The 134,883-nt window shown below is 52.0% G+C and overlaps 11 protein-coding genes across 36 annotated transcripts in view; 8 read left to right on the plus strand and 3 right to left on the minus strand.

The window, feature by feature from the left end:
- Positions 1-21,811: 21,811 nt before the first annotated feature.
- LOC148120729 (carbonyl reductase [NADPH] 2) lies at positions 21,812-25,416 on the plus strand. The gene is made up of 9 exons (XM_087910854.1): positions 21,812-22,359; positions 23,106-23,509; positions 23,849-23,946; positions 24,052-24,206; positions 24,290-24,332; positions 24,429-24,528; positions 24,632-24,696; positions 24,938-25,055; positions 25,146-25,416. The coding sequence occupies exons 2-9, from the start codon at positions 23,149-23,151 to the stop codon at positions 25,247-25,249; spliced, it is 1,044 nt and encodes a 347-aa protein (XP_087766980.1). The 5' UTR covers positions 21,812-22,359; positions 23,106-23,148; the 3' UTR covers positions 25,250-25,416.
- Positions 25,417-27,286: 1,870 nt separating this feature from the next.
- LOC125397156 (L-xylulose reductase) lies at positions 27,287-29,281 on the plus strand. The gene is made up of 8 exons (XM_048429381.3): positions 27,287-27,445; positions 27,528-27,625; positions 28,113-28,267; positions 28,349-28,391; positions 28,469-28,568; positions 28,649-28,713; positions 28,800-28,917; positions 29,050-29,281. Exons 1-8 carry the CDS (start codon positions 27,394-27,396, stop codon positions 29,151-29,153), a joined length of 735 nt encoding a protein of 244 aa, XP_048285338.1. The 5' UTR covers positions 27,287-27,393; the 3' UTR covers positions 29,154-29,281.
- A 1,197-nt stretch (positions 29,282-30,478) lies between these two features.
- On the minus strand, positions 30,479-33,139 carry Rac3 (Rac family small GTPase 3). The gene is made up of 6 exons (XM_048429382.2): positions 32,748-33,139; positions 32,093-32,164; positions 31,743-31,860; positions 31,579-31,641; positions 31,066-31,225; positions 30,479-30,954 (listed from the first exon to the last, which is right to left on the minus strand). The coding sequence occupies exons 1-6, from the start codon at positions 32,780-32,782 to the stop codon at positions 30,824-30,826; spliced, it is 579 nt and encodes a 192-aa protein (XP_048285339.1). The 5' UTR covers positions 32,783-33,139; the 3' UTR covers positions 30,479-30,823.
- Positions 33,140-33,278: 139 nt separating this feature from the next.
- Positions 33,279-40,525, minus strand: Lrrc45 (leucine rich repeat containing 45). Of its 4 annotated transcripts, none has more exons than XM_085694224.1 (18): positions 40,382-40,525; positions 39,905-40,266; positions 39,399-39,460; positions 38,946-39,016; positions 38,555-38,733; positions 38,274-38,402; positions 37,124-37,236; positions 36,763-36,821; positions 36,404-36,481; positions 36,107-36,242; positions 35,937-36,014; positions 35,704-35,815; positions 35,532-35,602; positions 35,161-35,253; positions 34,796-34,888; positions 34,242-34,418; positions 34,019-34,166; positions 33,279-33,773 (listed from the first exon to the last, which is right to left on the minus strand). In XM_085694224.1, the coding sequence occupies exons 2-18, from the start codon at positions 40,122-40,124 to the stop codon at positions 33,577-33,579; spliced, it is 2,016 nt and encodes a 671-aa protein (XP_085550350.1). In that variant the 5' UTR covers positions 40,125-40,266; positions 40,382-40,525; the 3' UTR covers positions 33,279-33,576. The 4 variants fall into 4 exon arrangements, with proteins under 4 accessions (XP_085550350.1, XP_048285383.2, XP_085550351.1 ...); XM_048429426.3 differs by having other exon boundaries at positions 34,245-34,418; positions 40,382-40,524; XM_085694225.2 differs by having other exon boundaries at positions 39,905-40,160; positions 40,382-40,516.
- Positions 40,526-40,661: 136 nt separating this feature from the next.
- On the plus strand, positions 40,662-43,673 carry Cenpx (centromere protein X). 2 transcript variants are annotated; one of them, XM_085694236.2, is made up of 4 exons: positions 40,662-40,779; positions 42,887-42,938; positions 43,027-43,080; positions 43,212-43,673. In XM_085694236.2, the coding sequence occupies exons 1-4, from the start codon at positions 40,753-40,755 to the stop codon at positions 43,310-43,312; spliced, it is 234 nt and encodes a 77-aa protein (XP_085550362.1). In that variant the 5' UTR covers positions 40,662-40,752; the 3' UTR covers positions 43,313-43,673. The 2 variants fall into 2 exon arrangements, with proteins under 2 accessions (XP_085550362.1, XP_048285391.1); XM_048429434.3 differs by having other exon boundaries at positions 40,676-40,779; positions 43,209-43,673.
- A 1,144-nt stretch (positions 43,674-44,817) lies between these two features.
- On the minus strand, positions 44,818-83,716 carry Aspscr1 (ASPSCR1 tether for SLC2A4, UBX domain containing). 8 transcript variants are annotated; one of them, XM_085694228.1, is made up of 16 exons: positions 83,559-83,716; positions 82,554-82,609; positions 79,313-79,463; positions 78,093-78,193; positions 69,383-69,440; positions 66,394-66,467; positions 65,653-66,079; positions 51,898-52,037; positions 51,448-51,529; positions 50,647-50,713; positions 50,011-50,073; positions 49,648-49,700; positions 45,558-45,609; positions 45,256-45,325; positions 45,009-45,184; positions 44,818-44,919 (listed from the first exon to the last, which is right to left on the minus strand). In XM_085694228.1, the coding sequence occupies exons 1-16, from the start codon at positions 83,658-83,660 to the stop codon at positions 44,906-44,908; spliced, it is 1,686 nt and encodes a 561-aa protein (XP_085550354.1). In that variant the 5' UTR covers positions 83,661-83,716; the 3' UTR covers positions 44,818-44,905. The 8 variants fall into 8 exon arrangements, with proteins under 8 accessions (XP_085550354.1, XP_085550355.1, XP_085550357.1 ...); XM_085694229.2 differs by having other exon boundaries at positions 79,349-79,463; positions 83,559-83,715; XM_085694231.1 differs by lacking the exon at positions 50,011-50,073 and having other exon boundaries at positions 79,349-79,463.
- A 12,198-nt stretch (positions 83,717-95,914) lies between these two features.
- Notum (notum, palmitoleoyl-protein carboxylesterase) lies at positions 95,915-103,337 on the plus strand. Of its 3 annotated transcripts, XM_085694237.2 has the most exons (12): positions 95,915-96,025; positions 96,782-97,152; positions 98,243-98,295; positions 98,377-98,472; positions 98,775-98,835; positions 99,276-99,334; positions 99,616-99,718; positions 100,461-100,652; positions 100,777-100,877; positions 101,479-101,626; positions 102,360-102,407; positions 102,566-103,337. In XM_085694237.2, the coding sequence occupies exons 2-12, from the start codon at positions 96,809-96,811 to the stop codon at positions 102,870-102,872; spliced, it is 1,512 nt and encodes a 503-aa protein (XP_085550363.1). In that variant the 5' UTR covers positions 95,915-96,025; positions 96,782-96,808; the 3' UTR covers positions 102,873-103,337. The 3 variants fall into 3 exon arrangements, with proteins under 3 accessions (XP_085550363.1, XP_048285356.2, XP_087765769.1); XM_048429399.3 differs by lacking the exon at positions 95,915-96,025 and having other exon boundaries at positions 96,514-97,152; XM_087909643.1 differs by lacking the exons at positions 95,915-96,025; positions 98,775-98,835; positions 99,276-99,334 and having other exon boundaries at positions 96,680-97,152.
- A 5,858-nt stretch (positions 103,338-109,195) lies between these two features.
- On the plus strand, positions 109,196-111,627 carry Myadml2 (myeloid associated differentiation marker like 2). Its single transcript, XM_048429439.3, has one exon. The coding sequence runs from the start codon at positions 109,636-109,638 to the stop codon at positions 110,557-110,559; it is 924 nt and encodes a 307-aa protein (XP_048285396.1). The 5' UTR covers positions 109,196-109,635; the 3' UTR covers positions 110,560-111,627.
- Positions 111,628-114,065: 2,438 nt separating this feature from the next.
- Positions 114,066-118,533, plus strand: Pycr1 (pyrroline-5-carboxylate reductase 1). 6 transcript variants are annotated; one of them, XM_048429402.3, is made up of 8 exons: positions 114,066-114,111; positions 114,531-114,659; positions 114,862-114,932; positions 115,572-115,751; positions 115,988-116,206; positions 116,344-116,436; positions 116,605-116,768; positions 117,591-118,533. In XM_048429402.3, the coding sequence occupies exons 2-8, from the start codon at positions 114,593-114,595 to the stop codon at positions 117,751-117,753; spliced, it is 957 nt and encodes a 318-aa protein (XP_048285359.1). In that variant the 5' UTR covers positions 114,066-114,111; positions 114,531-114,592; the 3' UTR covers positions 117,754-118,533. The 6 variants fall into 6 exon arrangements, with proteins under 6 accessions (XP_048285359.1, XP_048285362.1, XP_048285358.1 ...); XM_048429405.3 differs by having other exon boundaries at positions 114,068-114,137; positions 115,985-116,206; XM_048429401.3 differs by having other exon boundaries at positions 114,069-114,111; positions 115,985-116,206.
- Positions 118,534-125,205: 6,672 nt separating this feature from the next.
- Positions 125,206-133,658, plus strand: Mafg (MAF bZIP transcription factor G). Of its 6 annotated transcripts, none has more exons than XM_085694246.2 (3): positions 125,206-125,480; positions 128,935-128,997; positions 129,083-133,658. In XM_085694246.2, the coding sequence occupies exons 2-3, from the start codon at positions 128,962-128,964 to the stop codon at positions 129,533-129,535; spliced, it is 489 nt and encodes a 162-aa protein (XP_085550372.1). In that variant the 5' UTR covers positions 125,206-125,480; positions 128,935-128,961; the 3' UTR covers positions 129,536-133,658. The 6 variants fall into 6 exon arrangements, with proteins under 6 accessions (XP_085550372.1, XP_085550374.1, XP_085550375.1 ...); XM_085694248.2 differs by lacking the exon at positions 125,206-125,480 and adding an exon at positions 125,515-125,758; XM_085694249.2 differs by lacking the exon at positions 125,206-125,480 and adding an exon at positions 125,801-128,833.
- Positions 133,659-133,750: 92 nt separating this feature from the next.
- Sirt7 (sirtuin 7) overlaps positions 133,751-134,883 on the plus strand; it is a 6,403-nt gene continuing 5,270 nt past the window's right edge. For 2 of the 3 annotated variants that reach the window (XM_085694239.1, XM_085694241.1), the window contains exons 1-3: positions 133,751-133,899; positions 133,966-134,103; positions 134,207-134,311. In XM_085694239.1, the coding sequence (XP_085550365.1) occupies positions 133,804-133,899; positions 133,966-134,103; positions 134,207-134,311 (339 nt within the window). In that variant the 5' untranslated portion in view covers positions 133,751-133,803. The remainder of the gene's footprint in view (positions 133,900-133,965; positions 134,104-134,206; positions 134,312-134,883) is intronic. The other variant, XM_085694240.2, reaches the window with a different exon arrangement.

Consider the following 134,883-nt stretch of genomic DNA (forward strand, 5'->3'; position numbering starts at 1 on the left):
CTCTCCCCTTTGATGCTGCCAGTTTCACATAGCAGGGATAGGGTGTAACCCAGAGGTCATACAGCTATTTCCTAAAGGTTAATTCAGCTCATGTCCGTGTTAATCAAGGATGGCTGGGGGTGTTAGACTATCAGTTGCAGAGAGATGCTTCGGCCTTGTAAATAGAGCTATGGGTTATAAAGCGGAGTAACCCACTGTTAGGAGTTAACCCTTAAACTGCTGAGACAGCTGCTGACAGTCTGCTCTCATTCTCTTAGGCTTACAGCTTTAGATTTCTTTAGTTCTGCATTCTTATTTTTGGAATCTACACTTTTATTCAGTAATCTAACAGTTTTTAGCAGGGCAGAGGTGTAATGGTTGTTCTGTCTCTTTAAGAGACAAGCCATGCCCACTCCCTCCCCCATCCGCTGAGGCAGGCTGATCTTCAGCTTCCAGCCTGAGCTCACTCTCTTTCCTGTCTTCCTCCCGGAGAGGCAGCTTCGCTTCTGCCTCTCTCCCACTTCTCTGCTTCCCCCTTCTCTGTCTCTTTCTCCTCTTCTCTGTCTCTCTCTCTCTCCTCTCTCTCTCCTCTCTCTCTCTCTCTCTCTCTCTCTCTCTCTCTCTCTCTCTCTCTCTCTCTCTCTGCCCCCCATTCTCCCTTCCCCCTCCATAACCCCCTGAATAAATATTCAACCTCACTTTGCATGTTGTGTCTATCCATGTCTCTGTCTCCTGCCCACCCACCATGTGTCTCCTTGCCTGGGACCAGCCACTGCTCTGGGACCGGCAGCCGTCTCTGCCTGGGACTGGCTGCTCCCAGAGCCCCCTGCCTGCCGCCACATGGCTTGGGCCATCACCATTTGGGACCTACAGCATTTCTGCTGCCTCCTGCTGCCGGGGATCTTGCAGCATTTTTTAAAAATCACAAAAAGAGGGAAGGGTGAGAAGGGCAAGGGCTTCCAGAATCACACGCTTGAGTGGGCTAGTTGTCCCTTCGATACCCACACAGGCACAGACCTAAAAGTCCAATGGACCAGAGTGTGGTGGTTCCCGCCTATTACTGCAGCTCCTAGGAGAAGGAATTGTGGGAGAACCTTTTTGTACATGATGAAGATGTGTCATTGTGATTGGTTTAATAAAAATCTGAATGGCCCCTGGGCAGTGGTGTATATGACTTTAATCCCAGCACTCAGAAGGCAGTGGCAGAGGCAGGCAGAGCTCTGTGAGTTCAAGGTGTGTTTTGCAAACTCTGCCATGGATTCCTAACACTTTGAGGTTTCTTTTGTGGGCACAGGTAATTGTTTTTGGAGACAAGGTTTCTCTGTGTAGCTTTGGAGCTTGTCCTAGAACTCACTCTGTAGACCATGCTGGTCTCAAACTCACAGAGATCTGCCTGCCTTTGTCTCCCGAGTCCTGGAGTTAAAGGTATGTGCCACCACTGCCCAGGGTGGGCATAGGTAAGACAGCAGCCTAGGGCCTCAGGTGGTATAGGACTGGGATGTGTAGGGGGTGTTCCTACATTTAGCCTTGCTCTCCCGTCCAGATATTGGGTGTAACAACATCCAGACTCCATTTCAAGTAGCTAGTCCATGAGCAGGGCATGAGAAGATCTTAACAGCCTGGTCTGTGAGGTGGGAACTGTGTCCTGTGATAAGGGACAGTCTCTGAGTAAGACCTGCTCCCTCTGCTGCCATTCCGAAATTGAACACTTGTGGCTACCGGTGGTGGTGGGGAGCCTGGTGCAAGCTCTATTAACATGGCCAGGTGTCAGCAGAGCATCCTGGCTCCTTGGACCTATTTATTTATTTAATTATATTATTATTGTTTATTCGTTTGTTTTCCAAGACAGGATTTCTCAGCTTTGGAGTCTGTCCTAGAACTCACTCTGTAGACCAGGCTGGCCTCAAACTCACTGAGATTCACCTGCCTCTGCCTCCCGAGTGCTGGGATTAAAGGCATGCACCATCCTGAGATTTATTTTATGTGTGGAGTGTTTTGCCCGCATGTATGTCTGTGCACGGGAGGGTTGTTAGCTGCCATGTGGGTTCCAGAAATCAAACCCAGGTCTTCTGGAAGAGCAGCCAGTGTGCCCTTAACTACTGAGATGAGGGGCTCCCTGCAGGTTTCCAGGCAGGGAAGCAAACCCTTCGAAGAAGGAAAACTCGGTGCAAATGGACTTGGTCAACCTGGGTCAAACTTCAGGCAGTATAATTTGGTGGGGTGTTCATTGTCAGCGTATTTAAAGCACAGGGCAATTTGGGGAGAGGTTTCCAGGCAACAATCGGTCCAATCAGTCCAGTTGCAGGTGCACAATGAAGCTTAAGGTTTGCCTACGTAGAGACTCTGACAAAGAACACATGTGACCTTGAGGGTGGGCTCTGCAGCTAAAGGCCAAAATCTAGTGTGGTCTCTGACCCGATAGCATAGAGACCAGCGGGTCATAAAGTACGCATGATGTCCCCTCTAAGGACGGTGACAGTCTGGGAGGGAAGAGTCTGGAGTAATCATTCTGGGGAATTAGGGTGAGGTCTGCCTCTACAGATAGCAAAAAAAGTCACCAGGTCGATAATAAATACACCCCCAGCCTCCTGGGAGGGAAATCATGTATTTTATCTCCTCCATTGAGAGATAGAGATACCTGTGTGTTTGAGATTCCTGGTTTCCATAGTGATCTGTGGGTGCAAGGACCTCTGTGCCCCCAGGACTGAGATCTTTGCATCCTCCTCACCTTACCTTTGTTTGTTTTTTCTTTTCTTTCTTTCTTTTTTGTTGTTGTTTTTTTTTTGGAAACAGGGTTTCTCTGTAGCTTTGGAGCCAATCCTGGAACTTGCTCTATAGACCAGGCTGGCCTCACACTCAAAGAGATCCACCTGCCTCTGCCTCCCAAGTGCTGGAATTAAAGGCGTGCGCCACCACTGCTGCTCTTATAAGATTTATTTTTATTTATGTGTGTGTGCAGGTTCCCCCAAAAGCCAGAAGAGGGCGTTAAGGCCCTTGGAGCTAGAGATAGAGGCTTTTGGGAACTGCCCCGCATGGGATCCGAACTCTGGTCCTCTGACAGAGCAGTGAGTCTTCACAGTGAGTCCTCTCTCCAGCCCCTCTGTGCTGATTTGAAGGAGAGTGGCTCCCATTGGCTCATCTGTTTGAATGCGTGGTCCCCAATTAATGGAACAGTTTGGACAGGGTTAGGAGGTGTGGCCTTGTCGGAGGAGGTGTGTCACTTGAGGTGGGCTTTGAGGTTTCAAAAGCCCTTGATAGGCCTAGCGTCTCTCTCTGCCTGCTGCTTGTGGGTGAAGGATGTAACGTTCTCAGTGACGGCTCCGGTACCATGCCTACCTGCGTCCAGACATGGCAGTCATGGGTTCTGCTAGCCCTCTGGAACCATAAGCCACAAATTAAATGTCTTCCTCTATATGAGTTACCTTGGTCATGGTGTCTCTTCACAGCAATAAAATACTAAGGCACCCTCCCTGTTGTTTTTTTGAGATAGGTTCTCCCAGTGAACTGGAACCTGCTATTTCAGCCAGACCAGCGGCTCAGTGAACTCTCCGGTTCCTCCTGTCTCTGTCCCCGGAGTTCAGGAGTTCAGGTCATAGACGTGTGCTGTCTCCTGACACAGATGCCGGAAATCCATGCTGAAGTCACGTTTGCACAGCAGGCGTCCCTACCCACCGACGCCTCCCCATTTTAGGGGATCCTCCCTAAATCCTCCACCGAGCCCCATTTTAGGATTCTTTAGGACGCACAGTGAGATAACCTTGTTCCTTGCTGCATTCATTCCTCGGCCAGGCCGTGTCAGTGCTGGCTGAGTCCCCTGGCTTACTGAGCTTCCAGTCCCTCTTGCAAACTCAGCTGGAAAAGAAGGAAAACTGCTACTGGGAGATCCTAGAGCTCCACCTCCACAGCTGGCCCTTCTCTGACTCTGTGTGTGTGTGTGTGTGTGTGTGTGTGTGTGTGTGTGTGTGTGTGTGTGTGTGAATGTGTGTGTATGAGTGTGTGTATGTGAGTTGAGAGTGTGTATATGTGAGTGTGTGTATGTGTGTGTATGTGTGTATTGTGAGTGTGTGAATGTGAGTGTGCATGTGATGTGTGTGTATGTGAGTGTGTGTATGTGAGTGTGTGTGAGTGTGTGTATGTATTTGTGTATGAGTGTGACTCTGTGTGTGTATGAATATGTGTGTATGAGTGTGTGTATGTGAGTTGAGAGTGTGTATATGTGAGTGTGTGTATGTGTGTGAGTGTGTATGTGTGTATTGTGAGTGTGTGAATGTGAGTGTGCATGTGTGAGTGTGTGTATGTGAGTGTGTGTATGTGAGTGTGTGTGTGAGTGTGTGTATGTATTTGTGTATGAGTGTGAATGTGTGCATGTGTGTATGTGAGTTGAGTGTGTGTGTATGTGAGTGAATGTGTGTGTGTTTGTGTGTGTGTGTGTGTGTGTGTGTGTGTGTGTGTATGAGACACAGAGACTACAACGCCTTCCAGGGCTCCTTGAATATTTTGTTTCTGATTCAGAGAGGAAGCTGTAAAACCTTGGTGTTTCTTCGTGAACTCTTGTCTGGTTTTTGGTTAGGATTACAGGCTTTTCTAACCAGTCATTTTCTGCTTTAAACCAGTCACCCATGCAGCTCAGACATTCTGGGAAGAGACTGTAATCATCTCAGACCCGAGTCCCCGAAGTCTGGCTCGCTGCAGTGGAGCACAGTAGAAGGAAGACGAAAGGGTGGTCTGTTCACTTCAGGAGCAGCGGTAGCACCCAGAGACGGGCAACTGGGACTCCAGCTGGCACAGCGAGAGTAGCCAGGGAATCTTGTAAGTAGGTGCTAGTAGGACCCCAAGGCGGCAAGGGAGCCACAAGCATCGGTCCTGAGTAGGGGATGTCCTGGAGCTTCCACGGATACATCTGTGCTCTTTGGCGACTTCTTCTCACTTCCGAACTAGCCTTTTGAGTATTCCAGAAATCCTACGCCTGCCTCTTCAAGTCCTGAATACACTACAGGGATAGGAGGGGCAGCCCCAAGAGGAAGGATTTCTCAACAGGTTAAGGACAGAAGTGAAATTGAAATTTATACCCTGGCAATGGTGAAGCATGCATGGACAGCCCGTATATGGCAATTCTGCTGAACTTGTCCATATTGGGTTTCATGGTCTAAAGTTTGATGAGGATGACTGACCAGTTCTCTTCCCCAAGAGGGCACTAGATCCTATTACACATGGTTGTGAGCCACCATGTTGCTGGGAATTGACCTCAGGACCTTTGGAAGAGCAGGCAATGCTCTTAACCGCTGAGCCATCTCTCCGGCCCCAGCCTAATGACAGAGCCACTATGACTGAATGGGAGCTGAGACCCTCCACACGGGTTCGGCATGACCTCTATCACGATGGCAGTGCAGGGCTGTGCACACTGCCAAGATGGCTGGTTAGCTGGCATTGCTAAAATCCCTTCCCTGGGGAGTCATCTATAACACCTGCTAACTCCTAAGGTCCTAGCTGACAAACAGAGATGAGGTTCCACCAACTTCGACTAAGGGAGCCAACGGGATTATTAGATTTACAGTGCAATGCTTGAGGGGCTCCCAGAAGCACGGGGGGCTTGGCCTTAAAGTAACCACACTGGTCTGTGCCCAGCAGGGATAATGGCTTCCCCAGGAAGCTAAGATGGAGCCCCCCTCCCTGGTCATCTAGCTCCTCTTCCAAGGTTACCCCAGGTCCCTTGTCATGGGGCAGAATTGCGTACAACTGGTTGGGGGAGTGTTGGACGCTCTGAGGGTCCCATGGCCGTTCTGTGAGAGAAGGTAAACAGACCACAGACCCACGGAGGCATGGTGGCAGTTGGGCTTGTAGGACAGCCCAAGCGTTAGGGAGGAGACTGGGGAGAAGTCACACCACTGTCCTTCTACAATTGCCTCTGAGAAGCAAGAAGTCGGTAAAATAGTTTTTCTCTTCATCTTATTTTACAAATTACCGATAAGACATGCGACGGGCATATGGTTGATACGTAATCACACATTTTGAGATATTATACATGCAAGTTGAATTTTGAATGTTCTGGGGGTTTAGCAGACACACACAAGTCACCAAAAAACAAACAAACAAACAAAAGGTAATTGCGTATACTTGGATTAACATCTTCCACCTATTTGATTTTGATTTTGTTTTGTTTTATTGAGACAGGGTTTCTCTGTGTAGCTTTGGATCCTGTCCTGGAACTCACTCTATAGACCAGGCTGGCCTCAAACTCACAGAGATCCGCCTGCCTCTGCCTCCCAGGTGCTGGGATTAAAGGGCTGCGCCACCACCCCCTGGCTCACATCATGTTTTTGAAGAATATTTCCTAGACTTCTGCACCTGCCTGGTCACCCGGCAGGCTCTCAGATCAGAAGAATGGGGCAGACATGTTGGACTGGAGGGTGGGAGGTCAGTAGTGCTGAGCTAGGAGGTCCTAATTGGCCCTTTCCCGCTATTCGCGGACGATTTGAAAATTCACTTCCCTCAATGGTAGTGCCGATGTGCAGAGTGGAGAAAAAGGTGATGCACGGGAACCTCACAGGCTCAGGCTCAGCTCCCGGAACGCCAGGCACGCAGACAGCAGGGGGCGCTGCAGTACAGACAGAGCCTCTGACTGGGGCCAGAAGAGTGTGGTGGCTGCTCCAAGTCCTTCCAGCACCTGGGGCTGAGTCCACCTCTGGAAAGTCAGTGAAGCAGTGATCTTCTCCTTTGTAAAGAAGAATAGTGTGTCCTTGGGTGAGAGCCTGCTGAGGTGTGCATATGTGAGTCTCCTAGCAACGATGTTGAATGGTAAAGCAATATTCCTTTTGGTGGTCACGGCAGAGTAGGGTTCATGGGGGTGCCCCACGCTCTCCCGAGACCGAGTGGCTTGAGATCACAAGGAAAGAAGAATTAGCCCCAGGTGTGTGGCACAGGATTTATAGGACATAGAGCGTGAGCTCATCCATCAGATGACCAGGGGAGAAGGAAGAGTTACCTGGTTGATCCGGGGAGGTGTTTGGGGATGGTACCTCTGAAAGAGATTAAGGAATTCTGGCTCAGGGTCACACCAGGATCTCAGTGTCGTGACCTGGGGACAGTCAGAGGCTTAGGTTGACTTCAAATCTGTTGGGAAAAGCCATAGCCGGCTAGTACCAGTGGCCACATAAGGCCATGACATACCGGTTGCTGTAAAGGACACAGACAGAAGGTAGTCGTGGTGGGGGAAGTAGAAGGATCCTCAGTGTAACTGGGGGAGTGAGGTGGCTCACTTGCCACCAAGCCCGAAGGCCTGAGCGCTATCCCTAGACCTCACACGGTGTCCTCTGACACTTTGACATGTGTGCAGAGGCACATGGGCACTTGTGTGCACACATGCACATGTATGTACACACAGTTAATTGATGATTAATGTAAAAGCAGGAAAGATGAAATACAAAATGGCAATGATTCTTTTTATTTTTAAGGTTTATTTATTATATATACAATGTTCTGGGTGCATGTATGCCTGCAGGCCAGAAGAGGGCACCAGATCTCATTACAGATGGTTGTGATCTACCATGTGGGTGCTGGAGATTGAACTCAAGACCTTTGGAAGAACAGGCAGTGTTCTTAACCTCTGAGCCGTCTCTCTAGCCCATGGCAGCGATTTTTATACTTATCATATGGTTTGTATTTGTGTGCTCGTATGTATCTGTGTGTGCCTGCTCTTGTATTCATAGGTACACATGCATATGTGGAGACATGTAGAGGTCAGAGGTCAACCTTGGGTATCATTCCTCGGGAGCCATTCCCCTTGTGTTTCGAGACAGGGTCTCTCCTAGTGAACACCAGATCAGCCAGGCTCAGAGCCTTCATTGCTGTAGAAAGACACCACGCCCACAGCAACTCTTAACAGTAGAGGCTCACTTCAGCTGAGGTTCGGACCACTATCATCACTGTGGGAAGCATGGCAACACTCAGGCAGATATGGTGCTGGGTTAGCAGGGGAGATCCTACATCTCATAGGCAACGGGAAGTCGACCGAGACACTGGGCAGATCCTGAGCATAGGAAACCTCAAATCCCGCCCCCACAGTGACACACTTCCTCCAACAAGGCCATACCTCCTAATAGTGTCACTCCCTATGAGCTTATGGGGGCCAATTGCATTCAAACTACTACATTCCACTCCCTGACTCCCATAAGCTTGTAACAATAGCACAATACAAAAATGCATTTAGTCCAGCTGGGTGGTAGTGCTGCATGCCTTTAATCCCAGCACTCAGGAGGCAGAGGCAGGTGGATCTTTGTGAGTCAAGGCCAGCCAGGTCTACAAGAGCTAGTTCCAGGTCAGGTTCTAAAAAACTACGGTGAAGGTCTGGAGAGATGGCTCAGTGGTTAAGAGCATTGCCTGCTCTTCCAAAGGTCCTGAGTTCAATTCCCAGCAACCACATGGTGGCTCACAACCATCTGTAATGAGGTCTGGTGTTCTTTTCTGGCCTGCAGACATATACACAGACAGAATATTGTATACTAAATAAATAAATAAATATTTTTTAAAAAACTACAGTGAAATCCTGTCTCAAAGAAAAAGTTAATTTAAGTTGTAAGAGCTGGCTGGAGCCAGGCAGTGGTGGTACACACCTCTAATGCCAGCACTTGGGAGGCAGAGGCAGGCAGATCTCTGATCTCTGTGAGTTTGAGGTCAGCCTGGTCTACAGAGTGAGTTCTAGGACAGCCAGGGCAACACAGAGAAACCCTGTCTCAAAAGAAGGAGGAGGAGGAGAGCTGTTTGGAGACAAGTCTAAGCCATTGCCCAAGCATTTATAGCTAATGATAAGTCTCTGTGATTATTTGAGGAGTGTCTGGTGGGGACAGAACTGATCAGCAGTCTAGACAGAAAACTCCACCTACACACTTCTTCCTCTTGGGCTGGTTCCACTCCTGTCAGATGCTCTTTGCAGTAGGGTGTCCCAAGATTCTGGCATCTCTACCATTGTGGGTTCTCCAAGGAAACCCAGGCTTTAACTTCACAGCTTCCGGAAACGGCCTTGCTACTCGGCCCCCATTGAGAGACATCCTGACACGTGCCTGGCCTCAGCCATGGAGACAAATTCCCTAGCCTGTTTCTTCTACCCTTAACTCTAAAGCCAGAACCATGTGGCCGAAGTTGCCAAGTTCGGCTGCTTACTGAGATTGGAACATGGCCCCACTGTTCAACTGAACATCTCCAGACTTCTGTCCTTCACTGACTAATCTTGGCTGTCCTGAAATTTGCTCTGTAGACCAAACTGGCCTCAAACTCAGATCTGCCAACCTCTGCCTTCCCAGTGCTGGGATTAAAGGTGTGTCCCACCACACCCAGCTCTAAACTTTTCTTTAGTGCCTTTTCAAAGGTTGAATCTAGCCTGAGGTCACCACTTCCTTTATTCCATTTCTTAATTTCTTAATTTATCTCCTTAAACACAAAATTTAGCTCCATTCCAGCTTCTTGTGCTCTTTTTCTCTTCAAATATTTTCCTTGCTCAGCTTGCTCCTTTGTAGTGAGGAGCTGCAGGCAGGCCTGCTTTTCATCCTGCCCGGCTCCCACATGGCTAGCTTAGCCCCAGAAATAACAACACACAAATTGTATTCATTTAAACACTGCCTGGCCCATTATCTCTAGTGAGTTAGTTACTGGCTAACTCTCACATCTTAATTAACCCATTTCTAATAACCTGTGTAGCACCACGAGGTGGTGGCTTACCAGGAAAGATTCAGCATGTCTGACCTGGTGGCTGGCTCCATGGCATCTGCCTCACTTCCCTTCTTCCCAGCATTCTGTTCTGTTTACTCCGCCTACCTAATTTTCTGTTCTATCAAAGGGTCAAGGCAGTCTCTTTATTAACCAATGAAAATAACACATAGACAGAAGGCCCACCTACATCATTTCCCCCTTTTCTATTTAAACAAAAAAAGAAAGGCTTTCACTTTAACGTAGTAAAATTACATATAACAAAACAGTTATCGAGTAGAAATTACAGTTACAATATTTATATCTATTTTATCTTTATCATAATAATGGAAAACTATAACTAACCATTCTTCAACTCCATCAAAGACTCCAGAAGGATATAGTATTACCTAAGTAAGCAAGAAATAAGCAACTTTCAAAACTCTAGAAATGATAGAGACATCTCGCTGCCTGGACAGTCACCCAAAGTTCCTCTGTATCATTGGGGCATCCATCTTCAGCCTTCAGGCCCATAATATCCAGAGACATTTCCATGAAGCAGGAAATTTCAAAGGCAGTCCAGTCACTATCTGTTGTGTCCTGCAGAATATCTCACAGACTCTTTCATGAATCAGGAACCCTGAAAGATCATCTCATCTTTAGACAAGTTCAGCAATCCTCTCTCTGTGGGTTCTCTGTGTCCAGTTTATATAACAGTCCAGGTAAGATCAGTTTCTTGCCCAAATGGCTATCAAACTCCATAAGGAGCCTCTTCGATGCCCATCTTCCTCTTGAAGTAGCTTGGTGCTGCCAGGAGCAGACGTGTCTCAATGTCATGAAAAGCCCTAAGTTATTAAAACATTAAATGCCATATTCTGTAGTCTTTGAAAGATATGAAAAATGCCTATTTAACTGAAATATATCTCTATATATCTAGAAAATCTAACTAACATGACTACAAGCTTGAATATTATCCATGATTATCCATTAACAACCTATATTTCCTAATTATACATTAAATTTTAAAATGAACTACACAATCACAATGCCTTAATCAAGATCAGAAATACATATAACAAAATTGACCTTAAAATCCATATCAATGCAAATTATTCATATCTATATCATATCCCCCTTTAAATGTAAAAGAACATTTATAAGCAATATTTGGGAATATGGACATAGTTATTTCTCTCCAAACTTCTTCCTGCTGTATAGGGGTGCTGTTAATCAGGTCTTTCATGGTATAAACTTTGTGCTAGATTCATCTCAGTCGGCAGTTGAGCAAAGTAATTTTTGAGGGTGTTCACAGCAACCTTTCAGGAAGGCGTGGTCTATCATACCATATTGGGATAGAAGCAATCCACAGGGTCTCATCCTCTGTGAAAACAAAAGAAGAACTTTTCCAAAGCATCATAACCTTAGATCCAAATTTTGAAGTCAAGGTATTTTCAAAATATCTATCTTGGATTAGTTCAGCAGCATTTATAAACAAAAGTCTTTTAGCAGCTGTTGCTCCCTTCTCAGCATTCAAACAATTCAAAGAGAGCATAATAGCATACAGAATCAAGATTCTCTGTGTACTTTCCATCTTTATGTGACTTTATTTCAACCTCTATTTCTTTTATTTTTACTTTTAACTTTTGGCCTTTTGAGACAGGTTCTCTGTATATATCTTTGTCCTGAAATAGCCCTGTAGACCAGGCTGTCCTTGAACTCACAGAGATCCACTTGCCTCTGCCTCCCAGGCATTGGGATTAAAAGTGTGTGCTGCCACACCTTAAACTCACAGAGGTCAATATACCTCTGCCTCCCAAGTGTTGGGGTTAAAGGTGTGTACCACCACACCCAACTACTCTCTTTCTTCTTTACTTTAAGAACTTTAACTTTTAGCCTGCATATATTTTTAACACATAGTAAACCATTTAGAGGTTTTCTTCCTCTTTGAATCTCTCTTTACTGTATATCTCTCTTTTTCTGACCACATGAGCCTTTAATTTACTAAGCAATATGGAGAGCTGTGGCTTTGACAGCTAGATCCAGCCCATTCCTTAGCTTTTTGTGATTTCAGCCTCAGGGCAGAGGTACTGGCTGTAGCCACGTTCCTCGCCACAACTCTATGGCGGTGTTTCAAGGTCCCTGCCAGCAAGCAAGCTGCAGCATTCTGCTCACAAACCACACTCAGTCGGACTGCCTGCCTGAAAGAGTCAGAGACTGCCCTGGCAGGACAGCCCAGAAAGCTGGCATTTTAAAACAGCGCAGCTTTTTTTTCCTGCTACGGCTGAAAACCAAAATTTTCTGTCCTATCAAAGGGCCAAGGCAGTCTCTTTATTAACCAATGAAAATAACACATAGACAGAAGGCCCACCTACATCAGCTCCTTTTCATTCATATTTACATATCTTCATTAGAGTTACCACTAGAAACCACACAGCAAAGTCTAGACTAGGCTGTTTTGAGATTTCCTCTGCCAACGGAATTAATCCAAAACTTTCCACTTTAGTCTCAGGCAAACTCTTTGTGCAAGGGCAAAAGGCAGCCACTTTCTTCACCAAAATATCACAAGAGTGATCTTTAGGCAACATACGAAAATTCTTCTTCTCTGAAACCTCTTAATCCAACCCTCTATAGTTCAAATAACTCTTAGCACCTGCCTTCAACGATCCTGCTGCTATGGCCCAGTAGGCAGTGCTTAAAGCACTCCACTGCTTTGCTAACTCAAAGTCCCAAAGTCCACTTTCCTCCAAACACAAACATGGTCAGGCCTTTCACAGCAGTACCCCAGTCCTTGGTACCAACTTCTGTCTTAGTTAGGGTGTCTATTGTTGTGAAGAGACACCATGACTATGGCAACTTTTTTTTTTTTAAGGTTTATTTATTTAGTATACATATAGTGTTCTGCCAGCATACGTCCCGTCCCTGCAGAACAGCAGAGATGGCACCAGATCTCAATCCAGGTGGTTGTGAGCCACCAAGTGGTTGCTTGGAATTGAATTCGGGACCTCTGGAAGAAGCAGGCAGAGTTCTTAACTCTCCAGACCCAGGCCACAGTAACTCTTACAAGAAAAGCTTTAATTGTAGAGAACTTACAGTTGGGGGGGTCAGTTCGTTATCATCACAGCGGGGAGCATGACTATGTGCCAGAAGCTGTGGTGCTGGGGTAGAAGCTGAGTCCTCTCTTGCAGGCATCAGGAAGGTGGCTGGGTACTGGGCAGTATCCTGAACATAGACACTTCAAACCCCATCCCCACAGTGACAGGCTTCCTCCAACAAGGCCATACCCACTCCAAAAGATCCACACTTTCTATGGTGCTATCCCTATGAGATTACGGGAACCAATTACATCTAAACCACCACACCAGAGACTTGGTCTGCGTCCCCATAACTGGGGCTACAAGATGGTGTCACTACATTGTTTTTACACATGAAACTCAGAAAGGCCAGCACTTTACATAGAAATACATGTACAGTGACGTTTTATTTATGTTTTAATAAATAAGGCTTGCCTGAAGATCAGAGGGTAAAACTAAGCCGCTAGAGGCCAGGCAGTGGTGGCACACACCTTTAACCCCAGGATTTGGGAGACAGACGCAGATGGATCTCTGTGGGTTCAAGATCACCCTGGGGTACACAAGATCAATGCAGAAACAGATCCAGGTGATGGTGGCTCACACCTTTAATCCCAGCACTAAAGGGGAATATAAAACAGGAGGAGGCAGAGGCTCAGGGCTCAGTCTGCAATGGCCCAGACTTGGTGGAGGTAAGACTGTATAGATTATTAAAAATGCTGCAGATCTCCAAGTAGCTTGCTGCGGGATCCCCGGCGATGGCAGGCAGTGGGCAGGGGTTCCCGAGAGCAGCCAATCCTAGGCAGGGATGGCGCACGAGACCAGGTGGCATGTCTCCAAAGGTGGCTGGGACCAGTGGCATCCCCGGCGGTGAGCCATGTGGCGGAGGGCAAATGACCGACGGATAGGCACACCATGTAGAGTGAGGTTGGATATTTAATTTAGACGAGAAGGGGGAGGTTGTGGAATAATCTTCTTGTACACTGTGAAGATGTGTTATTCTGATTGGTTTAATAAAAAACTGAATGGCCAATAGCTAGGCAGGATTTTCAGACACATAGGATGCTGGGCAAAAGAAAGGGGAAGTCACCAGCCAGATGCAGAGAAAGCAGCAATGGGCATTACAAAGTAAAGGCAACTGAGTCATGTAAAAGAATGTAGATGAGCCAGGCAGTGGTGGTGCACACCTTTAATTCTAGCACTCGGGAGGCAGAGGCAGGTGGATCTCTGTGAGTTCGAGGCCAGCCTGGTGTACAAGAGCTAGTTCCAGGACAGGCTCCAAAGCTACAGAGAAACCCTGTCTCAAAAAAAACCAAAAAAAAAAAGTAGATGACAAGATATAGGCTAATTTAAGTTATAAGAGCTAGTTAGAAACAGACCTAAGCTATCAAGGTAAGTCCTCCTCAGCCCCACCTTCTCTCTTCCTGTCCCTCTCTCTCTGACTTCCTCAGTCCTCCCACAACTCTTTGGCTAACCCAGTCAGGTAATCACTAACTACATCCTTGATTCAAGGTGGCTTTATTGGCACCATGGAGTGGCCCGCAACAGGACAGATAAACATCTATAACGGGGGACAGAAATACCCCTAAATGTTGATAAACTGACAGACTATCCCAAGTGAGGGCAGTTATCCGAGGGTGATCTTACACCCTAGAGTCTGAAGTTTTATTCAATGAGAGTTAATGCTTACAGTTGCCTCATAGGACCAGAATTGATGTATGATCAATCAGACCACAGCTTGATCAGGTCCCAGAAAGTGCAGGTCCCTGCATACATGTGATACAGCAGCCTGTTTTGAGGAGCTCTGGGTGGTGCCTTTTAACTTGTACAGATAAGTCAACACTTACCATTCTGAGCCTTGTGGCTGATGCTTGGCAGGTGAGAGTACCTACAAAGTCCTCTTTGCATCTACATTTGAACTCAAAATGGAGCCACCCAGAGCAAGGCGCAGTCTGACGTCACGGCTTCACACAGTACGTAGGAACTGAGACCACAGTTCAGCCATTCTTAGGAGGCAGCCCAGGGAAGGAGCCAGATGTCTTGAAGGGTCTGGAGGGGTCTGAGAGGGGAGAATCCATTCCTGGTAGAGCGGTTTCTAGAAATCCCCGAGACAGCCTGGTTGGCGGGAAGGGCTGCTCTTCTGAGTTGTAGGAACTCTGTTAGGAAGCAAGCAGGGAGCTGACAACACAGTGACCGAGTCTGCAGAGAAGAGAACTGTAGAAGGCCGCAGGACAGAGAACCCCCTCACGAACACGGGACCCAGCAGCCGGGCCTCAGCTCTGGTTCACAGGGGCCCACAAACTGGGAATCCCCTCTCCATCCCACCCTGAAGACACTGAAGCTTTACTTTCCCTGAGGATGGAGTCAGGAGTGGGGACTTCTCTGGGGCAGGACATTTGATATCCTTCCTTCTTCTCTGTCCTGACATTTACCTGTGTCCTTGCTTTTAGATTTTATTTCTTCTTCTCTCATACAATATAGTCTGTCCGCAGCTTTGCCTGACTACTTCTTAATCTGGAGAATGTCTGGGCAGGGTTTTCCCAGCTGTATCACCTTACATATAAGCCTCTCCGCCAGATCCTGCCCTGCCCAACTCAAAAGAGCTCAGAGTTTTGGAAAGGTTCAAGTTTAGAAAGTTTTTTGTTGTTCGTGAGTCCTTTCATAATCTAACCATGTAATAATCTAACCATGTAATAAGAGGAGAGGGTACAGGAGCCAGCAGGACCAGTTAGCCGTCCTAAGAAGACTATTAATGTCCAAGCAAAATAAGATTCAACCTTGGGTGACCGTTGGTTGAGGGGAATCCTGCAGATGTCATATGGGAGGAGAACCCTATGAAGAGATAAGAATAAAAACCCAGTGAAGATTGATTTTGTCAACCCAGGTCCAACTTCCAGAGGACTAGTAACAGGTGGTTTAGTCCTAATGTAATTAAGCCCCACATAATTTGTAAAAGTTTACTGGTGTAATACGATCCCATTGCACAAGGAAGTGTAATTACATTGGAACTCTACTCAGGGTCCATGACATTTCTTCCAAGAAGGTGGGTCCTGGAGATAGGTTACCTGTGTTAGCTCAAGGCTCTGGGGAAGGATCTGGGTTGGTCTTGTCATACACAGAGCATAGAGATCATTTGGGCTATTAGCCACCTCTGGTCCTGGTTGTGGGAGCTTGGGGGAGCCTCTGGCTATCAGGGTCATTTGAATTACCAGCCACCTCTGGTCCTGGTTGTGGGAGCTTGGGGGAGCCTCTGGCTATCAGGGTCATTTGAATTACCAGCCACCTCTGGTCCTGGTTGTGGGACCTTGATGTGGCCTGGCCCAACAGATGACACAGACCACCAGGCAGCTCATCACTGCTGACTCTCAGCTCTCTGGATGGAAGAACAGGTTTTTCACCTTTTGTTCTGGAAAGAAAATCCTGTGTGGTTACCATTCCTGGTTTCTCTGGAGATCTGTGGGCACAAGGACCTCTGTGCTAGGCTCCCAATGCTTGGTTCCATCCTAGGGCAAGGGCCATTGCCCTGCCTCTGCCTACTGTCACTTCCAAAGGCTCTAGGGTTGGCTCAGCTCCTGGACTGGGTGCACATCTGTCTGGGCTAAGAACAGGGGACCACCCACAGACCAGGGAACCTTGGGAGACGAGGGGACCACAGGTGATCAGGAAGTAGAAGCTGACTGAAGGCCCATCTTTGGATTTGTATTTTCTTTTTTGTTGTTTGTTGTTGTTTTTAAGGGATGGTCTCTCTATGCAGCCCTAGATGGCCTGGAACTCACTTTGAAGTTTGGGCTTCAAACTCAGAGATCTGCCTACCTCTAACTTCTGAGTACCATACTCAGCTCTGATTTTGTAGTTCCAACATGCATTCACACACTGCACGCAGACACACACACACACACACACACACACACACACACACACACACTCACGATTCAGCTTGGTGAGTAATGGGAACCCAGGATCCTGCTCCCTGTGTGGGTTGGCCCTCCTGCAGTATATCATACCTAGGACAAGCCTGGATACTGACTGGGACCGCTATCCTACCCCACATTGTCCTTTTCAAGACCCTGAGCTTAGCAGTGGGAACTTTAGCTTGTCCACACAGGTGCCTGGAGGCTCCCTCCCTTTCCCTCTCAAAACCGCTCCAGTTCAGCTTGGTGTAAACCTGGCTGATGTATTTCCTTGTGAACCAGGATTCTAGTTTCAAGGTGTTTTGTCAAGGGCTCTCTCTTATGTCCTGAGAGCAGGAAAAACTTCCCCTTACAGAGCCCCAAAGAATGATTTTTTTTCCTTTGGTCCAAAGAAGGAATTTGAGGGGGAGGCTCAGAAGGTTCTAGAAGGATTTTGCTCTTTGTCCAGCTAGAGCTCATTCATGTATTCAGGAGGGATCATACCTCTACATACACATCATACCCAGAAGTTCCACTGACCCTGGGGGTCTGCTTGTTTGCCTGCTGGCTGGACTACCTGCAGGACACCATTACCCCACTTCTCGGCCCCTTCTGAGAGCTCTTCCCACTGTTTACATGCGCACACACTGGGGTGCATGGTGAAGTCCTCTCTCTAGGGTGGCCCCAGGCTTGTCAGGCTACATCCTACCCTCTACGGAAGCCTCACCCTTGGAAGCCAGGATAGGACACTATGCCTGGTTGCTGGGTGCTGAATGGACTTAGAGGAGCTCCAGAACCTACCATCAGCCTGAGCCAGCTCTGCAGGGGCCAGCAAGGGACCTCCCAGGCCGTCCCCCTGCAGGGGGCACATCCAGTTCCCCAGTGGCTAGCGCTCTGGGTGGAAGGACAATGGGGGAGGACAACGGGATGCAAGACCACAAAGTCAGTGAGGAGCACACACAGTAAACTGTGTGGTGCCCCATGAAGATCCATAACCTGGCTCTGGTAAACAGGATCTTGTTCAGGGGAACGGGTTTCGCAGGTGAAGCTGAGAAAAGAGCAGATCCCTAAACCCAGGTCAGGGTCCTGTGACGCAGCCAGGCTCCAGCAGGGCATCCCTCTCCCGGCTTCCCTCAAAGATGCCTACAGCTTCTCCACCAGGGTGACAACAGCTCCTGGAAGCCCCCAGCTGCACTGTGGTCCTAGGCGAACAGGTGGGTCAGTGGAATTCCAACACACACGTTCACAGCAGGCTCACAGCGATGGTCAGTGCTGTAAACAACCCCCTCCCCGACAACACACACGCACGCACACAGGAGAAGCCCAAGTCTGTTTCCTGACCCCTCAAACGCAGGCCTTGGGACGGCAAAGTTCAACTGGAAGAGGCTGGGCGTGCCTCTGTTTTTCCTCTGCTGAAGCAGCAGCAGCTTAGGTTAGTGCCACCGACCAGGACGATGTGCGTTCATCAGCTGGGGCTATACAGCTAGATGCTGTCTTAACCCCCAACCCAAAGCAAGAGGGCTGTGCTGTGCTGTGCTGTGCTGTGCTGTGCACAGCCCATAAAGACCTTCACAGGCTTCTGACCACCAACATGCCCAGATTAGTGCCTCCAGCTCAGCCACACGACTTTCCCCTTTAGATATGCAGAAGACAAGGAGATGGATTTTTGCAAATGATGGAATTGTCACAAAATAATGACAGAAGTCACGACGGTACAACACCGACTGTTCAGTTGTGCCCCTGCTGGGAAGCTCTTCCTTCTGAGCCTGGTAGGAAGAAGGATTATCAGCAGAAATTGTTCTTAATGACATCAGCGGCCTGCGCTTACTTCCTTGGCAGCCGTGTTGAGTACCCAGTCCTGTGCCACAGTTTAGGAACCCGAAAACCCATCGTTCTACAGGACACCATGCTGGGTTGATGCCATGCTGAGGGCATGCTCCCTGGACTTGCAGGTGGGACGTAACAGCTCTCTGCCCTTCCCTATTAAAACACCCCCACCCCGAAAGTCAGGCGGTGGTGGCACATGCCTTTAATACCAGCAGAGGCAGGTGATCTCTGTGAGTTCGAGGGCAGCCTGGTCTACAAGAGCTAGTTCCAGGACAGCTAGGCCTGTTACACAGAAAAACTCTGTTTTGGAAAAGCAAAACAAAACAAAAACAACAATAGAAAAGATGCATTTTCCAAGGTCAGTGAGATGGTGTTGTGACAGTCATCTGGAGGAGTTCAGCTGTGCCCCCTTGTGAAAGGATCATCCAGGTTGGGCTTGTAGACTGTTTTCAGCTCCTCATGGAGGGGTGAGGAGAGTCAGAGACCCTCAACCTGAGGTTGCAGAAGGGCTAACATTCGCTTGTAAACCCACTCATCCAAGTGTGGAAGAGAGAAAAAGCAGAATTAGGCCAAGAAGCAGGGAGACTGCAGAGGTGGGAAACCAAGAAGCTCCAAGGGGGCCCTAACTGTGACCTGTGCCACTGAGTTCCTTACTGGACAGAACTGAGGGCTCTGTAGTGGGGAGACCCACATGACTTCAAGATTCTGAGGCTGTAGTTGTTCAGTACAAGGTGTTGAGCCCCAGCAGTGATTCAAATCCTGAGTGTTACCATGCATGTCTGTAAATCCCAGTGTTTGAAAGGGAAAGGCAGGAAGCTGGGCAGTGCATGCCTTTAATCTCAGCACTCAGGAAGCAGAGGCAGGTGGATCTCTGTGAGTTCGAGGCCAGCCTGGTCTACAAGAGCTAGTTCTAGGACAGGCTCCAAAGCTACAGAGAAACCCTGTCTCGAAAAAACAAAAAAGAAAAGGAAAGACAGGAAGATCGGTGAGGCTGACCAGCTGGTCCAGCGGGATTGGCAAGCTCCAAGTTCGGTGAGAGCCTTGTCTCAAAATAAGAGCGACAATGTCCTAGTTAGGGTTTTGATTGCTGTGAAGAGACACTATGACCCTGACAACTCTTATTAAAGGAAAAACATTTAACTGTGGTGAATTACAGTGTAAAAGGATTAGTCCATTATCATCATGGTGAGACATGGTGGCATGCAGGCAGATAATGATGCTGGAGAAGGAGTTGAGAGTTTTTACATCTTAACTCACAGGGAACAGGAAGTGGTCTGAGACACTGGGCATGGCTTGAGCATATATGAGGCCTCAAAGCCCGCCTCCAGAGTGACACACTTCCTTCAACAAGGCCACACCCACTCCAACAAAACCACACCTCCTGATAGTGTCACTCCCTTCGGGGGCCATTTTCTTTCAAACCAGGACAGAGGCTATACATATTCATGTGGGAAGGCACATATGAAGATGAACACACTTCTGAACATGCTGAGTTTAAGGTCATCCATTCCGTGTCTGAAAAGGAAAGGTGGGTGTGTTTCATTCAGTATTATAATGAGCCAAGTTTGCCTAGGATGCCAAAAGACTAAAATGAGTGTCCCATGGGTGCATGGCACACACCTGAAACAAGGGGAAGTATGGTAAGTCTGACCTGACATCACGCTAGAGTGATCTAGGACTCGGTTCTGTAGATGGAAGTTTTTGTCCCACCCAGACCCGCAGCTGTTCAGTCCCAAAGAAACACACAGAGACTCGTGTTAATTATAACTGTTTGGCCTGTTAGCTCAGGCATACATTAACTAACTCTTACATAATGTGGGGTCCCCCTCTGTATGCGGTGAATGTGTTTTTTTTACCATTGGTTAATAAAGAACCACTTTGGCCTATAGCAGGGCAGAATAAACTGATTGCAGGGAGAAAGAAGGCTAAGTCAGGCAGACACCACGCAGCTGCTGAAGGAAAGAGATGCTGGAAACTCATCAGCAGGCCACAGCCTCATAGTATTACATAGATTAATAGAAATGGGTTAATTTAAGATGTAATAGCTAGCTAAGAATACACCTAAGTCATTGGCCAAACTGGGTTGCAATTACTATAGTTTCTGTTTGATTATTTGGGTCATGGAGGCCAGAAAAGGAACAAGCAGTTTCATTTACACTTACAACTTAACCCATAATTCTTGTCTATGTTTAGCCATGTGGTTTGGTACCTTTTCTCAGTAAGGCATTCTCATCTTCCTCTGCCTGGTGACTGGCAATTGACTGACTGACTCTCTGCCTTTCCTCCTCCCAGAATTCTCCTAGTCTGGATGTCCTGCCTATACTTCCTGCCTGACTATTGGCCAATCAGTGCTTTGTTAAGCCAAACTAGTGACAAATCTTTGCAGGGTACAAGCATTCTCCCACAGCAGGGGTCACAGTGTGCTGACTAAGGCTCCCAGGGGTGCCCTGGATGGATCCCATGCTAAGTACTTACAATGGAAAAAAGATGTCACTGAGTTTATACAGAATTCTTGATTGACCTAGCTCTCCCAGAATAGATGTCATGAAGGAAATTGTAAGAGTCGAGTTGCTCTGGAGAGAGAATGGGAAGGTCCTTATACAAAGTGTCTGTACCCGTATACCTCCCCTCAGGCATAACGGGATAAAGGATATCTAAAACATTGCAAAGTGATCCGGGTTTGCCCATGTCGTTCACTTTGACCACCGTGGAGACAGGCTGTACAATAGTCTCTCAGAAACTTACTGGTGGATTTATGCTATCAGATCCTCAGACTATTTCTCCTAGAAGATGAAGCTGTTTGTCATTTGTGGAAATACTGTATTCTGGTTGGCTCTTCTCAACTTGTCACAAACCTACATATATCTGGGAAGACAGATTTTTTTTTTAAAAAAAAGGCCTTTTAATGTATATTTGCCTGCATGTATGTCTGTGCACTACACATGTGCCTGGTGCCCATGAAAGGCAGAAGAGGGCATCGGATGCCCTGGAACAGTTGTGATCCATGTGGGTGCTGGGAACCAAACCCATGTCTACTACAAGAACAGCCAGTGCTCTTAACTGCTGAGCCATCCCTTTGGTGCCTAAAGAAATCTTAATTGAGAAAATTTTACAATAAAATGTTTGGAAAGAAAGAAAGAAAAAGACAAGAGGAGGAGGTGGGCGGTGGCAGCCAGGCGTGGTGGTGTACACTTTTAACCTGGCGCTGGGCTAATCTTTGAGTTCAAGGCCAGTTTGGTCTATCACAGGGAGTTCCTGCGCAGCCAGGGCTACACTATCTCAGAAAACAAAACAAAGCAAAACAAAAGAATAAGTCAAAAGGATTGGTGGCCTTGCTGGTTTCCCCAGAGTTTTAGCTGAAACAAAAAGAAAAAGCAGGGCAGAGGAAGTAACTCAGTGAGTAACGCTCTGCGCTCTGCGAAGGAGAGAGACCTGATGAGGATCCCAAGAACCCACTCACATCTGTAACCCAGCCCAGCTGGCTGTGCAAACAAGAGAGTCCCAAGAACCCACTCACATCTGTAACCCAGCCCAGCTGTCTGTGCAAACGAGAGAGCCCTGATGCAGGTCCCAAGAACCCACTTACATCTGTAACCCCAGTTTTCCCACGGGAAAATGGAAAGCAGAGACAGGCAGGCAAATTCTTGGTAGCCCAAGGGTCATCGGGCCTGCCCTAGTCAGCGGTGAACATCACCTACAATACGTCTGCCCTCTTTCTGAGGGTCACTCAGTCTTAGCATGGGACCTGGCTACAGGAAGAGACAGGCTGCAGGTGGGGAGTCTGAGTGCCCCTGCTCCTTGGTGCTGTCTCTTCGATGGTCTGTATACCCAACCTGCTTGGCACAGCTGACTCGCACCCTGCCATGGCTCCTCTGGAATGAAGTGTTCCTTCTGTGAATCCTATTATACAAGATCAGGTAAGACTTGGCATGGCCTTAGGCAGCTTCTCACGTGGAGAATTTATGATGGGTGTTTTCATTTGTTTGTTTTTGTTTTTTGAGATAAGATTTCTCTGTGTAGCCCTGGCTGACCTGGAACTCTGTCTGTCTGTCTGTCTCTCTCTCTCTCTGGCCTCAAACTAAGAGATATCAACCCGCCTCTGCCTCCTGAGTGCTGGGATTAAAGGTGCGTGCCACCATCACCCTTGGTTAGAATGGACATTCAGTCCTCTGATGGTTTCTCAAGAATTCACTCAAGGGTTCGCCCATCTGCTCTGAAAAAAGAAGGGGGGTCCCACCTCAGAGGGCAGAGGGGGCTCCCGTGTAATCACCATAGGCAGAGTCTCTGGGGGCGTGTGGAGGTCCCCTGGGAGAGAAACAAGTAAGGGCGGCAGACTTCAGGAGTCCTGGGGTGGGGTTAGGTGGGAAGAATCTTGCCACCTGCCCTAGCCCAGGAATCAGATTATTGCCCTTGTTCTTCAGACGCCTGCCCCTATCCCAGCAACCCAGAGTCAATCCAGCATGCTGCATTATGTCCTGAGCACTGTCAGTGCTGAGCGGTTAGGCCCTGTCATGTCCATGGGGACAGCTGTCCCGGCCCTCCAGTCAGGCCGAAGCACCCACAACCGACTGGAAGTCCGGCTTCTCTTCCCTTAAAACTGTGGCCGGCCAATGCCTCTGTCCAAAGAAAACAAATTAGGAAACTGAAATCTCTCTCCTCCTAGATCAGGAATGCAGCCTAGCGTTAAAAAGTCTGCCTAGAGTGCCATGCGGGTCAAGACGAAGTCGGACCAAAGGAAACGCAAATTTCATGCCCAGGCCTCCGACGTTTCTGTTACACGGCTCTGTGAGCGCCTCTCACAGGCATGCGTGTGCCTGCAGTTTCGCATTTCCTCTTCAAACCCTACCAAGCAGCCGGCTGGCATATCTGGAGTGAGAGATCCTACCTATGGAGGAATGAGTCATACCACTCTGGCCAGGCCGGGGACTCCTAGCTCCACCTCTGCCCCACCTGCTAGCCCAGCCATAAATAAGGGAGCCCATCTCTTGCTGCAGGAGGACACCGGTGTCAGCAGCATGAAGCTGAATTTCAGTGGTTTGAGGGCCCTGGTGACAGGGGCAGGGAAAGGTGAGTGGGAGCGGGTTGGGGAAGGGAAGGGTGCAGCCTCAACATAGAATAGGGGCCCAAGGTGATTTTGACGCAGTTCAGCCTCCAGAATCTGAGGAATCTGTTTATGACATCTGGCTGGAGACCCACCAAGACAGACGGACAATACCCGTGATGGGTGCCCTTAGCTTGGCTGCAGGATCCTAGATCCAGACTGGGCATATATGCACCAGACACAGCCTCCGACAGAACTTATCAGGAACCAGCTGACCTCTGGAGTCTTTACTTCCACCTGTGAGCCTGACTCTGGCAATGACCAGGCCTAACAGGCCCTCATCCCACCATAATCCATCTTTACAGGGATTGGACGGGACACCGTGAAGGCCCTGCATGCCTCGGGAGCCAAAGTGGTGGCCGTGACACGCACCAACGCAGACCTGGTCAGCCTCGCCAAAGAGGTGAGCATACAGCCCTGCCTGGCCTGAAGCTCCTTCCCACCCTCAGGGATACATCAGAAGCTGACAGGGACAATGCCTCAGGTCACCAAAATATGTCTCCCACAGTGTCCGGGCATAGAGCCCGTGTGTGTGGACCTGGGTGACTGGGAGGCCACGGAGAAGGCTCTGGGAGGTATTGGCCCCGTGGACCTGCTGGTGAACAATGCAGCCGTGGCACTGATGCAGCCTTTCCTGGAAGTTACCAAGGAGGTCTTTGACAGGTGGGCACTTGGGGAGCGTGGGCAGGCTGGGGAGGGTTGCGGAAATCGGGCGGTGCAGGAAGACATTGTCTCTCTCCTGCCAGGTCCTTCAACGTGAATCTTCGCTCTGTGTTGCAGGTGTCCCAGGTGAGATGGTAGGAGTTCCATGGCCTGGAGATGAGCACCTGGGGAGGGTGGGGCAGGGCAAGGCAGGGTGAGCTACCCCTAACTCTTGGCTTCCAGATTGTAGCCAGGGGCATGATTAACCGTGGAGTGCCAGGGTCCATTGTCAACGTCTCCAGCATGGTGGCCTATGTCACCTTCCCTGACCTGACCACCTACAGTGAGTGCACCCTCCAAAAATTACAGGAGTCTCTAGGTTTTTGGTGGGCATCACAGAAAGAGTAATTAAAGGGTCCTTAGCTCTCCCTACCCACCCCCAACAGGTTCCACCAAAGGGGCAATGACCATGATGACCAAAGCCATGGCCATGGAACTGGGGCCATACAAGGTAGGCACAGGAGCCTGGGCCCACACCTGAGGGACAGATGATGGGCACCTGGGGCAGGGCTGGGGGTTGAGAGTGAGGATGGGGTGAGGCTCGCAGACTACACACGGCTCTGAGCAGCGGGAGTCAGTGCTCAGCTGGGCAGAGTGAAACAGTCTCATGGGGCTTGTGCTGGGGTAAGTCCTGAGCATGTGGGTAGGGCTAGCTCACTGGCTGTGCCACCACCCGTGGCTTCTGGCCCCAGATCCGGGTAAACTCCGTAAACCCCACTGTGGTGCTGACTGATATGGGCAAGAAAGTCTCTGAAAACCCTGAGTTTGCCAAGAAGCTCAAGGAGCGCCACCCGCTGAGGAAGTTCGCAGGTCAGCTGGGGGCGTGGATGAGGGAAGCAGGCCTGGCTCCCAGCAGGCAGGAGAGCAAGCAGAAGCCCTGACTGCTCTGTTCTCCTGCAGAGGTGGAGGACGTTGTCAACAGCATCCTCTTCCTGCTCAGCGACCACAGCGCCTCGACCAGTGGCTCTGGCATCCTGGTGGACGCTGGGTACCTGGCCTCCTAGACTGCCCAGATGTGGTGCGCCTCAGAGTAGCCTCCCTGCCCACCCTCTAACCAAAGCTTCGACTTATCTCATGACCTGGTCCTTGACGCAGCTCCCAGCTCCCCGTCTTATTGTCTATAACCACTCCATGCTCTGGACTTTGGGATCCTTGTTAATCTTGTCTACTTTGCTGGTCTCGTTTTCCTAAATAAATGGGCCACAGTGTTCCCAAACCATTGCACAGGACTCCTTGGGGGTGGCCCGCTGCAAGGCTGGATGCCCGATCAGGTCCTGATACAGCCGTTTCGCCTCAAAGCCTACTATCTTCCAAAATCCATTGTGTTTTATGACTAATGTGACCAAGGGATGGCTATTCTGAAAAGAAGGTATCTGTGTTGTCGTGCCCCTTCCCCTGGGACCCTCACCTTTCCATTACTGGGTCTGGTAACTCTTGGTGTTCTGACCCCAACCCAGCAATCAGGGGAAGGGAGGGGAAAGCAGGGAAGGGAAGATGTCCTAGACCAAGTCGCCCCTAAACCTGTGGACTCTGTGCAGAAGGAGAGGAGCCGTTGGGAGGGATTGGAATCTTTTCTGTCTCCACTTCCCTGGCCTGGTCCATACATAAGAACATGGTAACAAGGCTGCCCAAACGGAAGCTCTCACACAGTTAGCTAGCTGGTTTATCACCCTGGCCAGAACCAGCAGGCACGAGAGTCCTGCAACCCAGGGCTCATCAGAGTAGTGTAGGGGCCCTGGCATGTTCTTTTGTGCTTGCTTGCTTTGGCATCTGGTAGGTCGTTGGGCTTGAAGTGGCCAACCATTTGAACTGACAGAGTCCAACTCAGAGCAAGGGGCAGAGCAAAGGAGGATGGGATCGAGGAAGACCTAAAAAGCACAGGACATGGGTTCTGAGAGTACCTGTCTCCAGAGTAAGGCCTGAGAAGCTCTCAGAACCACAGAACAGTTAATGAGATTTGTACATGTCCTGGAATACTGAAGCCACTAATGAACTCTGGGCAGCTGTGTCTCGCTGTTGGGCAGGCTGGGTGTTGTCTTTCTTTTGCCTTCCAACAGGCAAACCGCAGAGTTCAAGGTTAGGAGCAGATGGTAGAGTTCACAGAGCGACCTTACAGTGGCGGTGAGCAGGTAAAGATGGGGGAGGGGCTACTTGGCTCTCTGGCCTCGGTTGTTTTTCTTTTCTTAAAAAAAGAATGCTATTATTTTATGTGTATGGGTTTGGCCCGCATGAACGTCTGTGCGCCATGTGCATGCTCACAGAGGCCAGATGACGGCACGGGTTCCTCTGAAACAGAAGATTGTGAGCAGCCACGCGGGTGCCGGGCATCACAGTGGAACCCTTTGGAAGAGCATCCAGGGATCTTAACCACTGAGCCCCTGAAGCTCAGGCCACGCACGCACCTCTTTGGGCTCACGGCCCTCACCAGATCCCTACTCCTGGCCAGAGTAGGTCCTCAGAGCTCTAGTCTTCCTCACCATGACCCTAGCAACAAGATATTTTCATAGGCAGACACAGTGCACCCCTGGACATTCATTAATCTGTTACTGATTTGGAAAGCGATGCTTGTCTGGCCAGTTTTCACGTGCAAGCCAATCCTATCTCTTCCTTTCGTGCCTTTTTTTTTTTTTTTTTTTTTTAAGACAGGGTTTCTTTGCAGCTTTGGAGCCTGTCCTAGAACTAGCTCCTTGTAGACCAGGCTGGCCTCGAACTCAAAGAGATCCACCTGCCTCTGCCTCCCAAGTGCGACTCACTCCCAGGCCTGGGGAAAGAGCACATAAAATGTTTTTGGGCATGCCTCTCAGGTTCACGAATATCCGTGAAACGCCTGGAAAGAAACGCCTGTTTCTCATGGAACTTTTCTTGGCAGTGAAAACCATGCTGACCAGAGTTCGCTAAGGCTAAGCTGATTTCACCCTTTGTAGTTGGATCTATCCGGTGCAGTTTGGGAAGTTGTGTCCCAAGGTTAACACAGCCCCGCCTCGGTCACGCCCACTGCAGTCAGCCAATCAGCACGACAGAGGGAGCTATTATTTTTAATATCCTCGCCCTTTTCAAGACGCAGCCCACGCAATTGGTTCTCCTCGCCCCGCCCTCGATTCCGGAACTCCAAGTCCATCTTTCCCCAGTACAATCTGGCTGGGCCACCATGGACCTAGGACTTGCAGGTCGGCGGGCGCTGGTCACCGGCGCGGGCAAAGGTGAGGCGGCAGGAGAGGGGTGCTGGTGGGGTCCGGCTGGTTTTGAAAAGGGGGTGCCCGCACTAATCCTCGCTCGCCTCAGGCATCGGGCGCAGCACAGTGCTAGCGTTGCGGGCGGCTGGTGCACACGTTGTGGCCGTGAGCCGGACACGGGCGGACCTTGACAGCCTGGTTAGCGAGGTAGGTAGGCGCTGTGTCCAGCGGTGAGGAGCCGGTCTCCTAGTGAGACGCTGCGCCCCTTGACGCCCTTCACCCTTAGCGTGTTTCACTGCAGGCCCGCCCTGCGCCCGGCGCTGGGTGTTGGGGTGGGAGCCCTCTGCACTCCTAGATCCGAGACCTGCGCAAACTGTCGGGGGTCCATCTAGATATCCTGGCTCCCTGAGTTTGGAAGAAAATGCAATGTCCGCGAGAGAGCAGTCCTAGGTTCAAGAATGCTGGGCGGAGAGGAAATGAAATGCCCGGAGGCGTGGCTGTGTCTCTCAGCTCTAGGTTCCGCCTCCGAATTTGCTGCTGAGGCAGGGACCCCTGACCCTTCCAATTGAAAGCTCCCTTCCAGGCCCAACTCTCCCAGACTAGCTAGCTACCTTTCCTCAGGAAGAAAAGGCCAGCAGCACTACCTTCTTGGGACACAGTTGCTAACGGCTTTGCTTTGCCCCAATACACACAGTGTCCTGGTGTGGAGCCTGTGTGTGTGGACCTGGCAGACTGGGAGGCCACAGAACGGGCCCTAAGCAATGTGGGACCGGTGGACCTGCTTGTGAACAACGCCGGTGTGGCTCTGTTGCAACCCTTCCTGGAGATCACCAAGGAGGCCTGTGACACGTAAGCCAACAGGGGTTGGAGGAACCATCCCACGCAGCAGCAGGAGTCCTGCCCCTGACCCGGCTGTTCATTCACTACTAGGTCCTTCAACGTGAATCTTCGGGCTGTCATCCAGGTGTCTCAGGTGAGCTGCCCTACCTGGCTGGGGTAGGAACCCTGAAGTAGAAGGTTAGTTCTGTTTCACAACCCTCAAAATTTCAGTTTGTGGCCAAGGGCATGATAGCTCGGGGGGTCCCAGGAGCCATCGTGAACGTCTCCAGCCAGGCCTCCCAGCGGGCGCTGACCAACCATAGTGTCTACTGTGAGTAACCCCAGCTGTGTCGGATTCCCAACGCCACTCCCGGGCCAGCTCTTGGCCTCTACAGCTACTCTTCCTCACAGGTTCCACCAAGGGCGCCCTGGACATGCTGACCAAGATGATGGCCCTGGAGCTCGGACCCCACAAGGTGCGCTGGCCCGGGGTCACTCCTCCAGTTGGTCCCTGTGCCCAGGGTACCCTCGTACATTGCTTAACTCGCTGGCCTCTTTGCAGATCCGTGTGAATGCGGTCAATCCCACAGTAGTGATGACACCCATGGGCCGGACCAACTGGAGCGACCCCCACAAGGCCAAGGTTATGCTGGATCGCATCCCACTTGGCAAGTTCGCTGGTAAGCGAGGCAGGAGTCCAGACTGGGACCAGCAGGCCTAGGGCTTGCCTGGGCCTGGGGATCCGCTGGGGCTGGAAGGATGAGGTAAGCTGCTTTGCTTCACCTTTGCTCTTGACCTCATCCTGCCTACAGAAGTGGAGGACGTGGTGGACACCATCCTCTTCCTCCTGAGCAACCGAAGTAGCATGACCACGGGTTGTGCTCTGCCGGTGGACGGCGGCTTCCTGGCTACCTGAGCCCCCTCCACCATTACTCCGCTCAGCCTTATGCTCAGAACACTGTGCCCTCCATCCCACCAATAAACGTCTCTGTCCAGCCTGTGTGCTCAGGTAGGCAGAGATCTTCATGCCCTCTGTGACCCAAAGCAGGTATAGCCTGGTTCCTGCGCACTTCCTAGCAGGACCTTCCAGAGGCTGGATCCTCAAGAGTTCGGTCAGTGCCTCAAGACAGCCTGTCCAGAGGTTTCTGGAGTGGAGCTGTGGATTGTTGGTAACAACCAACCAAACCAAACAAACAGCTCTGTATGATTCCTATGGGAATGCCAATAGACCTTAATTTCAAGCCAGTGAGTGGTACGCACACCAAAAGAGGTGGCAGACATCTAACCAGTGAGCTGAATGACTTCTTTGTTGTTTTCTAAAACTTGAACATTCCTACGACGTTTTACGTTATTTACAACATAATTAGAGGGTCCTGGTTTATTTCATTTGCAGTGTCTCACTTCCTGGGTCACTGAAAAACCAAGCCCTAGTCCACGTGGTTTGCCATATTCCACGGTGTGGAACTTGGATCACAGCTGACGTCAAGCTGTCCACTTGATATCATTTGGGGGGATGCAGGGGTGAGGAGGTCCACAGCAGCACCCCATTACATACATAACATGAGGGCCAAAGGACGGCAACATGTATTAAGCAATTAGGAAATGAGGAATTTGCTAACTTTGTTCTCAGCACAGCTAATTGTAAGTTTATGGGATTTAATTATTAATAAGAGTGTTTAACAACTGGCTGGCAAACTTCCTGAAAAAAAAAAAAGGAACAACCAGCCTCTGAGTACATGAACCCACTTGCATGCTTCTCTGCGAGGAGAATGCATTCCTGCAGGGCATCCTCCGGTCTCAAGTCTGCTCCAGGGAAGTATCTTCAGCCTCTGGGATAAGTCCGAGTTCTGGACCATAACTTTGGGGCCTTATGGGTTGCCCTCCCACCAATTCAGCAACCTGTGAGCATCTCATACTGGTCAGAGATGGGCCCGCTAGGCTTACAGAGATCAGGCTTCATCCTTTTTACCGACCATTCCCCTCAGCTCTGAGAGCTGCTGACCACGTCCCCTAGGTTCCCACCAGGCCCCAGGTTTGCACACAGAGGTCATCCTGTAGGCGGCTAAGTGTACCCACCCTTGTATTGCCTGTGTGGTGTCTTTCCCCTCACCGAGGGTGTGTAAAACCCAGAGCTTCTTTTGGAAATGTAGTGGCGCCAGGAATGTTGGACTCTCCTGCCCTCAGGGAAAGGCTAGGGCAGGTACCACGGTGGTGGAAGGCGTGGCGGACGGTGAGACAGAGCAGGTGGTGAATGTTTATTGTATAAAATAAGAAGGGGCCGCCCTTTCCTGGGACATGATGAACAAAGCCCACCCCCACCCTCCCCTCCGGGGAAGCCCATCCTGGGGCTCCCCTGGACCCACCCCTACAGCCCTGAGGGAGACCCTGCTCCCTCCTGGCCTCCCATAGGACCCAGGGAAGACTGGTGCTATATCCCAGAAAAAGGAGGCATAGGGGACAGGACCCCATCACCCCAGCCTTGTCCCCATGCTCCCCCTCCCCACCCACACCACTTCCTACAGCAGACGTAGGGAAACCAGACAGCTCGACCCGAGGGTTCTTCAGCCAGGCTGGCCAGACCGGGTTCTAGAAGACAGTGCACTTTTTGCCTGGCTTTTTCACTGGGGGCGGGCAGAGTACTGCCCGGATGGCCTCATCGAACACTGTCTTCAGACCTCTCTGGGTCAGGGCTGAGCACTCCAGGTATTTGACAGAACCTAGGAACATTGGGAGGACAGATAGCAGAGGGGGTGGCTGTAGATGGGGGAGCGGCACAGGCAGGGCCACCTCCAAGCAGGCCCCCCAGTCTGTGCTCCGTGTTTACTCACCGATCTCTCGGGCCATGGCCAGGCCTTGTGGGTAGGTGATGGGCGCCAGCTTCTTGTCCCGCAGCCGTTCAATGGTGTCCTTGTCATCGCGGAGGTCCAGCTTGGTGCCCACCAGAAGGATGGGTGTGTGGGGGCAGTGGTGCCGCACCTCTGGGTACCACTGTGGGAACAGAGGTTCTGACTCTGTACAGGCTTCAGAGACCCTTATGCCTGGTGGGGAGGGCCCCTACTCTGCCCAAAGTAGGCCTCAGCTCCTGAGGCTTTTCTTTCCCCTGACACACGGAGTTCTTCCTGTACCACAAGGCGACAGGAATTTCTCGGGTTTGGCAGCGAACAAAGATACCCATCCAGGGAGGCTGGAGACTGTCCACAGCTTTTCAGTTAGCACTCATGGCCAGTTGTGAGCTGTCCACCCTGACACCTTCAGTGCCTCCCTCAGCAGAAAAGATCACTGGCAGAGACCCCTGCTCAGCAGGGGTGTGCTTTCTGCTAGGACCCCTTGGCCCACCCTACCTTGGCACGGACGTTCTCAAAGGAGGCCGGGCTCACCAGGGAGAAGCAGATCAGAAAGACATCCTTCAGAGGGAGGGACAGACAGAACTGACCAAAGGGTGTCCAAGCAGTATGTGTCTCCTCCCCATCCGGGAACCACCCAGCTCAGCCCTCTTGCCACCTACGGTTTGAGGGTACGAGAGTGGCCGAAGTCTATCGTAGTCTTCCTGGCCAGCAGTGTCCCACAGACCCAGGTTGACCGGCTTCCCATCCACCATCACGTTGGCTGAGTAGTTGTCGAAACTGCAAAGAGGAAAGGCTAGGCTGGCCAGGGATGCAGGGGTACTGGCGCCCAGCCAGTAGTCTCGAGTTCTGAAGCCCACACAACCCAAACTCTGGCCAGCGCCACAGCCTCACCATGGAAACCCAAAACTAGGATCACCTGAACAAGACCTGGAGCCTAGGGGAGGTCCCGTATATGTGTGACTGGCCTCTAGTGGCCAGCTCCAGCTACCTCCCACCGCCATGCACTCACACTGTGGGGATATACTCTCCCGGGAAGGCGTTGGTCGTGTAGCTGATCAGCAAGCAAGTCTTCCCCACGGCACTGTGGAAAGAGGTTCAGCCCACGTGGCTCCAGGGCCGAGCCTCCGCCCCTTTCCTCCCCGCAAGGGCAGCCAGCTCCCGCAGAGCAGGAGGTTAGTTTGGGTGACTGGGGTGGGGTGAGCAGGTCATAGCCCTACAGATCTGCAGCCACCTGGGGCTGATAGAAACTGACCAGAGCAGGCTAGCCTCCCAGGGAGCACAGCAGTGGGCGCGGCTGCAAGGGCTCACAATCCTGGATGGGGCGCGCCGCAACGCACAGGGGCGTCAGAGCTCCCAGTACCTTGGGTGGCTGGCGCGAGGGTGGAGCCACCCAGGAATCAGCGCAGGTGAGGCCCGGCCACACCCACTGTGAGCACCGGGGTGGCGGCCGGCTAGCATCAGGTGTGCCCGGGGTAAGAGGAAGGTGGACAGCTTGCGCTTGACCCCACCCCATCGGCCCCTTAACGCACGCGGCCAGGCTATGCTGGGGGCGCGGCGGAACCGCCTAGCCAGGACCCCGCGTCTGTCTGCCCCGCCCCGCCTCACCTCACCCCGTAGCCGCCTACCAGCCCCTCCGCCCCTGAGGCTCGGGACAGCGCACTCACCCATCGCCGACCACCACACACTTGATGGCCTGCATGGGCGCGGGGCCGGGCGGCGGCGGGCGCGGCCGCGAGCCGAGCTGCGGAGAAATGCCCGGCGCCGCAGCGGCCGCGGACCCGAACGCCGAGCGAGCGGCCGGAGACAGCCGAGCGCCGCCGAGTGTCGGGTGCGAAGACAGCCGAGTGTGCGCAGGCGGGGCGGGGCAAGGGGCGAGATGCGGTGGGGGCGGAGCCCTAGCCAGTCCTTGAACCCCGAAGGCTTAGACTGAGGGTCCACACCCAGGAACGAGGATGTGGTACAACGCGGCTCAGGTTGGTGATGCCACCGAAATGTATGTGCAGGGCGGCCGAGCCCAATGCTTACCGGGGACACCAGCCCACCCTGCAGCTGAGAAACCCTCGTGTCTACAGACCCAGTGCAGTGGTGGCCTTCCTAGTTGCCTGGTAGCAATTGGGGCAACCGAGTACCACCCGGGAAGGTTCATTCACGCGGCTGGGGCAGCGGGTGCAAGAGAAAGGAACTGGACGAGAATGTGTCACCAAGTACAAAAGTCCTGTATTTCCACCCTGCCATGAGGGCTTCTGTTCCCTCCTACCACAGTACTGTTCCGGTTTGTGATTCTGGGATTGGGTCGTCTGAGAGCGTTCCTACGCACTTCGTCTCGCCCGCCTAAGCGGTGAGCTGCGGGTGAACTCCCTTGGATGGGCAAGTGTGCCCGTGAGCACCAGTGATGGCAGAACCCCACCCTGACACTGCAGCTAAGGCTTCTGAACCCCAGGCCTGCCTTTGAGAATGGGATGCAGCATTTTTGCACTCGCTCCGGGTCTCCCTTCACTTCGGGGGACTCAAGGCTCTCAGGGGAGACCCTTGCACGTAAGCCAGGACAGCGTTCTGCAGGAAGCTTGCCCTCTGGGCCTCTTCATCCCGGATGCGTGCGATCTCTGCCTCTTTGAGCCGTAGCTTTTCTCGGAGAGAGGCATTCTCACTCTCTCTGTCCAGCAGCGCCTCCCGGTGTTCATTCCCGACCGCTGCAAGCGAGAGGCTCAGTAAGGAGGGGGTGGGTGCCTTGCAGGGTGTCCCACGCTTTGAATCCCAGCAGAGGTAGGCGGGTCTCTGAGTTGGAGGCCAGCGTGATCCACAGAGTGAGTTCCGGGACAGCCGGGGTTACACAGAAACCCTTTCTGGGGGTTGCAGGAAGGAAGGGGTGCATCTCGAGGGGAGACCCCCACCCCATCCAGGGCCAAGCTCAGCTGTCAGGTGGATATGTGATAACCTTTCAGCTGACGTTCCAGGGCTGCCACCTTCTCCCTCAGCGCCTCCTGGGCCACCAGGTCAGCCTGCAGGCGGCCCATCTGCTCCTGCAGCTCCACTCTGACCCTGGTCACCTCAGCCACTTTTTCTTGGTCCTTGTTGCTCAGCTCCTGGGATGGGGTTGGGGAAGGTGAGCCCACAGTCCGGAGATGAGCCTCTAGAGTCTGTGCTCCCTGAGGCCACGCTACCTGTTGCAGTTCTTCCAGGCGCCGCTGCTGCCCCTCCACTTGCAGGTTCAGCTGGCTGGCCCGTGCCTGGGACTCAGCTACCATCTGCTTCTGCTGCAGGCAGGTACCCTGAGCCTCGTCCCTTGCCTGTGCCAAGAGCCGAATCTTCTCCTCCAGATGAGCGAGGCGGTGTTGCTGTGGGCAGGGGAATGGCTGCTGCCCATGAAGGGCTCCCAGTCTGAGCTCAAAACCGGAGGGACACACAGTCTGCATGGGGACTAACCTCCACCCCTCTGCCAGGACCGAAGAGAGGACTTCATGGCGTCACACAAGTTATCAGCCACTACCCTTGTCCTGCATCCAGAAGCATCCCTTGCTGGGCATCTCAGGCCAGCGCTATCATCTCTAGCCTTCCTCTTACCGGGCAGTGCAGGAAGCACCACAGTCCTGCTGGCTGCTGGGAACTCTTGAGCTCTAGTCCTGAGGCCCACAGCCCCGATCTTGGCCACTTCAACCAGACTCCTCTGCAAGGTGCTACAACTGGCCCCTCCATACTTGTGGCCGAAGCTCACCTCCTCCAAGCGGGCTTGGTTCCTGGCTTTGATGAGCTCCTCCTCAGCTTGGCCGCGCTCAGTGAGCACTGCTGCCTTCGAGCGGCTCAGCTCCTGCATGGCAGATAGATACCACTAGCCCATCTGGAAAACACGCTGCCCCCTTGATCCAGGGTTCCTTCCAGGCCACTGGGCAACCAGGCTGGGAGAACGTCTCCATCCATAGCCTCAGAACCACACAGCTGTTCCTTGCTCACTGAGCAGGGCTTTTACGGGGATGGGTGGGTCCATAGAGAGACCTAAGGAGGCTGAGACTTAGGGGTGACCCAGGGTCCTGAGACCATGACTGTCACCCTGCACTCAACCCAGGGCTCATGTGGTCTCACCTCTTCTAGGGACAGCCGCAGTGCCTCTAGTCTCTGTATCCTCTCCTGCATGGCCCTCTCGCTCTCCTCCAGGTGACGGGTCATGTGATTCACCTGTCCAAACGAGGGAGGTGAGGGCCAACAAACGCAGGCTCCCCTAGCCCTCACCCATCGCAAAGGCCTGACTTGAGTGTCCTGGCGGGCACCAAGGACAGAGGCTCTGCTCTGGAGGATATCCAGCAAGGAAGCCCACAGCTGCCTGAACTATGGATACTGTTGCCTGCAACTCTAGCATTATCAACTGAAGGTGTTGGGAATGTTGCACCACACAGGGCTGGTCTGCAAGCCCCAAGTAGAGATAGCAGAGCCAGGGGGAATCCATAAGACAGCACCTCCTTCGAGTGCAGCTTTTCCAAGTCTTCCATATTCTGTTTGGCTCTCCGCTTCTCCGCATCCAAGCGCTCTGGAGGCCCAATGGGAAAGGGTGTGACGAGTCTTCCCGGGGGTGGGGGCTTTGTTCCTGGAGCTCCCTGTGCCCTCAGTGCCAAGCCCGTCCGTGCCTACCTTCAGCCTGAATAGCACGGATCTTCAGCTCAGCTGATGTGTTAGTCAGCTCCTGCCTGGTCAGGAACAGCTGCTCCTGTTGAGACTTTACCTTCCGCTCCAGCTCATCCACCTGGGAAGCAGGCAACACTAGAGGAAGCGTCTCCCAGCCCTGCGACACTACCCTAGACTCTTTGGGTGGCTGGCGCTATCCCCCTTTGGCCATACCCTCTCAAACCCACACCCCCTCATACCTGGCTTCTAAGCAGCAGGTTCTTCTCATTGGCGGCAGACAGGTCCCTGAGGAGCTTAGATTCCCGATCTGCAGCTTCCTGAGTGAGAGGGGCAAGGCGACAGACGCTTCCAGCTGGGCTGTTGCCAGGTACTTCCGCCCGCCTACTAGTCCACACAGCCCAGCTCCTACCTGCTGCTCCAGCTTACGCTCCTTCTCCTGTCTCTGCGACTGGCTCTGCCTTTCCTGTTCTGCTGTGGTCAGCAATTCCCCCAGGTCCTGGGCCTTCTGCTCTGACAGCGCCAGCGCAGCCTCTGTCATCTGCAGCCTACAAAGAGGAAGGCCGGCCCCAGTCCAGCTCAGTCAAGAATGTCACCTGCCTGACAGAGGTCTTGTGTTCCCACTTCTACCAAGCCCCCACTCAAACCCCTCCTCTGCCTGTTGGCATGGCTCTAAGTCTTTAAGGTGTCTGAAGGGTCCTCTCCTTACTTGGCTTTAAGGGCATTGATGATAGATTGTCTCTCGTTGAGGGCTTCCTGAAGCTGCCCAATTCGTGCAGCCGATGCCCTATGGACAGAGCCGTGGCACTGGGAAAGCCAAACCCCAGAGCCCCTGGCTTTTCTCCCAGCCTTGGCAGCAGCTCTTGATCTCTGCACAGTTATGTCTATAACATCCCCCAGTGCACCAGGCCAGAGTCAAGCACTCCACAGCTGCCACTAATCGCCAGCCCTCTCGCTTGGATGGGAGCAATGACCTTGTTTTCAGCCTTGTAACAGACAGGGCTCAGGTTAGGCCATGCTCCAGTCAGAAGCCAGGCACTCAGTCGCAGGTACCCCAAGCTCACTCACCTGCTGTTCCTGGCCATCTCATCTCGTTGTTTATCAATCGTCTCCATCAGATCCAGAAACTGGAGGCAAAGTCAGTCAAGACAGCATTAGAAGCAGAGATTACCCCGGTCAGGGACAGAAGTGCAGGCTCCCATCCACAGAGTCAGGCTGCAAGGGACTCAGTTCACTGTCTCTTTCAAAAGAAGGGTGGGCTGACTGACCGAGGGAGGCCTGGAGGCTAGAACTCCCTGCCTGCTCGCTGCTCTGTGGTGAAGTCGGCACACAGGAAGTGGGGCCAGGAGGCCACCTTAGCCCAGGGTTTGCCTTGGCTCAGAGGCCTGGAGCAAAGGAGAGAACAGGAGTGTGAAGGCCCTCTGCTCACCTGCTTGGACTTCTCTTCCTGGAGGTGTTGAACCTCCTTGCTAAGGATGTTGGTGTGGGCTTTGTTTTCCCGAAAGACAGTGAGCCGGTCCTGGTTGTGGTCCATGGCTTGCTCTGTCAGAAAGGGCCACGTTATCCACCGGGTTCAGCATTAGGGGCAATGGCTAAGTCAGTGATGCCCGTGTCACCCTGGAGAAGACAACATCTCCACAACCAATCAGACAGCCCCCTGGGTGATGCAGGACCTTGGGACAGGAGGTCTTTTGTACATAGGGGGAAGACACTGTACTACTCAAAAGATGGGCACTGCCTGGAGCATCTGGCTTCCCCCTCGGAGGTCAAGGGGTATATGACTTTAAGGGACAGGTACTATCTTCTCGCAAGACTGACAGCATTATAAGCCCACTGCATGCCAGCGGTCCCTGAACTTAGGCACTGAGGCAGGGGGATTATGAGGTCAAAGCCAGCCTGGACTACATAGCAAAACTGTCTTTGACACACACGAGAAGATCAAACATAAAACAGTTATAAGGACTATGGCCACTCAGATACAGGGTTGGGAACAAGAAGACACTGGGAAGACAGAGGAGTCACACACGGGCAGCAGGGAACACGGAAAAGTCTAGGACTCACGACTCCAGTCCTGAAAGCTCAGACTTTGGTGGGTGCTACCACGTGGCAAACTACGGAGCCTAAGGCCAAAATATCACCTGTAAGGACTCAGGGTTCCTAGGCAGATGACAGTGAGTTCTGGTGTCCCCACTCACGTCCACTCTACATACAGCACAGACACAAACTCAGGAGAAGCCGGGGGAAGCTACAAGGAAGCCTCCCTAGCTGGGGCTCAGGCCACCTGATGGTTGTCAGAGCAAGGCTTTAAGCCACAGGGCTTTAGCTTCTTGCCTGCGAAACTGGTGCCCCCTGACCACATAGGTTCTAAGATGTGTGAGTGGATGAGCGGAGCCTGGTGTAAGCACCAAGCAAGCTGCCTGTCTTCAGCTGCCTCCCCCTTGACCTAGGCCAGCTTCTCATACCCTGGGCCTCCATGTCATGATCCCTGAGCCACACCCTTCCGTGGTGGATGGGCTTCTGTTTGGGGCTTCATGCCTTGCTCCAGTTTGTAAGAAGCTAGCAGCACTGAGCGTCCGTACCCACAGCTCTCAGGACGTCACCGGGGATGTTGTTCCCAGCCAGGTCCAGCCTCCACAGGGTTCTGTTGCTGGGGAGACAGTTCACCAGGGCCCGGCCCCCCAGGAGACCGATGTTATTCCAGCGCAGGTCTGGAAGGAAACCTGTTGTCACTCGGTTGGATGGGAGGTCCTGGCGAAGCCCAGGATGCTCCCTTTGAGCTTTATTGCCTGTGGCTGCCAACACAGCCCAGGCCAACCTCCCCAGGTCTCACGGGGGTACAGCAGAATTCAGGAGACCTCACCCAGCTGCTGGAGAGTGGTGTTTCCCTTCAGGGCCAAGGCCAGTTCCTCTGCCCCCTTGTGACTGATCTGGTTGTTTCGGAGGTCCAGCTGCCGCAGGGTGCTGTTGGCTGCTAGGCCCCCACAGAAGGCGGCAAAGGCATCGTCCCACATGCCAAGGTTGTTCCACTCTAGGGTGAGACTACGGGAAAGATGGACACAGGTTCTCGGCTCAAATGAACACTTGTCCCACGGGGGTCCAGGGCATATAACAGGTGAGAGTTAGCCGGCTTACTATCCACCCATGGGTGAAGACCAAGTGAGCTGGTTGCAGGATTATATCCTCTGGGGCCAACCCTGAGCCACGCAGAGAGGAAGCGGTGACGTACAGGCGAGGCCTGGATGTGGTCCTACCTCTGAATGGACTTGTTCTGTCGGAGGACCTTTCCCAGAGCCCCGGCTCCCGCAGCTCGGAGGTTGTTGCCCTAGAAAAGGAACACCCTAGACAGTCAGTCTCGCTACCCTGGCTCTGAATGGCACCTCTGTGCTCCACAGACTTAGGCAGTGCAAAAAGCTAGGAGGCAGCTCTGGGCAAAGGCACAGCTGCCAGATCCTAGTTTCTCTGACTATGCAGTATCATAGCACCCAGTGCCTTGGAGTTTGCATGAACACTGTTGAGACCAGGGTATGTAGAACATGCTCAAAGCAACACTCTGCCTTTAAAACACGCCCAACACACGGGGTCCTCAGAGAGAAGTCCTAAGACCTTGGGTATTGGGAGCTCTTACAGACAGTCTCAAGCGGCTGCCAAGACCCCAGGCCCCTGGGTCTGTCTCTGTCCACTGCCCAGGGTGCAGGCCTGCTCACCTTTAGGTCCAGACGCTGCACAGTGGTGTTGGCACACAGCCCTTGGAACAGCAGTGTGGACCCTGCGTAAAGGCAGTTGGAAAAGAGGGCTGCTACCCAGAAACAGAAGAGGGACACCTGTCCTGGTGGTATCCATGCTTTGAGTTCACAGTAGGAATGAGTTTCCCCATTTGTTGTAAGGCCACGTTAGAAACATTTGAGCTTGCCAGGCCAGACCTTTCTTGAGCCAGGATGGGGAATTGAAAGCTGGAGACATTAAGGCTTCGCCATTAAAGTGACATTGACCTCTGCTCCCAGGTTTTAGAAAAAAAAATGCTAAAGTACACAAAGAGAGGGAAAAATAACAAAGGGGCGTGGGGACGGGGTAGGAGAGGGGACTGGCTTCCCTGCTAACAGCTACCCAGGTCAAACACAGCTGGGACACCGGCCTTTAGGCCAGTCTGGAGGCAAAAGGCTTGAACCCCACTCGCAAGTTTCGGGGGCTGTTACGAGGCCACCGGCCTCACCTTCCTCGCTCAGCATGCAGTCGCTGAGGACAAGTTCCTTCAACAGCGACTCGTCATGCAGCAGCTTGCCCAGGGCCCTGCAGGTGTCCACCGTCAGGCTCTGAGTAGCCAGGTCCAGTCGGCCCCGCGGAAGCTGGTGTAGTTGCTGCAGGACAGCCTCCTGGGGCTCAGCCCCACTCTCCTTGCACAAGCGGTTGTAGGAGCGCCGGAACTCCTCCATGTTCCCGAACGCTGGCAGGGCCTTGCAAGCATGCCCCTAAACACAGGCTGCGCGTAAGCTTGCTAGGCCGATGACTGGGAGCCCCTTTCCCTAGAGGGTGTACACAGGGCCGTTGAGCTTAGCTGGCCCTATAAGAGGAGGCCTAGAAATGTGAAATAGAAAGGAGGTCAGGATCGCTTGAGGAAGGGGTTCGATGATAGGGAGAGCCGGAGCGCAGAGCACTGGCCTAGAAGAGCAGGTAGGCGCGTTGCACATACCCTGATCTGGCCCTGCGGCCCCTAGCCCGCCCTCGCGACGTGGCCTCGGGTTGCTGATGCTGTGCTCTGGACGCGGTCCCGCGCGCCTCAGTATCCAGGAAGAGCGTGGGGCTCCGGGAAGGAGGTGGGAACTACAACTCCCATGATGCATTGCGGAAGAGGTGTTCTCGGTAGACCAATGAGAGCGAAGGGCGGGCCTGTTCTGGCCGAAGCAGAGCGCTCCGACTCATTGGTTGGGAACTCAGAGAAGAGGGGGGACCCTTAGGTGATTGGCTGCTGGGCTTGGAGGCGGCGGGACTTCACGGACGCGCTCCACGTTCATTGGTTGGGATGTGGGAGGGTTCCGGAGAGCGCGCACTGAGACTGTGGCCATGGAGGAAATGAGCGGCTTCTCGAAGGTGAGGCCCACGGGAGTGGTGCGAGGTTAGCTTTGGGCGCTGCGGATCGCCGCGTGACACTGTGCAAACTCGAAGTCAGCCTTAGCGCTGTGTTCCCTTGCCCTTGGTGGGGGTCGGGACCCCCGGGGCGCGCTCTGCGGCTGGACCGAGCTGGACCGTAGATCCAGGCTGGTGACAAGGGGTCTTCCTCGGAGGGGCCACAGAACCTTTTCAGCCCCGGCCGATGCGGGTGCGTGGGCCGGCGTCATTTCTCAGTGACAAGCAGATGTTCAAGGTGCGAGGTGTTCCGTCCCATGAGTGCTGCGGCCAGGGGTCGGCTCTTTGTTCAGGCCGGTGCACGCCCTGTGCGGACTTCCTGGCTTCCACGCTCCGCTCAGTACTTGCAGAGTTTTGGAGGCTTTGGCCAGAATCGGGGTTATGGGCATTCATTGGACTACGCTAAGTGGGCTGTCCTAGGAAAGAGTGACAGGAAGAGAGGGATCTGTATCCCTGACTGTGGCCTTCTGGACCACTAACGAGCTTGTGTGCCACGGGATTTCCCCTAATCCTACCCTCCTGCAGTTACATCCACTCGTTCATTGACTGGCCCGCGGAGCTAAGTCCGTCCAGTCCTGTGCTGACATTCCGTAGAGCCTTCTCTGGTACCTCGCTGGTAGCGTGCAGGGGACCAGTAGGTGGCGCTGCTCTCACGTGATTGCTCATGGTCCCTCCTGACCAGTTCACCTGTGCCTCAGACTCTAATGTCCATTCCCACCTGTGCCCCTCTGCAGCAAATGGGTATCGTGGCCTCCACCGGACTGATGCTCGTGAATCCAAATTCACCTTTCTCTGTAGGTCATCCACTTGTAGGCTCCTGGGTAGGCGTCTTCCGCTGCCAGCCACCTCCCATTCTGCTCTTCACTAGATAAACTTGAGCGGTCTGATGGCTTCACAAACTGCAGATTCTCAGGGGCTCTTCTTCATGTCTCACTTTGGGTGTCCCCACTGAATTTCGAGACAGTGTCTCTCTGTGTAACAGCTCTGGCTATCCTGGAACTCGCTCTGTGGACCAGGCTGGCCTCGAAGTCACAGAGATCTGCATGCTTCTGCCTCCTGAGTGCTGGGATTAAAGGCGTGCACCACCACCGCCCGGTTCCCACTGAATTCTTAAGCCTCTGGATTCTCACCCTCATTGCACACATTACCACCTACCTTTCAGGGTCTCAAACCATCGCTGAGGCTTGGCCTACCTTCGGCCACCACTGCTAATACTCACATTGCACCATTACAGCTAGGCCTCTCCAGATCTGTAGACATTAGCTTGATACAGGAAATAACCAGACTAGCTAAAGGATAAAACAGTTATATTTTTATTTATTATAAGGGGAAAACTCACGAAACAGGAACGGGAAGTACAAGCTCAGCTGTGTCGCAGGAGTACCACACAGAGAGAGCACCGGGTTGGTGCCCTAGTTTTCCTCTTGGCCTCCAGGAAGCCACGCCTTAACTAGGTTCCACCTCTTAAAGATGATTGGTTAACAAAGCTTCCCCCATCACAGGCCTAGTCTCCAAGTGTCTTCATTTACAACTAGAAATGACTTCCAACTTCTTGCCAACTTTCTTAAGCTTAAGTGTTCTTGGATATCTGTCCAGTCACCCACCCCTCTAGCCACAGCCCGGCTCTGACGTGCTAAGCGTGGTGTGTGTGTGTCTCTGTGTCTGTGCAGGGGTAATCCAAGCTAGGTCGTGTTGATAGACTGCCAAAGGGTCAGCATTCCTCAACGCTGCCAGGGCCCACTTTAGGAGCATGTGCCTCCACCCCCTGGGCCTGATGGAGGATTACCTCCCAGCAGTGAAGGTGCAGCTTTGTCCCTCAGCTCCTAGGAATGGCAATGATGTTACCAGACTTTCCCCATCTCTTGTGCTCCCGTCCCTATAGGCAAGTCTCTCAAGCTCTTGATAGCCCCTATGAGAGCCTCCCCTCAAAGCACAGCCGGCCTCATCCCCTCAACCTGGGAAGAGGCCCAAGGATGACAGTGTTCTAGCTGGAAGTTACAACCATGCTCCACCCAGAGCTGGTACTTGGGGGACCTGTTGGAAATGGCACTGACTCCCGCCCTTCTTCCAGGAGCTGGTGAGCAAAGTACTGCACCTGCACTTCAGGGACTGCAAGACAAAAGGTTTGGGGCGCCAGTGGGGTGGGGAGGAATGTGGGGCACAGGGAGGAGAGGAAGGCTGTCTGCCCCACAACCTGCCCTTTCCCTGCAGTCAGTGGGGACGCACTGCAGCTCATGGCGGAGTTCCTGAAGATCTTCGTGGTAGGTGAGCCACTTCAGTACACTCAGCTACGGCCAACCCTCAGTCCTGTCCCTCACACTTACTAATGAGCCACCTAGGCCTCCTCTGAGGCCTGACAAGGGCTCCCCCAGCTCACCTCAGTGTCTCTCCAGAAGCAGCTGTCCGTGGGGTGCAGCAGGCCCAGGCAGAGGACCTAGACATCGTGGATGTGGACCAGCTGGAGAAGGTGCTCCCTCAGCTGCTCCTGGACTTCTAGAGGTTGGCCTGTGGCCTGCAGAGTCTAGAACGAAGTCCCATCAGCGTCGATACCTCATTCCCCAGTTCTCCAGCTTCCAGAGCACGGGAGGACACCAGGGGCTGTTACCCTCCCTAGCTATCGCCTCTGGGGATCCTTGTGAGACAGGTGCAGGGAAGGTGGGTCACCTGCCCACACCACCCACCCCCACCATCCCCATTCATTATAAACAAAAGAGCGGCTGGCAGTGCCGCCTTCTTGCCCCCCTCCATCAGAGCTGCTGTGTGGCTTTTAACCTGACCCCCCCACCCCCAGGATGCCTCCCTGAGCTGTAAATTTGTTCTTACAAAGCAACATCAATAAATCAACACCATCTCTCCAAGGCTTGGCCTTCTTGTTGCCATTAATCACCCAGTCTAGTTGCTTCAAAGCCTGAGCCCCACGCTCCCTTCCATCCGTCTCAGTGGGACAAATGCAGACCACTCAGAAAGGACAGGATGACAAACAGCATGTGTGCACATGCTGCCGTAAAACCAGAGCCTACACACGTGGCTGGCTCGCCCCTGCCACAGCCACGGCAGCTGCCACTAGTAGGCAGTGCAGTCCAAGAATGTCTCTGTGAACCAGTAAACAGTTCACCCGTTCACAGGGGGCAGCAGAACCAGGATATACAGGGTGAGTGGATCAGGAGATCTGCTGCCTGGGCCTGCTGTGGCCATGCTCTCCTTTAGCCCTGCCCAACTGCAATCTAGGTATAGGTAAGGGATAGGCCGCACCCTCAGAGAGGTGGAGCTGAGAGGCTGACTTGGAAGCCCAATCCAGGCTTGAGCCCTCTGATCCGGCCCTGGCAGGCCCAGAGGTCAGAGCCAGTGGTAGAACGGTGGTATCCGTGAGAGGTGAGGCGGGAGGACTGGTAGGAAAGGCATATATACCAAGGGACAATGACTATTCTCCAAGGGCCTAGATAGACTTGAGGGCAACCTCTGAAAGTCGTGGTCAGACTGGATTTAGCCGGGTGGATAGAGCTGCTCTAAATGCCTGCACCCCCCACATGCCCATGTCCTCACAGAGTAGGCTCCTGGCAGGCTGGTGGACACAGAGCTCCTACCAGCTTACGTGCTGGAACTGGACTTGCAGTCCCACTGAAGGCATACAGAAAGGGCTACCAGAATACCTCAGGCCAAGCACAGCCAAAGGTAGCTTTGTGGTTAAGTGCCTGCTTCCTCTATGGCTGTATGCCAGAAGCTTGGAATGGCCCCAGGTTGTAGATAATTTGCCAAGGAGGCTTCCTCCTACGCTTCAGTCCATTCAGTAAAGGAGCTAATGAGGTCAGATATAAATGAAGAGGAAGCTGGCCTACTCAGGATTCTGGCCTTCTCAAGTCCTTCAGAGATACCTCAGCTTTTTAAAATAGAAACACCCTGTGGTCCAGCCAAATTCCCAGGGGTCCTCTGGGTAGCAGTGAATGAGACTGAGCTGGATGGAGGCCTGAGGGCCCTTTCTGCAGAAAAGAAAATCGGAGGGCCTTGAGAGAAGCGCGAGTCTTTATTCCTGCTCGGGGTGGGTGGGGTGGGGTCTTGTGGCTGATGATGGACCTCTCTGGGCTGGTAGCTCTCACCTCTTGCCGGCTGTGATACAAACACCAGAGTGAGCACTCGCTCCTGAGCTGCTGCCCAGCCACCCTGCCCTACCCAGTCAGTACAGGACAGGCAGGCACCTGGCAGCTTCAGCCACTTGGGCACTTTGCCTAGGCTTCTCCTCACAGGCTGAGCTGCCCCTTGAATGGGCTCTGGGGGCTCCAATGCCCCCTCCTCAGCGATTGGTTCGGACTCCAGGGACACAGGGTCAGGGGCTGGCAGCAGAGGTGGGGACCCGGTGGCCCGGGACATACACCTAGGGGTGAGAGGCCAAGGGTAGGTGGTGGGCACAGCCTTGGTGGGGCTCCCAACCCCTCAGGAGCTTACCTGGCCACCAGCACGTCAGCCGCAGATGGGGAGACGGTGTGCTCCAACAGTCCAGGTTCCAGATAGAGACCTTCAAGGTCAGAGCCCACCTCAGTCACGGTGAGACCTGCACTTCCACCCACGCACTACAGTGGGGTGTGGCTAGGCTGGTGCCCCAGGGAGGTGGGTACTAGGCTGCAGATGCCCAAGCCCACAAGGACTTCAGAGTGAATGCTTTCTAAGGAATCTTGATTTGGACACCAGGGAAGCTGGGATTCTGGGTGAGCCCTGTTGGCAGGGGTCAGAGGTGAAGCCTCACTCACCTGTTGGTTCTTCAGCTCCAAAATGCACAAGGGCAGCAGGGAAGAGGTTTGCCTAAGGAAGTCAGGGAGCAGGGAGGTCTCAGAGGGCCAGACAATCTGTGAGCAGGCTCAGGTCTCCCAAAGACAATCCCATCCATTTCTCTAGCACTCTACCCTTGTGGACCACTTTTCACTAGTGTGACTGTGGTTCCTCCATGTTCCACTGCCCAGCTGCAGTACCAGATCTTCTATGTCACTCTGGAAGCCCACGGCGCACTGAGCTTATGACTCAGATACACCTTGGCAAGGTGGTCAGAGGAGACAGAGCTGTTGAGTGCAGGTCTGCTCCACCAGCCTGACACCAAAGTAGGAAAGACCTGCCCCACGACATACAACTCACCCCACTTATGTCCCCCAAAATAAGAGTGGGGGGCTATGGATTGGAGCATCTCTATAGTTAGGAATGTACCCAGAGGCACTGGGAGACAGGAGTGCCCTAGGGAACAGGTCCAGGCATGAGGCAAGGGCTGGCTCCCCAAATCAAGCTGCTTTAGAGAAGCCATGAGCTGAGAGATGCTTCCTTGTGAGGGACACTGGCCCAGGCAGGGTTGTCACCACGGGACTAAGCAGGAAGCTGGAGCCCGGACCAGCACAAGCTCCTCCTATTCCTCCCAAACAAGGATAGCTAGTGCTTTGAAAATGCAACTGAATGCCTGGGATCAAAGCCTTCTAACCCACATCTACCAAAGGGGTAGAGGATATGGCGTTTCTGACCAGAGACTGGCCCTGCCTTCTGGAGCACAGGTGTGGCATGGGAGTGAGAAGTGGATAGGGTTGCTTCCGTTGACACCCTTGGACACGAGGCTCTGAGCCCTCCTTAACAGGGTATGTGACAGCACAGCACAGAGCTGTAGAGGCCCAAGAGGCCCTAGTATCACACCAGAATGTTTTCCTCTTTTTCAGTCTCCATGCCTTGGAGGGGGGAGCTGGAGGGGGGCGCGGCTGGGGCTGGCTGACGTGGCCAAAGACTCAGGGCAGCCAGGAGCCTGGCAGGACCTGGGAAGGGGCTGCAGCTGCAGGCTGAGGGCATTCTTTCCATGCGGCTTCAGGCTCCTGTGAGTGCCACAGGCTGGAGGGGTGGGCGGGGTGGGTGGGGTTGGGGGGGATGTTAAAAGATTAATAAGAGCAAGCTTCAAAGGCCAGGCCTAGGAACGCTGAAACCTCAGCCTCCAGCCGGCAGCAGAGGGACACAAACAAGGGCGGTGAAGGCTTTGAAACGCAATTGTGAGGTCTGCGATCAAAGCCTCTTGAGAGGAGGCCTGTGGGGTGGGCGGGGGGCTGCCCTAGTGCCCCTGGACAGGCGCCAGAAGGAAGCCAGGGATCCAAGCAGGGGGCATGGGGAGGACAGTGCTGGGGCCTTCCTCAGCCCAGAATGGCTAGCTCGTCTCCAGGGCCACCTTCTGTTCTCGCTGCCAACAACTGAGCAGGGTTCACAGGCCCGCTCTGGCCTCGCTCTTTCTAGCACTCTGGGAGCCTGGCTGGCACATCCACGAGATCTCATCTGCCCTCTGGCACCACCAGTCAAGGGGGCTCCCTTGGAAGTAACTGAGGAGGCAGCTGCCATGCGGCAGCTCCAAGACTGGACCCTTACCCGGAAATGCTTAGGAAGTTCAAAGAGGGCCAGGCAGAACCCAGAACAGCGAGAAGGGAAAGGCCAGCTGTGGGCTCTGGCCCTACCCAGCCCCAGATGAGGGAAAAGTGAGGGCAGTGGACTTGCTGACATCATGGCTAACCAGTTTTCAGGAGGCTGGGCCTTCATATGAACCCCATTGTACCTCCCCCTGCAGTTGGTCCCCTGTGACAGTGTGGGAGTTTCTGTCCTCTTCAGGACCACAGGAACAGCCATCACTTTGGTTTATAACCAAAAGCAAGGCTGCTATCTTCCTCTTCTTCCAGGACCAAACAATCCTGTGCAAGGGCAAGGCTACCATCCCTTCAGGATTTTGCATTCTCAAGCTGCCTGGCTACACACGAGCCATTGCCAGAATCAAGCTTGTTCAAGGGAGGGAACAGTGAGACAGTCTGTTGGTAAGGTCTCCTTCAAGAGTGGCCTATATTCCAATGACAGGAAACAGGGAAATCCCTGGCTGGGGTCTCAGCAGACTCAGCTGGAGGCCTGAGGAGTCCTCTGGGCACTGTTTGGCTCTGTCAACAGCAGAGTCCAGGGCCTGCCTCACTGCTCCTCTCCCTCTCCCTGAACTTGAAGACAGGATGCCCTCCAGCCTGGGGCAGGAATTGAGGAGAGCATGGGGAGAGAGTTCTCTCCCACAAGGGGGCCCTCTAGGCCCCTAGGACCAGCTCCTGGGTGAACTCATCCTCTCTGTCACCCTTCAGTGCCTGCCCAAAACTAAAAGCCTTGCCCATTTGATTGGGTTTCTGGGGTTCCAATTGAACAAGGGACAAGTGGACAGAAGATCATCCCAACCAACAAATGGGATTTCACCCTCTGCTCACTCTGCCCCACACTGGAATTTAACACTGGCCAGGACCCCAGGCTTTGACCCATTCTCTCCACCCCCAGCACAGACACACACAGAGAAGCTACAATCCTCCCCCTAGATTCCCAGGACTACTTAGAGCTCAGGGGAGGGATGGGGGTGGCAAATGACCAGCAGGTCCCAGAATACACCAGAGGGAAAGAAAGGCAAGACCTCTCCAAGCTACAGAAAGTATAGCAGGCTATGTGGGGCTGGGCGCAGGGTCTCTAGGCTTTTCCTGCTTTGCCTGGTTTCCTTCCCTGTGGCATCATCAAAACCCCACAAAGCCTTGAACAAGGAGGACAGAGGCAAAGCAGGGAGGCCAGGGCGCAGGCCCAGCAAGTTTACAGGGCAAACGGGGCTCTGCTCCCACCTTTCTGTGGTCTCAGTCCTCCCTGCCCTGTGGCTGCAGACAGAGCTGACAGAAGATTGGGGGGGGGGGGCTGCTAGTAGCGGGGCAGTGTCACCAGGAATCAGGCAGGGGCGAGTGAGAGGCATCCTGGACATCCTGGAGCTCTGGAGCTCTGGGGGGTGCGTGTAAATCCTGACTGGGGGAGGGGGCTGGGCACTGGCCCTCAATCCTAAAGCGTCTTCCAGATTCAATGTTTATCAACAGGCTGGCCAGGGAGGTTGGGAGGGGCAGAGATGAAGGAAGAGGGCCGGCGCCTGGAGGTTCATAAGCCAAGAAGGGAATCACAGGGTCACAGGCCCACTCTGGGTACCTCCCTACTTTCCGCTACTCCAAAGCCATGTGGCTCCACTTCTTCCCTCAACAGCCCTTGGTGAACTCCCAGCAGGCTGGCCGGCTTGCTCCCAGCCCCATTTCACCCCAAGGGTGGCAGCTCTAGGCAGCCAATGGAGTCTGTCACCCCCAACCCAGACCTTTGTAGAGGCCTTCAGGCGCCTCTGTTGTTAATTAAAATATCTGAAGACTTTGAAAAGAAAACCATTAGGCCAGAAGGGCTAGGGAGGCCCCAGCTGCTCTTCCAGGGGCGAAGGACAAGGCATTCATCCCTCCTGGCTCTGTGGGGCACAAGGTCAAGTAGCCTCTCTGCCTCGGAGCTCTCTGGACCTCCAGAGGCCCCAAGGAAAAGCCTGGAGCCAGCCATGGTATTCCTACCAGAGATCAGCAGGGGTCCTGGGGGGGGAAAGGTTGAACCCAGGAGGTGGTGGCAGAGATAAGGGCCAACAGCAGCCAGGGACCCCAGCCCTCCTCTCTGTACCACTCCAGGACCAAGCGGCCAAGCCCCTTCCTCACTCAGATGCTAGGAGGCGGGTGTCATGCAGCAGCCAGAGGCCAGGACCTCTAGGCGGCCCCAGCTGAGGACAGCAGGGCAGCGAGCTGGGCAGGCCCATCCCCACCCTGGGGCCAGGCAGGAAGCGGAGGAGGTTGGAAAGCCCTGTCAGAAACAACTTCAGAGGCTCACTGCTCCCTCTGAATTTACCGGCTCTAAAAGGCTTTATTACCCACCCACAGGGCCTGCCAGGGCGCTCCTTCCCAACCCAACCGCAGCATGGCGCCCTGCCCTCCCAGCACAGCCAGCCCCAGCAGCACCCTTGTGAAGCAGTTGTACCTGAAAGAGAGTCAGCGTGTGGTCATCCAGGACCATTTTGGGAGGAGCAATGACTGTGGAGAGAGGTGCTGTCTTTGAGGACACTGGCCCACACCTCAGGGCCATCCCCCCACCTCTGCTGTTCAAGGGGTCCTCACCACCCTGGTGGCCGCTATGCTCCTGGATCCACTATCTCCCTTGCAGCCTGAGCCACAGGGTGGGACTGGGAAAGAGGCCAAGCTGGGGAGCTGGGCACTGACACTCCCTCCAAGGGACCACAGGGCTGGGTAGCCAGACAAGTCCCAGCCCAGAGAGGAGGTCACACCTTGCAGACTAAAAAGAGTGCCAGATGGAGCAGAGGCAGGATAAGGGGCAGAGACTCACACAGGTAAAAGGAGAGCTCGGGATTCCCCAGGTGGCTCCTGACAAAGTCTCGCAGGTCCCCTACTGTGGAGAAAGGGGAGCATCAGCAGACTTCCAAAACTCACTGCCAAGGTCCTGCTGGAAACCTAGAGACATCAGCCCCAGGGCTATCCCTGGCAATACGGACCCAGTACCCCCCTAGATGTAGGGATTCAATGACGCACTCCCCAGCCTTCCTAGACGGTCAGTCTGGATGGAGACTACAGCACAGACTGCTTCCAGGATCCATATCCTGAGGCAAGAGTGGCCGCCTACTGACAGCCATGCTGAGCTAAGCCCACAGCATCCCCAGTGCCTCTCAAGCACTCAACTCCTCCAGCTGAGCACTTCCAGGGCTCAGGCCTAGAACTACTCCATCCTCCCTGCTGTAACTCAGACCATCGGCTCTGGTGGCTTTGACGCCTTCTTCTGAGAGAATTCCTACCTATTCACGTCCAAAACACTCAGGGTCATGAGCTCTGGGGACAGGACCAAGGACTGTGAAGAACCAACCAAGTCCTGACCTGGGTCAGGATGGCCATTTGAGTGGACGAGGATGGCAGCCTGCAACTACCCAGCGGGCACAGCGACCCTCCACAGGCCACTGCGGGTACTCACTTGTCTCACTAGGGCGGAAAAAGCCCTGCAGAATGTAGCGATCGGGGAACAGGACCCTCAGTGCTACCTGTGTAGTCAGAAGGAATCGTCAGAGCTTCACCCAGCACAGGGAGGGGTCTCATCGCTCGGTTCCCACTATAAGAACTGTCAGCTACCCCAGGCCTGGTTTTCCCCGTGATTCTCAATACATCTGAGCTACAAGGAAAAGAACCAAGTACCCAAATGTATGGGCATATGCATTCTAAAAGCTCACAAGCTCGGCATGGTGGCACACTCAGGAATTCAAGGTCACTGCTGCCTATAAAGTAAATTTGAAGCCAGCCTGGACTATATGAGCCCCTGTCTAAAAGAATGAACGGATGAATGGACAAATGAACACATTAATATAGCACAACCTGCGTACACTTTCAAATCTGCTCTACTGGCTGGGTGCAGTGGTGGATACTTGGAATCTCAATGTTTGGGAGGCAGAGGCAGAACAGTTCTAGGCCCACCAAACAACAACAACAGAAACGAAGATTTTTCATCATGAAGTTAGGGGACTGTCAGTGATAGGGCACTTGCCTAGCATGTACAAGGCCAAGTTCAATTTTCAGCACTACAAAGAAAAAAAACCAAAAGTTTTTCATCCTAGTGTGTTGCGAGATTAGCTGGCTAATCCTGAGCCTCAGGTCACAGGCCTCTCATGATACCTACTCAACCAGGGAACACTTGTCCCATGTGGTGGTGCCCTGTGGGCATGTCATAGTCACTTTCTGGGGTGTGTCCTCCCCACAGGAACTTAAGGAAGTCCTTGCTTACCTTTGGGTAGCGTTCCAGTTTTTCTTTCATCTGAGCCTCCCTGAAGGCCTTGGTCACTAAGGGAGCTTCTTCCAGGCGCTTCCTGTGGTGAAGAGGGCCAGGTCCTAGTCTCTAAACAGAAAAGCTCCTCACCCTTGCTCTGCAAGGTTTTTTTTTGTTTTGTTTTGTTTTGTTTTGTTTTTTGTTTTTCGAAACAGACAGGGTTTCTCTGTAGCTTTGGAGCCTGTCCTGGAACTAGCTCTTGTAGACCAGGCTGGCCTCAAACTCACAGAGATCCACCTGCCTCTGCCACCCAAGTGCTGGGATTAAAGGCTTGCGCCACCACCGCCCAGCTAGCTCTGCAAGGTCTTAATAAGGGTTATTCTCCCCTAAGAGGGTAGGAAGGGACCAGAATGAAGGTCACCACGGAGAAAAGCCATGGGAGATGACTACAGGGCCAGGGGCACCCACCGCTCACTCTTGAGCTGGGCCAGGCGTCTCCTCACATCATCCACGGTCACTTCAAAGAACTCATCAGGCACCTCTGCTGGCCAGGGCTGCAGCAAGTCCTCTAGGTCAGGGTGGCATACTACAGGATCTCGGTCAACGGGCTGTGAACAGAGAGACTCAGCTGTATGTCCCAGCTCACCACCTCACAGTCGGTGTGTGACACTGGGTCGGGCAGGGCTTGGGAGAGCAGAATAGAAGCCCCGATATCAGCCCTGGGTGGGCATCAGTGCTGTCCCTGGGAACTTCAGGGCAGCACAGGAAATGTCCTAACAGACTTCTTGCCTCGATGGAAGAACCTCAAGATCAGGATGCCAACTTGGGGAGGTGCACCCCAGTTGGAGGCCACGTCAGGGGTTCCAGAAAGGAGGAACAGTAGAAGCCACCAAATTAGAGTGTTGGCAAAAACTCCAGCCAACTGCCCCTACTGCCCTCTCTCGGCCGCAGCCCCAAAGCCAGGCTGACTCCACCTCTCCCTTGGGGAGCAAGCTGGCCCTCCCTCTGCCCACCCAGGGACAGAGGAAGGGACAGCGTCACCCCTAATTGGCATCAATGGCAATGCAAATTACAAGGCAGGCCCAGTCCATTGCGGTGCCCAGGAGGGTGGGTTCCCTCCTCTGTGCCGGAGCCACCCCATGGAGCCAGGCCTGACCAAGGTGCCCAGGAGGGTGGGCACCTCCTCTGTGCCAGAGCCACCCCACGGAGCCAGGCCTAACCAAGGTGCCCAGCTGCGCTAGCAGAACCCATAGCTGTGACATCTAAGCCAGACAGACCCTGAGATGCTGACGACCTAGGGACAGGTTGTCTGACTCTTACCCTCCAGCAGCCTTTTACACAGCACAGCCAAGCCACAATGTCATCATTCTAAAGATGGCTTCAGGGCCAGGGAGGTTGACCCTGCCCATGACCAAGGTACTACCTCAATACATCCACACTGAGTGAATTCTGATGTATACCTGTCCCAGATGTCTCCTGGGAAGTCCTCCAGTAGCTACTGTCCATGGACATCACATCTCTATAATCTATCAAGTTTTGCCACATTGCACTAGTTATGAAGCTCACTGACCTCGAGCTACATGACTAAGAAAGGTTGGCTGAGGCCTGGGCAGGGGCCCACAGGTGGCTAACCAGGGGGCTGTTCCTTCAAAGCCACAGCCACGCAGTAGCCACTGTGGGCAGTCTGCTCCAGAGATCTTTCTAACACGATGTCAGGCGCCAGGCTGACCCCATGGCCACAGTGCTTGCATTCCAGCAGGGCCACGAGCAAGCTTGTCCAGGCTCCATGAGGAGGGCAGAGCATAGACACATCCTGAGCTATGTGCAACAGTGTCCATGGACAGCCAGTCCAGGCTGAGTGGTAGCAACCTGGGACCCAAAGGCAAATGTAGCCTTGGGCACTCATGCTCCAAGACTGGAGGAGCTTAGAGACGCTTTCTCGCTGCCAATCCCGGACGCTCCTAGGTGCAGTCTAGGGCATCAGGGAGGACAATGGATGACTAGCTACTTCCAAGGATGGGACCACACTGCCCAGGGCTGCTGAATTCAATCAGAAAAACAGAACTGGCATCCTTCACCGCTTTGGACCCTCCTGACTCCTGCTCTGCTCAGGAGCACTGTCTACCACAAAGCACCAGGAGCCCAGTGACCAGAGGACAGGACAGACACAGAGCCCACTCAGGACAGCTCTGCTACAACTCAAGAGCTAAGGTGAAGAGTCCACTGGCACCTGCTGGCAAGGATTATGCCAAGTAAGCAGCTACAGAAGGCTCTAAGCCTCTAGAATCTCCCATGGCACCTCACAGGGTCTGCGACTGGGCTGACAGGAAGCATCACACTGTCACCAGTGACATCAGGGGCAGCCAGGGAGCACAGAATGGGGAAACTCCATCAGCCCCACAGTCGTCCCAAGGCAAGCTCACCCCAGAGCCACTGGGCAGGGAGGGCTGCAGCAGGGCAGTCGCCAGCAGAGCCACACAGCTGTCTCCCCAGCCAAGCTTGGCCCCGGTCACTTGGGAAGCTCTGTCAGTGCCCGGCTCCCAGCGGCCATCCTGCCAACACTGGCAGTTTTACATTCCATTCCCCTCAGAGGTGTACTTATGAAGATGCTTCTGACACCAGGAGAAAGGATGTAAAGGACAGTCGTGCCCGACAAGGCCCGTGGGACACCCTGAGAGCATCACTGAGGCCTGTCTTGACATTTCTCCGGCTAAAATGGTGCTGAAATCCCAGATAATGTCTTGGAACCCCAGACAGTGTGTTGGGGGAGAATACAAAAGGCTGTGTTCCATTGGACTGGGGCTTGGAGAGGGCTGGGGGAAGCTAAAGGGCTCCTGATAATCATGAGAAGCTTGGGCAGGAGGTTCCCAAGGCCAAGCCAGTCACACAGTCTACTGAGGGAATAGGGAGCTCAACATGAAGGGCCTGCCAAAGAGCCTCTCCCCAGGAGGCCCATGCATGCTGGGCCCAAGTCCTCAGAATAAGCCAGCATGATCAGGGCATATTATGGCTGCTACGTAACTAGTAAAGAAACTCAGGCACAGAGTGCCTGAGGAAGAGTTGGCTTGGGAGTACAGACATAGAGGGCAAATGGCCTCCCTGTTGTCTGTGAGACCGTGATGGATGGACATCAGGATATAAGACCCATTGCTAAAGTCCGTACAGGACAGAGGCGTTGATTCCAGGGAACCCAGGAAGACAACAGTCTTGCACACTGGGCAGGAAACAGAGGAGCTGAGCGGGGCAGAAAGCAGCCGTCTCCCACAGCCATACATACCCCAGACTCCAAACAGCCAGGACACAGGAGGCGCACAGGTGGGTACCTGCTGTGACAGTGTCCAGGCTGAGGCCACCGCAGGGTCAGTGGGAAGTCAGGAGTAAAGGACCAGGCCAAGCAGAGAGTCTTTGGGAGGAGGGCTCAACATAGCCTGGCCTGGCCAGTCACGGTAGGGTCTGGTGGCCACCGGGTACCCTACTACTGTCAGAAACGGGCTGGCTGAAGTATCCTCTTTTGACAGTGATTTTCCAGGACATGATGACAGATTAAAAAAAAAAAAATGTGAACACTATTTAGAGATGACCTCAATCTCAGATTTTCCAGATTCCCTATGAACAGCGGCCGCCTGCCCCCTTGGCTTGCTCTTCCTCAGCCCAGCCGGCGCTGACAATGGCTTTGGTGAGCGAGAATGTGAAGCGTTTCCCCTTGAGGCTTTGAGCCTAAATGAATCACTACAACAGGGACGCAGGCCAGACCTCTGCGTTACTCACAGGGCTCAGCCACCCTCGGGAGGGAGGCGCCTGAGCACATGGACACCATCAAAGGTCCTGGACGGCACAGCAGGAGGCAGCTGTGCCAGAGTGAGAGGCCAGACCAACATAGCTTGGGATGACACAGATGAATGCGGCTCTTCTCCAAGATGCCAAGACACCTATGGGCCGCTCCACCCCGTGATACTGACAGCTTAGCTTCTCTACTGTGGAGGTGAATTACTCCCATCTCTAAGAAATGACCAAAGCCTTTTTAAAAGAAGAGAGCATAGTCAGTAATGGTGGCGCATGCCTTTGATCTCAGCACTCAGGAAGCATAGGCACAAATCTCTTGAGTTCAAGGCCAGCCTGGTCTATAGAGCCCAGGACAGCCAGAGTTAATACAGAGAAACCCTGTAATGAAAAAGCCATAATAAATAATAACAATGGTCAGGATGATGATGATAATGATGAGGATGAGGATGATGATAATAATGATGGTGATGATGATAATGATGAGGATGAGGATGATGATAATAATGATGATGGTGATGATGATAAGGAGGAAGAGGAAGATGGCGAGAGAACAGCTGCAAAATGTCAGCTACAACACAGGAACCTGAGCATTTGGAGCATCTATCACTTCCCGAAAAGTAATGGCTAGGTCAGTGAAGCTAGTGCACGGTGTGGCCCAGGCTGGCAGCTGCTCCTGGGATCCAGTGTGGTGGCACACATCTTTAATCTCAGTAATCAGGAGGCAGAGGCAGAAGGACCTCTATGAGTTCAAGGCAAGCCTGGTCTACATAGTGAGTCCCAGGCCAGTCAAGGCTCCATAGTAAAACCCAGTCTAGAAAAAAAACAAACAACAATAACAAGAGCTAAACTTCCAAGACAGGCTTGAACACTGGAGCATGCACATAAGACAGACTGGGAGACCAGCTTAGATGGAACAAGTGGAGTCCTTGCTCTTCTGGACTATTCCCGACCTGACGTGCCCAGTGAGCAGTAGCCCTGGAGATGGAACTCGGAGGGATCCTTGCCAGTTAAGATCATGTACTGCTCTTGCAGGAAACCAAAGTTTAGTCCCCAGAACTCACACCGGATGGCTCATAACTACCTGGAACTCCAGCTCCAGGGATCTAACACCCTCTTCTGGCATATGTGGGCACTGCACACATGTATACATACCCACACAGAGACATGCACATATATACATTATTGAAGATAAAAATAAACTGGGCATGGTGGAACATGCCTTTAGTTCCAGCACTCAGGAAGGAGATAGAGGCAAGTAGATCTCTGTGAATTTGAGACTAGCTTGGTCTACGTAGTAAGTTCCAGGCTAGCCAAGTCTACATAATAAGACCTTAGTTCCTAAATAAATACAAATAAAAATCTTTAAAACAAAGCAAACAAGCAAAGACCCAGACACTCAGCTGGCCACTGCAAAGTCTCTGAACCATCTGCCAGCAAACCTCAGTGGTCTTTCCAATTAAGGCATGGCCTGCAGCTCTCAAAAGAACTGAGGTTAGCCCTCATAGCCTGAGGGTTATTCATAAATACTCAAGCACAGCAGGGCCCATGGCCAGTCTATGGAGATGACAGAAACAGGAGCTCCTAAGGCAGATAATAGCAACACAAGAGTCCCCATCCCTGGGCACAGACTCCAGCCATCCAGACACCTGCCACTCTGCCCTGCCCTGTTCAACATTCATGGGTCCAGATGGGTGTTCTCACTGAGTTTGGTACAACAACTCACTTTATACTTCCCAGACCCCCTTACAGAGTTCTTCCAGCCCCATTAGTACTAACTAGTCACCAGCCCAGGGTGCAGAGGGTGAAGGCCAGACTGTGTGAGCAGGGCATGTGGGGCAGACATGAAGGAAATCCCCAGAGGGGGAGGGGCGGGCAGGCCAGGGGCAGTCAGTCCTGCCCAGGAGGACCCAGGGCCTTTGATCAGCGTTGGCCCCCGTGCCAGCTGCTGGGGAGGCTGCAGGCATGGGGGTGTGTGTGCTGTGATCGGCCTGCTAGTGAGCTAGAGCTACAGGGCGGCCTCCTGGGCTGTGGAGGGACTTCAAAGGACATGGCCAGGGGGCGCCGGGCAGCCCCAGCCTCTCCCAGAGCCCCGTTCTGATCGCCAGTAAAACTACCTTCTAATAATTAATGTCTGACATCAAAGGCAGGAACCGCCGGGCTCTGTGAACCATCCCGGGCCTCAGCGAGGACCTGCCTGTATTTTATCCTGTCTCTTTCTTCTGAGTCTTTATTTAAATCCAAAAACCACACACAGGCAAAACATTAATGGGAAACTTGGAAACTCTTTTTGATTACTAAAGTGTACCTTTGAAGTTCCCCAAAAAAGTTCTGTTTTGTTCCCGTCCCCCTCCCCCCTCAAGACTGAGAAGGGACACAAAGCAGATGCATGTGGCCAGCCAGCCCTCTGGGTGTGGGGCTGTTGGTGACAAGAAGCGCAAGGCAGAGGGCGGGGGACGCTCCACAATCAATCAGCTGCCCAGGCTCCCAGATCAAAGGCTGGAGAAGCTCAGGCAGAGCACACGCACCCGCCATGGAACAACCCCTGCTGGCTGGGGGCCCTGGGTTCAGTGCTTAGGGCTGTGCTGGGATCCTGACACAGGGACAGTGACTCTGGCAAGTTGACCAGGACAGCTGCTTTGAACTGCTACACCCACTACACAGTGCAGGAAATGGGATCTGGTTGGCATGGAGGGAGAAGGAGCTGAAGGCTGGCAATATTAGAGTGGTAGAAGGACACAGCTACCCTGTCCCTTAAATAGAGATGGCCACAGCTCAGAACCAGCTATCCCTACCCACTACATCTGACTCTGGACCCAGGAAATCCATACTAGTCAAACTTCACAGGGTTCCTAATGGCCACCATGGTTCCTAAGGGAGAAGACAGGTGGTGGCACCATCCTCTCCGGTCCAGGATGAGCTACTCTACTGGAGAAGCTTTTGGGTTCAAGGCCACCATGAACAAACAGATAAGCAAGGCACTAACAAGGTAAACAAAAGTGACCTCTCACCCCTATGGATACAGGTAACCAGCCCCTCACCCCTATGGATATGAGTAGCCAGCCCCTCACCCCCAGCCCTCTCAGGTGTGGTGAGAGGAGCAGGAGAGAAGCCCCAACCACAAGTGTCTAGGTAGGAGCTAGTCAGGCTGCTGGCACCAACACTGTGACCGAGCCACTGGCCACCTAAGTAATGTCCCTGAGCAGCAGATGAAGTGCTCTCCAAGAGGTGGGAAGGTTGGGGTTTTTTGTTTGTTTGTTTGTTTTTATAAAAATAAAGCTCAGCCGGGCGGTGGTGGCACATGTCTTTAATCCCAGCACTTGGAAAGCAGAGGCAGGCAGATCTCTGTGCATTCGAGGCCAGCCTGGTCTACAAGAGCTAGTTCCAGAATAGGCTCCAAAACTACAGAGAAACCCTGTCTTTAAAAACTAAATAAATAAACAAACTAATAAGTAAATAAAATAAAGCTCCATGGACAGGAAAATCAGCAAATGAAAAAGTCACTCTCACCTACCTTACAAAAGGGACTGTCAGTGTCCCAGCAGCAGCAGTAGCAGTCTTTGGAAAAGAGGGTAAGTACTACGAGCTGGGTCGGCCTCTGGGTCAGCTGCACTGTTTTCACGTCCTCCCCATGTCCAACACTGGGCACTTTTGGTCTCCAGCCTGCATTAGGGCTGCCATGGCCTCACCTACCTCCTCTGAAGCCCACAGGTGCCTTGACCGTCTTACTCTGCACGGATGCTGAGGAGTGGAGGCTCAGGCAGCCTGGCAGTGGGGCTCTACATGTGGTTAGAGGATGCCACCAGACAGAACCCAGGCAGGGACAGCAGGACAAGTCAGACAAACGGTCAGCGAGCCCTCCAGAGGTAGGGCCTGAAGAGGCCACTCCATGATGCCAAGCACTGAGTACACTGGATCACCCACATCACATCGGTAATCTGCACCGCTGACCTCCCAAGATGGATGTACCTCTTTTGTAACTACTACTACCTCTGAGAGTCAGGGCACAACTGTTTGCTCTTGGTGTAACACAGTCACAGATCATCCTGGAGCAGAGCCTGTGCCCAGGAGCCATGGCATTAAAAAAAGCAGCAATGCCTAGTCTGTGGCAATGGCAGTAGGGGCTGCTGTTTGAGTGAGGAGTCACAAGAGCCTCCCCTGGCAGTCCACCCTCCAACTGTAGTGAAGTCTTGAGAGGCGTTAGAGTATACAGAAGGTAGAATGTAAAGAGAAACTGGGACTCCACTGAAGCAGCTCTCTCTCATAGCTGACCCATGCTGGGGTGGAGCCTTTCTGTGATACAATTGCTCTCCCATTTGTAACCCTTCACCGAGGGGCTTGGAGGGACTCATCCCTTTGTTCAGGGCTATATCCGGGATGGATAAACTGCTCTACACATTCCCCAGGAAAAGTCACAAGACATCAGGGCACAGACAGGGACCACCCCCAGTTAATATCAAATACTTTTTTTTTGATTCCCAGGCTGGACAAAGAGTGAGAAAGAGAAAAAACAAAAACAAAGACAAAAAGCCCCAACCTGCTGCCCCGATGACTACAAATGCAAAGGTTGGAAATAAACAGTTAACCTAAACTTACATGTGGCTGAAAATGAAACACTTCACTGGCAATTAGCCCTAAAAGCAAGAATGACTTGACCCAAATTTACCCCAAATCTCAAGTGTGAGGGTTGAAGAAGACAGCACTCAAAAGACCCACCATCAATGCAGAAAAAGCTGCCTGAAAGCCAGACATAGTGGTGCACGCCTTTAATCCCAGAACTCGGGAGGCAGAGGCAGGCAGATCTCTGTGAGTTTGAAGCCAGCCTGGTCTACAGAGCAAGTTCCAGGACAGGCAACATTACACAGAGAGACTCCTTCTCAAAAAACAAAAAAGAAAAAAGCTGCCTGCAGACCTCAGCACCTATATCTGAAAAGAAACATTTTAGAAAACTCAGGAGTAACACCCTTACCTTGAGAAAGGTTAACAGTGGAGTCATAGAACGTTCCCCTAGGCCAAGGCAAGGCTTCCATTATGACTGCCATGATTCAAAGAACACCAGAGACTAGAGACAAGATGGATCTGACACATAAGAAACAGTCCAAGAGGGCCACAGAGACCCCAAAAGAGATGCAGACAGACTTCTGTGATAGTGTAGCAGGAACTCTGATACTATTCAGCACACCACAAAAAATAATCTCAAGTGTCCAAGTCCTACATTAAAAGACAGAACAAGACAACTGCATAGAAGAAAACGTGACGTCCGCAGTCGAGGTGACACAGCAGTAAGAAGACCAGTTCTCCCCAAAGTAAACAGAAACCCAACAGAGCTCCATGCAATGTCCAATAGCAACTTCTCAGGAACTTGGCTAACATCCTGAAAACTATTTGAAAGGATAAAGCCCTTGAAGAGACATGTCACTTTTGGCAAAGAGAGGCAAGAGGAGACTCGCTCTGGCAACCATTCCAAGATGAGCGTCAGCAAGAACCCGCAGGGAGCCATTGGAGGGAGACCAGCCCCACAGCCTGGATGTCACTGGGACCAAGCAAGTAGAAAGCTGTGTAGCTGAAGGCGGCTTTGGGAAACCGGTTAGAACAAAACACTCAATGGAAACCCAGCGAATTCTATCTCATACTCTGTACACAGGACCAAAATTAATTCATGGAGTCAAAGGAAATCAAAGCCAAAAACATTACCTGATAACTCTGAAAGCACAAAGATCAAGAACAAAGGTTCCACAGGCCCGAGCAACTAGATCTGGACTTGCTGTGCAATAAAGGACACCACTACCACATCACGACTCAGCTACACCCCGCCATGTCAGACCCTGCACAGCGGCTGAGGACACCACGACCACATCACGACTCAGCTACACCCCGCCATGTCAGACTCAGCACAGCGGCTGAGGACACCACGACCACATCACGACTCAGCTACACCCCGACATGTCAGACTCTGCAGAGCAGCTGAGGACACCCACAGTCAGAGTCACAAAGACTCAGCTACACCCTGCCATGTCAGACTCAGCACAGCGGCTGAGGACACCACGACCACATCACGACTCAGCTACACCCCGCCATGTCAGACTCAGCACAGCGGCTGAGGACACACACAGAGTCACAAAGACTCAGCTACACCCCGACATGTCAGACTCTGCAGAGCAGCTGAGGACACACACAGAGTCACAAAGACTCAGCTACACCCCGACATGTCAGACTCAGCACAGCGGCTGAGGACACCCACAGTCAGAGTCACAAAGACTCGGCTACACCCCGACATGTCAGACTCTGCAGAGCAGCTGAGGACACACACAGAGTCACAAAGACTCAGCTACACCCCGACATGTCAGACTCTGCACAGTGGCTGAGGATACACACAGCGCGAAAGCAAAGTTCAAGTGTCAAGAACTCGCAGAGGGTGTGTTCAACCACAACGACTAAAGACAAAGCGGTAGGGGACACAACTCTAAGCACTCAGGAGTCAAGAGTACTCACTGCTCTTGCAGAAGACCTAAGTTTGATTCTCAGCACCCATATCTAATAGCTTAAAACCACCTACAATCCAGCTCCAGAGGATCCAATGCCCTCTTCTGGGCTCATGGGTGCTTATACTCAAAATGCACATACACACAACACATATATAACAATGACAAATAAAATATAAGCCAGAAGGTGGTGGCGCACGCCTTAAATCCCAGCACTCAGGAGGCAGAGGCAAGAGGATCTCTGTGAGTTCAAACGCCAGCATGATCTACAGAGTGAGTTCCAGGACAGGCTCCAAAGTTACACAGAGAAACTCGGTCTCAAAAAAAAAAAAAAAACACCAATAGATAGATAGATGATAGATAGATAGATGGGTAGATAGGTAGGTAGGTAGATAGATTTAAAAAATGATAGACAGGGGCTGGAAAGATGGCGCAGTGGTTAAGAGCACTGACTGCTCTTCCAGAGGACCCGGGTTCAATTCCCAGCACCCACATGGCAGTTCACAACGGTCTGAAGATCCAGTTGCAGGGGATCTGACACCTTCACACCAATGCACATAAAATAAAGTTAAATAAACTATAAAAAAATTAAAAAAAGATAGACAGATTAGATAGATAGACAGACAGACATCTAATAGATAGATAGATTAAAAAAAATAGTTGTTGTTGGTGGTGGTGCACATCTTCAATCCCAGCACTCGGGAGACAGAAGCAAGCAAATCTCTGTGAGTTTGAGGTCAGCCTGGTCTACAAGAGCTAGTTCCAGGACAGGCTCCAAAGCTACAAAGAAACTCTGTCTTGAAAAACCACAAATAATAACAACAACAACAACAACAATAATTACATAGATAGATAGATGGATGGGTGGATGGATGGATGGATGGATGGACAGATGGATGGATAGGTAAAATATAGCTTTAACACACATACACACTCACTCTACACCCATCTCCTTGGCAACTGTTAAATGCAGCCAACAGCCCCAGGCACTGAGGAGCTATAAGACTGCAGGTTGGTGTGAACCATGTCAAGATATTGTCAGCATCCAAAGTGTGTGGGACAACAAGGAGGATCATACCACAGAGCGTACATCCATCAACCACAGGAAGGAGCCCTTCCCCCGAAAAACCACACAGGATACTGGAGAAGGCCAAAGTAGGGGAAACGAGGGCTAAAGAGGCAAAGTGCAGAAGGTACAAAGGCAGGGAACGACCCCAGGAGACTCGCTCCCTAATGTTAAGTGAGGTCTTTATCATAATCTGTGTCCAAACCCAGAGCAAACCTGAGTGAAAGCCATGGGCCTGGATGGTGGGGATATGCCCTGTCAGCCTGTCCACTTCATGGGACAGCCTGTCTCCACATTAATACTAACAACAGTATAACAGCAGCCCTGCAGTGTCTTAGCACCACTGGGAAAGGGAGCATAGTAGGAACAGGGCTACTCTGGAGAGAGTGTGGACACTGTCTATACCCGTGTCCCAGACTGGGTCCAGGGTCTGGGTCTGAGGACCAGGAAGCTGCCTTGCTAATGATATCCCAGGCAGGAAACTCATATCAAGTCAAGTTTGGTAGCACTTGATGGATGAAACAGGAACATCATAAGTTCAAGGCCACCCTGCCTATATGTTCAAGAGCCATCTCAAAAAGGAAAAACAAAGGCATTAAGGAGAAGACTTAGTGGTTATGGCACTTGCTCAGCAAGCATGATGGGATCTCAGGTCCCCAGGACCCACATAAAATGCCAGGTGTGACACATTTTTAATCCCAGCACTCAGGAGGCAGAGGCAGGCGGATCTCTGAGTTCAAGACCAGCCTGATCTACAGAATGAGTTTTAGGATAGCCAAGGCTTCACGGAGAAACCCTGTCTTTAACCAGGGGGTGGAGGGGTGTCACCAGTGGGGTACGACAGCCCAACTATAATTCCAGTCTCCAGTGGCAGAGCCAGGGATCCCCAGAGCAATCTAGGTAGACTGAGAAACCCTGACTCAATGAATCAGGTGGCAAATTGATCAACATTGACTCCAGACATCGACTCAGGCTTTCACAAGCCTGCTTAGTCATACCACACCCATACCATGCACACTTATGCCTATGTACTTACAAAACATGCATTCATACATGTGCACACATGAAAAAATAGCTGGGTGTTGGCATATACCATAAATCCCAGGTTTCAGGAGGCAGAGATAGGGATAGCTCTCTGAGTGAAGTGACCAGCTTGATCAACATGGCAAGTTCATACCAACCAGGGCTGCATAGTGAGACCTTGTCCTTAAAACACAATAATTCTAGCTGGGTGGTGGTAGCACACACCTTTAATCCCAATACTCAGAAGACAGATCTCTGTGCATTCAAGGCCAGCCTGATCTACAGACCAAGTTCCAGGACAGCCAAGGCTACATAGGGAAACCCTGTCATTAAAAAAACAAAACAAAAAGAAAAATAAATAATCCTGTCTCTAAAACAGCTGCCTTCCTTTAAGAAGCCAAACACAAGGCTCCAGGCCATAGCCACCTCATAGCCTGGTTCAGAGACAACTTCAGGCAATATATTGGCCAGAGAAAGACCCTCTCTAGCCTTTGTGCAAGAAACCACAGGTCTTGAGAATGAAGTCCTGCTTGGCTGGACTCTGGAAGACTGGGTCCTTCTTAGGACCAAGCTTGTGAGGGAGCCGAGCTGACAGTCCAGGAATGTTTCTAAGGAAATCTTCAATGGAGTTTTACTCATATAGGGTACTCTTGGGTCGCCCAGAGGACCTAAGGACAAGCAAATGCCACACCTGGAACCAGAAAATGTGTGCAGATGGGAACACTCGTGGCTCTCCACTTTCCAAGAAGTCAGTGGAAGCTTCTGTCTAAGCTACGGAGTTTTAAATATGAGCCAAACAGAAAACTACACCAGCTCTGAGAGCAGGAACACAGTGTCCTCCTGCTGGACAGGGTCATCAGCCAATGCAGGAAAGACAGAGGGACTGGACACTGACATGGCATGGACCTTCACCCCACACATGGTGCAAAGGTAGTCTCTGGTGTGAGCGCCACCGCAGGCTGGGAAAAGGTGCTCACAAGGCCACATCCTAGCCCATCAACTGCCCATAGAGAATGATTCAGAAGTATTCCTCCATTCCGTGAGTGGTAACAGGAATAATTCATTACCAGGATGGTCTGATAAAGAGAATCAGAGACAAATGGAGTGAAGGTGACAGCAACAGCTGCAGCTCAAAGATGGAAACAGAATTAAGATAAAGCGCTCCGCCAGGCATGGTGGTGCACCTTCAATTCCCTCTGTTCAAGTCCAGCCTGGACTACACAGAAAGACCCTGTCTCAAAAAAAAAAAAAAACAAAAACAGGAAAAAACGATAAAGAACTGTTTTTGCCAAACTAGTTAAATGGCTGTGTGCTGCAATGAGCTCTTCCTCAAGAAAGCCCACCATACAGGAAGTAGGACTGCACACGTGGTTCTAGACCAGGGACCACCGAGCGGGCCGTTTCCTGAGGGCTCCCCACTAAGAGGAGCAGCAGTCAGCAGCACTTCCCGTGCCAAACTCCACGGAAGTGCAAACTTTCCATGAAGTATGGGTATCCCTTTCTTACACAACCCACTCCTACCTAACACAGTCTCCGTCTATGCCTCAAACCTGCTGACCAGCAACAGGAAGACGCCAGGAAATATGCCAGGCCTGGGACAACCAACGCTCAATGCCACTTTCGCCTTATCCAAGCCTCCCAACCAGAAGGTGGGTTGCTGCTGTTCTCAGTCGCCCTTTGGAACCTTCTGGGTGGCACAAACATGCTGGTGCTGATATGGGCAGGTTCACAGCTCCACACACTTAGATGGGAAGCCCAGACAGAATAGCCCTGTTCCCAGGAGATGCCTGCAAACCTATGGCCACCATAGCCAGAATAGCCAGCATTCAGTTTTGGTCGGGAGAAAGCCCTGGGGCTCAGTCTACTTCTTACCGGTTCTGGCTCCTGCTGAGGCTCCTCACCAGGCTTTGACTTCTTGGGCTTGGAAGGGCCCCCAGGGCCAGAGAAAGACTTGGGTGACTTGGTAGATGATGTCAGAGGTCGAAGGGACCCAGAAGGGCCTCCCAGCCGCTGACCCCCACCAGAAAAGGGAACAAATGGGGCGGACGCAGACTCCTTTGTGCTCTGCTTGGCCCAAGCATCAGCTGGCTTTGAGCCGCTCCCAAGGCTGCTCCCTGAGGTACTGGCATCACCCTGATGGTTCAGGTCTCCCCTGCTGAACTCCCCAGAGTTCAAAGGAAGCAAGGGGCTGCTAGATGCCTGGTCAGCTGACATGGAGGAGGTTGGACTTCCTGGGGGCTTGCTCCTGACTGCAATGGGCTCCTGTTTGCCCGTGGTGTCACACTGCTTTATGACAAACCTGGGGGAAGCAAAAAAGTGAGTCTAACACCATAGAGTGGTCCGTCCCTCTTTCAGGGTCCCTTCTGAAATCCACTTCTCTCTCCAGAGGAGAAAAGAGAAAAAGGCTGGAAGGAGTGGTCCCTGAAGGCAGCTGTGGGCACTGAGTGCCAAGAAGGCAGCACTGCCCACACTCCTAACCCCAGACACATTTCTCCTCATTTCCCATATTCCCACCCTCCAGGATCTCCACCTCGGCCTCTGAAGGGCTGGGATTACAGGTACGGGCCACACCTAGCTTCCTTTCCCCAAGCCTAGAGACTCCGATGCCCCTACCTGATAGTGGCACTGCCGCCCGTGAGGCCCAGGGACTGAAGCGTCGTGCTCTGCAGGGCAGCTCTACCGGTCACCTGCAGAAAACAAAGGACACACAGGCCCCCGGATGGATCCTTCCCTACTGAGCCCTGGTTGGTCAAATCCCCCAGGGCAAATCCCCAAGGTCTGTCAGCAGTGGGTCTGAAGCTGGTGAGGACCCGCTGACCGTCTGTCTCCTCGGCTGTGCACTGTGCCCACTGTGTCTAGAGAGAGCAGACTGAGTGAGGATGTCCAGCAACCCAGAATCCCATGCTCAGGGACAGGAGACTGAAGACTCACAGATTGCAGGCCCCATACACACAAGCAACCCCTGAGCTCCAGGTTCCACAGCCGCCACTGGCCAGCATTCCACTGCCCCCACCTTTGTAAATCCTTAAGTCTGTCGTAGCCCCAGGCCACCAAACTCCAATCGGCATCATGGCCCTCGACAACAATGGGCATCATGACCCTACACAACAATGGGCATCATGACCCTACACAACAATGGGCATCACGACCCTAGACAACAATGGGCATCATGGCCCTCGACAACAATGGGCATCACAACCCTAGACAACAATGGGCATCATGGCCCTCGACAACAATGGGCATCACGACCCTAGACAACAATGGGCATCATGGCCCTCGACAACAATGGGCATCATGACCCTCGACAACAATGGGCATCACGACCCTAAACAATGGGCATCATGACCCTACACAACAATGGGCATCACGACCCTCGACAACAATGGGCATCACGACCCTACACAACAATGGGCATCACGACCATACACAACAATGGGCATCATGACCCTCGACAACAATGGGCATCACAACCCTACACATCAATGGGCATCATGACCCTCGACAACAATGGGCATCACGACCCTCGACAACAATGGGCATCATGGCCCTCGACAACAATGGGCATCATGACCCTACACAACAATGGACATCATGACCCTAGACAACAATGGGCATCACAACCCTAGACAACAATGGGCATCATGGCCCTCGACAACAATGGGCATCATGACCCTCGACAACAATGGGCATCATGACCCTACACAACAATGGGCATCACGACCCTACACAACAATGGGCATCATGGCCCTCGACAACAATGGGCATCACGACCCTTGACAACAATGGGCATCATGACCCTACACAACAATGGGCATCATGACCCTACACAACAATGGGCATCATGACCCTCGACAACAATGGGCATCACAACCCTACACATCAATGGGCATCATGACCCTACACAACAATGGGCATCATGACCCTCGACAACAATGGGCATCACGACCCTAAACAATGGGCATCATGACCCTACACAACAATGGGCATCACGACCCTCGACAACAATGGGCATCACGGCCCTCGACAACAATGGGCATCACGACCCTCGACAACAATGGGCATCACAACCCTCGACAACAATGGGCATCACGACCCTCGACAACAATGGGCATCACGACCCTCGACAACAATGATCATCACGACCCTCGACAAAAATGGGCATCACGACCCTCGACAACAATGGGCATCACGACCCTCGACAACAATGGGCATCACGACCCTAGACAACAATGGGCATCACAACCCTCGACAACAATGGGAATCACGACCCTCGACAACAATGGGCATCACGGCCCTCGACAACAATGGGCATCATGACCCTACACAACAATGGACATCACGACCCTTGACAACAATGGGCATCATGGCCCTCGACAACAATGGGCATCACGACCCTACACAACAATGGGCATCATGGCCCTCGACAACAATGGGCATCATGACCCTACACAACAATGGGCATCATGACTCTAGACAACAATGGGCAAGAGGCAGCAGGTAACCTGACCTCGGGCCTCCAGACATATAGGTATCTTGCATCAGGTCCTTCTTAGTACCACACAGGTGTCTACCAGGCCACAAAGAGAGTCCACCCTGTTGGTAGACCAAAGGCAAGGTGATGGCACCCACTCTTCAAAACTCTTTGAGCTGTAGAAGCCCCAAATCAGAATGCATGGTCTGACCAGGGTGACAGAGCCCTGTCAGCACACCATCTGACTGTGGCAACAGCTCTACCATCTCCGGCCTCAGCTACTTCAGAAACACTGCCCAGTCTGTCTAGGTCCTCCCCTCTCCCAAGTCACTTCTGACAACTTGGTTCAGGGCAAAGGGCTCAGGCAAGACTGGTCACACCCACTGGACCAATGCCGGCCCTCTGAGGAGCTATCCACAAGGGCAGACAGCCATGCATAGCATGAGACCCAAAGTATGTGGCCGGGCAGGATGATCAGGCTGGGGTCCCTGGGGCCCCGTGGTTCATCTCTTCACAGGAAGAGTGTGGTCAGAGCAGCCTCCTGCACCCTTCACAGTTCCCCATGCCCCACATGCCCTTGGGATCAGGAATCTCAAATGGGGATAACAGAGAAAGTCCTGTCCCACCCCAGGGCCTTCCTGAGGACCCGCAGAAACTGCAAGCCTTTGCCTAAGCCAGGACAAGGCACTGGGCCAGGGAAGAAACAAAAAGCCCCTGTGAGGTCAGGGGACCCGGGCTAGGAGGGTCCTCGCGGTGGCGGGTGGGGCTGGCGGGCCGGCCCAGCCTCACTGCCAGCTTCGCCTGCGCCATGCTGCACTCAGTTTTGAAAAAGATCAAAACACGGAGCAAAGCAAATATTTACTAAAATGAAACCACTTTTGTGACTCTCCGGCTTTGAGAGAAGCTGAAAAAACAAACAGGGCACTGAGGGAGGTTTCAGGAGCAGCCCAGGCGGCCGCGGTCGGCTTCCAGTGGAGCCGGCTGTTCCGCTTTTTTCCACAGAACACATCATGCTTTCAGGAGCTGTTGCTCCCGCCACTGCTTTGAAGACTCAAGTCAGTGAAATTTCCAGGTTGGAAAGTGGGCTGGGCTGCGGGAGTGCAGGAGAGCAATCGGATGGCCAACACCTACCTCATCCCTCATGTACACACAGACGGGAGTCCTCTCCTCCAGCTGCTGCAGACGCTCCCTGTAGAAAGAATAAAGAAAACATCACGAGTCCACCACAAGGGATAGCAGAGACTTCAGGGCCCCTAACCCAGCTTCTTGAAAATTGCAGGGATCCAGGCTCAGGGCCTGAGACCTCTGGAAGCCAGCCCCAGCCTTTCTAACTCTCTCTTATATCCTCCCATAACCTCCAGAAGGAAGCTGCCAAGGGCTGCACGGAGCCCCAAGAGCAGCCTCAGCCATTAGCACATGGCCAAGGATTCTTCCTAACCCCTCTAGTCAAAAGGCCACCACATGGCATGAGCCTGAAGGAGAAAACCTCCAAGCAGTCTGGAGGGTCCTGAGTCTAGCCTTTACCTGGAACTGCCTCCCAGAGCAGACACCCAAGACCAGTTCAAGACACAGATGCATTCAGCAGACTCTAAGCAGCCTAGGTTCCCAAGGCTACACGCACTGCCATGAACTATTCCATTAGCCCAGACCCCCAGAGGGAACAGTAGGACTGAGGGAGGGGAGCAGAAGGGCTAGAGAGTTCTCAACCCGCCGGCAACTTGAAATAATGGCTGACAAATTGGGACTTGAACCAGTGCCCCAAGGACTGGATTGCACTGGATTCCACCGAGTTCTCGCCATGTCCGTCCCTTTAGTGCTGAAAAGCACAAGGGTCCCATTTGTGCCTGGACACAGAGAGTAGGAGTACTGCCCCCTTATGAAGCACATCCAGATGTCTACAGGGTTAGCTCCCAAGGTGACGGTTACAGGATGAGAGAGCAGGTCTGCCCCATCCTGGAGGCAGACACACACAGCACTCAGTTCCACTGACAAGCTGAGGCCAGGGCAGAGAGCAGGAAAGGGCTGGAGAGCACCCCAGACAGATGACAGACACAGCAGTCTCTACCCCCACTCTCCATTCTCTACCATCTCTACCGACCTCATCACCTTTCAAACAATGCCCTGAGGGCCCAGCACTTGGCCCCTTTCTCTTTTCTCCACATACTGCCACTCCGCACATGGAGCCACAAGGAGCACCCAGAGAGCGCTGGCTGTACCCAAGCACAATAAGTCTCTCTCTCTCTCTCTCTCTCTCTCTCTCTCTCTCTCTCTCTCTCTCTCTCTCTCTCACACACACACACACACACACACACACACACACACACACACACACTATAGCCCACCTTTTGCTGACACACAGAGTAACTAGTCAGGCCCTGAGCATCTCCTCTGCCAGTGCCCATGACAACAGAACAGGAGTTAGTTTCTTATCAAGAGGTCCCATCTCAGACCTTAGTGAAAACATGCTCTCCAAAGGGATAGGGAGAAGTTGGGCCCGTAGGCAAGGACCAGGCAAAGGAGAAAACCACACCCCAGCCAGGTCTCATGGCCATCACGGCCTAGACCACAAGGAACTGAGCTGGTGGCCAGAAGTCGGGAAGCAAGGATTAGTTCAGTGTTGGCTTGGATGGGGCAGGGCCGGGAGAGGGAGGAGCCAGCATGAGAGGAGCATCTAGATATGAGACACACGTACAGGAAGGATTCCTCATTTGGAAACCGTGATCAATCCCAAGTGCTCAAAGGACCTTTGGGGCACACGTGTGCCAAACACAGCTCCAATGGGTCAGGGTCACAGGTATGAACCTGGCATTGGTGAAAAAAACAAACAACCCCCCCCAAAAAACAAAACAACAACAACAAAAAACCCAAGCATTAGTACAGGACTGAGTGTCGAATCCATAGCCCCACAGCAAGGACAGCAGAAAAGCAGATGAGCATTTGAGCCTAAGCCCACTAGCAGACCTCTGCAGCCTGTGTGTTGTTTTTGGTACTCAGCTCTGGTGCTGCCCTGGTATGTGCCCACTCCTGACAAGGCCCAGCACTGCTGCTCCACCTGTCTCCAGAGGCCTTGCCAGGATAGCAAGACAGCAACAGAGTTTGAGGAGACCACAAAGCCCACCCTGCAAGCCAGGCTTCTGACTCAGTGGGCTGTGTATGATATGCGGGTATCCCCTCCATACAAGGCCAAGCAGAACTGTAGTGTCCCTGTACTGGGACTACCCTTCCTGGCCCAAGACAACAGGCTACAGAACAAAGATACAGACTGGGAAGGAAGACAAGAACACTAAGAGATTTTGCCTCCCAGATACCAGACACACAACACACTCCTGCAAGAAGGCCATACTGCCTGGTCACCTGACCCTAATGCCCAAACTAGCAGCAAGAGGATAGTCAATGCAATATCCCTTCTGGGAGTCCTTACCTGGGGTATTATAGGATAACAAACCACAGATGGGAACAGAGCCCAACAACAAGTTATCAGACAGTGGCCAGCTAGGATGTGCAGCTTCTCCAAAGCAAGCAGCAGGCGGATCAAATTCCCTTGTGCAGTCTGAGAGGAGCAGTGTGTAAACATGCCATGTGGCCACAGGCCCAGGAAGGGGCAGCCAAAATAGCTTCCAGACCTGCCACCCCTGCCTAGCAAGCAGAACTGCCAGTCCTGGTGGTGGGACTGGAAGACATCCCCTTATACACTAGTGAGGACACCATCACGGCCCACAGACTTCACAGGGTCTACCCTTTCCCCCCAGGCTAGACTGAGCCACAGGACATCACGCTCCACATGAGAAATGTACCACTAGGGGTGGCTAATGGAGTCTAAGGAGCCTGCTCACCCACATGAGAGATACTCCTAGGCACAAAGGAAAGTGTTAATGGTATCAAGCAAGGTCTCCAAGACCAGCAAGCCTCCCCTGGCAGGACAGAGATGCCACTGCTGTTGGCTTCAGAAGCCTGCCTCACCCACCACAAAGCTCATCATCCCCTCAGGGGTGGAGAGTCTGGGTACTTGGGACTCAGCTCCTAGTGAGAGCACTATATGTTGAGGACAAGCACCATCTACAATATGTGTATACTTCATCTGTTCAGACCTCACTAACACAGGACAGGTGTTAACATTAGCACTGCCAAGAAAAGCCTGGCACTACCATGTCCCCAGATACAAGAATGACACACAGGTAGCATGGCTTTTCCTGGTTTAGGTGCCCTCTGAGGGTGAAGTCTAATCATTGGAGCACGAGGTACCAGTGCCCAGTGCCACGTGACAGTGAAGCCCCTTGGGCTCATGCCTTGTCTAGAGGAACAAGGAGGCCCAGACAACTGAGCCTACACAAGTCTAAGGAAGGAAGTTTTATGTGCTACCCAGACAGTTTTAGCCAGGAGCTGAGCTGCTACCCACTGGGTACCAAATCTACCCTGAATATGGCCACAGGGCTTGACCTCAGAGCCCCAGGAGTGCTATGCTCACCCACAGTCTCCTTCACAACGTGTCATACCCTGTGGACCCCCCCAAATCACCCAGCTCTCCTGAGAATTGTAGCTAATCACTCAAGGGGGGGGGCAGAGAAAGGGCTTGGGCTACATAGTAAGGCCAGGGTAGAAAAGGGACAGGTGCAAGGAAGAGGACCCAGCGAGGACAAGTCCCCTCTGCACTGAGTTCACGAATTTGACATTTACAAAACAAACAAACAAACAAAAAAGCCACCACACTGTTCCCAAGCAGACTTCAGAGAGCAGCCTGGGGGCGCAGACAGGCAGAGTCTGAACCTGCCTGAATCCTGGGGTGTTCTAAAGCACACCCTTCAGTTCATGTCCTCCCAGACCCTCACACCCCATCTCATCTGTCTTACTCAACACTTCCTGGTGGCCACTTGCCTGATGTGGCCTGCTGGACTGGCCCTACTGACTACACACCCATGTGGGCTGAGTGGATAGCCGCAGGACCTCCGGACGTGTGGTAAATTCTGACTCATAGCAGGAGGCCTGGGTCACACTACAAAGAAAGCCCCACACATTCTTAATCTACACTCCTATGGCCTTTGGACACTCTTGTTTCCATTTGTGTCTTGCTCAACCACTGGAAGGGTGCTCCAGCATACGACCCTAAAGCAAGCATGGGCACATCTGCATGGCCAGTGATGATGTCTGCATCAGAGTCAGCAACCAGAGAAGTAGACAGCAGGCCTGGCCAGTCTTGGAGGCAGCAGCTAGGGCTGGCCGAAGCTCCCAGTAACTTTCATTCCAGGTCTGTACACACGGCTCAGCAGTCAAGAGCACTGCTGCTTGAGTTCCTAGCACCCACGTGGTGGCTCACGAGCATCTGTAAACTCCAGCTCCAGGGGAGTTATGGATGTATACCATCTATAACATTCAGTTATATGTATGTATACCAAGCATACATATATACATAAATACATACATATACACACATACATGCAGACAAAAACATGAAAAACAGAAATAAACAAATCTTCAAGCCAGACATGGTGGTGATGTCTTTAATCCCAGCACTCAGGAGGCAGAGGCAGGAGATGGCAGGAAGATTCCTGAGTTCAAGGCCAGCCTGGTCTAGAGTGAGTTCCAGGACGGCCAGGGTTACACAAAGAAATCCTGTCTCAAAAAAAACAACCCAACAAATAAATAAATCCTCAAAAGCCTCTAACCATAAATAACCTAATCTTCAACTGATTGCATGTTCAAAGGATAACATTCTTGTTGTTATTGTTGTTTGACACAGGGTTTCACTGTGCTGTGTAGACCTGGCTGTCCTGGATCTCACTCTGAACTCACAGAGCTCCGCCTCTGCCTCTGCCTCCCAGGTACACCACCACCACCCACCTTTAAAGGGTAACATTTTAGATGTACTTAGTTAAACTTATCAATAAAGTTAATTACATTTCTTTTTACTTTTTCATTAATATAGTTTCTATAGCTCTGGGTTATGTCCATGACCAGCACATGTGGCCCTACAAGACATCCCCAGTGATCTGCGTGGGGGTGGCTCAGACCAGAAAGAACCACTTTCCAAAGCTATGCTACTTCCAGTCCAGAAAGCCACCCAGTGCCCTCCAAACAAATACACACAAAGCATGCTTTATATTCGCTATGAGAGCCTCAGTGCCCAGTCTCTGGCACTCCCATGGGCATTCCAGGAAGCATCACGGAGGTGAAGACCTAGAGCTTGGACTCCCCACTTGGAACTTGCTTTGCATCATATGCACTGATGAGCCTGCTGTCCCTGCTACACAGTCCCTACCCTCACTGTGAGACTGAAATGCACCTACCATGGGGCATGAGCGGGCAGCAGCTCGGGTCTCAAAGTTCAGAACTGGAAATCATGGGTGGTCTTACCTCTTGGTCCAGTGATTCTATCTCTGAGTTTATCCTGAGGGAGGAAGCAGGATGGCAGAAAGCTGAGTGGTCCACTCTAGCTCTGCCTGTGCAGGCCACACAATGAGGAGCAGGGCCTGTCAGCACAGGTACACAAATCAGGCATACGAATGGAGGCTAGGGTCACTCACAGAGACAGCATGCAAGAAGGGACACTGAGGATCTTCAGGAAAGTGTTTATGGCAATCACAAACAAACAAGAGAGACGTGAGGAAACAGAAGACAGCATGCAAACATCCAGGAGTCTGAGGCAAGAAGACTGTATCCAAGGCCAGCCTAGGCTACAGAGTAAGTTCAAGGGCAGCCTGGGCAAACAAGTGAAACCCTGTCTCAAAAAGTAAAAGGAGAAAAAAAAAAAAAGTAAAAGGAGTGGGCAGTGAGATGGCTTAGACAAGAAAATGCTTCCCACATAAAATGAATATCTGAGTCCAGATGTCACATGAAAAAGCTGGGCCTAGGGGCAAAACCTGTAATACCAATGCCAGGAGGCAGACACGGGAATGTCCCTGGGGCTTACTGGCCAACCAATCTACCTGAATTGGCAAGTGTACATACACACGCTGAGTAAAAAGTAAAGAGTGGGCTAAGGATATAATTAGTGGTAGAACACAGGCCTAGCAAGCACAAAGCCCTAGGTTCAATCCATAGTATCATGAGAAAGCTGGGCATAAATCACTCTCTATCCAATACTCCCATGTTTAAAAAGTATCTATAATATTCATGGGCAGACATGCTAACTGTCATGGGTCCAGAGGCACTGATCTCGGGGCTGCATAGTCTCTTGAATCATGCTATTATCTGTGTCTCCAACTGCACTCATTGCAAGAGTCAACACATCCTGAGAGACAGGGACACCAGGTGTTCTCCCACCTTTTCCAGTTCTGTCAGCCCCTCACCAACAGAGAACCTAAGATACTCTGGGCCATTTCAAGCAGTAAAGAAGCAGCAGCCCTCCACTTTTGGTGTCGCCTAGGAGACACCTAAGAACAGTGCCCTGGCTCTAAGGCGTTTCTTTTCTCCTAACACCTTTCCTATAGCTATTCTGCTTATTTGTACCTACCCCATGCTCCTTTGAGGAAAACTGCCCAAGTACCCCAGCAGGAAGTCTGTAGTCTCCTTTCCTGGAGACCAGCAGCTTCTTTCAGAGACATGCAGAGTGAACTGGGCCTTTTCACACCCAGGGCTGTCTGTTCTACCCTCACTCTTCTGTGACACCCTGGCAAGAGAAAGAATTCTAGCACAAGCAGATCTTGAAGGCACTGCTCTGTCTCTATCAGGGGTTCTGGCCTGTGCCCCCCGGGAAGGGAACAGAATCATTTCCATACCCAGGTCGTGCATTTCACAGCATCCCCTGATAAGGGTCCTTGACCTGCTGTGGGTCTACACAAGCCTTCAGTCAGGGCCACTGGTCTTCAGTTCTGCAAAGCTCTCGGCTGCGGCCAGGCTCGGTCTGGAGCCTCTGTCCTCTGGACTGCTTTGTAGTGAGTGCCCTGGCACAGAAGACCCAGCAACCCAACTTCCCTGAGTGATCTGCCCTCTGCCCCCCATTGATATGGAGCTTCTATCCTCCAAAGAGCTGAACTCCATGCCGCCCGGTCCAAGCACTAGCCCAGGTCTGCAATAGCTCCCATTCTCCCCTGCTCGGTTAGTCAATACCCACAGCCACCATGGGGAGGAGCCCACGTAGCTGCAGCAGGACTCTAGCCAGGTGACAGACAAGCCTTACACTGAGGTGGCCCCAACTGCTGCTGTGTTCCTACATTCCAACAACTCCTTCTCACCTTAGCCTACCAGCCTACCAGTCACCCAGCCAGCCTGCCTTCCTGTCTTCTTTCATCCCCTGTTTTAGGAGACAAGGTCATGCTACATAGCCCAAGCTGGTCAGTAACTCACTGTGTAACACAGGATGGCCTCAAACTCACAAGCCTCCTGCCTCAGTGTCCTGAATTATGGACAGAAGCCATGCCTAGCATTAGAATGTGCTCTGTGTGTGTGTGCGCCCTCATGCACATAAATGTTATCAGGTATCAAACTCAGGGTCTTATACACACGTGATAAATGCTCCCCACTGAACTAAATCCGCAGCCTGAGTGATCCTTTTTAGCCAGTTGTGTCTACGATCTGACCAGCACTCTAAGGACATGACAAGTCCTAGAGTTCTTGTCCAACACAGCCACCAACTCTCCCCGGCCATCACATGGACCTCATATTTACATAGCTGCTCACATCTAACTTCAACTCAATTATTCCTTAAATAATTAACATTCCTATCTTATGTGCATTGGTGTTCGCCCAAATGTATGTCTGTGTGAGAGTGTCGGGTCCTCTGGAACTGGAGTTACAGACAGTCATGAGCTACCATCAGGCATTGGGAACTGAACTCAGGTCCTCTGGAAGAGCAGTCCGTGCTGTTAACCACTGAGTCATCTCTCCAGCCCCCTTAACTCATTCTTAAATCCACTTCAGACCTGGCCTCAATTCCCATGGCCACTGGTGCTGCTGACACCAGTGTCTTAGAGAAGGGAACCTGCAGACCTCATACCACACTCACTGGGACAGCACGACATTTCCTGTCCACAGCAGTCAGGCACTGCTACAGCCGGGCACACTTCCCTCGTGGGGCCACATGGGCACCAGATCCAGAGTCACGCTCCCCCACACACAGAGCACTGTGCCAGGCCACATCTCGCTGCACCAGACACATTAGCCTACTTTGTCCACACACAGCCATGGCTCAAATGAGGGCACAGACCCAGGAAGGGCAGCAACTCACCTACAGTCATACAGCAAATACTACTCCTAGCATGCTTGTCAGACTTGTGGTGGTGTGTGTGTGTGTGTGTGTGTGTGTGCACGTGCCTTTAATCCCACTACTCGGGAGGCAGAGGGAAGTGGATGTCTGAGTTCAAGGCTTGCCTGGTCTACAGGGCAAGTTCCAGGGCAGTCAGGGCCACACAGAGAAACCCTGTCTTGAAGAAAGAAAAAAAAAAGCAACAATAACCAAAAAAAAAAAAAAAAAAAAAAAAAATAGACTCCCATCCCACTTAAATACTATTTACACACTTCAGAATAGCATTTGCAGTATTAACCAACAAGAACTACAGATGCACATCAGAAGAACTCATTGTATAAAGCAATGTCACAGCAACAAGCTCATTCTAATCAAGGATCCTCAAAACACAGATCTTACACAGGCATGGGGAGACATTTCATTTCCCTTTGCAGTTCATCAGTCCTTGGGATCTTTTGAGTCCCGACAAAGATGGAGGAACACCTTTGCTCTCTTTGGAGGACAAAAGGCCAGCAGGCCTGGAAGCTGAGCTGCCAAGACCTTCAACTGCGCACCTCCATTCAGTCAGGACTGCAAAAGCCAGAGCCAGAAGCACAGTGTGGGTTTCAGACCTCTGCCAGGAGGGGGCGGGAAAGAGCCTGGGATCTGCCTGCCAGAGCTCACCTAGTCTGTACAAAATGGCTGAGGAGCTCCCAGAGTGTCTGGCGGGAACAAAAAGTGTCCTGCAGCCTGGAGCCATCATCCAGCTGTAATGCAATTCGAACCTGGAGAGGTGAGAAGTTAACCCAGAATTAGGAAGAAACACACTATCCCAACAGACCCAGATTCCCAGAGCCAGGAACTCCCCACCTCCTGAACACAAATACTGAGGAGGGGTATGATGCCCGAGGGGGCTTTTCAGGAGGGCTGTATCACCAAGGAAATGGCTGCACATCAGTGAACTGTCACGGAAATGCCCCCTTAACCACTACCCCCAGCCGCAGACAGCACCGGTGCAGCCTCTCTGGGAGACCAAAGATGAGCCCCAGCATCCTGTGAGATAGGAACATTGAGTAAGATGTCCCCAACTTCAGGGCAGGCTATTGCACAGCACAGAGGACCGATAACTGGCGTTTTCTAAGTCTCTGTTTATTACTGAGCATACCACTTTTGTATGTCTCATAGCAACTGTACCTTCAACGAGGAACACATGAGCTACAACCCCCTCCAGCAGTGGTCTTCAACCTTCCTAATGCTGCAGCTCATTAACACAGTTCCTCACGTGGTGCTGACCCACAACCATAAAACTATTCCATTGTTACTTCATAACCACAAATTTGCCACTGTTATGAATCATAATGTAAATATACGGTATGCAGGATATCTAGTATATGACCCCTGTGAAAGTGTCACCTGATTCCCCAAGGGTTGCAACTGCTCTAGAGCATGTCAGTAGGTGGAAAGCTACAGCTGAGGCCCAGCAAGGGCTCTAGGGAGGCTGAGTGAGAAGCAAGTGTCTGTCAGCCACGTCTGTACAAAAATTCAGGATCTCTGATCAGAAACATCCAGCTGGTACAGTGTTACCAACAAACCCCAACAAAACCAAAACACAAAACAACACACATACACACACCAAAAAAAAAAAAAAAAACCAAAAAACACCTGCATAAGGAAGAAATTTTTCACTCCCAGTCCTGAGTTATTCAAGCAGAAAATGTAGCTTTGGCTTAACTGAGGAAGGCAGAATGGACCGCAGGACTTGTCTCGACCTCCAGTCCTTCTCAGACCCATGGGCAAAGCTTCGGCACAGCTCCCATCCAGCCCACGGCGGTGCCATCCCCTGCTCCACAACGCCGGCAGAGGCAGAGGGGCAGTGCCATCGCGCTTCACAGCTGGACACCTACCATGTTCTCAGGCCCCATCTCCAGCTGGACACCTACCATGTTCTCAGGCCCCTCACGGCTGCGGGACACAGGCACCATCTCTAGCTTGGCATTGTTAGGCAAGTTGGCAAATCTCCACTGGAGAGAGAGGTCGAGCACAGTCCTCTGAAACCTGCAGAACAGACATACCACAGACATCCCTGAGGACATAGCCCCATGCCTACCGCTCCCTCAGCTCCCAGAGCACAGACTTAGGACTTGAAGAAACAAGAGGTGAAGTCTTGGAGTACAGGGAGCTTTAGGGAGGCACAGGACTGGCAGGGATACGGAGGGGATACAACAGGATGAGCCTATCCAAAGGTGAGGGTGGTACCTAGAGATACTGCAGCAGATGCTGGCCTGAGAGCTGACCCTCAGGAATGTGGCTCATTTGGTATAGTTCAATCACCAGCACTGTACAACCCTGGTATGGTAGGATTACATGCCTGTAACCCCAGTACTTAGACGGTAGACACAGAAGGATCAGGAGTTCAAGATCATCTTGCGTATGTAGAGAATTGGAGGCCAGCTTAGACTTTTGGAAACCTTGACCCATAAAAATCCCTACGTGATGGGTGACAGCCAGCTGGTAACGGAAGAGAACTGACTTCAGCAAGCGTCCTGACCTCCACAAGCACGTTTGGCATTCATGGACCATACACAATTATGTATAAAATAAGAAGAAAAAAGAAAGCTGTCTCGAGCAAGACCAATAAAATTCCACCTAAGAGTCCTGTCGTTCCAGTTGCCAAAGTTGCTCTGGCTCAGGAAATATATACCAGTCCCATCACTCCCGCCTGCTGCTACCCAGAGGAGCATGAAACAAGCATAGGAAGGCGATCGTACAAGACCCGCCTCTGGGACGGCCCAGTCCGATGTCCTTACAGAAATTCAGAGTGAAACCAGGCAAGATACAAAGTCACATTAGCCATCGCCTCTCCGCCTTACACCATGAGGGGTTAGTGTGCAGGGAGGCTCCAAGGGCTTTTAGGGGCTTCAAACGTACAGCTTCTCAGAAGCACCGAAGGACCAACAGATCTAGAAGCATCAGTGGAGACTCAGGCATTATCTTGGAAGCAGCCTCCAAGATGTTTGCCCTTTCCAGAGAGCTCAGTTCAAAACTGGAGAGTCAATGACAGTTCAGGACACACAAAGGTGACACTTGGATCTGATACATGGCTCCTGGCAACTCAGTATGAGTCACCAGGAGGCTATTACCTGCCCTTTGGACGAGAAGAGCAGGCAAGAAGGGAGAGAAGCTGGGCCAATGCCATCCCTGGGGAAAGCGCCGCAGCCTTACCCAGCTGCCTTCCTAACCTTGTTCCTTCTCATCCCAAGATTCTACAGGAATGAGAACAACTATCCGACCTACAGCTCACACACCGCACAAAATAGCACAACCTTGCCTGAGGACGTGCATGGGCCACCTGAGGACTATAGAGGACAACAGGACTCAGACTCTGACTCTGTTTTAATGAACATTCAGGAGGAAACTACAAAACTAGATAGATACATTTGTGTGAAATCTGAATATATGGTTTATCGCCAACCACTTTTGAATATAGAAAGTGACTAGCCCCACATTATAAACCCAAGATGCTGTTGGGAATAGCAGTTTTGGCGACTGTGACCTATGTACAAAGTCCAAGAATGTTTGGAAGAACTGAGAATGAGCCAGGTGTGGGGGCAACACCTTTAATCCCAATGCTCAGGAGGATCTGTGAGCTCAAAGCCAGCCTGGGCTACACAATGAATTCCAGTTCAGCCAGAGGCAGTGAGACCCTGTCTCGCAAAAGAAAAGGAAAACAGAGAGATAAAAGCAGAACTGAGAATGAGACACTGTTGATCCCGGTCCTCGGCACAGTTCAAAACTGCAAGCTGCCGTAGGCTTGCGAGCTGACAGTGACGGGCAGAGAGAAGGCCCTCACCATGTCTACTGCCGGGCACCAGCCAGGGCAGTCACAGCACTTCTTAAACAAATTACAGTCAGCGGATGGAAAGGAGAGGCTAGGGCAAAGCTAATACAGTGTTGTAGAGGAACTGACTCAAATTATAATCATTACTCCAACCAGACACCATTATGTGGACCACGGGCAGGTTAACAGAACAGTGCTGGCACAAGGCTTTGTGGCAGGGTATCCTGGCCACTCGGAGCACATGTTCTGTGATTGTGAGATGACCAGAATGGGAGCTGGAGCCTGGAACAGCCTGATGCAGATATCTTTTCAAAGAAACATCTTCCTAGAAAGCTCCGAATGTAGTGTGGAAAAGGTCAGGGGAGAGTGGGCTCTTGTGTTCGAACAACAACAAGGCTGTGAAAACACATCTCTGTCTCAAAGGAGAAATACCATGCATGAAACGCACCCTCCTGCGGCCTCAGCCCTGAGGACCTGGTGGAGGGCCTGCCCTTTTCTTTGTATCAGTAGTATTCCTTCACGGAGAATACTACAATGGGGGAGGGTGACAATCCCTTCACAGGTTTCTACCCATTTCTGCATGAACAGATCTTTGCACTAAGAGCCCCACCAGGAACTTACATACTCAAATGAGCTAAAATCCTACACTGTAGGGTTAGACATGCTGCCCAAAAGATGTGCTTCCCAAAAGATACATCATTGTCTCTGCCCCTAAAAACCTGTGGGGATGACCTTATTTGGTACAAGTATTGATTTTTTTAAAAAAAATATTTATTTATTATGTATATAGTGTTCTGCCTACACATCAGACAAGGACATCAGATCTCATTACAGATGATTGTGAGTCACCATGTGGTTGCTGGCAATTGAACTCAGGTCCTCTGGAAGAGCAGTCAGTGCTCTTAGCCTCTGAGCCATGTCTCCAGCTCCCAGTAGAGGTATTTCTTGATGTTAAGTTAAGGGAGGACATTAAATGAGGTCATCCTGGACTAACCAGAGGACCCCTACACCCAGTGACTTGTGTCCTTATAGCAGACCAAGAGATGGCAGAAACTGTAATGATGTAATCACAAGCCAAAGAAAACCTGGACAGCCAGAAGGTGAAAGAAATAAGAACATCTCTCCCTTAGAACATTCGGAGTACAGTCATACTGACACTTACATTTTGGACTTTGCCTTCTGAACTGGATAAGAATAAACTTCTTTTAAACTACCCAAGGGGGCTTTTCCAAAGCAGAGACAGTTTGTGTGTTGAGAAAAGGACCAGATGGATTGAGAAGCCCACAGCTGAGCCTGAGTAAACTCACTTCAGATCGTATTCACTGGGGTTGAAGTCCTGCCGTCGGCATGTGTCCTCCAGTACCTAGGGGACGAATGGACAGTAAAACCTACGTGGACCAGAGAACTCATATGGCAGGCACACTGGCCAGCCCACCAAACATCTCACTCAACAAGGCTTAGCAAGCAAACCGTACATAAAAATTCTGTCGTGTTTCCCCTTCCTACAGGTGACTCCAAACTGTGGCACAGCCTGTCCAACCCTGGTCCCATGTTTTGGGTTCTAGGTGGAGGCTAACCACAGATATAACCAACCCGCCTTACAGGGACTACTCTGTATCTCTTGTCTCACTCTGGGGCCTAGCAGCCTCTGTGCAACTGCTGCATGACCCGAATCTTCTCTGCATGAGCCCAACTGCAAATGGGTCCTGCCAGAGGGTTGTGGGGCTGTATTAGGTTCTCTAGAACCTCATTTTTGAACTGTGTTCCCCACTCCATGGGCTCCTGACACAGATTTGAATAGTATGCGCTTTTGCAACCTAACAACAAAGGTTCAAGAAACAGGTGTGTGATTCATAGGCGGTCACAAGCAGCGACAGTCAAAAGCAGTGAATGACTTAGCAAAATTCACTTCCGGGCACACGGACGAGGCCGATCCAAGGTCCGGAGGGACGCCCCTGAGCGGAGCAGGCAGGGGCGCCCCTCTTCCCGGTGACCGAGGAGGCTGAATTCGGACAAGTGCCGAAGACTCCGGGTCTCCAGCAGCACGGCCTTGGGGTGGTGAGGTCCCCAGCCGTCCCGGGGCTCAGAAAAGGCGCCTCCGAGCATCCCGCCCCGCCCCCGGGACCCAGCCACGGAATGGGGCGGGCAGCCGCGCGAAAGGCACCCATTGGCTGCCTCAAGCGCCGCCCACCAGGGCCCGGCCCCGCCCCGCAGCCCGGGAGCAACCGCAGGGGCGGGCCCGGGCGCGGCCACCTCGGGCCCTCAGCCTGTCCACCCGTCCGCCTGTTCCCCACCCGAGCCGGCGGCCGCACCTGCAGCAGTACGGTGCTCGGCGTCACCTTCACCGTATGGCGCCGCCCGTTTGGGGCCAGCACCGACACCGCGGAGCCCCCGCCGCCCGCCGGGGCCGCCATCTTCCGCTCACGTGACCGCGGCCGGCTCGCCTCAAACTACTTTATCCGCAACAGCCGGGACGCACGGCCACGCGGCCTCGGGGGCGGGGCCGACTGGGGCCCCGCCCCAGACTCCGCCCCTGGCGCCCTGGTCACGTCCCTGGCTCTGCCTCATGTGGAGCAGGCGGGGGCACTGGTCCCTATGGAGTCGCCTAAAGGGCTCTTTGGTGTGGGAGGCGCACACTGCTGCCAGGGGCGCTTTCTTTTCATCCCTCGCCCATGGTCCCAAGATCCGTCACGTTCTGGAGACTGCCTGCAAGAAAGCCACGTTGCCTGCGGCCAACCCCGGGTCCTGCAGCCACCTGTCTGCCACCGAGTCCTAGATATACCCACACCATAGTTAGCCTTCTTTGCACCCACTCCGATGAGCGCTGAGCCTTCCTCCCCCAACTTCTCAGATGTTCCTGTGATCATCATTTTCACATGGTGACAAACGCTTCTATGCTGGTCTTCCCCAAGTGCTTAGGCCAAGTGTGGTGGCTAGCATTTGGAAGGCAGAGACAAGCTGATCCCTGAGTTCCAGGTCAGGTTGATCTACAAAACAAGTTCCAGGACAGCCACGGGTACACAAACCCTTCTTGAAACACTAATAATAATAATTACATTTATGCAATTTTTTATTGTATATATGTGAAAGACGGGGTACAGGAATGTCATGGTACTTGTGTGGATGTCAGAGAACTTGGCAGTCTGTTCTCTCCTTCTGCCTTGTGGAACTAAGGGAAAGAAATCAGGTTCACAGACTGTGGAGCCATCTTACTGATTGCAGGCCCTCTCTTGACTTGCCACCATGACTGAAATGCTTGTGGTCCTTGGAATTGTAAAGACCTCTAAATCTGAGAGCGGAGAAATTAGCACACACCCCAGAAACACCGACTGGGCTCCATTTTTTTTTTTTCACTTGGACTCAGGTGTTTGGTGAACTGATTTCCTCTGGCCAAGTCCCATGCTGAGCAAAGGTTATCAAGGAACCCACTGCAGCCCCGAGGTGCCAGATTAGGACAGTAACTGGCCTCATGGTTCAGACTGCAAATGCCAGATCTGGGAAAAGCAGGTCACCCTGATTCTCCAGCTAGGGACAAGCTTCAGTCCCCAACACATGAGCTTCATTTGTATGTGCCTCCCCCACCCCCACTATCTTCCCCCTCCCCTCACCTGATACCCTAGGCTCAGCTGAATCTTAAATGTCATTCTGAACCACAGCTCAGCTGCCTAGCTCTGGTTTTGCCACATGTCCATCCATCGGCTTGATCATCTCAGCCTGCTCCAGTGTCCTGTCAGAGTTCAGGTGCAGACTCTGGAGGGCCATATGCAAACATTAGTCCTTGTTTAAGCTTGCGACACCTGTGTGTGGGTGCTGGCATGCCTTCATATAAATGTCACACCTGTATATCGACAAGCATGAGGAAAGATTGTGACCGTCTATATGTTCTGTGCAACCTCAGACCTTCACTGAGCCTCTCACTGTGCCTAATCCGTTTGGTAAATTTCTTTTGATTTTTTTTTGACAAACTAGCATTTTTTTTTTAAGAAACTCAAACCTGTTTTCTTTCAACTGTTCCACAGTTAGAATCCCCTGGCAGCACATTTTGAGGGGGAGGTGACAAAGATGGCAAGACCATCAGGAGAGAGAGGACATCAGCTTGTCCTGAAAGTGAATATGTGAAATCTGATCACTTGCCTGGTCAAGTTAAGGTCAGAGTCCTCCATGATCAAGGTCCCCTGTTCCTGGTGGAGTACATAAGTCAGGTCTGGGCTAATTCTTTAGGACGACACATGCCATGTTTTTCACAAATTTGTTTATGAAGCAGTCTTAGCCTCAATTGAGGAATGAGTTCTTTTTGTTTGGTTTCCTGACAATTGTCCTGGCTAGTTTCATAACAACTTGACCACAAGCTAGAGCCGTCTGAAAGATGGGGATCTCAGTTGAGAAAATCTCCATAACATCCAGCTGTAGGGCATGTTCTTAATTAGTCACGGATGAGGGCAGCACAGCCCATTTTGGGTGGTTCTATTCCTTGGGCTGGTGGTCCTTGGTTCTATAAGAAAGCAGGCTGAGCAAGCCGTAAGGAGCAAGCCAGTAAGCAGCGTTCCTCCATGGCCTCTGCATCGGCTCCTGCAGGGACAAACAGGTTCCTGTCCTGTTTGTGTTTCTGTCTTGCCTTCTTCAATGATGGACTATGATATAGAAGCATAAGCCACATAAACCCTTTTCTCCCCAGCTTGCTTTTTGGTCATGGTGTTTCATCGCAGCAAGAGAAACCCTAACTAAGACAACAATATTGGAGCTTTATTGCAGAACTTCACACATACCACACAAATGCTCTGTCCCTCACCAACAGCCCCAATTCATTTATTTTGTTCTTTTAATAGAGTCTTGACAAGTTGCCCAATTTGACCTGAAATTTTTGATCCTCCTGCTTCAGCCTCCCAAGTAACTATTAGGGGCTCATTTTAACATTTATGGCTGCAAAAATCAAATCATGACTCTTCAAGTTACCATTCTACCTTCATAAAAGCTTTTCCATTAAGAAACACTGTACTGATGTGGGATTCCCCTCTGGATGCTGTGAATGTGTTTTGTTACCCTTGGTTAATAAAGAAGCTGCTTTGGGTCTCTGCAAGGCAGGAATTCCAAGCAGATATAGAGGAGAAAAGTTGGCAGAGTCAGAGAGATGCCATGTAGCTACTAAAGGAGAAAGACACAGGAACTTTACCCAGTAAGCCATAGCCTTGTGGCAATACTCAGAATAATAGAAATGGGTTAATGTAAGGCATAAGAGTTAGTTAATAAGAAGCCTAAGCTAATAGGCCAAGCAATGTTTTAATTAATACAGTTTCTGGCTGGGTGATGGTGGTGCACGCCCTTAATCCCAGCATTCGCATTCTGGAGGCAGAGACAGGTGGAGCTCTGTCAGTTCAAGACCAGCCTGATCTATGTGAGCTACAGAGAAATCCTGTCTTGAAAAACAAAAAACAAAACAAAACAAAATTAGTACAGCTTCTGTGTGATTATTTTGGGTCTGGGCGGCTGGGAAATGAATGAGCAACCTCCACCAACACTTACCATTTGTGGTGTGGTGTAACGTATGCCTTTAAGAATAGTACTCAGGAGGCATAGGCAGGCAGGTTTCTGTGAGTATGATGCCAGCCTGTTCTATAGAGTGAGTTCCAGAACAGCCAGGGCTACACAGAAAAACCCTGCCTTGAGAAAGAAAAAAAAAAGGCAACAAAAATTTTTTGGTTTGTTATTTGTTTGTTATTTGCTGTTTTGCTTTGAGATAGCCCTGGCTCTCGTGTAGCTGAGGCTGGCCTTGAATGGTTGATCCTCCTGCCTCCATATCCTGACTGCCAGGACTGTAGGCCTGGGCCACCATCCTCAATTGTGTGACACCACCGCAAGCCTGGAAGTCATTGTGTAGGCCTGCCTGAATTTGAGCCAGTGATCCTCTTGCTTTGTCCTCCATAAACTGAGATTACAGGTATATGACAAAATTTTGACTCAATTTTTACGTTATTTCAATTAGAAGAGCAGGGAGGTAGTGGTGGATGCTTTTAGTCCCAGACCTCCAGAGACAGAAGCAGGTAGATCTCTGAGTTTGAGTCTAGACTGTTCTATAGAGTGAATTCTAGGTCAGGGTTACACAGAGAAACACTGTCTCAAAAAAAAACAAAAAAACAAAAAAACAGGCGATTATGCACCCACCTTTAATCCCAGCACTCAGGAGGCAAAGGCAGGCAAATCTCTGTGACTTTGAGACCAGCCTGGCCTACAGAAAGAGTTCCAAAGCAGCCAGGGCTACAGAGAGCCCTGAAAAACAAAACAAAACAAACAAACAAAAATTATAAGAATGAAGTGAATAATACAAAGAACATCTTTTAATAAATTGATTAAGATTGCATACAGCTCTTCCAGAGGACCTGAGTTTAATTCCTAGCACCCATATCAGGCAGCTCACAACTCCCTGTAGCCCAAGCTCCAAGAGGTTCAGCACCCTGTTCTGGCCTCTGAAGGCACCTTTGTGCAATGAAATACACATAAACACACATAAATAAAAGTAAAAAAGAGTAAGTTGGATACATCGTGACTCTTTGTCATGGAATACTTCTTTAACGCCTGTTTTCTAGTGACAATGACATTTTTAAATAAACGAAATATGAAATAGGGCTGGACTTGGTGCTGGACTTGGGAGGCTGAGGCAAGAGGATCTCTGTGAGTCCAAGGTATCATAACCTGGTCTACATGGTGAGTTCCAGGCTATATTGAGAAACTCTGCCTCCAAAGAAAAAAGAAAAATTCTGTATCTTTCAGCACAAGGTCTCCTCTGTAGTGGGAATGCTTATGTTCAGTTATAGCACTTTTCTTCATCTTCTCTGCTTTAAGATATGCTGCAGAAATAGAGGTGTAGCTAGTGGTAAAGTACTTGTTTAGCATTTGCAAGATGTGGAGTTTGATCCTCAGAACTATAAAAAATAAATAAAAATTTAAAAAATAATAATTTCAGATTTCAGAGTTGTAACAACCCCATCACTAACAATAATAAGGAAAGTACATCCAGGCACAGTGGTTCAAATCTACATTCCTATCATTTGGGAAGCAGAGATATGCAGATCTCTGTGAGTTCGAGGCCAGCCTGATGTATAGAGAAAGTTGGAGGACAGCCAGGACACACAAAGAAACACTTCTCAGAAAAAAAAAAAAGAAAGAAAGAAAGGAGAAAGGGAAGGAGGGAGGGAGAGAGGGAGGGAGGAAGAAAAAGCTGATGAACTGGTACAATGAGCCATACAAGCCCAACAACCTGAACTCAATCTCCAGAACCCACTGTGGAAAGAGAACCAACCCCCACAAATTACCTTCCACCTTCACACATGCATAGTGGCACTCTCACAAGTATATGTTTGCACACACTTGTTTACAATCCTGGTACTTGAGGGACAAAGGGAAGAGTATTAAAATCTGATGGCAGCCTAGGCTACAAAGCAAGTTCTAGACAGCCAAGTCTATAAAGGACTCTGCCCCAACAAAAACAAAGATAGGCCAGGAATGGTGACACATACCTTTAACCCCAGCACTCCGGAGGCAGAGGCAGGCAGATCTCTGTGAGTTAGAAGCCAGCCTGGCACATACAGTTTCAAGCATTCCAGGGCTTTATAGTGAGACTCTACCTCAAAAATATTTTTTTGATTCAGAAATTTAAGTATAAAACAAGACTTACCCTGACCCACCCACCCACAGTCACCTCACAAAAAGCCAATTTTATTCTATAACCTGTTTCTCTTTGAAGAAATAAGCAAACGTGTATGTCAGGATGCTTGAAGGACCCACCAGAGGCTTCCTCTTAACTCTTCAGCCTCCTTGGCTCCTTTCTTTGCAGTCCCTGCGTAGCAGGATGAAACAAGAACAGAGTCCCCTGGTGGACGGTAGAGGCTGAGGGTTCCCCTGTCAGTGGAATAACAGCCAACTCAAGATCTGACACCTCGCTGAGAAGCACTACCGTCTAGGTCACTGAGTCCAATTCAGGATCAGGTGAGCGAATGCCCCTATCTGAACCATCTGGTGCTCAAAGCTACCCATGTCTGGTCTCAGTGAGCGACCTTCAGGAAGGGCAGACTCCTGGTCGAGTAAGAATCTCGGGTCCTGTTTGATATGCAAAAGAGATCATGTAATTTCATCATTAAATATGCCTAACATCTTAAGTCGCCATGGGTCAGGCGGCCAGAATAACCGACCCACTGCCTAGGGACCTGCTCAGCCTCAGTTGTCTCCTCTGAGAGAAAGAGAGGCCTCTGGGATCCTTCTACTGAAAGAAGAAGGTGCCTGAGAAGCCGCATCTGCTCCCTGGCCCCTCTCTGCCTCCACCTCTGTGTTTTCACCAGTTCTGAGGATGAATTCAGCATCCTTTTTGAGGATACCTTCCTTCTATCCGGGCTGTTGTTCTCCTTCTTCCTCCTGCCGGCAGCTAGACAGCTGTTCCAAGGATCTGCTTTGAATTAGAAGTGGTATAGCCCTTTAAGAGAAGCATCCACAGCCTCCAGCACTGAAAGGTTCCCAGTGGCAAGATCTGAGGGTTTGTCTCTGCCTCCTCAGAAGCCACGTGCAAGCCTTCCAGAGGATCACAGGGTTGGAAGCTAGGGAGCTGGAGGTCACATGGCAGCCAGCCTCTTTGGCCTGTAGAGCCTATTGCTCCAAGTACCTGGGGCTACAACTGGACAGTTAAGGCTTTGGTACCAGCCTGAGGCTCTTACATTGACATCCGTTATCAGCTCTACCCAGTCAGGATCAAGGACATATGCTTGACATCTCAGGGTGCTCCAGAAAGCACCCCAAGAAGTTCCATGGATAAAAAGGGAGCCCCTCCCAGGCCTACGCCCTTCCTCCCCCCCAGCTGGGGAATGTGGCCACACCCTAGTGACCCTCTCCAGTCAGCCCATGTCATTGCAGGCAATGTCCAGCAGGGTCCTCGCACTGGACTGTCTGCCAGGCAAGGAAGTGCGGCAGGGCAGCCCTTAGCTACTGAGGTCCTGGTCGGAACAGGTTCTGCCAAAATGTCAGTAGGGTTCAGGGCACCTCAATGGCCTGAGCTGCTTACGCTGGATCACCCTTACACTGGTTCACTGTTGAGGGGCGGTAGGGCCTCTTTCTCCCCTCTTGGCTCTAAGGACTCTCATGCTCCTAGTGAAGGGACTTTTGACTCCTAGGATCAAGGAAACTTCCCGTTCTGCCAAGTGACTTCAAGGCTCCTCACATACTGCCTACAGATGGCCACCTGGTTTCCAAGATCCAGAACCGAAAGTCTCAGAAGTTCACAATGTCAAGCAGAAGGGTTTCCCATTCTTGAAAAGGCTGGGGTTGACCCTGCTCCCTTCCACAAACTGGAGTTCAGTCTAAGATAACCATCTGACTCTCAGCCGGCCACCCTACTGCTGCTGGTGAGTTGCTTTCCTCAGGCCAAGGAGGAATAAGCTAAAGAATAGAATAGGAGTATAGAGAGGAAGACTTTGGGGAAACTAAAAAGAGGTTTCGTTTCAGGGTCCTTCTGGCTTTGGGCCCTAGCCCAGATTGAGAGCTGGAGATGGGATTTTAGCTAATCCCAATCCATCAGAGCTTCCCCTCGGTGCAGGCTACAGGAAAGGGGGCTAGCCTGCCCGGTTTTCTTGTTCACTTGGGCCTCAGAGGACAGCAGCTGGAGTGCAGAGCCACCCAGATGGCCATGTGAGGCCTGCCTGCTGAGGCCAGCATATAACAGCTGGGCCCCAGACAGCAGGAGGTAGCAGCTGGGCTGTGGAGCTGGGGAAGAGTGCAAGCTGGGGGCTGGGGATAGATACAGTGGGAGGGCAGTCCCACATCCGGCCAGGGAATTGGGTCCAGAGTTGCTGGACATGCTAAGCCGGCTGGCCCAGCCCTTAACCAGGTCATTCATCTGTTGAAAGTCACAGAGGGTCTCAGATGGGACCCATGTGCCTCTGTCTGCCCTCTGCCGCACCCTCCTCCTTCCCAGCACGGGAGACCAGTTCACCCTACACTCTAGCTCTTCTTTTCTGACATGTTCTATCTTAACTCCTTCTTCCCAGACACTGGGATCCTGCCTGCCTAGGTAAGGCCTGCAACTCCCAATAGTTAACTTTATGTTCATCTACGTATCCTCCCCCACTCTATCCTTCTCTCCAGAACCTCAGAACCAAACCCTGAACCCCAATCCTGTGTTTTGTTTTGTTTTGTTTTGCTTTTCGAGACAAGGTTTCTTTGTAACTTTGGAGCCTGTTCTGGAACTAGCTCTTGTAGCTCAGGGTGGCCTGGAACTCACAGAGATCTGCCTGCCTCTGCCTCCCCAAGTGCTGGGATTAAAGGCATGCACCACCACTGCCAAGCTCCCAATCCTGTTCTTTAGATATTACTCTGAAAATGCACAGGCCTCTGCTCCAGGGACTGATTTTTTTCCAGGCCCCCTTGCTACTGGTCACACTCACGATCTGAGCTAGGCAGACATACCCACTAAGAGCTTTAATGGGAGCCAGGTAAGAACAACAGGAGGAGCCATGCAGTACCCATCCCAATAAAGCAGTGGAGTAGTTAAGGCTGGGGAAGGGCACAACCCTTGCCTAGTGTCTGGTGTGTTGACTGTCCACAGAGGTAAGTCTGAGGGGCCAAAGCTGCAAGGTGACTTGCAACATTGTTCCAAGTCTGACTACTCAACTAGGTGACTTGTAACATTGTTCCAAGTCTGACTACCCAGAAAGGTGACTTGTAACATTGTTCCCAAGTCTGACTCACTAGTCTAGTCCACAAGCCTCCTATACCTAGGATCTCAGACCACCCTAGTCAGTGAGATACTACCAACACTTGCCATGATAGCTGTTTGTCATCACATGTTCACTAAGACTGACAGTCAGAGTCCCCAGCATCTTGCCTCGCTTGGTGCTCACAGTGAACCAGGTACTTTAGAGGTAAGGACTGGGGCTCAGAGACCCACAGGCCAGAAATGGTAGAGCCAGGCTCCAGATACAGAAGGAAGCTACCATTCCCATCACCCCATTCCATTCCCAGCTGTGAAGGGAATTGTGGAGAAAACCAGCCTGTGTTATCCCAGCCAACCTGCCTTCCTGGCTTCAGGTTTGGTCCAGCTTGTCCTGTGCCTACCTGCTGTCATCAAAAGTGGTAGATTGTGTTTGTTTTGAGATAGGTTCTCCTATAGCTTAGGCTGATATCAAACACTCTATGTAACTGGGGCTGGCCTTGAACCCCTGATCCTCTCTCATCTACCTCCCAAGTAATGATCTATACCACCATTCCAAACTATGGTTTTTTTTTTAAGGCAAAAGTCAAGCAACATGGATCTAGTCTTTTGAAGTGTCCCAATGCCACATCATTCAGTAGACCTACAATGGATGCAGCCATCACCACAGTTTCAGAACGTTTTTTATCACTCCCCCAAAGATAACTCACATGCCTGTTAACAGTCACTCTATAATTCCGTATTCTCCCAGTCTCCTGGTGGCCTCCAGTGAGGCTTTTGTCCCTGTGGAGTCTCCCATCCGAGGTATTTCATGTCAATGAAACCATACAGTATATGCCCTTTGTGTCTGAGTTATTTCACCCACAATAGTGTTTTTAAAGACCATAGCGTAGGTCAGAATTTTCTTTTTATAGCTGAAATGCATCCCATTGTAGAGATAAACCACACTGGTGGGCTTTTGAGCGGCTTCCACCTTTTAGTCATTGAGAACTGTGCCGCTCTGAACACTTGTGTACCAGCTTTTGTCTGAGCACCTGTTTCTAATTCTTTGGAGACTGTACCTAGGAGCGGAACTGCTGGGTCATATGGTGAATTTGTGTTTGACTTATGGAGGAGTCACTCAATTGTCTTTTGTAGCAGCTGGACCAGTCTGCACCACCCTCAGCAGTCCACAGAGCTCTAGCTTCCTGTCCTCACCAACTCTTGATATTTTGCGTGCTATTGCTCAGATCCACGTTGCCATGGAACAGCATCCAGTCCAACACTGAAGAGTCTTCCATACAATCGCAAGGATTACCGTGGCCTCTAGTTCTGGTAGAGGTAAACTGAAAGGACCTGAGTCTGGAGTGACTTCCCCATAGTTATGGTACGAGAAATTCTGGTGCAGAAGACACACGCAGCAGGCCATAGGGGAATATAAAAGCTTATTTAAGCTAAGAGAAGGGCCGTCGTGGACACTTTAGATGAAAGAGGGAAGACTGACAGTGAGGGCAGAGTTGTTACGGGGAGTTTTGGTTGGAACCCCCTTTTTGTTTCTGCTAATAGTGTTAAATAAGCCAAACACAAACTCATTATTGTTCGATGTGCAGGCTAAATCACGCTACAGCAAAGGCCAGAGAACAGAATATGCAGGTCCTTGGCTTGTTCTGGAATTTCTTTGGCAATCATAACCACCACCCCGCTGAGCACTTTCATGCATGGGCTCCTGTAATCCCACAACAACCCTCCAACGGAGGTACGGTCACTGCTTCGCTTTAAAGAATAGGAAACAGAGGCACAGAGAGAGGTCACAGGCATTGCCCAAAATCTTCCCATCAGGAAATGACTTGGAGCCAGGACAGTGTGCAATCTAGTCCTGTGCACGCACTGTCAGCTATGCCTGGTGCAGCCGTGCTTGGTGCAGCCTACCCTTGTGCAGTCATGCCCCATGCTGCTCAGCCCTGTGTAGCTTAGCCCTCTGCAGCCATGTCCTGTATAGCCATGCACTGTGCAGCTTAGCCCTGTATAGCTATGCCCAGTGCAGCCTATTCCTGGGCAACCATGCCCCGTACAGTCTAGCCCTGGTGCAGCCTAGCCCTGTGCAGCTTAGGCCTGTGTGCAGCCATGCCTTGCATGCAGCCATGCTCAATGCAGCCATGCCTCCCAGATGGAAGTTAGCATTTCTCTGCTGAGACTTGGACTAATGGGCTCCTTGACTGGAAGTCTTCTGCTCAATGCTTATTTCTACCCTGAGTCAGCCTTGGCTACTGAGGATAAGAGCTTAAAAGAACATCTCAGAACAATGTGCTGCCCAGGGCCAGTCTCAAGCACAGACTAAGCTGATCCAACAATAGAGAGATAGAAAATGTGGATTTCTTTTCCCTTCCTTCCTTCCTTCCTTTTTCTTTTTATTTATTTATTATTATTAAAAAATTTCCGCCTCCTCCCTACCTCCCATTTCCCCCCTCCTCCCACCTTCCTTCCTTTCTCAAGGCAGTTTCTTTGTGTAGCCTTGACTGTCCAGCTCTGAGAACAGGCTGGCCTTGAACTCACAGAGATCTGCTCCCAAGTGTTGAGATTAAAGGTATGCACTACCGCCACCTGGCCCTCTTTTTTTTTTTTAATTTTTTAGTATCATTTGTATGTGTATGAGTGCTTTGCCTGCATGTATGTCTGTGCACCATGTGTGTGCCTGGTGCCCAAGGAGACCAGAGGAGGGCTTTGTATTCTCTGGAACTAGAATTACAGACAGTTGTGAGCCACCATGTGGGTTCTGGAAATGGAACTTGGGTTCTTTGCAAGAGCAGCAAGTGCTCTTACCCACTGGGCCATCTCTCCACCCCAAATGTGAATTTCTGAATGAGCAGAGCTTGGTGCGGTCTCTCAGCTTCTCTGAATTCAGTTTTCCATCTGGAAGCAGAACGCACATTTGCACCAGGTGCCTGTGAATAAACCCATCGTCTATGACTTCCAGGCAACCTCATTTTGGGTTCTGCAGTTTACCCTTCCCTTGGCTTCTCACCGTATCCTGGGATAGCTGGCCTACTGTATACCAAGGTATATTGGGAACTTGCTTTCTGCAGCTATCAAACAGGAGAACAATTGCAGGCTGGCCCTGCAGCCCTGATGGTGTCTTCCCGGCTCCTCCCTAGATTTCTGCCTAGGACGTGCAGCAGGTACCCACTAGATGAAGCAGGCTTCTCCTGCCATAAATTAAAATGTGGGCAGCTGAAGCCCTGCCCAAGGTTTGGACCCGTGTCCTATAAGGCAGGTGTGTTTCCTGTTTCTAGAAAAAGCTGCCAGACTGCAGGCAGAAGGCAAAGGAAACCAAGTGGCTGACTTGTGGCGCCCCTAGGGCGGGTGTGTTTGGTTTTGTGCATCTAGTTTGACCGCTGCTGTCATCATCAACAGTCCGACTCCCCCAACTTTGATTATTTATCCATTAATTTAACATTAGAGGTTCACTGTGTCGCCATGACTGGCTTAAAACCTGCAGCAGTCTCCTTGCCTTCTGTGCACGCCACAATTGGCTCCTGGTTTTGATTTCTGACGGGAATTTCATTACCGCTGGTCACCTGAGCCTTGGGATGTGTAGAGGAGGTGGGCGCATTAGGGGAAATGACTTGGTAGAGGCAGAGAGGTCTCCAAGCTGGCGACTTCTCCGATCCTCAGCCCTCATATCCTCGGCGTCAGGGAGAGGTTCTTAAGGGTCTTCTTCATGGGGTGCAGCAGCAAGGGACTTTACCAAGGCCTACCAACCTCGTTAAGTCACAGCACTGCCTCTGACCTACATCTCCTAACATCTGCGGGCTCAGGCAACGGTACCGGATAGGGAGATCTTCCGCGGGCTGAATTCACACGCCCGATCTTTCCTGCAGGTCGACCCCGAAAAACCGGGCCTTGGGCCCCACCTGTCCGCTGCTTGCAGAGGCCCCCCCTGCGCCGCTACTACCGGCCCCTCGGCGCGGAGCCCTGTGTCCGCCGCCGCTTTGATCCCGGGGGCCCCGCTGGATAAAAGTCTCGGGCGGCTCTGCGCCAGCGCCAGAGAGGGAGCGCAGCGCTGTCGGACGCACCAGCAGGATAGCGCAGCTCGAGTAACTGCGAGGATCTACGGTGAGCGCAGGACTCCAGGCGGTGCGAAGCGTGCGGAGGGGACCCGAGTGCTAGTCTCCTAAGAATGCACTGGGCTTGGGCGCGGGAGGGAAAGCCCCGGCGGCTCCAGGTGAACGCTCGCACCCTGCGCCTTGGCCCGTCGGGCTCAGCAGCTGCGCAGCGGGCAGAGCGCCCCCGATGCGGAAAGGCCTCTTCCTCCGGGCCGCCGGGCCACTCCAAGGGCGGGGGTAGCGGCGCCGGGCTGGCCGCGGAGAATGGAGCTGCCCCGGGCCAGCCCGGCCGCGCTGCCCCCCACGGAGCCGGGCCGGGAGCGCCTCCGGCGGCCGCAACGGGTTAGTCCAGGCCCCTCCGTCAGGCTTGTGGTTTGGGAAGAAAAGGCTAAACCTCCGCCAAGAAAAGAGTGAGCGCAGCCCCCTCCCCCCTGCCGCGCCCGGGCGGCGGCGGCACTTCTAACGCGCGGGCACCCGGGCAGTCGCGGCCCCCGCAAACTACGCCCAGCTCGTCCCCCGTCGCTCATTGGCGCGGGCCCCAGCCAGCGCACCCAGACTCTGCGTTGCCCTCGGCCGGCTACGCGCGTACCCCGAGCTGCGGAGACCGGTGGCGCCTGACTCCAGAGCCTCGACGCCGAGAGCCAGCCCCGCCGCCCAGGGCAGGAGCAACGCGCGGCAGCCGGGGCCGAGGAGCAGCAGTGGTCCGCGCACCCCCTGGCCTGGAGCCCCAAGCCGCCGACTCCTCACAGCCGCCCGCTCTCCGCAGGTGGCCACAGGCAGGAGTGACATTGCCATGGGCGGAGAGGTGCGCGTGCTGCTACTGCTGGGCCTGCTGCACTGGGTTGGGGGCAGCGAGGGCAGGAAGACCTGGAGGCGCCGTGGCCAGCAGCCTCCCCAGCCGCCGCCCCCGCCGCCGCCCCCGCAGCGGGCTGAGGTGGCGCCGGGCGCCGGGCAGCCGGTGGAGAGCTTCCCGCTGGACTTCACGGCCGTGGAGGGCAACATGGACAGCTTTATGGCGCAAGTCAAGAGCCTAGCACAATCCCTGTACCCCTGCTCTGCGCAGCAGCTCAACGAGGACCTGCGTCTTCACCTCCTACTGAACACGTCCGTGACCTGCAATGACGGCAGCCCCGCTGGGTAAGGCCGGCGCTGGGCATGACCCCGGGAGGCCGTCGGCCCTGCTTGGCAGGCCCCGCTGGTGCCCCGCGCCTAGCTTGCCGCCTGTCCCATCGTTCGTGGCGCCCGCATCCTCTGCCTCCCTGCGCACGCACTAACGCGGAGACTGCGCTGGACCCTTCCTATTTTCAATGGCAGATCTGGTCCCCAGAGGAAAGGGAGTCCCACGCTGTTGGCCCTGAGGAGGGCCTGGCTCAGTGCCTCCCAAAGTGGGGGAGGGGGCACTAACCTGAGACCAGCGCCGGTGCTGACCCCTTGGCCACCGTGCACACCCGCCTTTATGCTCAGGTCCTCGGACAGAAAGAGACCGCAGTCCTAGAGTGACCCCGACTCCAGTAAAAAAGAGACAACACTGAGGGACAGGAGGTTCCTGTCTCAGGGTTTCCCCTGTGCGTACCAGATTGGTTCGCGACAGTCAGGAATCTGAGCACGGGAGCAAGGAGGGGGGCCCAGGAAGGACCACAGGCCCAGGTGTAGCATTCACACTCGCACTCAGCTTTGAAGTAGATTCACACAGGTGAAGCTGGGAGGTAGGAAGGGACTGTGGGTGCCCACGCGCTCAGTTGATCGATGCCAGTCTGGGCCTTGATAGGAAGGCTGTGACATCGCCTCAGAGGCTCCCCGCATCTCGCCGCACTCCCCTACCCCTACCGGTTTACAGGCCTCTAGCCCTTGCATCTCTCACTATGCAAACTACACACGTTCCCGGGAGCGCCTCTCCTCGACTGTCATCCGCGCCAGGGTTAACACAGGTCCCTTGCGGGGCGGGCTGTGGGAATTTTCCACGGACCAGACGGCCCTCCTTTCCCCCCTCCTCACGATCGCCACCTCCGGGGAATGAGCCGGGTTCCACTAGTCTTTGCGTTCAGTTTGCGATTGGCCGCGGGCGCCCCCGTGCGGCTGCGGTGAGCTCCAGGCAACAGGTGGAATGACCCTTTCGGTACCGGACTTGGAAAGGGCTGAGGATTAGGGGCTTGGGGTGGAGGGTAGCGAACGGCCGGTGGCTCAGGTATCCCCAACTGACTGCCTGCTCTGTGCGTCTTCCCTGCAGCTACTACTTGAAGGAGTCCAAGGGTAGTCGGCGGTGGTTACTCTTTCTGGAAGGTAGGTTCTAGGGGCTGAGGTGTGTGGTGCAGGAGGGGCTCCCTCTCCACGCAGAACCGAGCCTAGTGCCTGTGCCTGCAGGCGGCTGGTATTGCTTCAACCGTGAGAACTGCGACTCCAGATACAGCACTATGCGGCGTCTCATGAGCTCCAAAGACTGGCCGCACACACGCACAGGTCAGCAACACAAGACAGATTGGCCGGTCTGGAGGAAGTGGCGGAATAGTCAGATTCAGCCTCTAGGAAGGACCCGTTCGCCCTTGGAACCCGATCCCCGGCCCCAGTTTCTGAAATTATAGTGAGCTCATCCTTGATTTTTGGTATGGTGACTCCTTGGGTAACTAAGTCCAGCCATCTCCTCGCCATTCCCTATCCATCCTAGCACCTCAGTTCAGACCAAGGCCCACCCTTCTCCCTGGTTGAGGCCATCAGGAAGGAAGTACCCATTCCCTGCCTTTCCCCTACCTCTATTTTCCCAGGTACTGGGATTCTATCCTCCCAGCCAGAGGAGAACCCTCACTGGTGGAATGCCAATATGGTGTAAGAGAGTCTGGATATCCCTTGGTGGGGGTTCCTTCCTGGGAATCTTTGCTGGAGTGGTCCTTCCTATAGAGTCCTGTCCTGTAGGGTCCTTCTTAGAGCATGGGGGTTCATTCCTGGGGTACTGGCCTTTGCAGGGGGGTCACATTTGGGGTAGTCTTTAGTGGAGGTCTTGGTTCTTCTTGGGGGCGATGGTCCTTTTTGGAGGGTCCTCTTGGGGAGGTCTTTCCTAAGGGTCCTTGCTGTTTTAGGAGGCATCCTTTCTACTCTTCCTTCCTGGGACAATGATTTCTCTAGGGAGTTCCTTTTCTAGGGGGGAACCTTCCTGGGGAGGGGATCCTTCCTGAGGGTCTTGTCCCGGGCAGCATTTTTCTTGGGGCCTTTCACGGTAGCTTTGGGCAGCCGAGGGCCATGGCGGGCTTACCTGATCCCTGTTACAGCTTCATCCCCTACTGCTCCAGTGACGTTTGGAGTGGGGCTTCACCCAAGCCTGAGAAGAGTGAGTCCCTGGCTTCCCAGCCCCTTGAGACAGGGCAGGGTGGTGAAACTTCTGGGGAAACACAGACTTTCTCAAGCTTTTTGTAGCATGCCTTAGGGTTCCTGCTTGTCTGTGACTCACCTGGCCCCCGAGGGACCCCCAAGCAGGGCCTCGAGCCCTTGATCCTCCCTCCTCAGTCTGCCCCATCCCTGGAGAGAGCCCAGACCCCTCTTCTTGCCTCCTGGAGTAGGAGACCTTGTCCTGTGTCCAGCTTCACCTAAAGCTACCCCTTTGCCTTACAGATGAGTACGCCTTCATGGGCTCTCTCATCATCCAGGAGGTGGTGCGGGAGCTGCTGGGCAAGGGTCTGAGTGGGGCAAAGGTGCTGCTGCTGGCTGGGAGCAGGTAAGCAGAATGCACCAAGGGCCGAGGACTTTGTCTGGAGGGAGCAAGGGGCTGTTGCAGCAGCTATGGGACATGGGTAGGGTGGTGTATGGGTGGAGGAATCTGAAAGGGAACTGTTCGCAGTCCTGGAATCTATCCTCAGAGCCTTGCTGACTCTGGCCTTGGCAGGCAGGAGCAGGGAGGTCAGCCTCATTCGGAGCACCTTAGAGGTCTGAGTTCAGAGTGTTTGCTCTGGAAACTGTTTAGAAAATGCTTCTGGACCCCCAGGGGTGTTGGGCTGCAGCCACCTAGATAGGTTAGTGGTCAGTTGTGTTCTGATGTCTCTTCTTGAGGACACGGTGTCAGGGTAGGCTGGGATGATGTGTGCTGGCCAGTGACTGTATTCCATCAGGAACACAGAACGCATGCCTGAACGGGATGATGGGACCTGGTACATGGGCCTTTACCTTTTTCTTCGGATAGGGAAACTGATACAGGAAAAAAAGAGGGAAAGGAGAGGCAGTTCTGTGTCCTGCCGACCTCAGTTGTGGGTCAGTGCTTAGAATTTAGTGGTCCTCTGTCTGCAGACCTTGAGGGACAGAGGCCCCCATATCTTGCCCTTGGACAAGTAGCTTGCCTGCGGTCAGGTTGCTTTGTTCAGAGGCAGACCTTTCTCAGGACTAGAGCTGGGGCTGAGCCAGCTCTGGGTGGACAGCAAGCACCTCTCTCCAGCCACTTGGCCTCATATCTGGCCTTCCCTCAGCGCTGGGGGCACCGGGGTGCTGTTGAATGTAGACCGCGTGGCCGAGCTGCTGGAGGAGTTGGGCTACCCATCCATCCAGGTGCGGGGCCTGGCTGACTCAGGCTGGTTCCTGGACAACAAACAGTATCGCCGATCGGACTGCATCGATACTATCAACTGTGCACCCACAGAGGCCATCCGCCGTGGCATCAGGTGCCAGGGGTGTGGGTGGAGGGCAGCCCCCATGCCCAAACCCTCTCTAGTGCCTGGGGTGAGGTGGCATCTTAAGGGGAGGAGTACCCTAGCATCACAGCCTACCCTATGATGGTGGTTGCAGGTACTGGAACGGGATAGTCCCAGAGCGCTGTCAGCGCCAGTTCAAGGAAGGCGAGGAATGGAATTGCTTCTTCGGCTACAAAGTATACCCGACTCTGCGCTGTGAGTAGCCAGTTTAGTGAGGCCTTTGGGATGGGGAGGGATATTCTGAATTATTCACCAGTTCTGAAACTAAAGAGGTTGGACCACAGACCTTATGCTGTTCCACAAAGGTAGGCATGCCTCCACTGGGATGAACAGTTGTTCCTACTTAGCTGGGACTGTCATGGTTTTATCACCCAAGCCAACTAGCACCGTATGCAATAGCAACAGAGCCAAATTCAAATACTTCCTTTCTGTGTTTTGAAAGGCCACCAAACAGTTCCCTCAACCCCACTTTCCAAAGAATAGTGAGGTCCCATGCCAGGGAACAGCATCGCTAAATCTAAGTGAGAGAGACCCCGAGAGCCAGGCCACAGTAAAAGCGGGTTTTCAAGAGTCCTTTGAAGGAGAGTGGGCTTTAAAGAAGAAACGGAACTGAAGCGTAGCGTGCTTACCCTGCATGCTCAGGACTTGGAGTTCTCCTCCATATCAAACAACAAAAGACCAGGAACTTGCATTGTGTGGAACTTGCATTGCTGGTCTGTGAGCTTGCTAGGAGCAGGGTCATAGCAGGGCCACAGCAGAGGCAGGCAGGCCAAACTGAGCCACATCCTCCCGCCAGGTCCAGTGTTCGTGGTACAGTGGCTTTTCGACGAGGCCCAGCTGACCGTGGATAATGTACATCTCACTGGGCAACCGGTTCAGGAGGGTCAGTGGTTATACATCCAGAATCTGGGCCGAGAACTGCGTGGCACACTCAAGGATGTGCAGTGAGTGTGTGCAAGGGATTTGGGCTGGGTGGTTTATGCAGTCCCTCCAAGCCATTTGACTTAAAAAAAAAATAGGTCTTGAGGATGGGCGTGGTGGCACTTAGGAGACAGAGGCAGGTGAATTTCTGTGAGTTCAAGGCCAGTCTAGTCACATAGTGAGACCCTAGATAGATATAGATAGATAGATGGATAGGTAGATAGATGATAGATAAATTATTGAGAGATGGATGGATGGATGGATGGATGGATAGATAGATAGATGATAGATAAATGATTGATAAGTAGATAGATAGATAGATAGATAGATAGATAGATAGATAGGCAGACAGACAGACAGATAGATAAAATAGAAGGCTCCCACTGAGGTCATCAGGCATAGTGCTTGCCCAGCATGTACAAAGCCCTGGAATTAAACCCACCACATACGTCACACATGCACCACATATGTCACACATGGCATAACCCCAGCATCTGAGAAATAGAAGGAAGAAGATAAGAAATCAAGGTCATTCTTTGACTACGCGGCCAGTTTGAGGCTAGCCTGGACTACGTGAGACCCGGCCTCAAGGGGAAAACAAAAGATAGCCTCCTGGTACTGCCTAGCAGATTCTGGCTGGATGAGGTGTACCTGCATCAGATTTTGGAGGCTCGAAAGGGGAAGGGTCAGTGTGAATCATGTGGTCATCTGGCAAAGGACAGGCTGTGGGACTCAAGCCGATTGTCTCCCTACCAGGGCCAGCTTTGCCCCCGCCTGCCTCTCACACGAGATCATCATCCGGAGGTCAGTGCTCCCCCTGGGTTTTAGGTAGCTTGCATGTGTAGCACTAACTCCATAGGCCTTTAGGCTCCTCCCAAACCAGTAGGTGTCTTCCACAAGCCCCTCGGAGCCCTCCAATGACAGTGATGGTCTCAATGACCCCACCTGGGTTCTTTCCACAGCTACTGGACGGATGTCCAGGTGAAGGGGACCTCACTGCCCCGGGCACTGCACTGCTGGGATCGAAGCTTCCATGACAGCCATAAGGCCAGCAAAACCCCCATGAAGGGCTGCCCCTTCCACCTGGTAGACAGTTGCCCCTGGCCTCACTGCAATCCCTCATGCCCTACCATCCGGGACCAGTTTACAGGGCAAGAGATGAACGTGGCGCAGTTCCTCATGCACATGGGCTTCGATGTGCAGACGGTGGCCCAGCAGCAGGGCATGGAGCCCAGCAAGCTGTTGGGCATGCTGAGTAGCGGGAACTAGACTGCTTGGAGGAAGAGGCGGTACAGAGGGGCTGGTCCACTTGCTGTCCCAGGGAAGCTCAGCTCTACTCCCAAGCCCTTCCACCACTCCCAGGACCCACCTGGGTGTGGATACCTGCCTGCCTGTATTCTCCCACTGCCTTCAGGAGGCCTGGTCAGAGGAGTGGTGTTCTCTGAGCCCTGCCACAACTTGGGGGAACCCTTCCCACCCCACGTCTGTTTCCCTAGCCCCCAGCCCAGTTTGGGGAGGGAGCCAGGGCAAAGCAAGCACTGGATTCCTGAGCCCATCAGCTCAGACGGTCCCTCCCAGCCCCCAACTGATCATGCTCTTTTTTATTATTTTATAAAGTGACTTTTTTATTACTTTAATTTTTAAAAATGGAAATTAAGAAATATATGATGGATGATATTGTTTTGTAACATATTTTTTCTTAATAATTAAATAAAAAAAAATAACAGAAGTTCATCCCGAGACTTGTTTATTGAAAGAGCCATTCAACTAATTTTGATTGTGTTCCTAGGGCAGCATAGGACTGGAAGAGGGACTGGGGGAGCCCCAATCTCTGATACATTCTTGGATGTTTGGTAGCCCCCACTTCACCTGTTTAATCACCTTCCTAAGGCAGTCTCATTCATTCATTCATTCATTCACTCATTCATTCAGCAGAATGAATTCATTCAGTTCCTATTGTTGGTGATTACAACTCATCTTGAGCTTTTTCTTTTCTTTTTCTTCTTTCTTTTTTTTCTTTTTGAGACAGGGTCTCTACTACCTATGTAGCTCTGGCTGTCCTGGAACTCACAGAAACCATCCTGCCTCTGCCTTCCAAGTGTTGGGATTAAAGGTGTGTGCCACCACACCAAACAAGTTTTTCATGTGTATGAGTGTTTTGCTTGTATGTATGTGTGCCATGTGCATGCCTGGTGCTCACAAAAGTCAGAAGAGAAGGCATCAGGTGCCCTGGCATTGGTGGGTGCTGGAAAGGTGACTCGGTAGAAATGCTGGTCATACAAACATGAGGACCAGTTGGTCATGGTAGTGTATGGTCTTTAATCCCAGCACTGGGGAAGCACAAGGAGGAGCATTTCTGAGTTGCAGGGTAGCCTGGTCTACAGAATGAGTTCTAAGACAGCTAGAACAACACAGAGAAACCTTGTCTCTAAAAAAAAAAAAAAAAAAAAAAAAAAAAAAAAAAAAAAAAACACGAAGACCAGAGTTTGATTCCTAGCACCCGTGTAAGAAGCTGGATGTGGTGATACACGTGTGTAGTCTGATCTTGGGTGGGGGGTGGGGGGTGAAGACTAGTGGATACCCTAGGTTGTTGGCCAGCAGCCAGTTTGACCTAATCATAGACCCAGGTCCCATTGAGAGAGAGAGAGAGAGAGACATTACATTACAAGAGGTGGCACACACCTTTAATCCCAGCACTAAGGAGATAGGCAGGCAGATCTCTAAGTTTATAGCTAGCCTGGTTTACATAGTGAGCTCCATACCAGTCAGGGATTCGTATTGAGACTTTATCTCAAATAAACAAGCAAACAAAACACAAAAAGAACACAGCAAAACCACAGACACCAAGGAGGGCTGGAGAGATGACTCAGTGGTTCAAAGCGTATGCTGCTCTTTCCAAAGACCTGAGTTAGGGTCCTAACACCCAGACTGACAGACTCCTGTAACTTCAGGCTCAGTTAGTCCAGTGATTTCTCCTGGCCTCTACAGGCATGGTTACACACACACACACACACACACACACACACACACACACACACAAAGATACACATTCATAGCCAGGCAGCGGCGGTGCAGGCCTTTAATCCCAGCACTCGGGAGGCAGGAGTAGTCAGATCTCCATGAGTTCGAGGCCAGCCTGGTCTACAGAGCGAGTTCCAGAACAGCCAGGGATACACAGAGAAATCCTGTCACAAAAACAAAGTGAATTGGAAAAATGCCTAGTGAAATCCCACACTAAAGGCTGGAGCGATGACTCAGCAGTTAAGAGCCCTTGCTCCTCCTCTTCCAGAGGACCCTGCACTCACGTGGTTACTCAAAACTGCCAGTTTCAAAATCTGATGCCCTCTTCTCGCTTCCAAAGTGGCTGCATGCACAAGGTACACATGACCTGCGATGTTGTCAACTTGACTACACCTAAAATTAGCTAAAACTCAAGTGGCTGAGTACACCTGGGAAGGAGCTTTTTTTTTCCTTTTCATTATTTCTTTCTTCCTTCCTTCCTTTCTTTCTTTCTTTCTTTCTTTCTTTCTTTCTTTCTTTCTTTCTTTCTTTCTTTTTTTTCTTTTGATTTGGAGCCTGTCCTGGAACTTGCTCTGTAGACCAGTCTGGCCTCAAACTCACAGAGATCCGCTGCCTCTGCCTCCCGAGTTCTGGGATTAAAGTCATGTGCCACCATGGCTGGGAATTTGTTCTTAATGAAATCATTGAAAGTGGGAAGGTCCAATTTTAATCTAGATCCTTTGAGGTGGGAGGAGCCACCTTCCATCTAGGCCACACCTTCTGGTGGCAGCCTATATAACGGATTTGGAGGAAGGAAGCTCACTCTCTCTGCCTGTTCACCCTCACTCTTCACTGGCAAGTAGGCTTGGAGATCAGTCTTCAGGATTCTGGTGTAGCCGGGTACTGGTGGCGCATGCCTCTAATCCTAGCACTCGGGAGAAAGAGGCAGGCTGATCTCTGTGAGTTCAAGGCCAGCCTGGTCTTCAAGAGTTAGTTCCAGGACAGCTAGGACTGTTACACAGAGAAACCCTGTGGATTCTGGTACACACTGAAGACCAGCTGAGACATCCAGCCTGGATTCTTAGACTTTCTGTTGGTAGACAGCCATTGTTGAGCTAGCTGGATCCCAGTCTGTAAGACACTCTAATAAATAAATTCCATGTATATATAAACATACATACATATACATACACACACACACACACATATATATATATATATATATAATTTAAAATTTTTAAAAAGGCCTGAGCTAGGTGGTGTTGGTGCATGCCTTTAATCCCAGCACTCGGGGGGCAGAGGCAGGTGAATCTCTGTTCGAGGCCAGCCTGGTCTACAAGAGCTAGTTCCAGGACAGGCTCCAAAGCTATAGAGAAGCCCTGTCTCAAAATAAAATAAAATAAAATAAAAAAGGCCTGAAGACCTAGGTGAACACTGCATCTCAGTAACACATGGTGTGTTTAGAAATCTCACAAACAAGTATCTTAGATCTGGTGAGCAGTGTGTCTCCATGACGCTAAGAATCCTAGAAAGGCTGTTGGGTAATAGGTGGATGCATAAACAGGATACCCCATCCATCCTTATGACTGACCTCTCTGTGATCCAGATATTCAGTTATATATAGTGTTCCCTCCTTGGTCTTCCTGCTAGAGGCTTTTCGTTTGGAATCGAATCATGGGGAAATAGTCCTAGGCACACACTGAAGGACACTGCACCAAACCCTAACCTTTTCAAGGCTTGGACTCTTGCAAACACGGGTGTCACCATAACAGGCCCCCGATCTTCGCACTCCGCCATGGAGGAGCTATTCATGCTATAAGACTCAGCACATAGACAGCACCACCTGCAAAAATGAAAACCAAGACCTAATCCATCAAAGCCATAGTTTTGGGAAAGTCTCTAAATACACTAACCTTGCTTTTCAGCTTCTATAGCTCTGATTCTGGCTAATTGCTCTTGTTAACTGAAGTATATCCACCCAGGACATGGTTTTTGTGCTTAAGAGCTCACCCTGAGGAGGGTTCAGGGTTACTCTGGAGTCCTGAACACCCAGTGTAGTTGCTGTCTGGCTAATAAAGACTTGCTATTGCCTTAAGCCCATATCTGAGCAGTCTCCTTTGGTAAATACCCCACAACAGTCGCAAAGCACAAAATAAGGGGGCGTCCCACTCCAGATAAAGCACACAATGAGCCCCTGCAGTCATGTGCAATGCCTAATTCCTGATCGGGTCTGGCCAGACGTGGGTAAAAAGCTACACAGTATACCTTGAGAATAGGTGAGGAGCCTGAGCAACAATGTGTTTCAAGTGATTGTCCTGAACCGTATTGTTTGTTTTTTGCTTTTAATAGATTTTTACTTATTTATTTATTTATTGGTTTTTTTGAGATCTGCCTGCTTCTGCCTCCCAAGTGCTGGGATTAAAGGCATGCGCCACCACTGCTTGGCTGATTTATCTCTTTGTGTTTTATAGGTATGAGTGTTTTGCCTACAGTTATCTCTATGCCCCATGTGTGTGCCCGGTGCCAGCAGAGACCAGAAAAGACTGTTGGAATTCCCAGGACTGGAATTACAGAAAGTTGTGGGCAGCCTTGTGGGTGCTGGGAATCAAACCCCTGTCTTCTGCAAGAGCAAGAGGCACTCTGATCTGTTGAGATATCTCTCCAACCCTCTGTCCAGAAATTTTTGAATGACTTCTCTGGGGCATAGCCTGTGGACATATTACAGTATTAATTAATTATGAAAGCAAACCACCAAGTATGAACCGTTCTGCGGACTGTTGAGTTCAGCAGGAAAGCATTTGCCTGGTATCGCTAAGGCCCGATATTCTGCCTACAGCTGCAGAAACAAAGAGACTCAGTCCTGACTCTAGGTAAAAGGTACAGAGGTACTGGTTTGCTCTGTTTCAAATCTTCTGTAGATCTGATGCTTTCCACTTATAGGCTGAAGAGAGGTCTGTGAAGATCTCAGTAGATATTAACGAGATCGACTCTGGGTACAAAGGTTGGATTTTTCCCTTCTCGTTTACTCTGTTGACTGAACTTGAGCAGGAGCCATTCTGTTGTCATAATTATTTTTCCACAAAGAAAAAACTTAAAAAGAGGAGTGGTCAAGAGCCCTGACTGCTCTTTCAGAGGACCTGGGTCTGGGTCCTAGCACCCACATGTCAGCTTACAATCCTGGTACAAATATATACAGGCAGGCAAAACACTCACAGACATAAAATAAAAATAAAGAAATCTTAGCCAGATGTGTGTGGTCCATCCCTTGATTTCCAGTACCGCAGAGGTACACCAGATCTCTGTAGGTTCAAGGCCAGCCTGGTCTACACACGTGAGTTACAGGACAGCCAGAGCTACACAGAGAGAAAGAAAACAATAAGAAGGAGAAGAGAAGGAGGAGGAGGAGAGGAGTTGCTGAAGTGGCTCAAGGTCCGGCTTCAGAGATGCCTCAGCGGTTCAGAGCACTTGTTGCTTTTGCAGAGAATCTCTGGGTTCCATTCCCAGCACCCACATGGTACGTAGTTCCCAACAATCCATAGCTGCAGTTCCAGGGGATCCCACGCCTTCTCACCTCACAGACACTATTCGTGTACACGGTGCACATACATACATGTAGGCAAAACACTTATGCATACAAAACAAATAAAAACATTAGAAAGAGAAGTTCAGGTGCTGGAGAGATGGCTCAGTGGTTAAGGACATTTGCTGTTCTTGCAGAGGACTTAAGTTCAGTTCCCAGGACCCACAAGGTGGTTTATAGTCATCCATAGGCTCACAAAAGGCACACACACATACAGGCAAAACACTCATACACATAACATAAAATGAAATGGGGCTGGAGAGGTGGCTCAGTGGTTAAGAGCGCTGGCTGCTCTTCCAGAGGACCTGAGTTCAATTCTCAGCAGCCACATGGCTGCTCACAACTGTCTGTAACTCCAGTTCCAGGGAATCTGGTACCCTCACACAGACATGCATGCAGGCAAAACACTGATACACTTAAAATAAAAGTAAATGAATTATTTTAAAAAATAAAGATAGAGCCAGGTTATCTATCAGGAGGCAGTGGCAGGTGAATCTCTGAGAGTTTGAGGCCAGCCTGGTCTATAGAACAAGTTCCAGGACAGGCTCCAAAGCTTCACAGAGAAACTCTGTCCTGAAAAACCAAAATTAATTAATCAACTAGTTAATTAATTAATTTTAAAAATAAAGAGAAGGAAGTCTGATTTTTTTTAAATTAAATAAAAAGTTCAGGGTCATCCTCAACGATTTAGTGAGTTTGAGGTCAGCCTGGGCTGCAGGAGACCCTGTCCCCAAAATAAATAAATAATAAATAAATAAATAAATAAATAAATAAATGTAGAGCAAACAAAGGCAGAGTTACTGAGGTATTTTTTCTTTGGAGTTCCCCCACCCCCAACTCTCAAGAGTTCTTTCTCATTTTTTTCTTAAAAATCTCTCTGGAAAAAAAAAATAGGAGAATTGAGCCAGGCCAGGCGACACCAGCCTATAATAGAACAGTAAAAGAATCTCTCCTACGCTTTCTAGAGCCTCCCGCTGTTTCTCCACCTATCCGTACCCTTTCCCAAGCATGCCACACCCAGAGGTTGCTTGATACCCTAGCTGTGAACCCCAGGAGGAAAAGCACCCCCACCCCCTTCTCGCCCAGCCCCTCCCCCACACTTTCCTGACCAGGACGGACAGGTGCAGGTGCTTCGGAGGCAGGAGGTGGGTGTCCAGCATCCGTAGCCTAACTAATAGTCCTGACAAGGATCTTTGTAGCATGCTGGGGGTCAGAAGTCCCTCTAGAATGGGAACCAGCACGCAGGCTGCTATTCCAGGGCTCTGATCAAACCGTTTATTTATAGCGCTGGGGGGAGGGCTCCCCATACAGGCAGCGGAGAGGCTGATCTGCTGCAATGTCACTGTTAACACTGCCTCTGCAGACAGCCAGCACCTGCCTTGCGTCGCCGCAGAGGACAGAGGTCTCCCAGCTGCAGACCCCAGGGGCAGCTGGGCCCCTTGTGAGAGCCTAATGGGTAGCACCATGGAGCCCCCGGAGGGTGCATACCTGCACTTGGGCGCTGTGACCTCCCCGGTAGGTACAGCCCGAGTGCTGCAGCTGGCCTTCGGCTGTACTACCTTCAGTTTGGTTGCTCACCGAGGTGGTTTTGGGGGTGTCCAGGGCACTTTCTGCATGGCTGCTTGGGGCTTCTGTTTTGCCTTCTCCGTCCTGGTGGTAGCCTGTGAGTTCACGAAGCTCCACAGCTGCCTGCGCCTTTCCTGGGGCAACTTCACAGCAGCCTTTGCCATGTTGGCAACGCTGCTGTGCGCCACGGCTGCGGTCATCTACCCTTTGTACTTCACCCGACTGGAGTGCCCACCGGAGCCTGCCGGATGCATGGCCAGAAACTTCCGCCTGGCAGCCAGCGTCTTCGCAGGACTCCTCTTCCTGGCCTATGCTGCTGAAGTAGCCCTGACGCGGGCACGGCCAGGTCAGGTAGCCAGCTACATGGCTACCGTGTCCGGACTCCTTAAGATCGTCCAGGCCTTTGTAGCCTGCATCATCTTTGGGGCACTTGTTCACGACAGTCGCTATGAGCGCTACGTGGCCACACAGTGGTGCGTGGCTGTCTACAGCCTGTGCTTCATGGCCACAGTGGCTGTGGTGGCCCTGAGTGTGATGGGACACACAGGGGGCCTGGGATGCCCATTTGACCGCCTCGTGGTTGTGTACACCTTCCTGGCCGTGCTCCTATACCTCAGTGCCGCCGTCATCTGGCCCGTCTTCTGTTTTGACCCCAAGTACGGAGAGCCAGGACGGCCCCCCGACTGCCTCCGAGGCAGCTGCCCCTGGGACAGCCAGCTAGTGGTGGCTATTTTCACCTACGTCAACCTGCTCCTTTATATCGTCGACCTCGCCTACTCCCAGAGGATCCGTTTTGTACCGGCCTTGTAGCCTGACCCTCCATCGGGATCCTCTCTCTGTCTGAGAGTGCCTGAAGCTGGTCGAGGTGAACTAAGACAGGGGAGACAAGAGGGAGGTTGAGGGCTCAGGCAAGTCTGCCCTTGGACATCTTAGCAGCGCTAAGAGAGCCAAAGAGGAAGGATAGAGGAGCTGAAGGCCTTGAGCAGGGGCGAGGGATGGCTAATGGACTCTCGTTCTTCCTGTTTCTGTCTCCATCTCTTGTCTATTTCTCAGATTCCTGACTGTCCTTGGGTCTAGTGCTAGTTGAGGTACTTTTTGGAGCAGAGGCGATTGTATTTCATTTTGCAGATGGGAACAGTGAAGCTAGATGAACTTCAGAGGTGAGCCAGGATCAGTGTCTTGAGATAGCGCGTAGCTGGGGTGATATCAGTTAGAACTCGGGCAATTGCCTGAGGTGGAAATGGGTGAAAACCAAGCCAAGAACAGCAGCGTCCGACCATCGGAAGGAACGTTAGAGCTGAAAGCTCCTGCTTGTCTGAAGGGGAAATTTCTAGAACCCCGGGAGGAGTCTCCTTTGGGATGGTTGTGATCGTTTGTAGAGAAACGTGGCAATGGGGACGGACCTCACCTGTGTCCAGGAGTATCCCAGGGGCCTCAGCTTTTTTTTTTTAACAGAGAAAAGACTGTGCTGTGATTCTCAGGTGGCCTTATGTCAAAGGTCAACACCAGAATCACTGTGAAAAGAAGATGGTTTCACGACAGTGATGGAGCTTCTTCCCATACACCCAAGGCAGACTGTGGCCGAGAAGCTTCTGCAGTGCCTACCATGGCAGGTTGGCTTGGCTGGCTGCACTGACTCACAGTGAAGAACCATCTTGGGGTAGCCACTGGGTCATGGAGCCTGGTCATAGGCCCTCCACTCAAGCATCTTGTTAGCCAGTTGTTCCTGAACACCAAAACGTGCTGGCATCTTTCACTCTCGACTCAGTTTCTCCTATGGAAGAACCTGGACTGGATTAACCATAGGAAGCCCTTCAGTTCATTAACTGACTGTCCCCCAGGTCCTCCAAAAGGAAATAAAAGGTGAATGCTTGTTTACACCTTGCCTTCTACCTTTGCTGAGTATCCACACAGCCCACTCGAGTCTTAAGGGCTATGGGAGATTGCACCACTTAGGCAACCTTCTTGCTGCATGCTCTGAGAAAAGGTCTAAACCAGGTCACTGAGAGGTAGGGTGTGTCCTTGGGGGTTCCCTGGATCCTGGGATAAAGCCAAGGTGTGGTCTTATCTGGGCCTTCTGAAAAGGGGGCCGTTCAGGGTGACTCAGAAGACCAAATGCAATGAAGGAAGGTCAATGTTGTCTCATTCTCTTCATTCCTAGAGGCACCCAGAGCCCCATACTGAGGTCTTCAGGGCCCAGATCATAGAGACAGGGACTGCTGTGCTCTCTGGACGGTGGATCAGTTAGACTCTGGCCTATGAGCCAGGCCTTGTGTGGTCCTTTCTGGCTAGCTGGAGAAGGAACACTTGGATCAGCCAAAAACTGAGTTGGGACCAATGTCTTTTACTTGGATGGGCAAGCATAGGCAGCTTCTGGGCCTGCGGGTGCCCTGAATGATGAAAGCATCGAACATCAGAAGGTCACATCATGGGGAACAAAGCGATAAAGGAACATGCCAGCCATGTACATCCTGTCTAGAGGGGGACCCTCCTGCCTCTTTCTCTTTTCCTTTTTATTTATTATATTATACATGTATGATGTATGAAAGATGGGAGACACCACGGTGCGTGCGTGGAGGTGAGAAGAAAACTCTGTGGACTTAGTTCTTCTACCATACATGTGTTCGGGAAAACCAGCTCAGGTGGTCGAGTTGTTGGGCTTTCGAAGCAGCTTAGCAACTGCCTCTCTTGTTTTCCTTTTTCCCTTTTCCCTTCAGACAGGGTTTCAGTGTAGTCCAGGCTGGCCTGACACTGGACATCCTCCTGCCTCCCTTCCCTAGTGCTGGGATTACAGGTATGCGATACCTCACCAAGTTTGACTGGTTTTTCTTGGGGGAGGGGCCCCCGTGTCATTCTTTCAGTAGCTAAATTCTGAAACATGGCATCTGTCTCTAATTCCCCAGAGTTCTTGCTGTCCAGCAGCCTTCTGTTCCCAGAATCACATCCAACCTAAATTTCAGAGTCCCGGGGAGAAGGCAGAGGAGAACAGGGCTAAGACCGGCCTTGCACACGTCTTTAATCCCAGCACTTGGGAGGCAGAGGCAGGTGGATCTCTGAGTTCGAGGCCAGCCTGGTCTACAGAGCGAGTCCTCTAGACTACAGAAGTGTCTTTCTTTGGCTTTAGGGGTGTTGCTTATCATCATTTGGAGGAAGGCATCATTTAAATTTTTTAGTTTATATTATGTGTATAACTGTTTTGCACACATATATGTACACTCTTGCATACCTGGTGACTGAGGAATTCAGAGGAAAAGGACATCTGGATAGTGTTAGTTGCCATATGGACGCTGGGAACACAATCCAGATCCTCTGCAAGGGCAACGAATGTTCTTTTTATGTTTGTTTGTTTGTTGTTTTTGTTGTTATTGTTGTTTTTCAAGACAGGGTTTCTCTGTAGCTTTGGAGCCTATTCTAGAACTTGCTCTGTAGACCAGGCTGGCCTTGAACTCGCCTGCCTCTGCCCCCTGAGTGCTAGGATTGAAGGCAGCGTGGGCCACCACCACCGGGCGCAACAAATGCTTTTAAGTGCTGAGCCATCTCTCCAACCCTGGAAAGTCTGAAACACGGAGCTGAGTGTGGAAAACCGAACTTCTAGGCTTTGTGCATAGGTTTGAGCTGTCAACTTGGCATAGTTGTTCCAGCCTTTTCTTAGAGGGTGAGTACCAAACTGGCCGTCCAGACCTTACCACGGAGTAGTCTCCTAGTTTGGTTGGTGGTCATTATGAACAACGAGAAGGGACGAAAATCCAAACCTTGCAGGCTAGAGACTGTCTAATGATCTTGAAATTACTTTCTAAAGCAGTTTGTCTTTATCTAAGGCAACAAACACAACAGAAAAAACAAAATAAGCAATGTCTAATGAGGGTGGGGGTGATGGGCACCATACTTTAGTATGATGGGTCATGCGTACTTTGGTAGAGTTTGGGGAACCCCAGACTGCTATACACCTTTGAGACCAGCAGATGGACCCTGAGCACCTCTGGGGGTTGTGGATGCCCAGAGCACAATATCCCTAAAACCCGTGTCTGGGCAACTGGGGCACTGTAGGGTGGAGGAGGTTCGGGAAGTAATGGTCCTGTGGCTGCAGCAGACTCCTAGCTTTCAAATGAACGCTTGCAGATAAAGGAGGGGATCCGTGTCTTTTGGGGTACTGATCTGTATTCGCAACTACAACCCACTTCACGGAGGGAGCAGAGAGGCGTGTCTGTCCTGGCCCTGTGGATGGTGGATGATGCAATGCACAAGGCTCCAGTTGCAGCTCTGGATTGGCTAGCTCCCGGAGGCCACACCGCGCATTGGCTGAAATGGAGGGAGGGCGGGGCTGGTGGGCGTGGGTGCCGCGTGGCAGACACAGAGGACTAGGTACTCGCTGGTGTAGCTTAGCTCAGGTAGCCACGCCGGGGGTAGTGGGATTTCGGGCTCCGGCGATGGGACTTCTATAATGAAGGCTTCGGGGATAGGGCTTCTGGGACCCAAGCTGGAAGCGGACTGGAGATTTGGATGTTGAGGGTACTCTTGATTCCGGGGCCCTTCCCTACAATCTGTCGCTTCGTTTACAGCTCCCTGAGCCCTTTTCAGAGGGGTCAGAACCTTCAGCTGCAGGCCAGGCATCCTGACTCTGGGCAGCAGGTGGTTGTGTTACGGGGTGTGGGGGAATTGGGACAACTTCTTAGCCAGGGCAGCCGAGGAACAACAAAAAACTAGGTAGGAGGATATGGGGGTGGGGGAGCAGGAGCGGCCAGATCTGGTTCTGCCCACCCAACTTCTTACTTCTCATCCAGTTTGCAGCTGCCCTGCAGGGTCGGAGCTAGCTGTGAAGGCTGTGGGTACTGGACCTCCGGACATGAGCGTGGGTTTCATCGGGGCAGGGCAACTGGCTTTTGCCCTAGCCAAGGGCTTCACAGCAGCAGGTAGATTCTTCTGGGGCCAGGGAGGGTGCTAACGTGGAGTGTCTGGGTTAGTGGCCTCTGTCTTTTGGGAAATGGCAGGCGCCATATATTTGGGGTTGCTGTACTAACGGGGGTGAGGAGTGTTTCTCTGCTGTCTCCTTTCTAGTGATGCAGTGCAGAGAGGCTAGAACCAGCCTCGAAAGAGGAATTCTGTCCCTTACAGGTATTCTGGGTGCTCACAAGATAATGGCCAGCTCCCCGGACATGGACCAGTCTACGGTCTCTGCCCTCCGGGTAGGTGCCAGGTGGACGCAGATAGGAAGTCTGACTCTCTTAGGGTTAGGGTCTAGGGTTAAGGGTGAGGGCCAGAGCGGGGAGCAGCTGTACTGTAGACCTTCCCCACTGGAAGCAAACCTGCCATAAGGAATCTCCAGGTGCTGCCTCCCTGCCCTGTCGTGAATGCAGCTGTTAGAAGACGGTGTTAGTCTGGAATGGGATTGCCTAGGTAGGGGTTAAAGGAGCCCTGCAGATGGCCAGGCAGCCCTGAGACCAGATGATGGACTAGAGGTGGTGGTGAGTACAGTTTCTGTTTGCTATACCCAAAGATGTGGGGGGTCAGGCTCCTGACTTGAGACCCCCATTTGCCTCTGGAAGGCAGGCAGCTGCAGAGACCGCAGCCATTATAGATAGCCTCAGGTAGAATGGGCTGAGCTGTGGTTTAGAAGGCTGTGGTGTCCCTTTTTGACTTCAAAGGGGAACATTCCAGAGCCTAGTGCTTTTTCCATTTCTGGGTAAGGACAGCTGAGTGGGTTTTGACCCCTAACCCAGCTGGCACCACAGCCCAGCAGCCTTTGGGCTTCTCTACGCTCATGGCTCTCAGCTTTGTGGGCAGACAGCCCCTGAGGCAAGCTGAGTCCCCTTGCATTCCTGCAGAGGATAGGGGTGAACCTGACATCCCACAACAAAGAGACAGTGCACCACAGTGATGTGCTCTTCCTGGCGGTGAAGCCACACATCATCCCCTTCATCCTGGACGAAATTGGTGCTAACATCGAGGACAGGCACATTGTGGTGTCCTGTGCGGCAGGTGTCACCATCAACTCCATTGAAAAGGTGGGTGCCATCGACCGGCTCCATCGGGCTTTGGGGAGGGGTGTGGAACATGTGGTCCGGGGCTCTGCTCTGTGGGTCTGACTTTTTTTTACCTGCGCACAGGGCATAGCAGCCCAGCCCACAGCAAGACCTCGGGAAATGTTCAGCTGGGGAAGCAGGTCTACACTCGCTTCCATGCCTGGGGTGAGCGCAGATAGTCAAGGCCAGAGTAAGAGAGCTGGTTTCTCTTCCAGAAGCTGACAGCGTTCCAGCCAGCTCCCAAAGTCATCCGCTGTATGACCAACACCCCAGTGGTGGTGAGGGAGGGCGTCACTGTGTACGCCACAGGCACTCACGCTCAGGTGGAGGACGGCAGGCTCGTGGAGCAGCTCATGAGCAGTGTGGGCTTCTGTACCGAGGTGGAGGAAGATCTCATCGACGCTGTCACCGGGCTCAGTGGCAGTGGCCCTGCCTATGTGAGAATTGGACTGGTGGGGGGTGGTCAGGGCTGTGGGCGGTTCCCAGGGACTCTGCGCACCTCTGTGTCTGCTGAGCCCTGTTCTGGGTCCCAGAGAAGAGGAAGGACAGTGGCTGAGAATGCATCTCCCCACAGGCTTTCACGGCCCTGGATGCTCTTGCTGACGGTGGTGTGAAAATGGGGCTTCCAAGGCGCCTGGCTGTCCGCCTGGGGGCCCAGGCCCTCCTGGTCAGTGTTTTGAAATTCTTATGGGAGCTGTTTCTTACTAAATCCAAAATTGGTGTCCTGGGGACATATGAGTGGGGAGTTAGCAAGTGCTTTGGTGGCTGAGGGCTATACTCTGTAGAAGCAGGTAATTAGGGGCCTGGCTGCCATCGCCCCTCTTTCTTGTCACAGGGGGCAGCTAAGATGCTTCTAGACTCAGAACAGCATCCAGGCCAGCTCAAGGACAATGTCTGCTCTCCCGGTGGGGCCACCATCCATGCTTTGCACGTCCTGGAGAGCGGGGGCTTCCGCTCCCTGCTTATCAATGCTGTGGAGGCCTCCTGCATCCGCACACGGTAGGTCCTGCTATCACCCCCTCCCCAGCCACCTCCTCCATACACCAGAATCCTGGCTTCAGAGGTTTCAGTGGAGTTATTCACTTAACCAATACTACTGAGCCCTGTCCTGGTCCTGAGCAGGATTTTTGGAAGTTTCAAGGTTTCTTGGGTCACAAAAAGCAATGCCTCTAGCTCTCTTCCATTGTTCTGTGAGGAAGGGGTCTGTAGACCTCTGGCCCTGCAATACAACCTCCATTCAGTTTTGCTGTCATAGCGAAGGAGCTAGGCTAGAAGGGTGGCTGGGAAGGTTAGGTGGCTTTTCCCAGGTTAAGTGAGTTAGCTAAGCTGGCCGCATGCTGGTTGGTGAGAGCTGAATGAAACATGCCTGGGTTTCCTCAGTTGGCGTGAGGCAGAACCGAAGCTGGGAACCACAGTCCCAGGTTCATGTCTACAGGGCAAGCCAGCAGTGCCTTCCCGGCCAGTTTCTACCTTCCAGCACAAATGCCTAGAGAAGTCTGAGTTGCTACAGCAAGGCTTGGACGTGGGACCTAGCCACCTAGCCACGGCCCATCGAGAAACCAGGAGAAACAAGATCCTGCCCCAAGTTGGGCAGTGAAAGTTTAAGGCTAGGAGTGCTGAGTGATCTTGATGGCTGATGTTGTAGCCAGGGTGACCGAGTCACTGAATGGTGTGAGACGTGACCATGTAGCTGTATAACAGATGGGGGGTTGCAGGTGTAAAAGGCCCAGGGATGGGGTCCCACTGGGCACTGCCCACCATAGATGCTGCTGCACCATCCTTTCTGAGAAAGGCAGACCCAGTGTCTCATTGCTTTTCCAGGGAGCTGCAGACCATGGCTGACCAGGAAACTGTCTCCCCTGCTGCCATCAAAAAGACTGTACTGGACAAGGTGAAGCTGGAATCCTCTGCTGGGGCCTCTCTGTCTTCTTCTGGCCATATTAAGCCACTGCCCTTCAGCCAGGCCCCAGCAGGCAAGGAATGATTCACCTGCCCATATTCCTCCAGTCTCTACTTTCTCTTTCTTTTCTTTGTTTTTTGAAACGGTTTCTCTGTGTAGCCCTGGCTTAGAACTCTCTCTGTAGACCAGGCTGGGCTAGGATTCACAGTTTTTTTTTTTGTTTGTCTGTTTGTTGCTGTTATTTAAGTGGGGTTTTGCCATGTAGTCCATGTTAGCTTTGAATTCTCCATCCTCCACTCTAGTTTCCCAAGTTCTGGGATTATGGATGAATGTCAACATGCCAGGCTCCTTTTTCTTTTAAGATAGTGGCTTGATGCATTGCCTAGACAAGACTCAGACTTCTGGGCTTGAATCAATGCTCCCGTGTCAACCTGGGCTCAGAGCACGTTCCCGTGTCAGCCCCTCCGGGCAGATCACTGGGCTGACTCACGTCTTCACTTTCTTCTCTTTTTGCTTAAAGGTTCTGCTCTGGGGCTCTCTAGCTCAAAACCACACAGAATATCCCCAGAGCAGGTGGTTGTTCACAGCCAGGTCAGCCCAAGGATCCTAGGAAGCAGAACATCACTGGGGACCTCCCCCTCTTCAGCTTCTTCTGGAGCTTAGTTAGGTCTATGGGGTCTTCACACTCCCTTGCCCATACCTCCTTCTAGGGACATCACCCTCTACCAAGGATCCAAATAGGCAAAGGGAAAGAAATTTCTCAGGTAGCTGATGAGGCATTAGCTTGTTCCCGAACTAACTCACCAAATACTGTTACTTCTCTTCCTATACTTTCAGTTGAATAAAAAAAAAAATTTCCGAACACTCCCATTTACCTGTTTGTCACCTGTGGAGCGAGGCTTACCTAGACAGCGGGGTGTAATACTGACAGAGGAGACAGTAACACAGGTCCCATAAAGCTGGCTACGGCCAGACTGAAGGCCAGACTCCCATAGGGCAGAGGGCTACAGAGCTTCAATGCCTCTGTCATGACAAACCTGCCTGAAAGCTGGTACCACGGCAGGGCTTGGTGCACTGACTTGGCGAGGGGCATCAACCTCTTCAGTCCCCACTCCTTAGCCTTCCAGGGAGAGATGTCTTTGCTGGTGGATTCAGGCTGTGCAAGGCCAAGTTCCTGGCGAAGAGGAAACCTTTGAGGGAAGTATCATAATTCTCCAGATGGACAGGATCAGGGTGACATGCACACATATGTACAGAAATGGTAAGGAGCCTCTGCCTCCTGAGTGCTGGGATGAGAAACACATGCTGAAGCACGTGGGAGGCAGAGGCAGGAGGATGTCTGTGAGTCTGAGGCCAGTCTGGTCTACAGAGCGAGTTCCAGGACAGCCAGGGCTACACAGAGAAACCCTGTCTTGAAAATAAAATAACAACAACAACAACAACAGAAATCTGTTGTTGCTACGACTCCAAAAGCTGGTATATGAGGGCTGTGTGTAGCCTTGACTACGCCACAGGGAGAGGAGACAGTCTAAGTATTTTCATACAAGATTAACGTTTGAATTGGTGAACAAACAAGTAAACAACAGCACATCAAAATTAGTAGACTTTTGGCTGAGTGGTGGTGGTGCACGCCTTTAATCCCAGCATTCAGGAGGTAGAGACAGGCAGATCTAGGTGAGTTCGAGGACAGCTGGGTCTACAGAGCAAATTCCAGGACAGATAGGGCCACAACAGAGAAACCCTGTCTTGGAAAAACCAAAAATAAATAAAATTATAATAAAATAAATTAGTAGACTTTGATGAAAAGAACATCATTTTAGGGCTAGAGAGATGACTCAGCAGATGAGAGGACACCTGGGTCACCTCCTGGAGTGTCCTTTTCTCTACAAGTCCCAAAGAATCACACAGAGCTCTGTATCAATTATAAACTGGTTGGCCCAGTATCTCAGGCTCTTCTTACTACCTAGCCCATAATTCTTGTCTATATTGGTCACGTGGCTTGGTACCTTTGTCAGCAAGGCAGTCACATCTTGCTTCCTCTGCAGCTGGGTCACGACTGCAGACTGAATCTTCCCTCTTCCCAGAATTCTCATTGCCACACCCCACCTCTACTTCTTACCTGGCTACTGGCCAACCAGCATTTTATTAAAAATAATACAAGTGACAGAATAAAAGACCATTGTCCCACAGCACTCCCCCCCCCCTTTTTAAGGAACAAGAACTCTGAATCTAATGTCCTTTGTTTAGCTTTTCTCCTGACCATTATCCATAACAACTTGTAACCAACATTCTAAACAAAGGAAAATATCCATAGTCCATTTTTGGGGAATGTGGGCGTAGTTTTCCAGGGTACTTACAGCTGATTGGGGGCTCTTGATGCTTTGTTTTTCTCCCAAGCCTACATGTATTTTTAAACACACAGTAAACCATTTAGAGGTTTTCTTCGTCTTTGAATCTATTTTTACTGTATATCTCTCTCTTTTTCTGACCACATGAGTCTTTAATTTGCTAAGCAATATGGCTAGGATAAAAGCCGTGGTTTTGATGGCTGGATCCAGCTCATTCTTTAGCTTTCTGAGATTCCAGCCTCCTCGCAGAGGTACCAGCCTGAGTCATGTTTATTGCCACAACTCTATGGTGTGTTAAGGTCCCTGCCACCACAAAAAAGCATGTGGTCAGCTTTTCCTCAACACCATTTAAGTGTTTTGTGGCAGGAGCTCTTAAAAGAACTGCAGGGTTTTGCAGCTAATGCTGAGTCAAGAAGCCTCTCTTAAATAAGAGTGCTTGCCTCTAGCAAGCAGAGCCCACCTGAGAAAGTGTTGTCATCAGTAAGCCATGCTTTACTCTATTCTTTCCGTTTGTTTGTTTGTTTTTCGAGACAGGGTTTCTCTGTAGCTTTTGTTTTTTTAAATTTATTTATTTATTTTATCATGTATACAATATTCTGTCTGTGTGTATATCTGCAGGCCAGAAGAGGGCACCAGACCTCATTACAGATGGTTGTGAGCCACCATGTGGTTGCCGGGAATTGAACTCAGGACCTTTGGAAGAGCAGGCAATGCTCTTAACTACTGAGCCATCTCTCCAGCTCCTCTCTGTAGCTTTTGGAGCCTGTCCTGGAACTAGCTCTTGTAGACCAGGCTGGCCTCTAACTCACAGAGAGCCGCCTGCCTCTGCCTCCCACGTGTTGGGATTAAAGGCGTGTGCCACCACCGCCCAGCTTACTCTATTCTTTTCTGTCTAGAATTACTTCCCAAGCTCTCTCAGGCTTTTTGTGGATGCAGCTGTCCACATGGGCGCCATTCTGTTGACTGAGGTTTTCTGTCCTGCCTGTCCTGCAGCCGTTAAGTCCCAAAGAATCACACAGAGGTCTAAATTTTAAACTGATTGGCCCAGTATCTCAGGATCTTCTTATTAACTAATTCTTATAACTTATATTAGCCTATAATTCTTATCTGTGTTAGTTAGCCACATGGCTTGGTACCTTTGTCAGCAAGGCAGTCACATCTTGCTTCCTCTGCAGCTGGGTCACGACTGCAGACTGAATCTTCCCTCTTCCCAGAATTCTCGTTGCCCTGCCTCTAGTTCCTGCCTGGCTACTGACCAATCAGCATTTTATTAAAAAAATAATACAAGTGACAGGGCACAGACCATTGTCCCGCAGCATTCATACATATAAATATTTTAAAATATATTTTAAAAATTAATAAATGGACTGGACGGTGGTATATGCTTTTTTGTTGTTGCTTTTGGTTTTGCGCAGGGTTTCTCTGTAGCTTTGGAGCCTGTCCTGGAACTCACTCTGTAGACCAGGCTGGCCCCCCCAGCATAGAAATCTGCCTGCCTCTGCTTCCTGAGTGCTGGGATTAAAGGTGTGCACCATCATCTTTTGACGGAGGCCATGAATGCTCATGTTTCTCTAAATAGAAGCCACCGAGCATGGAGCTGGGAAGATGAGGTCCCCACCTCAGAAGGTGATACATGTATCCTTCAGGGAGCCTGAGAGCTGACTGGGAGCACAGGTGAACCAGTGGCTTCCTGTGCACCAGAGAGCAGGTTGCTCAGAGGAAAGATGTCTTTCAGGGGGCTTCACATCAGCATCTCACTCCCAAAAGGAAAACCTAGTTTCCCATGAACAGTTTAGAACCAAGACTGGTTGAGACAATTGAGAGGGTTGGAAGACAAAATCCAGCTGTGGTAAGAAACAGCTCTGGAGGCATGGGGGACCAGGAGGTTTGAGCCACCGCCCAAGAGCAGGTTGTACTGAAACAGTGTGGCAGATGGGTTGCCTGGAAACGAAACTTCTTGAAGCACCACTCTGCAAAAGAGAGCTTTGTTTGCAAGACTCGTGCAACGAACCTACTGACCCTCTCTGTTCTCTATCCTCCACCACTATCCCCAGGGACAAGTGTGCTGAGCCCGTGTGGGGAGCCAGGGGAGGGTTCCTGAGTGGGTAGATTTATATGGTGAGGCAGCTCTGCCCTTCACCAGTGACAGGCTACAGGTGGAACCACATATGCTCCTGGGGTCTTGTTTCAATATGGATTCTACTGTCCCTCAGCTCTCCCTGCATGAATATAAGCACATTAGTTACCGCTCTATAGGTGTCAGGACCCTGCCGACCCCGAGGAAGAGTCTGGAGATTGGGTCACCTCCTGGAGTGTTCCCCTCGCCACGGAACCCTTGGGATGAGTGGCAGGACGTGTAGAACCAGCCTCAGGGTTAACCCGATCCCAGGGTTCTCCACCCTGAAGAAGCAGCTCCACACCACCCCATGGACTCCAGAAGAGTTCATCCCTGATTATTTCTTGTAACACTTGTGGCCCTGGGTGTGTACATGCCCAAACTTTGTAACAAGGCTAGGTTCCTGTAAATGCTGAGCAAGGGCTGGGGAGCAAGGCTCCCTGAAAGTGGAAGGAAAGATGACTCGGATGTGTGGATGAAAGGCAGACTGAATGCTGCAAGAACCGGGATGTAAAGGGACTGGGAACATGAATGGGGACCAGCCCAGCAGCTGCCACCCTTCAGCAGCCACCCCAGGACCCCATAACATGTACTGACTAAGGGTACTAGAGCAGCTGTCACAAGGGCAAGGAGCAGCAAACGAAAGAACAAGTCCTGATGCCAACCTGCCAGACTGCCCTTGGGTTGGTATTTTCCTAGCCCAATACTACTGTAATTGGACGTTTCTCTCCTGCCCACCTGTTCCCAAATACTCGGCTGCTGCTTCCCAAACAATTGACTCAGAGGCTTATAGGGATTATAAATGCTCAGCCAATAGTTCAGGCTTATTACTAACTAGCTCTTACATTTTAAGTTAACCCATATTCCTTATTTATGCTCTACCACATGGTATTAGCATGGCACATTCATATCCTGCTCCCTCTGCATCTGGCTGGTGACTCCTGACTCCACCCTTCTCCTTCCCATCATCCTTAGTTTGGTCTCCTCACCTATACTTCCTGCCTGGCTACTGGCCAATCAGTGTTTTATTAAACCAACTGGAGAGACAAATCTTTACAGTATACAATAGGATTACTCCACAGCACACTACACTCACCCTTCCAGTCCCTCTCAGCAAGGTGGGGGAGTGGCTCAGGGGCTTCCTTGAACCAGCATTCAGTGATGAAGATGAAGATACTGAACACAAGGTTGCACTAGGCCGCTCCTCTGATTAATGTGTGTGTGTGTGTATGTATGTGTTTGTGTTGGGTTGTGGGTGTGGTCCAGTGATAGAGCATTTGACTAGCATGTTAAATATCCTGGATTTGACTCAAAAACCTTGAGGGTTTGATGAGGGTGCATACCCGGAGTTCTTTCTTGGCTTTTTTGTTTGTTTTTTAAGATTTTGCTGGTGCTCTTAACCTCTGAGCCATCTCTCTAGCCCCTGTTGCTGTTTTTCCAAGACAGGGTTTCTCTGTGTAGCCCTGGCTGTCCTGGAATTTGCTTTGTAGACCATGCTGACCTCTGCCTCCTGAGTGCTGGGATTAAAGGTGTGCACCACCATGGCCCAGAAAGTCCCAGTTACTCTTGGGTCCAAGGGTTCCAAGTTAATCTGAGCAACAGAGTGGAAGTCATCCTCATAAACAAAGACACTAACAAGGAGGGCATGGAAGCTCATGCCTATAACCCCAGCATGGAGGCTGGAGCAGGAGGGTTGCTGCTGAGCTTAAGCCAACCTAGGCTACAGAGTGAAACTCCATCTTACAACTACGGAAAACAAACAAACAAACAACAACAACAAAAAAAAAAAAACAAGGGGAAGGAGAATGGAGATAAAGAACAGAAACTCTGAGACATAAGAAGTAATTCCACGTTCACGGAAGCCCTGTACTCTGAGACTCTAGCTACACCCAGCGAGAGATAAAGACCTCCTACACACTCCCCAAAGAAATACCATGTTAAGAACAACTTTTAGCCCCACAAGACAGATGGGACAATAAATTGAGGTGCGGGATTCCAAAAAAATAAGTTTCTGGAAGCTGGCAGAACGGACTAGAGGATCCTGGGTTAGCTTTTGCCGTACCTTCATCCGTTACTCAGTGGCAGTGAATCACGAAGAACACACACAAACCCATGGCCAGCCCCCTTGCCCCTTTTCTCTCGTCACCCGCCTTTCAGGATGAGTCATCTTCCCTGGCTTTTCCTGAGAAGGAAGGGCCAAGCAGAAAGTCCTGAAACTGGAATGAAAACTTGATCTCTCCCATTATCCCTTTTCTTCACCTTTTATTTTCGCTTCATTCCGCGGGATTTTCAACAGCAGCGGGAAGTTTCTTCACAGGAAGAGTAGCATTCTGTAGGCAGAATGCACCGGAAGCAGTTGTAGATGGGGGGGGGCGAGTGCTGGGGAGGTGCACAACTCTTAATCACAGAGCATGCATGGTACCCAAAGAAATGCTGCACAGCTGCAGGTGAAGTCCCTAGCACCGTGTGGAGATGAAGATCATCCGTGAGCATCCTCCGGGGCCCTGTGCCATCTTGCGGCACTTTGGAAACGTGGGCTTGGGTCTGGACTGTGTCCCTCAACAGCCGAGTCCTTTCCAGCTCTCTGACCCATTCAGAACCGAGAGGACGCCGCTGCAGAATGGGGTAAGAAATTACACCACTGTGTCCCAACCATCAAAACAGCAACCAGGGCCCCGCGTGGTGGCGCTCGTACGATTCCCGCTCTCGGGAGGCAGAGGCAGGAGCATCGCCTGGAATTCAAAGCCTGTCTGTGTCCGCTATATAACGAAACCTGTATCCAAGTGGGAAAAAACCAACAAAACCAAAAACAAACAAAACCGAAAATACCCACGCAGCTTCTGTCCCATAGACCTCGGCCTGAGCTGGCGTGGAGATCTGCAGGGAGCGTGAACCATAAGCGTCCGGGTCCGCGACAAATCCTGACCCGGCAGGAGCTCGCTCCGCCGGGCGAGCCCAGACACCAGTCCCGCGAGACGTCGCCGAGGCGCGGCGCGTTGCCAAGGACGACGGCGCGGGGCTGCGCAGGCGCGCTGGGGGCGCGCTCGCCTCGCGGGTCGCCGCGCCTTTCCCTTTAAGCTCGGGCCAGCCGCGTCGCCGCTTCATGAATGGAACCCACGTGACCAAACATCATGTGACGTCTGAGGAGCGGCGGCGGCGGCGGCGGATTCTGAGCCCGGTCCGGCCCGGCCTTCCTAGCGCGCTCGGCCCGGCCCGCGCGAGCGCCCAGTCCTCCTACGCCCCCGGCCCGGACCCCTTCACGCCCGCCCTAGCCCCGCGCAGCCCCGGAGCGCGCGCGCGCGGCCCCGCCCCAGCCCCGCCTTGGCCCGCCCGGGCCCCGCAGTGTGGTGAGTGCGCGCGGGGCTGGGGCGGGCGGCGGGGCCTGGCCTCGGGGTTGCGGCGCACCCGACGGCGGCGGCGGCTGCGCGTGCCTCGGTTTCTCCGCCGGTCGGAAGCCGGCTGGCTCTTCGCCGGTGCCACCCGGGAGCTGGTGGACCGGGCGAGGGCGAGACTGGGAGCGGGCGTGCGCGCGGCAGACCCCGGGTGCCCCTCGGGGGGCGCGATTGCAGGGCGAGGTCCGCGCGAGTGACCCGGGGTGGCTCGCACCGAGCTGCTGACTCATCAGGTGTCCGTCGGCTTCCGAGCGGGCGGGGTCGCGCGGGCTGGCAAGGGTGGCGGGGAGACCCTGCTGAGCGGCTTGGGCTCGCCACGCGCGTGCGAGCCCAGCGGAGACGTGCTGAGTCATCAGCATGAGGTCACTCGGTGCTCCTGCTGACGCTGGGCCGGGGCGGGGGGCCCAGGCCCCGCTATCAGGCCGTCTGAGCGGGAGGCAGGGCTAGATCCGGGCGGCGAAGGTCGGGCCAGGATCCGGGGTCGGGGTCGTGTTTAAGTTTGACGGACCTGTGAATTGGAGGCAGAGGCCGAGGCATTGCAGGGGCGCGCCGCAGGTTTCTCCCGCGGTGTAAGGTAAAGCCCCAGGCTTACGCATCCCTCCTAGGCTCTTGGGCTCCCGGTCCAGGTCCCACGCCTGGTCCAGTTCCCCAAACTGGGAGACCGGTCGGAGTACGCCGAGGGGAGGAGCTTAGGTGGGCCGAGCCTGCTTGTCTGGGAAGGAGGCTTTCCTTCTGAGTGACCCTGGCTGAGTCGGCCTCGGACGGAAAAGCCTGGGAGCCAGGGGAGAAGGGTGTGTGGCTGGAAGGAAGCCGGGGCAGCTCTGCCAGCTAATGGGAGGAAAGGGTGGATCTAGTAGCTGGTGAGAGTTTTCAGGTGCAAGCATGGAGCGGAGAATATAGTTCTCTTTTACCTCTACGTTACCCCTGTCAGAAGAGTTTGGGGTCCCACTGTTGCCTGAAGTTGGGAAAAAAGTGTGTGCCCTGTTGGGTGTCTGATCTGATAGCTGCGAAGTCTTGGGAAGTGACAGTCCGTGTGGGGTGTGGCCTCCACCTTTGCGTGAATGTATGGATATTTACTGTACAGTACTTCTCTGTACTGCTTTCCTTGCCCGGGTGTCACGGCTAGCTTAAGTTGACCTTGTGGATTGTGCATAGGGCTGTCCCCTCAACACTTACTACACCGAGCTCCGAGGCAGTTTGTAGGTAACAGCTGTTTTCATTTGGGGGTGGGACTTTACGGCCTATGAAAATTCCAGGTCCCAGAAAGGTGTTTAAGCTTTGAGGAGTCACTGTGCTTCTGTGGACACAAAGTGTGAAGTTCTTTTCCAATAATATCAGTATCTGAAGGAGGAGAGACCTAAGTTCATGTCTCCTGCACTGGAGTTTGCAGGCAAGGTTGAGCAAGGGTCGTTGTCTTGCCTGAGACTGATGTTCAGATTGTCCAGTTGTTAGCCTGAGTGGGTGGCCCCTAGTCCCATGGTGCCTTGTGATTATCCAGAGGGCGGAGTTGGGGGGCAGCTGGTCCTGACCGACTTCTCTGAGCTTCTTCCTCAGGCTCTGCAAAGAGCTCTCTGGACTACCCTCCAGCACAGCTGTCCCCCAAAACTGTCTGCCTAATCACTGTGAACCTAGGTTGGCAGAAGCCAGGCAGGCAGCTGGAAGCACTGGCTTTGCTGAGGCTTGCTGTTCCCCCCTAAGCATACATATGAGTATACCATGCACGTTCATGCACACCACGCACACCACACACACACACACACACACACACACACACCTTTGATCAGGAGGCAGTTGGCTGTACTTGTGCTGAGTTCAGGCCTTCAGTAGAGGGTAAAATCTGTTGAGGAGGCACTTTTCAGCTCCCAGCCACCACACTCTGCACTTTTCTGTGCAATTGCAGGAAGTCGCCGCTTTGAGCTGAGCAGTCTGTGAGGGGAGCTCCTGCTAGGGCTGTCTCTCCCACCTCTACTTGTGCTCCTGGTGCGGGTCTGGGGCCAGGCTGTAAGAAAGGCAGATGCCCTTCACACCTCTAGTTCTGGCTTCCTTCTTTCTCTTTGATCTGACAGGACTCTTGCCTTTGAAAACGCTCTTAATCTGGTCCTAGAGAGAGGGTCCTCTGCGTAATATTCGCATGTAGCCACACCTCCTGTACAAGACTAAGAGTGGTAGGGTCTCTCCTCAAGTGATGGCACAGGCCTCTGCCTCCCTAGCTCACACGTTGGTTCTCCGGAGAAGTGTAGGGAGAAGTGTAAGGTGCACCCCACCCTGCACCCCCAGCACATTGTTGCCTGAGGTGCTTACAGCCTCCTCACCTGCAATCCCTTCCCACTTCCCTACTTCTAGTCTGGAAAGGGGAGGAGGTAGCTTTACCCGTGGGACTGATAGGTGCTGAACTAAGTGGGAATTCCCAGCCTGGGTGTACACAACTGTTCTTGGCAAGGCTTTAGAAAGCTGAGCATGAGATTGAGTTGCCAGAGGGGTGGCTGACTGTAGGAGGTGGCTGTTTTGCTTTTGTTCCCTGGCCCTGTGGTCACTGACCCTAGGCAGAGAGCCAGAGACTAGCCGGTGACCCAAAGGGGCTAACCCTTGCCTGCTTCCAGCCAGCAGTGCCCTCCCCTCTGTTCCTTGTGGGGCCCTTGTGAAACGCAGAGTGTCGGGTGGGGCAGGAGCACAGGATGCTGCAACCAAGCCACAGGATGGTTACTCCATCTGTAGAGGAGGTGGACAGGGAGGCCTGGAGGGCTCAGCTCCTCCCAGCTGGACTGCCTGCTACCTAGTGGGTGAGAGGGTTCCCAGTCAGCACAGTTAAAGCAAACCTGGTTGGTCCTCTGCCAAAAGGAGGCAGGAAGCAGCCTCCTAAGTCCTAGAGGGAGAAAGAGCTTTCTTTTGTCCTCAGGGTCAACTTAGGGAAGCATGTGTGGAAAGTAGGACTCTGGAGTACAGGGGCCCTGACTGACCCTTGCCTGCTCTTGGTCCCAGTAGTGGGTCTCCTGGGGCACTCTTGGCCTGCCTCAAGAATGGGAGAACCGCTCAGGAAGAGAGGGAGGCGATGTGCTGAGTCAGCGTGACTCGCCAGGAACAGCGCACTCTGGGGCAGCACTGGGGTTATTTTTAAAGCTCAGCTTCCTTCTAGGCTTGCCCCTCCTGCAGCCCAGACCTTCTAATCTCTCTGCTCCTTTTGTCTTCTGCTTCCACACGCCGGTTCTTCCCTGGGTAAGACCTGATCTCCCCTCTGGCTCTCTAGGGAAGGGCCTTTGAAGCAGCCCGGCTCAGGATAAAGCAAGGTGCCAGGGCTGTCCTCAGGTCAGGTGAGGGGCAAAGTTCTGTGGGCTGAGCACTGGACAGCAAACTTCCTGTTGGGGTGTGAAAAGAGTCTACAGGGTCCTGACCTCTGCTCCCTGTCTTACAGAGTGCCTGCTCATTGTGCCCCCGGGTTATGACGACCCCCAATAAAGGAAACAAGGCCTTAAAGGTGAGTGGAGACGCTGGGTTTGGGGGGTGGCAGGGGTAGCAAGCATTCCTGCTCTGCTGTGACCCTGTGTGCTGTTCCACTCCAGGTGAAGCGGGAGCCAGGAGAGAATGGCACCAGCCTGACTGACGAGGAGCTGGTGACCATGTCGGTGCGAGAGTTAAACCAGCACCTGCGAGGCCTATCCAAGGAAGAGATTATCCAGCTGAAGCAGCGCCGACGCACACTCAAGAACCGCGGCTACGCGGCTAGCTGTCGAGTGAAGAGGGTGACACAGAAGGAGGAGCTGGAGAAGCAGAAGGCGGAGCTGCAGCAGGAGGTGGAGAAGCTGGCCTCTGAAAACGCCAGCATGAAGCTGGAGCTCGACGCTCTGCGCTCCAAGTATGAGGCCCTGCAGAACTTTGCCAGGACTGTGGCCCGCAGCCCTGTGGCCCCAGCTCGGGGTCCCCTTGCTGCTGGCCTGGGGCCCTTGGTCCCTGGCAAGGTGGCTGCCACCAGCGTCATCACAATAGTAAAGTCCAAGACAGATGCTCGGTCATAGGGACACATGCAATTGCCAGGCAGGTCTTTGAGGGGCCACTAAGTGCGTGGCAAAGCTGGCAGCCCTGTCCCTCTTCCTTTCCTTTTCCTGTCTCTTCTCTCCTTTCCCCTTTTCCTTCCCTGCAAAGCACAACCTGCACCCAGGGGCGTTGGGCTGAGCCCCCTTGATATCATCCTTGTCGTCATGCGTGTGTTTTGTACGTTGGGATTGGTCAGTTCAACAGTGATGTTGGGTTGCCCCTAACCCCTTTGTACCAAGGCCATGCAGGTTAGGAGTCCAGAGTGGGCACTGTGGGAACAGACTAGAGTGCAAGTGGGCAAGTGTACTGGGCTTAGGTCTGCCCTTTCTCTCTGGTGATTCCAGTGGGCCTCTCAGCTTGATCCAGAAAGGAAGAGATGTGGTTACGTCTTGAAGGCCGTGGATGAGTACGCCACCAGCCTGGGCACTGGGGCAGGAGCCATGGTGCTGGAGCCTGGCACAGTGCACTGGATAAGACCAAATCGCCGGTGATAAGTGTGGGTGGACAGTGTGTCAGTGTGTCCTGCGGTGGGTCCGGTGTCACTGTTTACACGACCTATTTGTGTGGTTATATAGCCCTTTATTTAAAAGAGAAGTTCCTTTTACGAAGTTATTAAATTATATGTTTAAGAGCTAAAAAGAAAAAAAGAAGAGCTGCAGAGTATTTATAAAATTGTCTTAAAAACAAAAAAAAACATTTGACCGTATAAATGGAAAAGGGAAGAAAGTATAGTAGAAACTTTGCTAGTTAAAAAAAAATCCCTTTCTTGTAAACTTGGGGACAGCTCTGTGGCTGTTGGAGTTTAGTTTTTATACACAGAGTTATGAGACATTACTTATAAAACTTAGTTTAAAAAAAGAAAAAGAAAAAAAAAATAAGCCAAGCTGCGAGCCGACCAGAGGCCGTCCTCTTTGATATCTCTTTTGCAATTGTACCGAAAGTGACTTACTCCTTTGCCCTTCCTGCTTCCGTCTTGCCGGTGCCGTGGTGTTGTCCGTGCCTGGTGAGGTTTTGTGCAGCCGTAGAGTGCTGGTGCTTCTGGTGACCTTTGACCTGTGGCTGTCCCTGTGTGTGGGTCTTTTTCTCGTGTGTGTGTTTGTTCGGGTTTTGGGGGCTTTTTTTTTTTTTTTTTTTTTTTTTGTCGTTGTTGTGGTGGTTTTGCTTCTGCTGGCTTGCTGGACCTGGGTTGGGCTGGGGTCCCAGGCAGAGCTTACCCCACTGGAGGGGAGACTGCCTGCCAGCTCACATTCTTCTGCACTTGTCCATTCCTCTGCCACTTGGTCCCTCTGAGCCTTGGCTTCGCATGTGGGTCTAGGGCTTGGGTTGGCGGAGTGGCAGAGTCAGTGAAATTGGGAGCTGTCTTGGGCCCCCATGCTGCTTCCACATCCACCACCTCTGGTCCTGGATGGTGGCATTGCAGGGACCAAGGAGTCACTGTGGGTGCCCACGGGGCTGCGTCCTACCTGTCCCTGGCTGTCTTCCTCCTGGCCTCAGCTTTGTTCCTATAGGCTACAACTGGGGCCTCGGCTAGGCCACCCCAGAGGCCTACCTTGTGGGTTAGGAATCCTATCACCCACCTATTCCTAAAATCCCATTCTGTGGGATGTTGTTTCCCGGGCAGATTGGTCAGGGGCCCCGCTTGGGGGCAACCTATTCTTCCCTGCCTCACTGTGAGAGCCTGGAGGCCTCCACCATTGCCAGACAAGGGCTTTAGCTTCAGGGCCAGGTCTGTCTCTTCCCCACTGTCTGCAGCTCTTGGCTCTGGGCCCTTCTTATGCCTCCCTTCAGGATCTGTGTCTTCCAGGGATCCGCTGTTTGACTTGGAGGTGCTTCTCTGCAGGGTCCAAGCCTGCCTCCTCACCCCAGCTATCCAGGGGAGGCTGCCCACCTTCCAGGCTTGGCTCAGGAAGCTCCTCGTAGGCGGATGCCCACCTGCAAGAGGCTATATTCCTGTCTGGTCGCATGGCCCTTGTCCTCTTGCTGTCATTGCTGGTGTCTTCTCTGGGGGCCTGGATCCCTGGAAAGCACAGAAATGTGAGCTGGTGAAAGGAAAGACTGGCCTGATAGGCCTTTACCTCGTGGGCAGCAGGATTTTCACTCAGTTTGACCCAGCATTCAATGCTCTGGGAGCAGGACCTCTGCCAGCCCTGGCATTGTGGTGGGCTTCTTTGGCTCAAGGTGCTCAGACACTCCCACTGATGCCGGAGTCAGATGTGAGTGGGAGTCTGGACTGTTGGTTATGCGTTACCAGGTGACCTCACCCCCTCTCTCGGGCTCTCTTAACTGGTGCCCAGATGAGCTGCTGATCCTGACTGTGGCAGCAGAACAGGATGGATTATGCCCAGGCCTAGCAGAGGAGAGGGGCGGACTTTCCAAGTTCTCTGGTCCTGGCTGAGTGGTAGTGGCCGTCCATGTGCACAGCTCCGGCCTGCTGGAAAGAGGAGACTGAGGCCGGGCATGTGCTGAACAGAAGCAGCAGATCGTAGCTTCTGCACTGGGTAGGTCCGTGCTCGTGGCCTTCAGATCTGCAGCCTCTGTGTCCCGAGTCAGGAACATGTGTCCAGGCGTGACTCTTGGCTGTCTCTCTGATCACTGTCTGTCCTGTTTTCCCACTGTGAAGGGTGTTGACACAGCGAGGGAGAGCTCTGGCTGAGGCTCTCCCAGATTACTCCGCTAAGTAAACCGTTATTGTGCGACTTCCCTCCTCCCTTGACTCTGCCCGACCTCCTTCCTTGGACATGAACACTCAGATTTCAAAGAAAAACCCACATGAGGTGGATCAGTTTTCTCAAGAGTATGTCCTGGAGAGTCTCCCCCTCCACTGTGTCTGGCTGCTAACCTGGGTGTTTTGTACCATTAGCGTAGGGCCTCCATGGCAACACTGAGTTATTCTGGGTTCACTGTCATCACCAGGCGTTCCTACAGGCTCTCCTCAGTCCACCATCTCGGTCTGTGTGTGCTCTGTGTGCTAGCAGCAGCCTTGGTGTTCGGTGCCAGGGTGTGCAGTGTTGATAAGCTACAGCCCACTTGGAGATGGTGAGGCCACTTCCCTGCTACCTCCCTCTGTGGTGTGGCCACTTGGCCAAAGCTCCCATCCACAGCTGGGATGTCTGAGCCACAGCCTGCTGCACTGTTTCCGCTCTGGGATCTTCTGAGTTACTTTTTTAGGCTGTGGTTTGGTGAAAGGAACCAACACATTAACGATTTTTTTTTTTCCCAAAAGCCACTGAATAATTTCTCTTGGCATGTTTTCATGTCCCCATTGGCTGCTTGGTTTGGGAGCCCTCATGGAGAAGAGGACAGAATCAGTACCACACAGAGGCGTGGGACTGTGGGAGCGGCTCGTGGACTGCCTGTTTCTGGCATGTGCTGGGCCTGCTGCACGCGATTCTGTCCCTGGAGCGGCAGTGTTAACAGCATGGGTGTCTCTGGAAGTTTGAAGTGGACTGTCCTAGGAAGTGTCCCTGACAGAATTCCCTGTTCTCTACGACCCCAGTTGGGTTTTCAGCCCCTCCAGCAACTTCATGCCCCGGTCATTTCTATCTTTCCTCCCATCTTCTCTGTCTGCTAGTCCTTGAAGCCTTTAACCAAATGGGAGTGGGTACAGAAAGCCTTCTCCTGGCAATTTAGGGCAACAGGACAAGGGCTATTGTGTGTCCAGCTCTGTTGGTCTCCTGGTGCTGAGAGATGTGTCCAAGCAGAGTTGATCAGCCCCTGCCTGCCCTGCAGGGCTGAAGCCAGGGGGAGGTTAGCAGAGAGTACCCTAAATGGGGTGGGAGTACTAAGATCTAAGTGAGGAGGGTCTGGGGTGTGGCTGCAAGGTGAGACCCGGTCTCCTGCACCTGGGTAGGGTCATCAGGGATCTGGCTGCGAGGTGAGGCCTGGGTGTTCGCACCAGTGCAGGGCGATCAGCCGTCTGGCCTCAGCAGACAGCAGCCTTGGTGCCCACCCGTGCCCTGCGCAGTATTTATTGCTAAATTATTGTCCAGGAGGGGCGGCGCTGGGCCTGGCCCCCCGGGTATTTATTGCTGTACATAGTGTATGTTTGTGATATATAAGGTTTTCTTTATTTTGTATATGATCAATAAACGCCTTTTAAAGAGACCTGCTGGTGTTTCTTTGCAAAGAGAAGGGAGGGGACGAAACTAGGGTGGGAAGGGCGAGTCGGAAGGGGCGTGGTGCGCCGGGCGCGCGCATGCGTCTGCGGCTGCCGGGCGAGGCGGAAGCCGGAAGCGCAGGCCACGGAGCGATGGCAGCCGGTGGCGGTCTGAGCCGCTCGGAGCGCAAGGCGGCTGAGCGTGTCCGGAGGCTGCGGGAGGAGCAGCAGCGGGAGCGCCTCCGCCAGGTAGGCTACCGTCGCGCCCGCGGCCGGACCCGCGCGTGCAATCGCTCACCTCTCGCCTGTCCGCAGGTGTCACGCATCCTGAGGAAGGCGGCTGCAGAGCGCAGCGCGGAGGAGGGCCGGCTGCTGGCCGAGAGCGAGGATCTGGTGACCGAGCTGCAGGGTCGGAGCCGGCGGCGTGAGGGCCTCAAGCGGCGTCAGGAGGAGGCGAGTCCCGGGCTGCGGGCGGCGGGCTGCAGGCGGCGGGCTGCAGGCGGCGGACTGCAGGCGGCGGGCGGCGGCCCATATGACCAGCCCCGGATCCCCGCAGGTGTGTGATGACCCTGAGGAGCTGCGGAGGAAGGTCCGGGAACTGGCTGGAGCTGTCCGGAATGCCAAACACTTGGTGGTCTACACAGGCGCGGGGATCAGCACGGTAGGCGCGAGCCTGCGGGCTGGGTCAGGTGTGGGGCGCCCTCTTCTGGGACACAAACTTGGACTGCGCAGTGTTGGAGTTGGGTAACTACCCAAGTTCAGACAGTCGCCTCTGAAGCAGCTCCAAGGCGTCCTCTTTTCTCGGGGACTCAAAACAACTCTGGATTTAAGATTTAACTAAGGCAAACTGAGCGTGGTGGCACACTCCTTTAACACTCCGGAGGCAGGCAGATCTTTGTAAGTTCAAAGCCAACCTGGTCTACATGGGGAGTTCCAGGACAGCTAGGGCTACGCAGAGACTTTGTTTTAAAAATGGTGATGATAATAATAATAATAATAATAATACCACTTTGTTTTAAAATGGTATTGTTATTATTAGTAATAATAATAGTAGTAATTTAACTTAAGCCAAAGACTTTAGGAAACTTGACTTCTGACAGCCAGTTAATGACAAACATAGTAACCAACTGCCTGCTGATGTCTTCTCCATTAAAGTGAAGGAGACAGACTTATTGACCCACATGATGTGGACAGACTGGAGCCTTAGACTTTCTCCTGGTCTCCTACTCCTTA

Source organism: Myodes glareolus, chromosome 9 (genome assembly GCF_982192425.1).
Source record: "Myodes glareolus chromosome 9, mMyoGla1.1, whole genome shotgun sequence".
Lineage (NCBI taxonomy): Eukaryota > Metazoa > Chordata > Mammalia > Rodentia > Cricetidae > Myodes > Myodes glareolus.

Bases quoted from the DNA above. Each gene is read 5' to 3' on its own strand.
- Cenpx (XM_048429434.3), top strand. From the start codon at position 40,753: ATGGAGGAAATGAGCGGCTTCTCGAAG. The intron at 40,780-42,886 runs GTGAGGCCCACG...CCCTTCTTCCAG, and splicing joins AAATGAGCGGCTTCTCGAAG to GAGCTGGTGAGCAAAGTACT. The intron at 42,939-43,026 runs GTTTGGGGCGCC...CTTTCCCTGCAG, and splicing joins CAGGGACTGCAAGACAAAAG to TCAGTGGGGACGCACTGCAG.
- Myadml2 (XM_048429439.3), top strand. From the start codon at position 109,636: ATGGGTAGCACCATGGAGCCCCCGGAGGGTGCATACCTGCACTTGGGC.
- Mafg (XM_085694246.2), top strand. From the start codon at position 128,962: ATGACGACCCCCAATAAAGGAAACAAGGCCTTAAAG. The intron at 128,998-129,082 runs GTGAGTGGAGAC...GTTCCACTCCAG, and splicing joins AAGGAAACAAGGCCTTAAAG to GTGAAGCGGGAGCCAGGAGA.
- Aspscr1 (XM_085694228.1), bottom strand. From the start codon at position 83,660: ATGGCGGCCCCGGCGGGCGGCGGGGGCTCCGCGGTGTCGGTGCTGGCC. The intron at 69,441-78,092 runs GTGAGCTCTGGC...TTCTTTCTACAG, and splicing joins AGCCATTTTGTACAGACTAG to GGAGCGTCTGCAGCAGCTGG. The intron at 50,714-51,447 runs GTAAGCAAGGAC...CTGACTACACAG, and splicing joins AACTGGAACGCTACCCAAAG to GTAGCACTGAGGGTCCTGTT.
- Rac3 (XM_048429382.2), bottom strand. From the start codon at position 32,782: ATGCAGGCCATCAAGTGTGTGGTGGTCGGCGATGG. The intron at 32,165-32,747 runs GTGAGTGCGCTG...CTCTTTCCACAG, and splicing joins TGTGTGGTGGTCGGCGATGG to TGCCGTGGGGAAGACTTGCT. The intron at 31,861-32,092 runs GTGAGTGCATGG...TCCTCTTTGCAG, and splicing joins GGAGAGTATATCCCCACAGT to TTTCGACAACTACTCAGCCA.
- LOC125397156 (XM_048429381.3), top strand. From the start codon at position 27,394: ATGGACCTAGGACTTGCAGGTCGGCGGGCGCTGGTCACCGGCGCGGGC. The intron at 28,268-28,348 runs GTAAGCCAACAG...ATTCACTACTAG, and splicing joins ACCAAGGAGGCCTGTGACAC to GTCCTTCAACGTGAATCTTC. The intron at 28,569-28,648 runs GTGAGTAACCCC...TCTTCCTCACAG, and splicing joins GACCAACCATAGTGTCTACT to GTTCCACCAAGGGCGCCCTG.
- LOC148120729 (XM_087910854.1), top strand. From the start codon at position 23,149: ATGCGGGTCAAGACGAAGTCGGACCAAAGGAAACGCAAATTTCATGCC. The intron at 24,529-24,631 runs GTGAGTGCACCC...CACCCCCAACAG, and splicing joins CCCTGACCTGACCACCTACA to GTTCCACCAAAGGGGCAATG. The intron at 25,056-25,145 runs GTCAGCTGGGGG...GTTCTCCTGCAG, and splicing joins CCCGCTGAGGAAGTTCGCAG to AGGTGGAGGACGTTGTCAAC.
- Notum (XM_085694237.2), top strand. From the start codon at position 96,809: ATGGGCGGAGAGGTGCGCGTGCTGCTACTGCTGGGCCTGCTGCACTGG. The intron at 97,153-98,242 runs GTAAGGCCGGCG...TCTTCCCTGCAG, and splicing joins AATGACGGCAGCCCCGCTGG to CTACTACTTGAAGGAGTCCA. The intron at 98,836-99,275 runs GTAAGAGAGTCT...TCCCTGTTACAG, and splicing joins TGGTGGAATGCCAATATGGT to CTTCATCCCCTACTGCTCCA.
- Lrrc45 (XM_085694224.1), bottom strand. From the start codon at position 40,124: ATGGAGGAGTTCCGGCGCTCCTACAACCGCTTGTGCAAGGAGAGTGGG. The intron at 36,482-36,762 runs GTGAGTGAGCTT...CTCTGTCCATAG, and splicing joins GAGATGGCCAGGAACAGCAG to GGCATCGGCTGCACGAATTG. The intron at 36,015-36,106 runs GTAGGAGCTGGG...CCTCTCACTCAG, and splicing joins AGCGTAAGCTGGAGCAGCAG to GAAGCTGCAGATCGGGAATC.
- Pycr1 (XM_048429405.3), top strand. From the start codon at position 114,593: ATGAGCGTGGGTTTCATCGGGGCAGGGCAACTGGCTTTTGCCCTAGCC. The intron at 115,752-115,984 runs GTGGGTGCCATC...TTTCTCTTCCAG, and splicing joins CCATCAACTCCATTGAAAAG to AAGCTGACAGCGTTCCAGCC. The intron at 116,207-116,343 runs GTGAGAATTGGA...ATCTCCCCACAG, and splicing joins GTGGCAGTGGCCCTGCCTAT to GCTTTCACGGCCCTGGATGC.